This window comes from Miniopterus schreibersii (assembly GCF_964146895.1).
Source record: "Miniopterus schreibersii genome assembly, chromosome: 12".
NCBI lineage: Eukaryota > Metazoa > Chordata > Mammalia > Chiroptera > Miniopteridae > Miniopterus > Miniopterus schreibersii.
Window position 1 is genome coordinate 1,441,174 of NC_138112.1, and position 142,556 is coordinate 1,583,729.

At 50.9% G+C, this 142,556-nt stretch overlaps 2 protein-coding genes across 3 annotated transcripts; both read right to left on the reverse strand.

Moving 5' to 3' along the window:
• Positions 1–2,149: 2,149 nt before the first annotated feature.
• POU2F3 (POU class 2 homeobox 3) lies at positions 2,150–77,225 on the reverse strand (the record flags this gene model as incomplete). The annotated part of the gene is made up of 13 exons (XM_081154453.1): positions 2,150–2,201; positions 3,126–3,261; positions 4,343–4,409; positions 9,697–9,858; positions 11,250–11,386; positions 12,934–13,075; positions 13,490–13,669; positions 15,898–15,980; positions 18,018–18,120; positions 19,327–19,431; positions 44,695–44,729; positions 71,084–71,152; positions 77,198–77,225. 13 exons carry the CDS (start codon positions 77,223–77,225, stop codon positions 2,162–2,164), a joined length of 1,287 nt encoding a protein of 428 aa, XP_081010579.1. The 3' UTR covers positions 2,150–2,161.
• A 9,651-nt stretch (positions 77,226–86,876) lies between these two features.
• OAF (out at first homolog) lies at positions 86,877–109,268 on the reverse strand. 2 transcript variants are annotated; one of them, XM_081155749.1, is made up of 4 exons: positions 108,942–109,268; positions 89,738–89,872; positions 88,844–89,024; positions 86,877–87,673 (listed from the first exon to the last, which is right to left on the reverse strand). In XM_081155749.1, exons 1-4 carry the CDS (start codon positions 109,170–109,172, stop codon positions 87,408–87,410), a joined length of 813 nt encoding a protein of 270 aa, XP_081011875.1. In that variant the 5' UTR covers positions 109,173–109,268; the 3' UTR covers positions 86,877–87,407. The 2 variants fall into 2 exon arrangements, with proteins under 2 accessions (XP_081011875.1, XP_081011874.1); XM_081155748.1 differs by having other exon boundaries at positions 88,844–89,039.
• Positions 109,269–142,556: the final 33,288 nt, after the last annotated feature.

Here is a 142,556-nt window from a genome sequence, read left to right on the forward strand (position 1 = left end):
GTGCGTGCCCGAGTGCACGCATGTGGACCGTGGCTCACGGGCGTCGTCCCTCCACAGACTTAAGTCCCTGCTGAAGGCTCCCTTTGCTGTCTTTTTTTACATACCAAGCCTCTTTCAACTAGCACTTTTCTTGAGAAACTAACTACTAATAGTCCTTGCCCCACTTCATGGCAGGATATATTAATTTTAATATGAGCCCCATTCAAATATCAAGAATAGTTAACTCACCCGGCCAGCCTGGCTCAATGGCTGACCGTCGACCTAGGATCCAGGAGATCGGGGTTCAGTTCCTGGTCAGGGCACATGCCTGGGTTGGGGGCTCAAACCCCCATGGGGGGCATGCAGGAGGCAGCCAATCAGTGACTCTCATCATTGATGTTTCTCTCTCCCTCTCCCTCCCACTCTCTGAAATCAAGAAAGACATATTAAAAAATAAAAAGAACAGTTAACTCTTACTCATTTATGTATAGATTTTCCACTTGGATATTATTATTTGCAATACATGTCTAATCCCAATTTCAGTTTTCCCCCTTCAGCCATTATATTTTTGAAGGGCCCCCCTTTCCCAAAGGTCATAGTTTACCTCAGGAATGGTAACTATTTAAATTTTTATTAACCGAAGAAAAAAACACAAGACAGTTTCCCTGTCCCTTAAGCCCCTCACCAAAGTCACAGCACCTTCCAAAGCCAATATATATGATTAGTAAATTATTATTTGCCTTAAATGTCTGTTGCTTCCCATTGTGAATTATGAATAATTGACCTTCAGGATATCGGAGACATGAGCTGTTAGTCTCAGCTAAGTCTTCAAATGACTTGACCTTAAATATTTACCAATCTCCCACTTACAAAATGAGGAAACCAATCTCTTGCCTTCTCTGCCTTAAGGCAATTCTGCCAAAAAGAGGAAGAACTCTGAACTCTTTAGAGCCCCGCATTAATGTATGTCGTCTTCAGCATTAATTTTGGGAGTAACAGACTTAAGGCATTAACTGGAAATACCTTCCCCATCCCACTTCATCATATGCACTCACATCCCCCAACAACAGAAGACACAGGACAGTCATCTAAACCTCTTTTATCAATAGTGGAACAGTTTATATCTTCACTACACACATTTACTTAGGAACAGGGAGATTCCTTTGAATCCCAACACTTCCTTGGATATGCAGTGTTTCTCTCTAGGTTACTGTTTCTAGAATGGCTTCACGTGACATCTACACACTGGCCCACAAAGGAGCCTGGAAATAATGTTTCATGAAGTCAACAGGAATTCCTAGCATGTGTGGGAACTCTTGTGGGAGCTAGCACAGTATTTCACACTTTGATATTTTTCTTTTTTTTTTGAAGAAGAAGATAACATATTACAGAGACATGTTCAAAATTCACACCTGAGTTAAATATTTTGCTGGAAAGTCCACGTTAAGGAGAGACATGCAGCGCGGGGGAGGCACTGGCAGGTGCTCTGCCAGCACGACCGCCGCGGGTGTGCCCCCTGCTCTCCTCCTGCGGCGGGAGGAGGAGGCCTGCTCCCCAGCCTGCGGCGGGTGCAGCCGACAGAAGAGCGCCCGTGGGCAGAGAAGCGTGCCCAGGGCCAGGGCCTCGGCCTTGGTGAAGAGGGGGGCTTGGAGAACAAAATCATGAATGGACTTGGCTCTAGAAAAGGAGGCAGGGCTAAGGAGGAAGCTGGGTGAGAGGAGATTCAGTCAGAAAACGCTGCACAGAGAAAACGTCAAGGCTTTGGTGGGGACATCAGATTCAAATCTCTTCACAGGTTTCAGAAGTAGCTCAGAGATTGCGGCTAAGTTCAGAGTTAAAACCACCGTCTCCCTCTGCACTTCGGCACCCCAGGCAAACGGCGTCCCCAGAGCGAGTGGCGCTGTCTGAAGCACCTAGCGCTAGAGCGGGCGTGGGCATAGGCGAGGAGGGCCAACTTCTGGGACTGCTCTATATTTCAGGGACACTAGGAGTCAGCACATGGTTCAATCACAGTTTCAATCTCCGGAGGCCCTTGCTCATGAAGAAGGCGACAGCTTAGGTTCAGTGATAGGGGGGATTCTCTTCTGCTCTTCTGAAGGTCGCCCGTCCATACCGAGAAGGATGACTCCCTCCGCCCAGGGGGGAGTAGAGGGCCAGGTGGAACAGGAGAAACTTTTTGGTCTCAGTGGAGGTAGGTGGGATGATTCCATCGGTACCAAGATCTGGAAGGGAGAAAGAAACAAGCAAATTGTAAAGCTGCTAATGGGAAGATGGGAAGGGGCAGCAGCTACGAATAGGCACAGGGTTTCTTTCTGGGGTGATGAAATGTTCTGGAGTTAGGTAATAGTGAGAGTTGCATGGCCTTGTGACTATACTAAAAACCACTGAATTGTACACTTTAAAATTATAAATTTTATGGCGTATGAATTATACCTCAAAATAAAATTTTAAAATGTACATTATATGGTTTTCTTTCCTATTTTTGGTGGGGGTGGTTGAGCAGCTCCAACTTTGGGGCTGTGCAACGATGGGCCAATGAGAGCAGGTGCCCTGCTCAGCTACCTGGGTTTGGACAAGTGGGGTCATCTCTTCAGACAAGCTCAGGTCTTTAACCTGTCACCTTACCTTCAAGTCCCTCTTGTGTTCTGAGTCAAGGAAGAATCTCTCAAGGCATCAGCTATGAAAATACTTTTTAGAGTAGATTCTTTGGCCCAAGAGGCTACTTTCCCCCAAGTGCATCCTAACTTCCCTCTCTGACTGTCAGGCAGGCTCAAAGCTCAGGGTCACACGAGAACACCCCAGAACAGGATTCCTGGCAGGAAGAGGAGAACTCATACGCCAAGTGAAGGGCTTGGCCCTTTCTGACATGAGTGTTTGGAAATTTCCACCTTCCCAGTGAGGACAGAAATGTTGGCTTTGTTGACGTGAGCTCCTTGCCAGGAATGCTCGCTGGCTGAAGCTTTTCTTTTAAATCCCACTCCCTAGGGATAAAGTCCAGTTTGGTTCACTACTCTGTCCCCTCTCTGCCATCCCATTCCCTTTTTCCAACCCCGTGACTGCTTTTTTTCCCCAAGGTTTTGACCCAGCCTCTCACATTGTCCCCTGGCCCTGCTGGAATGTCGCTGGTTTCCCCCCTCCCTTCTTACCCTGAGGAGTTAAAGCCGGAGGAGGAGTTCACGGCTGCTTTGGAGTTATTTTGAGATGCAGTGGGGCTGCTGGCGTGAAGTCCTGAGCTGGGAGAGGAAGGCCTGCTGTTGTTCCCCGGGGAGCAGGATGATGTTACTGAGGATGAGGAGAGGGGAAAACAAGGGGAGGCAATGTGGCCGGGTCCTGCGGGGTCCTGCGGGGACCTGCGAAGCGGCCCTGCGAAGCACCACCCACAAAGGGGCCTGACCCTCTCCCCCCCGTCCCCCGGCTCCTGCCGCATTAGCTTTAGCACCCAGACCCAGAAGGTTCCCATCATGAATGTTCTCAAGCCAGGCCCTGAAGAGTGGCACAGGGGGTTCTGCAAGTCCTAGACTCGCCAGACACACGGAGGACAGGTGCCAGCACCATCCTGTCCTGTCGCAGGTCACACCCTGGGCTGTGCCTCTGCAGCCCCAGCCCCAGACCAAGAGGCGGGAAGGGAAGGGGAACAAGAAGCGTCAGAAAGAGAGAGGAGGGGGAGGAAGGAGGGCCTGCGCCTAGGGACTGCCGGCCCCTGGTGCTCTGCGGAAGGCACGTGGTCTTCCAGACAGAGCAGGAGGAGCGAGGAGACCCAAGCCCGGGCCCCAGGCTAAGCAGCCCTGTGGCCACTGGCTTTGCTCCCTGAAACTCATTTTGTGCTCTGCAAAGTGGTAGATTTGGATTTAACTGAGCTCTGTATTTGCGTTTTCCAAATAGCATTCCATGGACAAGGTGACATATATTTTACCATCCAAACTAAGATATTTTGAGGAGTGGAGAGGAATGCTATTGATAACGTCAGGACGAGGCAGACACCAGGACTGTCCTGGGCGCATCCAGACATAGGTCACCCTATTTAGATTTTTGAAATGCTGTAGGCACTTTTTGAAAAGTAGGGTTCTGTAGGAAACCAGTTGGAAAACCCTGCCTTCCTTTAGCCTCCCACCCAGCTCCCTCAGGCATATATAATGTACTTGAGTGCTGAGAAGTGCTGCAATCAAAATAAAACAAAAATAAACACTTGTTTAAACTTTGCTTCCTCAGCATTTCCCAAACTTACTTGATCATGGAACCCTTTTCCTCCAGCACAGACTTTAATATTATTTGAAATACACGTAGGTAATTCTGACTTAGGTAAGTACCTTTCATTCTTTAAAGGAATTCTGGTGTTATTCAGAAACTTCATTTCAAAGCTCACCTGTTCCAGACATGGTGCTATGGACAGGAGGGATGGAGAGGGGGCCCAGAGACCCAGAGGGAGAGACCTGAAAGGCAACAGAAGGTTGTAAATGTCCATTTCTGCTCCCTTCTCCAACCTTGGCTGGGTCCCAGACTCTGCAGAGACCAGGTCTTTGCTTTCTTGACGATTTCCTAGTTCAAACCTACATCCTGTCCTATTTCATAGGAAGGCTACTGAACCACATACCACAACGAGCTCCAGCTTTACCCTGCCCCCATAGCTCCCTGTGCCAACACCAGGTCCTGCCCACCCTGCTTGTGTCCCCTGGAAGGTTTCTTGGCACTGCCAGGTCAAAGCTGTGCTCTAGTGCTCTGGCAATGAAAGGAACATGCCTCTTAGACCCTGCTGTGGCAAACACTATTTTTCAGTCCCCACTTCTTCCTGGTAAAAGACGCCAGCTTTTGCTCAAAGCACCAGCAAAGCACCAGCCCTGACAACGCTGTCTCGGGCTTCCCAGCCGGATGTACAAGTGGACCATCAACTCTCCAGAGATGACTGGAGGAGTTGAACTTCAGTCTCTGAAGCTTTTAATTTTGCCCTGGAGACCTAACAGCATCATCAACTCTGGGATTTTGGAAGGGACCTAAGATAATTTACTTTACCCTCCGACATAGTTCAGGAATCTCCCCCTCAGTGTTACTATCCTAGAACTTAACAAGATGAAATAGAAAGACTTGGCTCCACCAACTATCTGTGTGACTTTGGGCAAGTTACATAACCCCACTGAGATTTGGTTTTCTCATCTGTAAACTAGCAGCAATACTTCCCTTATAGTTTCTTTTAATTAACAATTAACATGATAATGTTCATTAAGCTTCCAACTCAATAACTGGCAAGGAGTGCCAGGCGAGGTGGGTGCCAGTGCCCTTCCTTCCTGAACTGAAATCTTCATGCTTTCCCTCCCCTGCTCTTCTCGTGCTGACAGGCGAAGCTCTGATGAATGCTTTCCAACGACATCAGAAGGAAGTTCTGCTCAAGGAGCTGGGATCTGATGTTCCTTCCCTCCCCGTTTGTAACATCCATCCCAACAGGAGGAGGCAGGCACTCACTTCCTAATTCATCAGCAATGCCCTGCTGCTTGCATCCGCCTGCCCGTCTACGGTGAGCATCCTCGGGGTCCCGAAGGGCGGGCGCAGGTGTGGGTGGCTTGGTAAGAGGCGTTATCAATGACCTCTCTCCCTCTCTCCTCCCCTCCCTTCTGCCACATCCAGGAAATTCATTGTTTTTAAATAAATAATGTATTTAGTGACTGTGACCAGCTTTTAAGAAGTTTCCTTCTGGAGACAGGTTATGCACAAGCAAGCAGACATATATATGGTTCCCCCCTTTCCAACATTTAAAAAAAATTTTTTTAAATCTTTATTGTTGAGAGTATTACAGATGCCCCCGTTTTCCCCCATTGTCCCCCTCCACCCACTTCCCGCCCCGCCCCAGGCTTTCACTGCACTGTCGTCTGTGTCCATGGGCTATGCATATATGTCCATAAGTTCTCTGGTTAATCTCTGCCCCCCCTTCCCTCTGAGATTCGTCAGCCTGTTCCATGTTTCATGCCTCTGGACCTATTTTGTCCATCAGTTTATTTTGTTCATTAGATTCCACATATAAATGAGATCATTAACACTTGTCTTTCTCTGACTGGCTTGTTTCGCTTAGCACAATACTCTTCAGGTCCCACCATGCCGTCTCAAAGGGTAAGAGATCCTCCCTTTTTACAGCTGCAAATGGTAGCATTCTGCCCGCACTGGTCCACACCATGTTGCTTTTTATTTTTTCCTGAACTGTATACCTTGGAGATCATTTCGTATTAGAAACAGGAGAAACTATGTCCTAATCCCAAAGTGACTGTCCCAGTGAGGCCTGAGAGAGGGTCAGAACATTTTCTCTACCTGCTTTCTTCATAACACTGCAAGTAGAAATGTAATTGTTCATTTAATGTCTCCCCCTCCCCACTGGGCTGTAGACTTCGTGAGGGCAGAATGGTGCCTGTGCGGCTGGCTCACTGTTACATCCTCAGTGTCGACTACAGTGCCTGGAACTTTGCAGGTGCTCAGCAGATACATGTTGAATGAATGATGAGACCAAGTCAGACTCCTATGCAGCTCCCTCGTGTGCCACTGCTCTTCCCCTGCTGGTGTCCTTGGTTGGGACTGAACCAAAGTGAAAACCTATCTCCATTCGCTCTAAACAAAGCACCCTCTTTAAAGATTCCAATGTGCTTATGACCTGGTCCAGTTTCCTTAGCATGACCTACAACACCCTAACAATCCAGCCCGCCAACCTCTCCGCTTCTTCATTCACATTCTCCCTCACTCGCTGGGGTCCAACCCAGTCAAGCCTTCTATGCTCCCTCTCTCCACCACCCCAGCTCCAGGGCCTTTGTGCAGTTTCCTCTGCCTACGAGGTCCTTCCCTGTACTGTCTCCTCCCTGTCCTCCGGACCCACACCTTTTCCCCATTAACATCCACTCATTCTTCTGCTGTCTGTTTGAACTTCACTCCTCAGAGGAGCTCTGACACCTGGACTAGGTTAGGTCCCTCAAACACCCATACATCTCCTCTGAAGGCTTCAGCACAAATAGCATTTGTTTGTCTGTTTTCCCTGCTGGACTGTAAGCAGGGGTCACAGGGTCCTGTACTCCACTGTATCCCAGTGCCAAACATATCACGGGTGCTCAAGAAATATTTAAGAAAGGAATGATGAATGAATATCGCATTGCTTCCAACTTAAAATTTTAACAGACTCTCATAGTTTTTAGGGTATTCTGGTATCAAGGCCCATCATGATCTGGCCGTTATCAATCTCTCTGTCTTAGTCCCAAACCCTTGGCTCCAACCAGACTGAAATGCATGTGAGTCCCCAGACACAGCATGCTGCTTTGGAGCCCCACACCTCATTCCTCATGTGAGCTTCTAACCTGCTCTTCAAGTAAGCGGGTGTCAGCCCTCTCAGACCGACCCCGGTGTTTCTATCAGTGTTCCTGTAGCACTCCCGCAGAGCTCCTCACACCCACATGACCCCTTGCACCTATTTCATTGCAATTTCTTGCCTTTTCTGCTTCTCCTTTTCAGTTTCTTCCCTTGATTCTCTCTTTTGCCAATCCCTCAGGCGCCGGTATTCTGTAGGGCTGAGACCTGGGCTTCCCTCTTTGTTTCCTCTGTACAGACTCTGCAGGTGAGCTCCTTTCCCCCCAGGATTTCAACCACCTTGTGTATGCTTAGGACTCCCTGATCCATATCTCTACCCCAGCCTTCTCTCCTGACCTCCAGACTCATAATTCTAAGTGCCCATGGACATTGCTACTGGGTGTCCCACAGGCCTCACTAAATATCATAATAATGGAAAGAACTGAAATGATCACTTTTTCCAATTCCCGAACTAGCTCCTCCCATGTTTGCTTGTCCCACCTACCCAATCAGCCCAACCTGAATGCTGAGAGTCATCCCAGAGTGTTCTCTTTCCTTCATCACTCTCCGTGTCCCCACCCAACTTTCAGTTTGTTAGCCAACACCTAATAATTTCACCTTCTAATTATCTCCTGAATCTTTCCCAGTCCCCTCATTCTTACCACTTGCTTTTGCTTCAGCCCCCATTTCTCTCCTCCCAGCCTCTCAAGCAACCTCTTATACTGAAGTTAGAATGGTCATTCTAAGCCTTAATCTTTTTAGCATTGCACATAGTCCCTTAAGTCTGGCCTTTGCTGATCTATCCAGTCTCATCTTTCAACATTTCTTCCACATGGAACCACCTTTGGTCCCGTGAAATTACATTATATTCCCTCTGACCTGAACCACTGTCCTCCTACTTTCCCCCTGGGAAAACCCCACCTGCCTGCTTTTTTGCCTCTCCATTCCTTTTTGCATTTTAGACTTAGCCCAAGTATTAATTATCTCCTTGGGGAAGCCTTCCCCAACCACTGCCTCCCAGGCTTTATTAGCTGTGACTACTAAGTTCTCCTAGAGAAATTGTCATGTTGTTTATCATTTGTTTATTTGACTGTTTCCCCTGCTAGGCAATGAGGTCCTCTGAGAGAGGGGACAAATACTATTTACTTGTATACATATTGGTGTTTCTGCACAAACACCAATGTGTAGTAGATAGTCAATAATGTTTGGTGAGAGAATGAATAACAGTGTAGTTTTATGGAACTGCCTAGACCAGGCTGAATTTCATTCATCCTTGAGTGCTAAAGACTCAAGGACATCACCATTATCCCCAACTTTCGTAACCTTCAGTCATCACTATCTCCAAGGACAGAGAAGAACCTCGCATGCCCAGCCTCTAGGCCCCATCTCTTCGCTGGATAGAGATGATGTTTTTACTCTCCAAACTTCCAGGTCTGCCTGAACTCCAAATTATTCCCAGCTCTGACGTCTCCCCTGACTGCCAGAATTATAGATAGAACTGTCTGCTTGACACTTCCTCTTGGACGTCTAGGAGTCACGTCCAACTTATACGACCAACTCTAAATTCTTAGTCTTTCCCCTCAAACCAGTTCCTCCTGAGTCTTCATCATCTCAAAAAAAATGGCAGCATCTTCCAACCAGCTGCTCAGGCTAAAACTCTTGAAGTCATCTTTACCTCATTTGTCACAGTCCACACCGGAGCTATAAGCACGTCTTGCTGGCTCCACAGTTGATGCATATTCAGAATTCAACCGCTTGTCCGCACCACCATGGCTTCCACTCTGGCCCAAGCCTCCCTGCTCTTAGCCTGGTTACTGTAATTCTCCTAGCTGGTCTCCTGCTTCCACACAAATTTTTCTCTACACAGCAGCCCATGTCAACCAGTGCAGGCTTCTCTGCTTAGAGCTCTCCAGCGACTTATTTCATAAACCTAAAAGCCAGGGTCCTTTCAATGGCCTCCGGACCCTGGGTGATCTGCGTCCTCTTACTTCTCTCACATCACCTCCTCCTTCTGGCCTCCTTCCTTGCTCTGCCCCAGTTACACTGGCATTCTCGCTATTCCTCTAACACGCCAGGTAGTCTCATTCACTGGTCCCTCTGCCTGGAACTCTCTTTCCTTGAGATATTTCTCTTTCAACATTTAGATCTCTGCTCAAATGTCACCTTATCAGAGAAGTCCTTTCTGACCTCTCTATTAAAAAGCATCTCACGATCGCTTTCATCTCCCCACCCTTTGTTATTCCTCTGTATATTACATATTTAATATACAGCATCTATTTGCTCATCTATTTACTTAATGCAGCCATTAACCCCCAGACCCCATCTTCCCCAGGATGGAGAAGACTTTTTGGCCCTCCAGCCATCATTTCCCCCAGTGCTTGGCAGGCAGCTTGCTTCCTGGCCACTCACCAGACGGGAAGTATAGATGGGTGATTTGATGGGTGTGGCCACAGGACAGTTGATTCGCTTCTCCTTTTGGCGTCTGTTGCAGAACCAGACCCTTACCACCTCCTTCTCCATGGACAGCTGCTCTGCAATCATGGAGATCTCCTCTGAGCTAGGTTTGGGGTTCTACAGAGACCGAAGGGACAGAGGGTCAGGAGAAGGAATAGGGTCAAGAGCTGGGGGAGGGAGAGATGTTCCAAGGAAGCAGGATAAGACAACCGCTGGATGGAAAGCTTTAGGACAGGCCCAGGATGGGGTACGGGCTCATCACTTACTGCGTGTCCTTAAATTTTCTTAACCTCCCTGAGCCTCAGTCCCATCATCTATGAAATGAGAATAATAATGCCTACCAAAAAGGATTACTGTGAGGATTGAATGAGAAAATGTGTGTAGAATGCCGAACATAGGGCCTGATACAGATTCTCTTCTCTTACTCCTTCCTTCAGGAGGAGTTCTGAAAGGAACAGTCTTGGTGAGTTACGTGGGGACAAGAAGAACCCTCAGACCCTGCTCTCCTCTGTGACGTGTCCTCATAACCTGGTGTGTTTCTCTTGTGGCATTGCTTCCTGTCCTACCTCAAAATAGGAAATGATAAAGCTAAAACACGTGAATCCATCAAGACTGTGGAAATATAGGTCACACTCTGTTCTGACCCCTACTACACTCACCTAGTCTTTGATCTCAGCCCTTTCCTCCCTCCTACACCTTCCCTTACTCTTGCTGCTCTGAGAAACCTAATCGGAAGAAAAAGCCAGCTCCTGTCACCCTGCCATCAGGATGCAGCCATCAAATCCTTGAACCAGATGTACTGCAGAACCTGCTGGAGGCGCCGGAGTCCTGGAGGCCGAGGCCTGCAGCCTGAAGTGGGCCACAGGCACTACCTGTAGGGACTGAGGGGTGGAGATGCAGGCCCTGGAGGTTGGTGCCTGAGGGATCCTGATTGGAAGCTCTTTGGACCACACCTGTTTCTCCTCTCCCTCACCCAGCTCCCAGGGGATGCATAGTTAATATTATCTTCCACACACAGGCTCAAGGCTCTGCTTTTGCTACAAGGTAAAGAATGTCTGGATATAATATGATTACAAGTATTTAAATGTACATGGAAAAGAGAAATGAAAGGAAACACATTCAGAAGCATTTGATGATGACTTTCTTCCTTCTACATCTCTGTCTTTTCCTGATTGTTTACAGTAAGTATTTATTATATTTATAATTTGAAAACTACAAGCAATGCATAGAAAATGAAGAATTTATATGCCACGCCCTGACTGTGCTCCCTTTACTTCAACTGGCCACAGAGCTGCACTCTCTTCCCGGACCCCACATATTCTTCACGTCTCCTGTGAGGGACAGTGGGCGTCAGGGTCAGTGGGGGATGTTCCTGCCCCTGAGATAAAGGGCAGACTTTCACGCAAAGCCCTGGGTGTCTGTAGAGGGGGTGCCAGGTGAAGGTGGTGCAGGGTTGGCGGCATGAGGCCCACATTCACCCGCGTCTGCTCCCACCCAGAGCCACTCACATCTTGAAACCTCTTCTCCAGAGTCAGGCGGATGTTGGTCTCGATGCTGGTGCGCTTCTTCCTCTTCCTGCCGAACACTTCGCCCAGGGCGGGGTAAGAGCTGGGCGCGCTCGCCGAGGGGTCAGAGGGAGAGGATTCTGTGGGAGGCGAGAGGGCGGGGGAGCTCAAAGGGGGCAGGACGGCCAGTCCTGTCCTGATGGGCCTGCGGTGGGCTCTGCAGTGGCGTCCTCAGGACGAGGCACCTCCCCCAGCCAGGGGAACCGGACAGACCAAAAATACTGCTTCTCCTCGCGGTTCTGGGCAAGGTCCTTCTTGACACCCATAGCACCTCCTGTCTGAGCCATGGTTTAGGGACACCCAGACATCACAGGCAGTGGGGGTGAGTGGGGGCAGGCAGAGCTCCTGCAAGGACCGCTCCTGATCTGTCCCGTGAGTGTGCCTGGGTGTGAACACCACGTACCCTGAGGACGGCAGTTGGAGCTAAAAGCAGGGGCCCTTGGTGGTAGAATGTTGTGCTGAAGCTGTTTTCTTTTCAGTTTGAGTGTTGGAGCTAAGGCTGTTTGATTAATAGTCAGGAATATCCCTTAGGAGGGATTCAGGTGTCAGATGGGGATCACACTAGAAACAAACTATAAGGCCCTTTCCCAAAGGTCCTCAGTCCCTTTGACCATGCCTCTTGCCCTGGTGCTCAGGGGCAGCTGTGGAGGGAGCTTCCTTGCCCCTCCCATGTTTCCACGTGGAGGGGCTTCGAAGGGGTAACAGCCCTGGCTGCCCACCCACTGCTCCCACAGTGACCACTACCTGACACCTTGACTGGATAAAGCACAGCCCTGCCACTGCCTCTGCTCCTTTCTTCTTGGCTAAACCACTGGTTCTCAACCAGGGGCAATTCTGTATCACCGCTCCCCCCAGGGGACATCTGGCAATATCTGGAGACATTCTGGGATGGGTGCTACTAGCATCTAGTGGGCAGAGAACAAGGGTGCTGCCAAATAGGACGGCCCCCCACAGCCACGAGCTGTCTGGCCGAGACGTTGACAGTGCCGTAGCCGAGATGCTGTCCCTGACCACAAGGCCTTCCATTCATCATTCCAAACCTTTGTCCCTAGACTTACATCCCTCACCTTCGGGAACGCCTCCCTGGTCACCACATCTGGCTGAATTTTCCTGCAAACTCCACTCCTGCTGTAAGGCATTCTGGACCAGCCTCGCTCACAGCAGCCCCTTCCCTCTGAAAACCTACTCAGGACCAGCCGGGTAAGGACCTTCTGTCACGTCTACTGCCCCCTCCTCCCGGTGAGACTCTGGAGAGCACACTTCCCTCTCCCCCGGGCCTGGACCCAGTCCAGACAGCAATCTGCATGAGTACGTCTGCTCTGCAGACCCACCCTTTGTCTCTGGCCAGCTGTCCTGAGGTCTCGGCTGGGTGGATCTGGGTTCAGGGGGGCAGGCAGTGTGCAAGTCTTCATGGCCACAGAACTAAAGCCATGTCCTCCAAAGGGCTTTATGAGCAACAAAACTGACATTTCCATCTGCACTTGCCAGTGTCTCATTTCAGTCAGTTCCAGAGTCGGGAGAAGAAGAAAGGGAATGATGTACTGACTGACTGCCTCAGGCCCCAACACAGGCAGAGCCGCCCCTGCAGAATTCCTAGGGCATCGCCCACCCTACGCCCGAGGCCTACCTGCATCACTCAGCCACTTCTCCAGCAGTGGTTTGAGCTTGCACATGTTCTTGAAGCTCAGATTGAGTGCCTCGAATCGTGAGATGGTGGTCTGGCTGAAGTCATTGCCATACAGCTTTCCCATTGCCAGCCCCACGTCTCCCTGAGAGTGTGGTTGAAAGGGAGTAACTTGAAAGACAGGCTGCTTTTTTCTTGGTCCAGACCCACCACCACCCTAGCACCAGTCGCGCACCCAGTGAGCCTTTCAGCACTCACCTATCACCCTGGCTCCTTCCTAGGTTTTTTGTCCCTCTAAGATGGAGAATTGTTTTACTTCTCTTCATAGACTCTGAGTGGGCCATACCCATATTCCTGACCCCTTTTCTGGCTCTCATTTCTCTCCCCTCCACCAGCAATGTCCTCTGTTTCCCTACCAACAGCAACTGCGCCCTATTCTCAAGGAGCACAGGAACACGATGGGCTGGTTCCCAGCATGGCTGCTCCTGACCTGTACTGGGGAAGCCCAGTTTCCACTTGCTCAGCCCAGCTTCTTCCATCTCCTCTCATAAAATCAAACCTGTGTGAAGCCCAGCTTAATGCGCCTCTGCTTGAAGGTCTTGGCAAACTTCTCCAGCTCCTCCAGGTCACTGGGCTCATCAGCCCCTCCGGTGCTGGGCATATGCTTAGGCACTGGGACATGCTGGGGCACTTCCAGGTGGGGGTCTAAAGAGCCCGGCAGCCCGGGGCGCCCAACTGCCTAAGAGGGAACACAAGTCAAGCAGATGCACAGATCGTGAACAAATTAGATGGTATTTTCTGATATTCTTACTAATAGGCCACTTGGAAGATGACAGATACCTGGCTACATTGAATTCCTATTTTTCCAATGGCATGGAGGTGGAAATTGAAGTTTATATAAAGTGATAGCAAATACCTAGAATAGCTGGGGTAGAAGCAGTAAGCTTACGGGACAGGAAGGTAGCCTGCTGGGTTTTATCCTAGGACGCACTGACTCTTAGCAGTTACCTTCCTCTTTTCAGTTTTCCACCATAAAAGGAGCCAGCAGCGTTGTTTACAAAGATTCCAAAAAGAAATCCCAGGACACGCGAAAGGTTTTTTGCTTTGTCTGTTTTTTTCCACAAAGCAAAGCCACTGAGGTGTTCAATAGGCATTAACTGAAGATAACAGGACACCTAAGACTAGTCACATTAATGGAATTTCTATAAAATTCCAAACTCTTGTGATGGCCATTTTACTTTCTAAACCATCATGTTGTTTCATGAGAGTGTTTTCTTGTTGTTGTTGTTTTGGTTGGTTTTTAATCAAAGGCATTCCACTGCTCTCTAAATGCACTGTGATCTCATCTGTGGTTCTCGGGAGAAATTGTTTCTTTACTTTATTTTCATAGGAAAATAGACCCTTAAACCTAGACTCCGTGTTTTAGCCACTTGGGGTCAGGAGTGAATTGAACTCATGAAGACATCTGTCATTCCACAGGGAAGGAACGGAACCCAGGCCTCGGGTCCAGGCATTGTGCCCGTGTGGGGCCACTGCCCATGTCGAGAGTGTGGCCTATGCCCATCTCTTCTCTCTCTTTCCCAGTTTACTCTTTTCCTAGGCTGGAGTTAACTTTATTCCTTTTCAAGTCCAAGATATTCAGGTTTACCATTAAGATAGGCACCCTTACGATGAGGAAGGTAAAAGGACCTGAAAGACGTCAAGGACTCTTTTCCCTAATGAAGGGTCTTTTAGAATAGAATGATTTAAGACTATTATGGATTTGACCCTGGGGGCGACATGGACCAGACCCTCAGAACAAAGCCTCAGTCTTCTTTGAGCCTTCCTTTTATTAATCTATTTGTTCTTTGATCTGACAAATACTTAATAAGTTCTTTGCTAGACCTTCGCTCTCCCCGCTTCACATCCAATTAGATGCCAAGTTGCATTGATTCAACTTACCCCAACATCTCCTCATTCATCCCCTCCCTCTATTCTTACTGCCACGACCCCAGGCCAGTCCCTTATCCCACTGTCCAGCTGATCTTAATAACTTTCCCTCCTGGCTCTTGTAAGAAGTAAGAGTTGGTCTCAAGAAGTCCATCCCGAGAGAGTGGAAGAGCTTATGACTCTAATGTCCCCATTTCTATTAGCCACTAGATGGCACTGTCCTTCCAGATGTCTTCCTCGGATGGCACCTTCTAAAGCCCGGGCACTGAGTGGCCCACGGGGAATCTTAGCATAGAGAGGGGCCCTTAAGGTCTCTGCAGTCTTCTGCACATCCATTTCTACAGAACCATCTTCTGAAACTGTGCAGGTTATTAATTATGCAGATAATGTTGGAGAGCCAGCTACAATACAGCTCCTGCTACTCTTGCCAGGCCATACACCCTGACAGGAGGCCACGTCTAGGCAGAGGAAGAGGTGCACTTTTTCTAGTTGGCAGACGGGTGCTATGTACAACTTGGCATGTTTCTAAATGGCCCCTCTTGCAGACCCCAGCCCTCCTGACCCACACACGCCCACTGCAGTAGGCAGTCTAGGATAGGTCTTAAGTGAGGCTCAGAGGTAAGAGCCACTGGCTTTGTGGTCTTGGGACATCAGAGCTATGGGACTCTGGTCTCCCCCTTCGGGCTTGTGAGCACCCAGGCTGGGCTGGCCATCACCTTGGCATCCCTAGGAAGTTAGCTAGCCTTTGGTTTTGAGATCACTGATGGCTTGGTTCTGGCTGGGGATAGAGTAGAGTGCCTGCATTTGGAGCAGGCTAGCCCAGGAGCTGAGATCTCCGACTCCACCAGTGATAGTGGGTCAGTCATTTCCCCTGGCTGTGACTTTCACTTGTCCATGAACCAATAGGACTAATTCCCCATTAGCCCCTCCTTCCAGAGGGGTAAGTGCACCATTAAGGGGTTGAAGGAAAACCAATGAACTCAACTCTGTGGAGAGCCGAGGCATTCCTGGAGGAAAGGGGAAAATGTGGTTGTTTACCTGGGACGCCAGGCCAGGTCCAGTCTGTGGGAGGAGGAGAGAGCCTTGCTGCTGTGGAAAGGGGAGGAGATTTGACTGCAGACCTGGGTGAGAGGGAGGGACAAATGAACAAATAAAATTCACGCATTTGGAAAACATGCTCTATAACTCTGGAAGCAGGATAAGTCTCCTCATCCCTGCTAACTGATCAAGCCTTCAGCCCCCCTCAAGCCCTGTGTAGAGGCCCCCACAGGTACTGCCAGGCCCTGCCACACACAGGTAGAGGCAAATCAGACACAGGGCTAAACAGATGTAAACAGCAGTCCCCAAACCAGACTTTCTGCTCGCCTGCGGCCTGAGTGGTACAAGGCTGAGGAGGGTGAAAACCACCTCCTCTGAGGCCTGGTAACCAGGCTGGAGAAATCCAAGAGGGAAGGAGATGCAGGTGTGACTGTGAAGAAATCACGGTGAGGCTGAGAATTTCCCTTGTGCCTGCAGAAGTAGCTGGGAGAGTGACACAGTCCCAGCCGACCTACAAGGATGTCAGAACAAGTGAACGGGGCCATACAGCTCCAGAGGGCAGTGGGCCATTGGCTGGAAGCTATCTGGTGGCATGGACTGCACCGCTCGTTGCACTCTCCTTCCCTCTCCCGGAAAAGTGTCCATGAAGGAATCTGCCCAGCGGGGCTGTGACAGTGGTCTTTCTCCAGGAGAGATCACAGCCAGGACTTCCACTCTCGCTGTGAGGAGGGGCCATCAAACACACAGCAGACTGTGGGTGGGTCACCCCATCCCTCAGCCCGGGGCAAAGCCTTAGGGTCTCTGCTGTCCCTAAGCTGTTTTAGGTCACTGTTTAGGTCACTGATGTATAGCATCAGCTGATATTGACCTTTATGCTCCTCAGTCTAAAAAAGTCAGGACTTGGACTTTTTATTATTAAAATAAACGGGCAGGAACCCTGGACTAGGAGTCCAGAGGCCTGAATACCAATCGTAACCAAACATTTTGTTGTGTTTTGAAATGTACAAAGTCTTTTCACGTGCGTTATCTCAAGTAGCCTCAGTAACCTCGTGAGGCAGAACTTTACTATTGTTTCATTTTTATGGAGGAAGGAATAAAATCTCAAAGAGGTTAAGGTAAGTTTCCCAAGGACACACAGGTAGTAATTTTTACCAATGAGTTTTTCTGATTCTAGATTTTGAACTGGGCTTTTGTCTGTTTGCTCTGTATTACATGCTGGCCTCATTGGTCATATGCCTGGGCCAACTTCACAACACTGTCTTCCAAAAAGAAACTGAATTGCGTGTTATCTTTCCTTTCCTATTCCAGGAGTATGATATGTATTATTTTGCCAAAACAAATACTTAAAGGCTCAAATGTCCTCGTTCACGGTTACAGTAGTGCTCTAAGGTGCCTGTGCAGCAAGGGTGGGGCTGTGGTTTAGGCAGGTGCTAAGGGCAGAAGGAACAGTTCCATTCTGTTTGCATCCTGGAGCTCACACTTCCTCCGTCACGTTTGGATGTAGCTGGTGTGGCCGGGAGAGGGAGAAGTGGCACAGCAGTAGGCCAAGAGCATGGATCTTAGACAGACAGTTCTGGAACTTTCTAGTAGCTCACCAGAGACATAATATGATTACCTACTGCACAAGGTTATTTTGAAAAATAAATCAGGAAAATCACTCAGCAGAACTCCTGGCACATGATGCTCAAGAAATCGCTGTAGCTACTGTTATAAATACTCTAATCCCTCTGCTCTTGGTCAAGTTACCTGGAAGTTAACTTCCGAGCCAAAGAAAACCTGAAGACCTGTGGGTGGCACTGCTGCTCTACCCAAGGAGAATCACAGTCAAGCTTCCCGAAGGATTTCGGAGGAACTGGGGCTTGTCTGTCCTGCATTCCCAAGGAGCTACTCCTTCCTTGTACTGGCCCAGCTCCGTGCCTCCCTGCACCCCAGTCCCCACTGGCCCTGGAGCTGCGGGAGATGGGAAGCCGAGAAGGAGACTCAGCTTGGAGGGGCAGTGGCAGGGTCCCCTCCTCAGGCCTTGATGTGGAAAAGCTGTGCGCCAGAGCTGGGCTCCTCTTCACCCAGTGGCAGCAGCAGCACTTCACTGTGCTTGTCTCCGTGAAACCCAGGGTTCTTACCTGGCTGCCCAGGCTGCGTCTGAGAGAGCAGGAATTGGGACACAGACTGTAAGTGGCCGGGAACCAGAACAAGCTGCTGGAGGGGGTGGAGGGAAGTCATATCCTGCATGTGGGGAGATACATACATCACAGAATTTACAACCTGGGGGTGCCAGTTCCATCTGCCTGCTGCCCATCTGTTCCAGGAGTCTCCAGACTTGGAGAGTATGTGGGCAGTGACCTTGCCTTATGCCTCTGTGTGTCACCAGGAGCTACGTAATAGCTACTCCATTAATGCTGGTGGCATTACAGCTGCCGGAGCACCTCGCGACCTACCGACCTATTACGCCTTGCCTTGTGATTTAACCTTTGTGTGCGTCAGTCCCGTCTCCCAGCTAGACTCTAAATGCCCCTGGGGCACAGACTCAGGATTGTCCATCTCTCAGACATTTACCCTAAAAGTGACATGCAATCCCAATTGTCCAGTTTTTTAAAATCTCATGGCATTTTATTATGCTAAAAGCCACGTCTTGGCCAGTTTCTAGGCCTGAACCTTTCCCGAAGGAAGGCAGCAAGTTATTAGTTCTTAATAAAACCAATTTGATTTCACAGAAAACCCATTTTCCCTGGGTTCCTCCCATCAGGCCAGAAAATGGAAACACTAATCCTAGTACTTGGGGGGTCTGGGAATCTTCTGTGCTTAGACCTCCAGGGCTCTGTGCCCTTATAGTGCGAAGCTCAGGTCTGTGCTCAAATAAAGGACTTGCTCGGTAAGTTCTTGCTGAATAAAGAAGTGAAGAAATGGGTGTACATCCTAGTTCTAAATGTGATCAGAGAAAGGAGGTCTCTTTCCTCCCCAGGTGATCCAGGCCCAGAAAGGAGCTCACCACATGAACGCCTCTCCGACACTGGCCGCAGTTTCAGGGTGCCTCTCTTCCCTGGGCCAGTGCTCTGTCCTACTTTGCCTTTGCCGTGAAAACGTGCGGGGGGGAGGGAACCAGGGACAGAAACACCTAGAACCTAGGTAGCTGTTGTCACAGGGCTTCCCTGAACAGTCACTGTACGTTTGCTGTTTTGACAAGATTGCCTCCTTTTTCTCCCAGGAGGGTCAAGACCTCACTTTTCCCACAATGAGCTACGTTTCACTTTTAAAGGGACTGTTTTGTAACCTCACCCCCACCCCAGGCGTCCGATCTCTTTCTCACATCCCCGAAGGGGGTTCTTCAGACCAATACAGGTTCACCAGAGTGCCAACTCTAGAGGTCAAGCATACTGCAGAGGTTTGAAATAAACTCACTGGCCACTGAAAATGACACAGGATGGCATTTACCCCAGACATTTGGCTTCCAGGCATCATGGCGGGCCCTTGACTCAGGTGGCATGGCCTGTGCGAGAGGCTCTGCTGCAGGGAGTCACCGAGATCCTCAGTTTTAATCTGTAAGTAGAGGCATGAGAGCATCAGTTCTGGCCTCCCCAGGCCAACAGAAATGGAAGCTCAGAGATCAAGGCAGGAGATGAGGGATAAGCTCAGAGTCAAGAGCTAGCTGAGAGCCTACTGCACCTTGCTTTTCCCGCGGGGGGAGCCGGAGGGCGCGCCCTGCGGAGCACCCGTCGGCACGGTGGGCGCTGCACTGGGCTTCATCCTTGCCAAGCAGCACCCGGGGCTGTGCCGATACATAGCACACGCTCCTTCTTGTTGAGATGAGAAAAAATAAGGTACTGCACGGCTTGAAATTTTTATTTTGAATCTGAGGCGATGTTCTTTTTGAGGGGATATGTGAGAATTTCTTTTTATGAAATGATGGGGATCCGTCCCACATCACAGTACATTAGTAACCTTTCTCAATCTCCCCCATTCTGATTTTAATTTTCCTCATGCACAAAACCCCAAAGTCTAGGAACCACTGACTGAACAACCAATTTCCCCTCCACCTGTTTTCGCATCTCCCTGTCCTCTGGGTGCTAAGCTGCCTCTGCAGCTGGCCCTCTTTGGTGACCATTCTTGCCTGTCTCCCTACAGGCGGGGACATGTCTCCCTTACAGTCACTGCGGCAGTTGCAGCCTAAGGGGCCTGTGGTGGTTTCCAAACTGTCTACAGCCTCTACCGCTCTTCAGTGACGGCACCCACCACCCACTCATGGGTTTCCAGGTGTCCAAGAGCAGGGCAGGACGCACCACTCGTGCCCACTCTCCTCCCACCCTGAGAACAGCTACCCTCTTGCAGCTTCGCAGGAAGTGCATGTGGTGGGGCAGCCAAGTGCCCGTGAGCTCCTGTGACGTGGCAAGAACAGGGTCTGGGTCACACCTTACCGAAGGCGCTGGGGAGACCCTCTGATGGAGACTCCTGGCCACAGAGGTCCTGGCTTCAACTATCTCTTGGTCTACACTGGGAGTCTCACCGACATCCGGGAATCTCTCTGTCTTTACTGCATTAGTTTAACCCAAGTTAAAGGTACAGGCTAACAGCTATACTTGTGCTTAACCCTGTAGAAAAATGGTGCTTTGGATGACCAGGGCAAAACCTCCCTCTGGTTGGAGAGTTAGGGGGATGCTAGGGAAGGACATGAGAGGCTGGGCAGGAGTGTGGACCTGCAGATAATGAGGGTCCAATGCCAGGTGATTAGATAGAAGACATAAGCAGAGCCGTCTCCACAGTCTCCAGGGGACACAGTGAGGGCGGAGCGAGGCCTTCCTAGTCCTAACTCTGACCCTTACCATGTAACCTTGGGCAACCATCCAGCCTCTAAGGAATTCAGTTTCCTCATCTGTTATATGATTCTACATGATTTTTTCCCCTTTGAGTCCTAAAATAGAATTACAAATTCCAGTTCCATAGTGCATTTGGCATCCTGGGCTAGTCCAGGATGCTGCAGTGTCTCAGGTAAAGTAGATCTAAGCAGCAACAAGAAGCCCTGGCTGCCCAGAAATTGGAAAGAGTATGCTTCCTGCAGGGACAGCTTTACAAAGCATTCCCCTCTTCTCCTCTCACCTAAGAGGGACCCTTCTGGAGCCTCCGAAACACAGAGGAGGAGGAAGGGAGATGGAAAGTGGCATGGTGGGCACAGAGAGTGAGGCTTTCTGAAAACTCAGAAAAGCATGGCCACTTGGGAGTGACCCCAGGACAGCCCCATCCCCTGCCCAGCACCCCTCAGCCCTTTCTACCCACACTGGGCACTGCGGTCTAAGGAGCCCTGGTATCCTAAATCTCTCCCCGCACTGGAGCTCTCACAGTCTAAATTCTAGGGAAACGTTTTACAAAGCTAGAAAAAATGATAAACTACTTATTTCAAAACACCACTACAACCACCTCAAGGTTTGCTCTGGAGATTTTACATAAGCAAAGCTTATTTGGCCAGCTGCCCCCCCCCCATCTCCCTCTATCCCTCTATCCCGCATCCAGAGCCACCACGTGGAGGCCAGGGATGGGGAGAGAGCCTGGAAGACGGAGCTGAAACCGTGGTGGGACCCGCAGGCGGTCTGGCCACGCTCCAGCGCCAGGCGAGTGGCAGGGCTCTTACAGGCTCATTCTGCTGCGGAGATAGGGAGGCGCAGCTGTGACAGAGCTTGAAAGCATGTGCTCTGCCTCCAGCCTGAGCGCTATCTGTTAGAACCAGTGCCAGGTCTTCCTACAGCACTTAATTTCAGAAACCAGAGCCACCATAAAAGAGTCCCCCTTTCGTCTGCTTCCTGGATCAACTGTCCTTCACACTGCTTTAGGGGCACTGACCACCTCCCAATCCTGAAAACAAAGTGCCGAAAGCAGAAAGTTTCTTTGGGTGTCAGTCTGTGACGTTCCGACGACCTGTGTGCTATTCTTCTGTTTTTCTTGGCCAACCTTTCACCTTTTCATTTTTCATAATTCATTACCCCGTTGGGTGTGAGGCGCTGATAGTAACCCCCAGAGAAGGCGATCTTAAACAAACCAAAGTGAAAGGCAATAAAAGAGCCTCTTTTTCTACACCAAGGTCTAGACTCCCTGCTTTGCTTGTGGGTCTCAGGGAGCAGAGCTGGAGTCAAAGGCAGGCAGGCGCCTCGGCTCCGGCCACCTCGGCATACTCTGCCGAGGCGTCGGGGGCTCAGAAACTAAGGAATTCACAAGTAAAGCCCCTCCCATCAAAAACCCCTTTCACAGCCATCGAATGGAAAAGACTGGAGTCTCTCCAGGCAACTGGGCGTTGGCTGTGGATCTGGAAGATGAGATCGAGACTTCGCTGGATCCCACTGGCTTCTAATGTGAGAACCGGAGGCAAGTTGGATGAAAACCCAGCCTCCCCCGTACTTGTGAAAACCCAACCAAACCCACAGCCCTCCTAGAACCGCGAAGATCATCTCCAGGGTCCCTTTGGCAGTTCTCACGCAAGTGGAATATTTCTGCAGACTATGCTTGGGCTGAACTGATCCCTGGGGACACGGCCCCACGGTGGGCTCTGCCCGGTGGCAGCCCCTGCCCTTCCTGCTCATACAGACACGGTCCGTCGGCTTAGCCTCTTCCCCACCCACCACACTGTGTGAAAGTGTTACACAGAGTTTGGGCAGTGACCAGGGAGGTAAAAAGGTATCCTGGGTGATTATCTTTCTTAATCCGAGTGAACTCCCTGACATCACCTGCTCGAGGAAGCAGCAGCCTCGTTCTGGAAGGAGAGAGCCCCTTCTGAGGAGCTGGGAGCCCTTCACACTTTCCCTACTTGGCTTCGTCTCCCAGACAGGAGATGTGAGGACAAGTGTTTACCCTCCCAGCCCAGGAAGGCCCAGAGAGCTTCACAGATGGGTCTAAAGTTACCTCACAAATCACTGGCATAACTCTGACAAGGGTATGGTCCTCTGACCCTCCCCTGGTGCCCTTTCTGCGAAACAATACTACCAATGTCCCAGGGGTAGAGGAGAGAGTAGACCACAGGTGATGGAGAAGATTGTGTTCTGGCTCAGACACACACTCCGAATCCGTACTAACCATCTGTTTGGGGTCATGCAACAGGGTACAGGGGAACTGGGGTGCTCTTCTTACCCCCCATGACATTTTCACACGGCCCTCTCCAGGGGAAACACAGACCAGCACTAACGAATGTATCACTGGTGATGAAAACCATCAAAGCTACTGTCCCGGTTGCATAACTCATTTGTGGAAAATGTTTCATAAACATTTCACAAGAAGGAGAATTTCAAAGCATGAACATCTCTCAACCTGCCTTCAATTACAGGCAAGACTTTTTGCCCTCCCCTTCTACATTTCTGCCTCGCAGTGAGGAAGAGTTTCTGTTCTGTAACTGATTTATAAAGGGGTGGCAAATGTGTCGCTCATGAAAATATCCTAAAAAATATATTCCAAGTGGTGGAGCAGGGAGGCAGGTAATTCATCTCAGTTGGGTAAGGCTGAAAGTCTCCCAAGAGATGTTAACTGTATTTCCATTTGGGGGACTCTCCTCTCTCCGTGGCTCTTGGCTGTCCCCGTGACAAGGTTCTGCCTCGCTAGATACTTCTAGAAGTGCCTGGGGAGACGGCCTCCCTCAGTCCCTGACCTCTGGTCAGACCGGCGACAGACCAGCCTAGACACACCTTTGCTCAGGCACACCGGGATCTCCTCCCTGACAGCACAAACTTCTAGACAAAGGAGTGATGCAAGACAGGAGAATGGGCCCTTTAATAAACTAATGGCTCCTTGGGAGGCTGGGGCAACTTACAGTTGCTACCTCCAGAAAGGAAACTTTCCAAAAAAGTCATCCTTGTTTTTCCTGCTTGCATCTGCTCTGGAAATGCAGCAGCTGATCAGTCATGCTACTTAATGCTTTGGCTTTGGTTCTTAGGACATAGCATTGGTATGCTAACGCATGTGTGAAAATACCCATCATTTTAAGCCCATAAGGGTTTTCTTCTCCCTCTGGCATATAAGTCCATGAGTTCAAGTTTAAAGACTCTGGGAAAGGGGTTGCGCTCTCGCTGAGAACACATCCTCACAAGTGCCATGGTTAAGGCTTGAACAACCTTAACCGCTGCGTGGCCTCACAGCACTCCTGAGATGCCCGTAGCGTTTCCCTGCGGCTGGGAGCTGGAATGATGGGAGTTCCCTTTGTTGGTCCTGACACCCTTCTGAGTCTCCTGGTGATCTACCTGGCACACAAGAGCACAGAGCTACTGCTGTCTGGGGAGGAGAACTGCATAGAGCTGTCGATTTGCCCACACACAGGGCTGTTCTAAGTGAAATGGCAGGAAGCAGGGGATACAGTGGGGGAAAGAAATGCTGAGCATGGTCTTTGAATGAAACTCTGGAAACTATTTCTGAGCCAGAGGCTATTCTTGGGAAGTGTCTGGTGTGTAAATGCACTTTGTCCTCTCACTGGGCTCTTCTGCATGCACCTGGCTGCCTACCATGGAAGGGCTTTGATGCCCTTTTCAGAGCGGGGGTAATTTAAAAAGACACCCAACAATCAAGCACAAAGCTCAAAATCAGCCAGGGGACCTGATTTTGGAGTCCATTCCTGCTTCTAACTACTTAAATGCTCTAATATTAAATTTCTTTACTCATTTCTGCAGGCCTAGGCTATTCCTCCACAATAGAAAGGAAACAGACTAGACAGAATCTACTTGACTAATTTATAATGTATTAAAGAGAGAGTGGGAGCAGCCTTGTAAGCATATGAGTATTTTTGTTATATTACTAGACCCATTTTACAGATGAAAAGACTGAGGCTTAGACATGTTAGGAAAGTTGCTTAAAGTCACACTGCTGATAAATAATAAAACTGAGATTTCAACCCAAGTCTATCTGTACATAGTTCTACATAAATCCAACTCTCACTCACTATGTGTGACGGAATCATAGCATCATAGAGACTCTTCAAGGTGCCTTAGTGTAGATAGTGCCAGGTGCCTTAGTATAGATAGTGCCTTCCCCATTAGAAATGGAAGGAAATGCAGATATCACCTGGTCCAAAAGGTTAACTTTACAGCTCTGACTCCTAAAGACCAGGGAGGGGAAACAAGTTGCTCAGGACAACACAGCTATTGTAGCAGCCAAGTCAGGCCTGGGGGCCAAGCCAGGGACGGTTGGGATGGGTCTCCTTGCTCCCCACCCAGTGTGCAGCCCATTCCCTTGGGCTCTCGCCTTCTATTTCTATCACTCTGAAATTGTTGCCTACTTGGGCTCCTGTAGTAACTCAGCAGTCACCCTAATCCCATTGCTCTAATGAGATTTAATCTCAGTTAAAAGAAAAATCCCCATTTGGGGTTCTCAATTACTATACTGGGTAAGGTTTAGATACAGACAAAATATGCACCTAGTTGATAGGATAACATAATGTCCTTGGCCTGGGAGCCAGCACTGTGTATTTCCTTGACTTTCACCTGTACCCATTAACTCCAGGGCTTTGATATTTGCTCTTTCCCTCCCTCACTATGAGGAAGGCAGGTGAGGAGGGAAGAGAAGGCACAGTCATGCCATGAAGTCCCTGTCTCAGTGTATATTTTATTAATGAGAATTTCCAAAGGAAACTAATGAAAGGAAGGGCAGATACCCTGTTCATCACACACATACTACACATACACGACACCCGCTTGTGGTTGTGAAGCATTACACAGATTGTTCCATGAGCATCAGCTCAAGAGAGAAAGTAATATATTTTTAGCATGTTAGAGATTTAAAAGCACTTTCAAATGTATTGTTATTTATTCTTCATGATAATTCAATGAGAGAAATAATCTTATCAAACTGTTTTTACAGATGTGGCAACCAAGACAAAGAGACCTTAACTAGCACGCCCACTGTCACATAGCCAGGGAGCAGGGCCTGGCTTCGTGCATGGGCCTTTGGCCTCCAGACCCTCCCCTCCTCTACCTGTATTGCTCTGTGAGGCAGTCACACTGAGCCCCCCCCAGTTTCCCACCAGAAATGTGCTTATTGACACGTTTCTCCTCTGTGCCCCATGTTTTCACATGTAGTGCACACTTGGTGACAAGTGTAGCCTGGGACTTACACACGTATGTGGGACCTACGTTGTTATTGAAAGTCAAGTTTGCAACAAGTCTGAGTGGGATTCTCCTTGGTATTTCCTGGGCGGTGGCTTGTGACCTGGAAGTCTGTCCCTGAAAGTCTCAGCATTGGCTATAAATAAAAGTAAATGGTTTTCTCTGTAATTTCATCTTTAAGAATAGTGTTCTAGTAAGACTGAGGTCCTTGACTCTTGTATTCTTGTGGTGTCCCAAAGTGAGGCCCCTCTCGTGGCCCTCTGCCCCCAGGGGTCTCTGACAGCTGTGGGGTGCCTGTCTCCCACATGGCATGATTGAAACACAGAGTTCCTCCCCCAGAGAGGTCTCATTCACAGTTCAGTTTAGTTCAACAAACATTAGTATAAACCTGTTGTATACCCAGGGAAACTAGAAGCACAAAGATAAATAAGAACCTCCCAGATTAATTAGAGGAGGGCAAGTAAAAAGTAATCGCCTACAGTGCAACACTTATGACAATCAGAAGTGTGTCCAGCAGTGGCATAGAAATGCTGTGATTCACCTGGTCAGGGGTGAGGACACCTAGAGAAGGGAGACGGGATGAGCAAGGCTCCGAGAGGCCCGGGAGAAGGCAGAAAGGGGCACGCCAGGAAGCGGGGCCGCTTGTTCGAGTCGCAGGGGGTAAGAAAGTGGCTTCATGCTCCGGGGACAAGCGGCTGAGCGCTGCTGCCTGGGGGGTGCCTGGGCCGCAGCCCGGCGGCCACAGGCCAGCGCCGTGCAGGGGAGGTTCCGCCAGACCCTGGGCGCAGCGCGGAACTGGCGTAAAGGGGAGCAACGCGGTGAGGTTTTTTGTTTAGTTCAATTATGCTAACGGCTGTGTGCAATATGGATTTGAAGACAGTACAACTGTAAACAGGGCAACTAGTTAAAAAGTTGTTGATTTTAATAGTCTAGATAAGAACCGATGAGAATGTGCCTAAGGCCCAAATAACAGGAATGGAGCTGAGGAGACAGATGAAGAGTTTTTAGGATAGAAAATGTATTTCCTCCCCTAAAGGTGTACCCTTTATAACAAAGGACTGCTCATTTCAGGAATCCTCTGTTGAATGCCTGCAAGACTAAAAGAACACAGGAAAAAATCTGAAAGACCACAGCCAACTGAACTGCTAATAAGAGATGGAGTGGGTGGCATTTAGGGTTCTAAATCACCTTCTAAATCACATATTTCTGCAATGTTCAATTGTAAGAAGCTAATTATTAAATTTAAAATGAGAAAAATTAAGATTAAAATTAGTAAGCACTGAACATTTTATTTATACATATAGAACTTTTTAGTGTCCAAAGTGGTGGTTTTTTTCTTTCGCCTGGTGAAAGGGAAGCCTGGAGATATTTGGGAAAACAGTATCTAAGTAAACAAACACAGTTATATGCAGAGATGCACAGATGCGTATGTATGCATGTGTATTTTTAAAGCAGTAACTGGGAACCCAGCTCATTCTCTCACTGCACCTGAGTTACTGTCTCTCAGCGGCTAACATCTGGGAGGTGGCCTGTAGACCTCACTTATATATTTTCATGATGTTCTACACTTTACTGAACACTTTCAAACACATCATTTTGGTTCATTTTCAGAATATTCCCATGAGATTGACAAGGCAGACAATGTTATTACTGTTTTAACAAGACTCACAAAAGGTGGGAGACTGGTCTGAGCACATGGCTGGCCAGCAGGGGAGCTCTGATTTGAACCCAAGTCACCTTATTTAAAATTCAACTCGCCTCTCAAATTCCTAGGATTTTCTGAGGAAGCCTTCCCAAATAAGTGGATTTTCACTCACTAAAATCTCTCCCTGACAGCTCCAAACCCTTTGTTTTAGTTTTGGATATATATTTATTGGCTTCATTTTGAATAGAGGTCTTGCTAAGAGGTATTATATATAGCTCTACTTTCCCTTAAAGAGTACCTGAAAGATAATTTAGTCAATGACTCAAGTCGTAACTGTGAACTCCTTTTAAAAGCACTCATGCTGCGGGGATACTGCAGGGTTGGCCTCTGCTGGTTGTGGCCCTAAATTGCTTTTTTTGCAGCTCTTTTTCTTCCAGGTTTTTTTACTTCTTTCTGACAACCAGGTTTTTTATCTGCTACTGCTGGTATGTTTGCTTCTAGCAGCCCCCTACTCCACCTCAAATTTGCAGCTTTTATTTAGCAAGTAGGCTGGAAAAATCAGATGTCAGTTTGTTACAATAGTTTCTAAAATAAAAATTTAAGGCTCTGAGAAGGGCTTGGCTTGAGGTCTCATTTTGGTTCCTCCTGATCCTCAGCTGGGTTCAGGATAAGTGAGGCGTGGAAGCGGCCCTGTGTCTCTGGTCTAATTTCTGAGCGCATATCTATCCTGTTGCCCCGGTTAGCCTGGGACAGGGCTCCAGGCACAATGGTTGGTTACACAATGGACAGTGTAAGCTAAATTCTCTATGGCTGGGGAGCAGTTAACAAATTTTTTACCAAAAGCCTTGAGCCAAGGGATTCTCTAAAAGTATATGTTTCCTTATGTAGAAAAGTGAACCAACTTCTGATTCTTATCCAGATCTCAGCGGTTAGGGCTGAATGTCTATGAAACCTACTCCTTGGAGGGCTTTCCTTTTTTTTTTTTTGTCAAGGAAACAATATGAAGATACTGATTCTGCACATTTGTTACCTGGAAGACCTATTTGCTTATTACGTTTGCCCAGCACAGCATTAACACCTGTCATTTAAAAGGTGACGCTAACTGTACAGAAAGTAATGCATAAGTACTTTCAACAATCCCAGGACACAGGGCATTGGGCCTCAGAGCAGTCCAGGGATTTTCCAAGGCCATACAGCTAGGAAGTTGCAGAGCTTGAGTTTAAACCCATTGGATCCAGAATTAACTCTCTTTTCATCATATCACACTGATTTAACAAGTCATGAGAAACTAGAGTCATTTCCTTTTATACAGAGTTCCTAGAAATGAAGATTGGGTGATGCTGTAATTATTGGGTCATGTACGTATGTATTGTCCCTGGAGGTGAGGATGGGGCCATGTAAGCTGAGACGTGTTGATTGGCAGTGGGTCCCTGTCACCCAGGAAAGGCATAGCCAGTGGCTGGGTGAAGCTGTAGCACGCCCACCTACAAAATCTCTCTCTGAGGAGCAGAGCTAGCGAACACCTCGCACAAAGACATCAGGATTTTTTAAGCTTCAAAATATAAAAGGAATGGAAGAAAGTAATAAGATAGGACATAAGAGCAAATGTAAAACTCCTCTACTTAGAATGTGAAAATTAACTGTTCAAGTGAAGTTTATATTTAATTTAAAAGACTTAAGAGGTGTTAACTGACTCTAAGACGTGTAAGTTGACAGTGTGATATAATTATCACTAAAAACATCTGTAGCTGGACTGTTCTAACAGAAGTGGAATAAGAAGGGGTTGCATGTAGGCAGGCCTCCATTCTCCCGCCTGTTCCTGGCAGGACTGGAACCCGGGCACAGTGAAGACACAGTGCCTGCTTGATGAAAACCCAGCGGACATGTAAGCGAGTGAGTGAACAAATGGTCCCCTGTGCTCTGCCTGGCTAGATGTCATCTGAATATTGAATGCTGTACACTTGCAGATACTAAAGAGGGGACTGGCAGACTGAAACATATACATATAAAAAGACATTAAGATACAAACAAGTTTAAGGAGTTCATCATGGTATTGTTAAAAAAATAGTTGAGGCAACCTAATGTCCATTGATAGGGCAATGGAAAAGTAAAATTACATTAAAACAGTAGAATATTATGTGGTCATTAACAAAAATAATGTAACTCTATATGTACTGCATGAAACAATCTATACATTTTATTTGTAAATTTAAAAAGAAAGTTGCACATAGTGCAATTTATACATATATGTACATATATGCATTTTTAAAACTTCACAAACATTTATACATTTTCATTTGTACCCATATTCATGTAAGTGCAGCGAGGTCTTCACACACACACACACGCACGCACACACGCGCACGCACACACATGCACACACACACATGCGCACACACACTGGTAACAGAAGTTACCTCTGGGGACAGGGTTGAGACGCAATAGGGATCAAATGCATCCTTTTTTATCTGTATTATTTTTTCTTACAAGAAGAAGATATTCATGTGTGATGTGCATACTTGCTTTAAGTAAGGCCATCAGAAACTGGCACGTGGAGTCCTTTAGGGAAGTTTGGATATTTATATAGAAAGGGGAAGGTTTGGGTGACAGCTCTTCTCAAATACTGACGGGCTGTCAAGCGCAGGGGATGGACTTAGCACCTGCAGCTGCCACAGGCAGTGACCACCACAGGGAGGTCAGTCAGGGGTCTGCTGGGACAAAGAATGGCCTAATATTGCAACCCACGCAGCCCTGGAATAGGCTGCATTCTGCGCAGGGAGCCTGACCTTCCGGGGGAGCTTTGGCAGAGACTGGGACAGGGGCCACCGACAGAGGTGTCAGCGGAAGAACACGTGCAGCGGGAGATAGGTGAGGCCAGAATCACTGGTTCCTAGGTTTTTGAGGTTCCTGACAAGTAAATCTTTTTTTTTTTTTTTTTGAAAGTTCAGATAGGGTTGTTTTATTTTGCCAAATAAGAATATTAAAGTAACTAATATCGCCCGGCGGGGCGTGGCTCAGCGGTTGAGTGTCGACCTAGGATCCAGGCGATCGGGGTTCGATTCCTGGTAGGGGCACATGCCTGGGTTGCGGGCTCGATCCCCAGATCAATAACTCTCTCATCGTTGATGTTTCTGTCTCTCTCTCCCTCTCCTTTCCTTTCTCTGAAATCAATAAAGATACATTTAAAAAATAAAATAAAATAAAGTAACTAATATCTACTCAGATTATCATTTACTTTTAACACCAAAAATTGCAAAATCTCAGATTGTAAAGACTGAACATAAAAATTTGCTACATTTTCTTTTATTTATTTTTTAATATGTTTTTATCAATGTTTTTAGAGAGAGAGGAAGGGAGGAGAGAAAGAGGGAAACGTTGATCAGCTGCCTCCTGACCGCCCCTGCTGGAGGTCAAGCCTGCAACCGGCATGTGCCCTGACCGGCAACCGAGCTGGTGGCCTCTGGGTGCATGGGATTGACGCCCAGCCACTGAGCAACACTGGCCAGGGCAGTACAGTTTCTTTTAAAATGTCACTGCAGTCAGTGAAAACTCAGTCATAAGACATATTTTGAAGAGCTAAGTGTATTAACACACAGGAGAGAAGGGAGAAAGAAGGGAGCCTTGTGTCAGACATTAAGGGTCTGTGGAGCTCTTCTGGGTACAGAGGACAGATCGTCTGAAAGACCTGTTAGCCCTACGAGTCTGTGTGTCTCTGACTCACCCCAGGGTTAGAGGCTCAACCCAAATTTGTCTCCATAGTTTATGAAAAACAAAGTCACAGTGATAATCAGGTGTTATTGGATACCCTGAACCTCATTGTTTCCATTTAAATGGCCAAATGTGGCAGCCCCAGGAATGCCACATTTCTCCCTAAGGGGTCTGTTCCTGGCTTTAATGAGTAGCTTGCTGCTGAACTCCAAACTCAAAGAGTTTAGAAAACTGGGTTGGTCATGGCACTATCTGAGACCCTGGATCCACAGAGAGTCGGCCTAGCACCTAGCAACCGCCGAGCACACAGCTGAGATGCCCCCGTCAACAGCTCTCACGTCCCAGCCAGAAGTGGCGGGGTTGGGAAGTATTTACCTGAGCCCACTGCACACTCTAGTTGCATAAACCCAACAAGCTCACCGTCTTGGGAAAAGGGGGTGAGCGTGGATCGCTGGCGGGAGAGATCAGCAGGGAGCAGAGCGTCATGAAGAGCAGAGACGGGCACCCAGCATGGGGGCAGGTGAGCAGGAGCGCAGGCTCATTCCCGCCGCCCATCAATCGTTTGTTTAGGAAACACTAACTGAATGTCTACTCTGTGCCAGGCACTGCTGCGCTATAATAATAAAGTATAGATTCTTTCCTCAAATATTTCACAGTCTGGTGGGGAAGGTGGACACACACAGCGGAAGCCTGTCAAGGTGAAGATGGAGCGGATGGTCCCAGAGGACTATCTGGAGAACAAGGCATCGGAGCTTCACGGGAAAGATGGGGAGTAAGGTGGGGTGGAGGCTGCTGCCAGGGCTCATTGAAAACAGAATCAAGATGCCTGTCCCTGCCTCTGCTCCTCCTGCCTTCAGACACTTCCCTCATCTCAGAGAGGATTCTTACTGCTTCTTACAAGCACCCAGGTGGCACTTGGAAGTCCTTAGGACACAGGACAGAGGGCAACTAGAGTGGAGGCCTTTTGTGAAGTTGGACTCCCCAGATCCTGTTCCCTGCAGGGCCTCCCTGAGCAGCGTGGGGCAGCCCACCGGAAGGGTGCTAGGCCCTTGCCAAGTTCCCAGGTCCTGCCACCTTGCTTTACGCCAGAGAAGCGTCCGCCTCTCCCAGGCCCCCGGGGCGGCCAGGCTCTGGCGGGTGCCCCCTCGCCAGGAAGCTGCCCTCTGTGCTGCGGGCTGACTGTGAGGGGAAGCGCCATGTCCTCAGAAGGGAAGCTGGTTCCGGCTCACGGGCGAGGAAGAGAACTGACCCCTTGCCTCTGGGCACTGCACTGCTTCCCCGCCAGGCAGAGGCGTTACCCGATCTGGCCTGGTGGCTCGACTGTCCCTTTCATCTCACCCAGAGCAAGGGGCCCAAAAGTACCCCACCGCAGGCCCTGCAGGAATCAACGCCTGCCTACCCCTAGTGACTGGATGTTGCAATCTTCCCAGGCTCCAGTTTACCAGTTACACAAGTGGCTATAAAACCCACTTCCAAGCCCCCAGATGAGCCCATCCAGAGTGATGGGGCATAATTTTAAAATGTCCTTGCTAGGATCACACACTTTCTTTGAGAAGATGTCATAGGGGTAAAAGCAGATTAATATATAACTCACTGTAAGCAAACCCTACAGATGATGTTTGGCTCTAACTGATCATAAAAGGGCATTCTTTGTCCTCTGAAAAGATTCCTTTAAAGAGCAGGCTCTTGTGGTAAAGAAAAATAAAACTTAGCTTACAAAACTTTCACTTATGTGCAGTATTTCAAAAACCACTGTTTTACGTAAAGTGAGCCATGCCTGTGTGTACCCAGCACAGACCAGGCTGGCCTATTTTCTAGTCATTGCTTTAGCACTGGGCTGAGGCAGGTGAGAGGGCAGATAAGAAAGGAAGCGGAGCAGGTGGGATAGCCTGAGCAGAACGCTACCTGGAAAAGGCCCCCAGACCTCTCAGGGCAGGGCTGAGGGGAAACGGCCAGCGGGAGCCCCGTGGACGTGACATGGGGCAGCTGAGCCCCTCTTGTTGCACCAGTAACAACAACTCGTGTTGACTGAGCATCTACTGGGTCCCAAGTACTTTACATTCAAGATTTCGCTAATTCCCTTCCTAAGAACACGGTGAGGCTGATGCCATTCTCTTCCTCACGTCAGAGGCAGAAACAGGCCCACAGAGGGTGAGTGACAAGGTGACACAGCTTCTGCTAGTGGAGCCAGATTCAAGTCCAGACCCATGTGACGCCAGAGCTGGACTTCCGACCACTAACTGTCCTCTGCAACCCTAAAACCAGGGACACCCTCAGCAGTCATACCAAGGACGTTTGTGGAGGAAACAGAAGATGCCAGCCCAGAGGAGGGGCTGCCGCCAAAGAAAAGCAAAACAGGATGTGAACCAAGGATCCTTGAGGTTTGGGAGCCAAGGGGATTTTAGTGGCCACACAGGGGAGAGAGGGGCATCTTGATAGTTGATCAGAACACAAGCAGCAGAGGCCCAGGGGGCCAGGGGGCCCTGAGGGCAGCTGCGATTAGTAGGATACACTGGATTTGGAGACGACAGACCAGCACTGAGCACAGCACCTACTACCAGGTAGGCACTGAATAAAGATGACGGGGTAAGTCCCACCTCTGACACTTCACCATTTGGAGCCTCTGTCCCTTTCTTTGTCAAAGGAGAATAGTAACACCTTCTTCACACAGTTACTGTGAGAGGAAAACCCACTGGCTTGACGAAGCCCTTTGTAAGTTGTCAAGCAGAGAGGGAACAGAACGGGTACATAGAAACAGCTCCTGAGCCCTAAGCGTGGCCTCCAAAGCCACCCTTGGGCTTGACTTTTTTGAGGTGGAAAAGATTTTCAGCAGCAGCTGTGATTCTGGGAAAAGAATCTCCTGGTTCCTAGAGCTGCCCTGACAGCCCTGATGGGGGGGGGGGGGTGGCAAAGAGAAAGCCAGGTCCCACCCCCTGCCCTGCAGGCGTACACACAGGAAAACACTCCTCTTCTCTTTGCACCTTCTCACGCACAGGCCCGGGGAGGCGCTTCTCACGGGGCCAGGGGAACCCTCTGGGTGGGAACCCTCCTCCGCCCCACCCTTTGCCTGGCTACCTTCCCCGAGTCTGCAGATACTATCTCTGCCATCCCAGCTGGCAAGTCCCAGCCTTGAAAGGTCTGCAGGAGCCAGTATGGGTGAGAGGGCTCTGAAAGTGTGGAAAAGTACTGTGCAAATGTCAAGTGTGGCCCTCGGAATAACTCCAGGGCACGTCTCATGTGCAGGAGCGAGCGCTCCCTCTAAAGCAGCTCAGTACAGTGCAGTCAGACAGGCCTGTTGCATATCTGGGCCCCACCTTGGGTAAGTTACTTAACCTCTTAACTATAGAGCTATAGTTTCCCCAGCTCTATAATGGGAATAAGTAATGCTTACCTCGCCAGGCTGGCATAGGATTAATGTCAAATAAGACATAACTATGTAAAGTGTCTGGCACATCCTATCACCTTTGGTTTGAATCCTGGCTCTAAGCAAGTCCCTTGACCTTTCCCAGACTCAGTCTTCTCTTCTGTAAAATGGGGACTATGGAAACTCCTGCTTGAATAATGGCCCCAAAGACGTCCATTCTGCACTCCCTTGCACCTGTGAGTATGTTCCCTTAGTTGGCAAAAGAGACTTCGCAGATGTGGTTAAGGTTCAGAACACTGAGCTGGGAGATGACCCTGCCTTACCCAGGTCGGCCTGGCCTAACCGATCACATGAGTCATTAGAAGTGGAGTTTCTTCCCTGGCTGTAGGCAGAAAGAGGTGACAACGGAAGGGTCCCAGAGCCCTTCGGCAGGAGATGGAGCTCTCCAGCAGTGCCTCCAGGAAGAATGCTGCCCAGCTAACACGAATTTTACCCCATTGAGACCACAGTCCAGAACTATAAGATAATAAATCTATATTTGTTAAACCACCAAAAATATAAACAAAAAGCAAAACAAACTACTGCTCTGGGTTATTGCGAAGTTTAAATGATATACAGCTTGTGGAGGACTCAGCTCACCCAGCGCCTGTTAAACTAAGGGTATTAACTGTTCTGTGATTGTCTGGAGCCAATTACAGATTCCCTTTCGAGACCCCTGCTCCAGACTCCTGCGTGGAGGGGAAGGGCCGGTTCTGCTTTTAGTCTCACTGGAGTCTGCATCCACCGAAAGCAACTTCTGAAACTTCCAAAGAAAATCTGCTTTTGGATTTCTGCAGAATCAGGGGGAGGATTCAGACACTTTCCTCTCCTGCTGGTTTCCTCCCTGCTCTCGCCCCACACCTGAGCACAGAGAAACATTCCATCTCCACTCTGTCTCGCACTCTCAGGCTTGTGCAGACCCTGGAGCCTGAATGAACTGACTCTCAGGCCCAGGGGGGCTTTGTGCTGCTGTTTGGGAGTGTCTGCTAGACCAGGGTTTACGAGAGACAGGTCTCTGGAGAGTACACGGCTGTTCCTATTCCTATTTCCTCCTCACTGTCCTGTTCTCAACAAGGCTCAGTCCATCCAGTACTGGGACTGCTGCCCGGGCCACAAACACGAAACAGTTGGCATCTGAGCTTCAGGCCAAACTGCCAAGAGTGGCTGGCAAGGAAGGAGACATTCCCACCTCTCCAAAAGCAAAGATACTCATCAACTGCTTCCCACCCAAGGCTGTGGGGGTGGGAGGGGGCTTTGAATTGACAGATCATGGATCTCAGAAAAATTACCTTTCTAGTAGCATTGGCAGCCGTCTAAACTGGTGCCAGCCCAGCTCAGCAGCCACCTGGGAGAGAAGAGGAAGAAAACTGACGGGTTCTCGTTCACCAGGACGCAGTGGAGCTGATGCTTCCTGGGCGATTGCAGTCTACCAGAGACTACGCTAAATTATGTATCTCAACTATAATTAATCCTTACCACATGCCTAGGAAGCAGACACAGGCAGAATCTAATAAGTACAATTATTGTTATAGCATCTAACTGCGGTGGGGAAGTCACTTCTGAGCAGGGGCGTTGAACCTCACCGAGTCTCCTGCCGGGACTCTGCTGGGCACCTGCCTCCTGGCCGCTGCTTCCTCCCCCCGAGGCCACGCTGGTCCGCACCCCCATGCTCGGCCCTTAGGAACTCTTCAGACCTACATCCCTCTTTGCATAGTAATTAAGTTCTCTGAGGGCAGAGGCTATGTATGTTATTCCTGGGGCGCTCCTTCCCACTGCTGGGGGGCCTCCATTTCCCACTGCCTTGCATTTCTTTTCTTTTGAAGAGGGAGGAAGAGGGAGGGAGAGACAGAAACATCGATGAGAGAGAGGCACTGTTTGGCTGCCTCCTGCATGCCCCCCACTAAGAATTGAGCCCGTAACCAGCAATCAAACTAGGGATCTCTTGGTTCACGGGTTGACACTCAAACACTGAGCTGCACGGGCTGGGCTTTATTTTTTTTAAATCCTCAACCATGGATATTTTTTCCATTGCTTTTTCAGAGAGTGGGAGGGAGAAAGGGGGAGGGGGAGAGAGGGAGAGAGAGAGAGAGAGAAACATTGATGTGAGAGGAACACATCCATAGGTGCCTCTGTGCGAGCCCCGACCAGGGCCGGGGACCCAGCCTGCAACCAAGGCAGGTGTCCCTGGCCAGAATCGAACCCAAGACCCTTCAGTCCAAAAGCCAACACTCTAACTACTGAGCCAAACTGACTAGGGCTGAGTTGAATTTCCGTGTGGAGCATCTAGCTCCCTGCCTCCTGGTAGAGTGACCTGTCTCCCTTGAGGTCTAAGCCAGCTGTCCTTCCTAGGGGTGACAGCAAGCCAGGGTGGCAATTCTGAAACCTGGGGGGCAGTTTTTCTAACTGTCTTAATAACTTGTGCTTACTGGGCAGAGGGCAGGCATTGTGGTCACCCTGCAATGCAGCAGGCACCACACACACGAAACATTGGCTCACATCCCACGCACCTTCCGTAGGGCTTCTGAGTGTGTCGCTAGACATCTGTGCCAGTAAACAGCCTGCCTACAGTCATGGGAGCCTAGAGCCCAGTGTCATTTTTCATGCGAGCACAAAGTATCTTTTGTACACTTTTAACATGCACTGACTTTTCCAGGAATGCCATTTTCTGTGTAAATTGAGGAAATATTACATTTTATTTTGTTGGAAGTATAGCAAAAGTAGTTTAATGCTCTGGAAAATTATGGCTTTTGAATTGCCAATACAGCATCCCAATCAGCCTGTGTCAGCATCTGTCTCATTGCTACAGGCGTGAGCATCCTGCCACCCCTTGTTAACCCTTTGAGGGAAGTGTGTCTAAGGAGTTACTTGCTGAAATACATGTTATTTTATTTTAAATTACTTTCCCTTCTCTTTTTTGCAAATTAAAGTATCTCACTGATTTTTATTTGTTTTCTCTAAATTTCATTCTAGGATATTAAAGAGGCTTTACAAAATCCTTGTTACAAGGAACACTGGGTCTGATAAGGCTGAGAGCCACAGGTTTAGAAGGAACTGGGTGTGTGGCTTGGCCCTTCTGGGACCTGCCTGTTGGCTAGAAGGGTGCTATAAGGTCTGCTCTCCACCAGCTCCTTCTGTGCCTGGTGGGTGCATTTAATTCTGGAGTGAGGTCTTGGGAAGCCCATTATGGACTTACATCAAAGCCATGTCCCCACTGCAGCTCTGTCAGGCTCCTGTATCTACTTTTCAGCACTGTATGGTACCTTGGAGGGAAAAAAGGAGGGATAGTGCGCGTCCACACTCTGAAACCCACCCTACTGCTTAGGGTTGAGCGAAATGGGGTTTGCCAGCTCCTCACCCTCTTCTCTCTCAGCCTGCCTGTCCCGCCAGTCATCCTGCCTCCACCTGGAAGTATGGGCCGGGAGCTGGGTCCCGCAGCAAAGGGAAACAAGCCTCAGAGGCCCCAAAGTCTCACATCCCTAATTCTTACCCTTCAAGATCCTTCACAGGGATGTCTCAGAGCCTCCTTCGGGCTTATTAAGCCACTATCCCTGCTCTATTCGCCTGCTCGGCTTTCTTTGCCTCACTGAACGAGCCCCGTGGGCGTTGTCGTAGTACAGGGGCCCTTCCTGTCCTCCACAGCCAGGGACGTGCTTGACTCCCCTGTGACTCTGCACTAACCAGCTAACTACAGATTTGTGGAATGTGGAACTAAAGGCAAATGCAATTAGTTAATTTCTTCCCTTGCCCTCTCCCACTCTGCTGCTCTGGCTGGCTCTGAGGCCTCTGGCGAGAGGAGCAGGAGGAGGGAGCTGACTCTGCCAACACTGCAGACCCTCATTTGCAGCTTGAGAGTCTGACCAGCTTCCCTGTGTCTCCATGGAGAAGGCTCTTCATTATTTTGAATTCTCAGACACCTTTCCTTAGGCTGAATTTTGTTGATTTTAGAGGTGTACCCCATTGAGCTGATTAAACACTTCAAATCAACACATACCAGGAGCAGCCAGAGAACCACAATAGTTCACATTTTTTTAAAAAAATGAAAGAAAAATCCAATCTTATTTACAGCTAAATGCTATATGGGACACACTGGGGCAACTGCACTGGACTAGCCAGCATGGGGCCCAGAGAGAGGCACAGGAGGTGAGAGATGGGTATAGGGGTGCAGGTGGGCTGAGAATGCCGCCAAGCCTGGGACTAAGAGAAAGCCACAGGGCACCCATTCTCCACCTTGAGGCAGGAAGCTTGGGAATAAGGCCACCTGACAACTTGCTTCAGACCCTCCTCTGGCCTCAGAGAGCTTTGGGGCAGTCTCCTAGCAGATGGCACTGGACAGCATCGATGGAAGCATTGCTTCGGTCATGACCCTGGATGACAAGGGGTTCAGAAGTCACCAGGACAGAGCAGCGTGAGGCTTCTCAGGTGTGCACCTGTCATTGCGGACTCTCCATGCCCCTTTAAGCCAATTCCACCTCCCAATGGCCTTCTGAAGTTAGCAGTTAGCCCAAAAAACAGGAAATGAAAGTGGAGAAATTTTGTGACTAGGAGAGCTTCCCTTGGGCTCCTGAACTCACCGACAGGCACTCAGCTCTGCCTGCCCTTCGAAGGAGCCCTTCTCTCCTTCTAAGCTCAACCCTCCACCCTCCATTCATTTCTCTCTTCTCTGCACCTCCTCTCTCTCTTCCCAGACCCACACCACTGAAGTCTCCCTTATCTCCAAAAGGCTTCTCTTCACACTCTGTCCATTTCAGGCCAACACCTCCATCCCATTGTCACCCACTCCTTGGAGGGAAATTCCAGTTCTTGTTCCCCATCACTTCCTTAACCCCTATTTACCCTCAACTGCAGCAATCTCGCACCTGCTCTCAGCACAGACACTACCAGCGCCCTGATAAGGTGATCACTGTTCCCTTCGGTGCCGAACCATAGCCCATTTTCAGGCTCCAGGCCCTGCAGTATCACTGTGGTTGGCTACCCCCACCTCATGAAAGTCTGCTTTGTGAGTGTGGTTCTACTCCCATCCCTCTGACAGTTCCATGAGCCTCCTCTGCAGGCACCCACTCGCAGCCTGTTCCTCATGTGTCCCTTCTCCCCAGGTCTTCCCTGGCCCTCCCATTCTGCACACCTTCCTAGGGGACCTCGCTTCCTCCCATCTTTCAGTTAACACGGTTCAACGGTGACTCCCAGCCCTGCATCCTGACCTATCTCCAGGCTCAAGCTCTTAATTTCTCACCAGGTATTAGGCACCTACAGCCCATTACCTGCCCTTCTTACACCTTCAGTCATCTGGACAACTTGGCTCCACCTCTTGATCTCTGGATGCAGCACCACTAAAGCTCAGCAGCTCAGCTAGGAATTTAAGAATCCTGCTGGACCTTTCTTTCCTTTGCTGACCCTGTCCAACCAAAATCCTACTGATCTTATACCAGAAATAGCTCTCAAATCCGAGTCCCTCCATGCCTACTGGCAAAGCAGAAATAACAGCAAGTGCCTACACAGTACACAGGGTGGGAAAAATAGGTTCACAGTTGTTCATATGGAAAAGAATACATTAATAAGTAATAATAGAATAAGCTGTTTCGTGTACTCACGACTGTAAACCTACTTTTGTCTCTCCCTGTACAAGTTCTAGACACCTGTCTGAGAGGTACACACACACTCACACTCGCTCACTCACTTGGCCCTCACAAAGTCCTGTGAGAGAGACATCATCACGCTCCCATTTTACAGATGAGGAGAACAGGGCACAGAAGTTGAAGGGCTTGCCCAAGGTCACACAGGCAGGTATGGCAAACACAGAATTCAAACCCGGGCAGCCTGGCCCTATGCTCACGTGCTTAACCTCTTTGCTATGACCTCTCTCCTCAGCACGGCCTGCTTGCTGCAGCGGCGCTCTATCAGGCCTCTCTTGCATCCGTCTCTCATTCACCCTTCCCTCCTTCCTCACTCACACCCCCTTCTAAGGCGCTTCCACTGAATGAAACCAGCCATGCTTGAAAATGCTCCCTCCTGATCACAAGATAAAATTCTTTGCTGGTTCTTCATAATCTGGTCCGACCCGCAGCTCCAGCCTCATCTTCCCCATGCAGATCTTCTCACGGTTCCCTGAAGCCAAGCCCTTTGCAACAGTGAGCCTCCTGTGCCAGAAACATTCTCGCTGTCCCTCTCTACCAGTCACCCCCTACTTCCCTGTTGTCACCCACTTCAGATGCCATCTCTTCAGTGATATCCTCAGGCAGCATCGCAGAGCTCAGCACTCTTACGTCTCCCACAGAATTCACTGCCTCCTGCTGCAGTGCATCTTCTTACAAATGGCTCCCTCGACCTAGAGCTTGGGAGAAACTTGACATTCGAAGAATGAGTGGTTGGCCCCAGATCCAGCCTGCTAGGTCCTCCTGTCTTTGTCCCTAACTTTCAAATGTTTCTTTTCACTAGATCACACAAGAGCGTAAGTGCTGAAAAGATTCCATATTACATACTTCCCTTCACCCTCCATCTTGGGGTAAAGAAGCAGACACTCTCTTCCTCATTTCTCTTAAAAAAAGAAAAGAAAGGAGAGTGGGAGTCAAACTAACCAGTGGAATGTAGCACAAGAAAAATGATGGGACCGTAACACACAGACTGCTGGGGCCTAGAGGTCATTGCACACAAACTTCTTCATTTTATTCTTGAGGAAACTGAGGCACAGAAAGACAAAGGCAGCAACTAGCAAGGGGCAGAAAGAGCACTGGCACCCAGGACTCCTGACTTCCATCCGGGATCTGGTCGTACTCTGCTGCATCTCAGCTTTGCTTATCCCTCCTGCAGACGGAAGGGTAGCCCTGCCTGTGGATGCCCCCCTCATCCCCACGCGGGCTCGGGGAGTTAGCAGCCTCGGCACAGAGCGGCCTGACGCGCCAGCCTCCCCTGCTCACACAGCGTCCGCACTGCGGTCTGCCCAGCACCGGGCTCAGCTCCGTGCACCAGGCAGCTTGGGGCCCTCCAGCCGGAGCTTCACCAAGGCAGTGGCTCATCCTTTGCTTCCAGTGTCTGTGTTACACACACAGGCTGCTCCTACACAACCTCTCTTTCTTCTTCTCCCCACTCCCTCCACCTCCCATTTCCTCCCAGTTAGTCACTGTGAGGTCATGCTCAGCCTCTGGCTCCCAGGCCTCTCCCTAAAGACAGAGCGAATGTACAGGGAGAGGAGAGCTCAGAGGCTGCAGAGGAAGGTCGAGCAAGGCATCGTGGGGAAACGGGCTCTAGAGTCAAAGAGATGTGGGTCTATCTCTGACTCTGCCAACTGGCCAATTCTGACTTTCAGCAAATTACTTACCTCTCAAATTTTTCACCAAAAAAGGTGGCTACCTGGGAAGAAGTTTCCTTTCATGTATAATGGGGGTAGTAACACTTGGTTTATAGTGAGAATTAATGAGATAAAGTACCCAAAGCACCCTGCACAGAGCCTGGTACTCAGCAAAATGTTGGTTTTGTCAGTGCAGTGGCCTGAGAAATCCTGGGCGCCTGCCTGTAGGCCCACAGGTGAGCTGGTACGAATATGAGCGTGTGGGTGTCAGTGTCTGATGGCATTTGAGGGATGAGGTGAGAGGGAGCCAGGAGGAACCTCAGGGAGGGCGTGGATGTGTGTGGTTATGAACAGAGAAGAGCTCCATTCTAAGTGTATGAATATGTGCGGCTCGGCTAAGCCTCTGTTCCTCCAAAATTCCCCTCTCTTTAAAGAAAGTCTGTCGTGTCTGTTCTTGTTGGTAACAAGAAATCCAAAAACCCTTCCCAGGAGAGGGAGGGAAGTAAACTCAAGGGAGGCCCAATCCTGGCAGAAGCCAGGAAACTTTCTCCCAACTGGTGGAGAAACCACACCCCAAAAGACATTCAAAGGGTCAGGGACCTCTCTGTTGGCCACCCCAGGCCATAGGGGCTGCCTCCAGCCCTGTCTTAAGCACGGAGGTTTCTCAAGATTTAGAGAGACTGCACTGGCAGCCAGACCCACTGGGCCTGTGAAGTGAACCACCTCTGGGCTGGGTTGGTGGAGCCATATCTTGGTGTGGGATGAGCTCCGCCCTGTGCATCTCATCCAAGGGCCTGGGGCTGGGATCCTTTGTCCTCAGGAGAGAAAGCACAGGGTATAGGCCACAACCCAACCTGCTTAGGACTCTCATCCAGGATCCCAGAATCCTTGGGAATCGCCTCCAACTTCCTGCCCATGAAGCAAACCCGGCCCAAACTACCCCTTAGATAAGAATCTGTCTTGTATTTTAAGACCATGAGTGAGAAGCTGGCTCTATGGCCTCCCTCGCTGATAGCTGTTCCAATGCTTAATAAATCACATTCTCTGCAAGCGCTTCCTCACAGCCCACCTTGGTGACTCCTGCACGGCAGCCTATCTCTGGGCTAGGTCTCCAGGGAGGAGGGAGAGCCCTTGGCTTCCACTTGTTAGCGAACTTCCCCAAGGAACAAAATTGCAGAAGTTGCCTGCATGAGAGGTTTTGGCTCAGGACTCGTTTATTCCTTTCTCTGACTGTGAAAGATGTACCCAGAATTAAAAGTCTTTTAAAAAATGTTAGTAATGACATCAAATCACTCTGCAGATAAAGGGGAAAACATAGGTCTGAGTTTCACCTCCAGCCCCACCCCAGACTTCTGTCTAAACCTGAACTCAGATGGTCAGAGTGGCAAGAAACTAGTGGTTATCCAATCAGCACCCCACTGGGATCATCTCCCTCTCCAGTCTACTTTTCTCTACCTAACGAACTCCTACTCACCCTTTAGAGCTAGATACAAATATTAGCTTCTCCATGAAGCCTGCCCTGAGGCCCCAGGAAAATTAACTATTCCCATTTCTGTTGACACCATGCTCTCATATACCTGCAGTAAGCATGACTGAGACTACACCGTGAGAGCCTCTCTCTCCCCCCCCTTCCCCTTTCCCTCTCTCTCCTCCCCATACTTTATGATAGACTATGAACTCCTCCAGGGCAGAGAACACTCTTAGTTTTCTTTGTATTCCCACACCTGACATAGCACGTTTCCCCCACCCCCACCCCAAATTTATGAAATAAATTAATTCTTCAGCTGAGAAAATTCAGACCAATAATGTTAAGTGACTTGACCAAGGTTATACAGCTGACTAGTAGCACAAACAGAACCAAAATCCAGGCTCCTGATTCTGTACCTAAGTCTCGCCTCTCCAACTCTGTAGGACCCTCCATTACTGGTCCCTGCTTGTGTCCAGCATAGACTTCCTCCTCTCAGCAAACTCTCATACCTCCTGCTTCTGACGTCACACCCTGTCTCCGCCCTGCCCCATGCTTCCCATCTGCCTCGAAGCCTAAGAGGAAAATCTTGTTTCTGCTTCACCCTCTTTTCACACACCCACATCCAACCATCCTGCGGCCCATCCAGCACCACCTTACCCGGCCCGAAGCCCTCCCTGATCAACTCCCACTCCCAACTTGATTTCCTTCAAGGCACCAAGCCTGTGCCCACGTTGTCCCACTGGGCTTGGTCACTCACCCCTTTCTGAGCTCTTTCTGTTCTTTGTTTCCCCTTTTTTGTCTGCTGTCTACTTCCTGTGAATCAGGAGTTCCATGAGAAATGCAGGTACTCCATACTTTGTACCTCCATAAATTCCTCCACACACAGGCGGACCATGTGAACAGACTCATCCAAGAGGCAACTCGGGTCCAGCCTTGACAGGAAAAGAGCTGCTGTCTTAGATTCTGGGCCTCACCTGGCATGCAGCCCATGCTAAACAGGTGCTACGTTAGTCAGTATTCTTTGGGGTGGGGGGAAGAGATCCAGACATTGGTTGTGGGTTGGAAAGGAGTTGGAGGCAAAAGCCCTTTAGAGATCCGTTCTAATCCTCAAGTGTAGGGTTCTGAACAAGCATCTCAAACTTTACTTAATTTTTTTTGTTTCTCCCACATCTGACATAGTACAAGTGACCCCCAAAATTTATTGAATAAAGGTTTTGTTCTGAAAGTCCTTACCTGCCTGTTGAAATCTAGGCTGTTTCGATCATTTCCTGGAAGAGATAAAACAAATATTAGTTGCTAGCAGGATTGGAAGAGAATGAAGGTTAGAGGAAAAGTAGGGTGTTGAGATAAGCTTGTCTTTATGTTGAAAAAGACCATCCATTTTCCCTATGACTAGAATCCTCCTGCTTATCATGTTTCCTAGAAAGGTCTTTGGAAAATTTCTTTCAGAAAGGTGGGTAACCAGGGAAAAAGTAGACTGGCCTGTCCAAGGTCACAGAGTCAGCTAGGATTAGAAATTGCCATACCAGAGTGTGGGTTCTTTGTCACTCCCTTAGGCAGAAGCTATTACAGGTGCTTTCATGGGTAAGCAAAGAATGACCAGCCATGCATCTTAAAGGAATTGCCATAGGCAAGAAGTCCTCCCACATCTTAGCCCTTCAGGGGTAATGATATCTAAGTCATGTCAGGTAGGCAGGTGGCAGTTCTATTTCTCCCTACCTTCCAATTTCCATTTCTTGTCTTGTTCAACTTTTTCCTTTTGCATAAAAGTTTAGTTGAAACATTAAATATGTGCTTAATAAAGAAAACTTTTGGTACAGGCAAAGTATAAAGTAGCAGGAAAATCACTCTGCTGAGAAGCAACTATAATTAATATTTTGGTATATTTTATGGTTGTTTTTATGTTTATTTTTCTCATTGATAACTAGTCTGTACAGATTATTACCATGATTTTTCTAGTGAGCATCACACATATTTTTCTTTTACTATTAAGGAGCATTAAAACTATTTCCCTATGCTTGCAAACATCATTTTAATGGCTACCTAATATTCCATTCTGTGGACATACCATAATTTGCTTAAACATATAATTACATAAAGAGAGAGATCCACAGTAATACAGTAATGGCAGGGGACTTTAACACCCCATTGATGTCTATGGATAGGCTGTCCATTCAGAAAATCAACAAGGAAAGAGCGGCCTTAAATAACACATTAAACCAGGTGGATTTAATTGATATTATTGGAACATTCCATACCAAAGCAGCAGAATATACATTCTTTTTCAAGTGCAAGTAGAACATTTTCTAGACTAGACCACACATTAGGTCACAAAACATGTCTCAACAAATTTGGGAAGACTGAAATCAGATCAAGCGTTTTCTCCATTCACAAGGATATGAAACTAGAAATCAATAACAAAAGAAAACTGAAAAACACACAATATTGAGGCCAAATAGCATACTACTAAACAATGAATGTGTTAACAATGAGATCACGGAAGAAACCAAAAAATACATTGAAACAAATGAAAATGAAAACAAAATAACCCAAAATTTATGGGACACAGCCAAAACAGTTCTAAGAGGGAAATTCATAGCAACACAGGTCTACCTCTAGAAACAAGAAACATCTCAAAAAAACAATCTAACCTTAAACCTAAAAAAACTAGAAAAATAACAACAAACAAAGCCAAAGTGAGTAGATGAAAAGAACGAATAAAGATCAGATTAGAAATAAAGAAAACAGAGTCTAAAGAACAATACAAAAGATCAATGAAACCAAGAGCTGACTTTTTAAAAAGATAAACAAGACTGATAATTATTTAACCAGACTCATCAAGAAAAACAGAAAAAACCCAAATAAACAAAATCAGAAATGAAAGAGGAGTAGTGACAACTGACACCACAGTAATACAAAAAATTATAGAAAAATTCTACAAACAATTATATGCCAACAAATTGTACAATCAAGAAGAAATAGATGAATTCCTAAAAACATGCAATCTGCCAAGACTGAATAAAGAAGTAACAGAAAATCTGAACAGAACAATAACAAGAATATAACTAGAATACTCAAGAACATATGAAATTGAATCAGTAATAATAAAAACAACAACCTCCCGACAAATAAAAGTCCTGGACCAGATGGCTTCACAGGGGAATTTTACCAAATAATTCCAAGAAGAACTGACACCTATCTTTATCAAACTATTCCAAAAAATTGAAGAGGAAGGAAGGCTCCCAAGATCATTTTACCCTAATTCTAAAGCCAGACAAAGGCACTTCAAAATATATATATATAGGCCAATATCCCTGATGAACAGAGATGCAAAACTCCTAAAAATAAAAAAATTAGCAAACTGAATTCAGAAGTACATTAAAAAGATTATATATTATGATCAATTTGGATCTATTCCTGGGAGGCAAGGTTGGTTTAATATCTGCAAATCAGTTAGCATAATACACACATACATAAAATGAAGGATAATAACCATACAATCACACCAATAGGTGCAGAAAAAGCACTTGACAAAATCTAGCACCATTTATGACAAAAACTCTTAGCAAAGTAGGAATAGAGGGAACATACCTCAACATAATAAAGGCCATATGTGACAAACCCACAGCCAGCATCATACTCAATGATGAAAAGCTAAAAGGATTTTCCTTAAGATAGGGAAAAAGAAGATTGTTCACTTTTACCAGTTGTTTTTTTTTAATCCTCACCTGAGGATATTTTTTCCATTCCCTTTTCAGAGAGAGTAGAAGGGGAAGGGAGAAAGAGAGAAACAACAATGTGAGAGACACATATCAATTGGTTGTCTCCCACATGTGCCCCGACTGGGGTCGGGGATCGAGCCTGCAACTGAGGTACGGCCATGCCCTTGACTGGAATCGAACCCAGGACCCTTCAGTCCATGGGCCAATGCCCTCTCACCACTGAGCAAAACCAGCTAGGGCCACTTTCACCACTTTTACTCAACATAGTAGAAAAAGTCCTAGACACATCAATCAGACAAGAAGAATAAATAAAAGGCATTCAAATTGGAAAGGAAAAAGTAAAACTCATCATTTGCAGATGACATGATTATGTACATAGAGAACACTAAAGATTCCACCAAAAAACTACAAGAACTGATCGATGAACTCAGTCAAGCAGCAGGATAAGAAATTAATATCCAGATATCAGTTGTATTTTTATTCACCAATAATGAACTATAGAAAGAGAAATTAAGAGAACAATCCCTCTCTTTTTCTCCTTGACTGCTTAAAGATAGGCCACTATCATAAACAACACACTAACTATCCTGACAGAAAGTTCATGACCAACAGACTATTGCAGCAGAAACAAATGGTCATCCACATCCTGCACCCTAGGGACACAACAGTACATAAGACAGAAATATGGGGAAAACTGGCCAAAATGTACAAGACCACACCAGGTGCCATCTTTGTGTCTGGATTCAGAAACCACTTTGGTGGTGGTAGGACAACGTGCTTTGTCATGATTTATGATTCCTTAGATTGTGCAAAGAAAAATGAACCCAAGCATAGATGTGTAAGTCATGGCCTGTATGAAACGAAGACTTTAAGTAAACAGTGAGAGGAACCCAAGAACAGAATGAAGAAAGCCAGAGGACTGCAAAGTCTGGTGCTGGTGCTGCAAAATGTGAGCTGGAGATTGGACGACAGGAGTAAAGGTTCTTCAGGGACTTCATCTGTGGCGATTACAGATTTTCATGAGAAGATTAATAAACTAAAAACTTTTAAGTAAAAAAAAGAAAACAACCCCATTTACAATTGCATCAAAAGAACTGTACACAGAAAACTATAAGACATGGAAGAAAGCAACTGAAGACAATACAAGTAAGTGGAAGCACATACCATGATTACGGACAGGAAGAATCAACACTGTTAAAATGTTCACACTGCTCAAAGCAATCGACGGGTCACTGTAATCCCTATCAAAATACCAATGGTGTATTTCACAGAACTAGAACTAATAATCCCAATATTTACATGGAACCAAAAAAGACCCTGAATAGCCACAGCAATCTTGACGGGGGGAAAAGAACAAAGCTGGACGTCTCACACTACGTGCTATCAAACTATACTACAAGGATACAGTAGTCACAATACTGGCATAAGAACAGACACATAGATCAGTGGAACAGAACAAAGACCCCAGAAATAAACCCACAGCAATACGGTCAGTTAACCTATGATAAAGGAGGCAGGAGCATACGATGGGGTAAAGGCAGTCTCATCAATAAATGGTGTTTGGAAAACTGGACAGACACATGCAAAAGAATAAAACTGGATCATTTTCTTACACCACACACAAGAATGCACTCAAAATGGATTACAGACTTAAAGGTAAGACCCCAAACCATAAAACTCCTAGAAAGAAGCACAGGCAGTAAACCCTCTGCCATTGCTCTCAGTAATGTTTTTTGTATGTATCCTTGGGCAAGGGAAAGAAAAGAAAAACTAAACAAATGAAGCCAAACATACTTTAAACAGCAAAGGAAACCATCAGCAAAACAAAAAGACAACCTACTGAATAGGAGAAGGTATTTGCCAACGACAAATAAGGAGTTCATATCCAAAATACGTAAGAAACTCATACAACTTAACACCAAAAGTACAAACAATCCAATTAAAAAATGGGCAGAGGACCTGAACAGACACTTCTCCAAAGAGGACACACAGATGGACAAGAGACACATGAAAAGATGCTCAACATCATTAAGCTCCAGAGAGACGCAAGTTAAAACCCCAGTGAGATATCACCTCACACCGGCCGGAATGGCTGTCATCTATAAACAGCAAACAAGTGCTGGCGAGGGCGTGGAGAAAAGGGAAGTGGGACTGCCAATTAGTGTGGCCACTGTTAAAAAAACAACAGTATGGAGATTCCTCAAAAAATTAAAAGTTGAGCCATTGTATGACCCACAAATTCCAATTCTGGGTATTTATCTGAAGAAATCCAAAACACTAACTCGGAAAAACATATGCACCCCTATGTTCATTGCAGCGTTATTTACAATAGCCAAGATGTGGAAGCAGCCCAAGCGTCCGTCCATAGATGAGTGGGTAAGGAAGTTGTGGTACATTTATGCAATGTAATAGTAAAATCTTCCATTTGTGTCAACATGGATGGACCTAGAGGGTATCATGCTGAGTGAAATAAGTCAGACAAAGAAACACAAATACCATATGATTTCACTTATATGTGGAATCTAAAAAACAAAATTAACAAACAAAACAGAAATAAACATAGATACAGAGACTAAATTGATGGTTGACAGAGGGAAGGGGGGTGGGGGCATGGGTGAAAGGATTAAGAATACAAAGTGGAAGTTATAGAAGAGTCAGCCAGGGAACGTGGTAAATAATACTGTGATAATTAGGCATGGTGTCAGATGAATGTTAGATCTATCGAGGTGGTCGTCTCGTAAGTTATATAAACATCTAATCCCTATGCTGTACACCTGAACCTAATATAATATTGTACATCAACTGTAATTGAAAATTTTAAAAAAGAGAAACAAAAGAAAACAACAATTATATACCATCCACCCAGAGCCCAGTACTGCTTAGCACCTAACAGGTGCTCAAAATATATTGATTTAATGAATGAATAAATGAACGAGTGAATAAATTCAGAACTTGCAATCAGAAACTTCTTCTGCTTTTCACTGGATCTTCAATAGCTTTGGGATAAAGTCCAAGTTTCTTAGCATAAGATATAATTAATTTGCCGGGTGACCTGGTTTCTGCCTACCCTCTCTGCTTTGTCTTCTGCCACTCGCTGTCCCTCTCCCTTCCTCCCGGCACCTTTCGCTGCAGCCACTAGAACGCTCACTCACGTCCAAACACCCCACAGCTTCGTTTCCATGTCCTCAGACTCTGTCCATGTTCACAGAGTGAGTCCCTGCCCTTCTGGAATCAGTGACCCTCTCTACCAGCCACGTGGTGCTTATCTGGCAACTCCTTATTTGTCTGTGTGCTTTTTTATCTCAGTATTTATGAGTTCCTTGAAAACTGGGACAATGACACTCATTTTTATATCCCCAATGGCCACCATAGTTTCTAACACAGGTCAGAGTTTCAAGAAATGCCTACAGATGAAACATCCCACCTATGTTATATCATGTTTTCTCCTACTATAGGTCCAATTATCATTACTTAAAGATTGTCTTGTGCCTGGCCGGGCGTGGCTCAGCGGTTGAGCGTCGACCCAGGATCCAGGCGATCAGGGTTCGATTCCCGATCAGGGCACATGCCCGGGTTGTGGGCTTGATCCCCAGTCGGGGTCGTGCAGGAGGCAGCTGATCAATGACTCTCTCATCATTGATGTTTCTATCTCTCTCTCTCCCTCTCCTTTCCTCTCTTTCAAATCAATAAAGATATATTAAAAAAAAAAAGAAAAAAATTGTCTTGTGCCACACACACACACACACACACACACACACACACGAAATGCCTGTTGATGAATGAATGGTGTCTAAGAGAATCCTCTGGAGTTTTAACTTAAGCCCCTTTCCCTCTTCTCTGTTCTAAACAACGGCAGGGAGGCCTTTGCTGCATGGCCGTGAGACGTCTCCAAGAGCGACTGGGCCGGCAAGATGAGCACAGAGGGGGCGGCTGAGGAATCCCAGGGAAGAGGGAGGTGGGGGGACATCAGGTGATCTCTGAATAGCAGCCTGATTTTGAGACCAACGAAGATGGCAAATAAAGCCTGCGGGGGAGCTGGACATGGAAGGGCCCACAGACTAAGAATGGTTGCCTTGGAAGGGTAGACTTAAAGGTAAAATTGCTTTTACATTAAAAAAAATCTTTTCATGACATTTTAAAGGTGGCCTAATAAGGAGTAATTTTTAAATTTTACATTCATTCTGCAAGTATATATTAAGCATACTCTATAGGCCAGGCACTGTTCTTTTCACTGGGAATATAATACTGAACAAGACAGATGGACATTTCTGACCTCATTTCTAGTTGGGGAGACATAAAAGGAATAAAAAATATATATACACACATAATTTCATTTAGAGATAATTAGTGAGGGAACAGTAACACATGGTCAGGGAAAGAGTGTGTCAGAGATTGTTTGTGAGCAGGGTGGTCTGGGAAGGCCTCTCAGGGGAGGTGACATTTTCATTGAATGAAGTGAGGACCCAACCTTTTGAAGGTCTGGGGAAGATCATTCCAGAAGACGGATTGGGACCTGAGGCAAGAACAGGCTTGTATTCTGAGGAACAGTAAGGAAACCAGTATGGCCAGAGAGAAGTAGATAGGGGTAACCAGGGACAAGATGACTTGCTTGGGCCTGACAGGCGGGTCACGTAGATTTCAGGTTTCCTGCCAAGGGTGATGGAAAGTGATGGAGGGTTTTCGGCACAGGAGTAACATGACCCGACTTAAGTGTTTAAACCTGCACTGATTCAGTGTTGGGGTAAGAGTAGTAAGGAGACCAGCTGGGAGGCTGGTGCAGTGGCTCAGGTGAGAGGGGGCAGTGGGCTGGATGGGAGGGTAGCAGAGAAGATAGTGAGAAGGGCCTAGATTCAGAATATGTTTTGAATTGGTAGCTGACAGGACCAGCTGATGGATGGGAAGTGGGTGCTAGGGAAGGAGAGGAATCAAGAATGGTTCCCAGCCCGGCCGGGCGTGGCTCAGCAGTTGAGCGTCGACCTGGGATCCAAGCGATTGGGGTTCGATTCCCGGTCAGGGCACATGCCCGGGTTGCAGGCTCGATCAATGACTCTCTCATCATTGATGTTTCTCTCTCTCTCTCCCTCTCCTTTCCTCTCTCTGAAATCAATAAAGATATACTTTAAAAAAAAAAAAAAAAAAAAGAATGATTCCTAGAGGTTGGACTTTCTCGATGGAGTGAGAGATGTGCCATTCCCTGAAATGGGGGTGACTCAAGGAGGAGTAGGCTGGTAGTAGAAAATCAAAAGCCACATTTTTGAACGAGTTAAGCTTGAGATGCCAATTAGATATCCCAGGGGAGGCGGGGAAATGAGTTTGGGCTCAGAAGTGTGCAGTCAGAAATATAAATTGGGTATTCACCAGCTTACAGGTGGTACATATACAGCGATATCAGCTTCCACAAGGCCACAGGGCTCAGCGAGTTACAAAGAAACGAGTCCAAAGGAAGAAGGAAGAAGGTTGGGGTTGGGATGGTGATGAGGAGCCAGCACAGGAGGCTGGAGAACGCTGGACATCAAGCAGGAGGACCAGGCGAGCGGCGTCTGGGCGGCCAGAGGGGAAGGTGCTTCCAGGGGGAGGTGACACAGATGTGTGAGCACAGCCGAGAGAGCGGGAACGGCTACAGGGCCAAAGCAGCTTGACTTGGAGGGGTCACCATATTTGTGGGCAATTAAAGAAGCCTTTGGTTTTGATTTCTGTGAAAGCCATTACCATGTCATTTGTGAGATCCACAAAATGAAAAAAAAAATGAGCGAGCAGAATTCAAAGATTAATCTGAAAACTCACCAGCCAACAATCAGCAATTCTCTTGTCTGGAAGTTTTTCTTGGCCTTTGTCAAGAGGCCTCTCATCATGAGGAGGCACTTGCTGCACTTGGAGCCCGGTGATGAGGTTTCCCTTTCTCATAAAATTCATTCTTACTTGCACTGGTATCTCTGCCTAATTTTTCTTGAATCCTGAGCTAACTAAATGGGTGGATTGGAGGTGCCTGGGCCAGCCAGGACCTCCCAGGGACTGACCCCAGGACATCCCAGGAAAATGGACAGTGGCACCGAGCTCAGTGTGGGGCGCTTAAAAGGGGCTCAGTGCCACCGGGCGATTCCCATTCTGATTCTGATTCCACTGCTAAACAGGTAAGATTGTTCTCAGGAGACATGGCTTTTCTCATGGCCCGCAGCCGGTGAGAAGGAGCTCAAAGCGCTTGGGGTCTAGGCCAGACTGGGTGATGTGGTCCAATAGAGGCATTAGTTAACGCATGAGGACACTGCCGATTCTCCCTCCAGACCTGGCTGACAGGGCACCACCTCAGCTCTCATTTTACTGTGGAGCTTGTTCCTGCTTTTCTCCCATGGTCACTGGACTTGTTCCACCTGGCATCTCTCCCCACCCAGTCTACAGGAAAGGCCTGGGAGGTGGTGCCTGGAAACTCTGTGCCAAGATCTAGCTCACTGGGTTTCTGCTGCTCCCCTAATGCTTTAGATCAGAGAGGTGACTGCGAGTCATTCCCAGACTCAGTTTATTCTTCTTTGAGAGAGTGAGGAAGGTGTTCCTCTTTCCCAGAGAAAGGAAGAGATGCAATTATTATATTGTGTGAAATACTGGTCCACAATTGCCAGAAATTTCTTTTTTGCCCCTTTAAGATGCTACATGTAGGAGCAGTGCGATATACTTGGAAAGAATTCTGGACTTGGAGTCAAAGGACTGGGGTTCAAGCCTTGGCTCCACCACTCCCAAGCTGTGTGGTCAAGGCAGGAAGTTCTGGAGCCTCAGGTTTCTCAATGGCAAAATAAGGTCATAATTACCAACCAAGCCACCTCCCAGGACTATGGTAAAGTGAGATAAAGCTGGTGACCATGATCTCTAAGCTGGGAAGACTATCCAATTGTGGAGCTGAACTCCACACATTCTGGGCTATTTCTCAAACAGGTTGAGCCTGGTCCTATGGTAGGGACTTTCTATATTCTGTTCCCTTGGACTGGAATGCCCTTCTCCCTAGAAAAAACACAATCATCCTCCAAAACCCAACATGAATGTCACGTCCTCCGTGAAACTTATCCAAAGCAAAACAAAGGGTTTCCTCCTCTGTGTTCCCATGTCCCTTACAGCAGGTGTCCCATTTCTTAGGTGTATCTGTTTCCCTCATGAAAGTCTGAGCTCCTAGAGGCCTTATTACATCTTATTATATATGGGTTATTACCTCTTATTTATCTTTGTACCTCGAGTGCCTAAAAGTGTCTAACACATAATAGGTGCTGAATGACTATGTATTTGATCCAAATTACTAAGAAAGTCCTACAAAAACAACTGAGAACTAAGAAATTGCAGGTGCTCACAGGTGCCATCTGCAGAAACCTGCACACATTCTATTTCCAAGCCCTAGCTCCCTCTTGGGAAGGCAGTGATCACTTGCAGAAAAAACAAAGCAGGACACACACATACGGGCAGGAACATGATTTTTAGAGTCGGAAGAACACTGAAGTCCAACCTCAGAGGGAAAGCACCTTGCCAAGGCCACACAGCTTCAGAGACCCTGAATCAGGACCAAAACTTGGATTTCTCAAGTCTTCAACTAACACAATTTTCCCAATCAATGCACTGCAGCCAGTGTCCAACACAGAGAAACAGAGTATTAAACTTTAATTAGCAGCTTAGGCAGATAAACAGTATAGATGATGGTTGTTTTGGGGAGTGATTCAAAGCACATAGTAAGATTATCCAGAAAACTGGATAATGGAAATCAGGATTAGAAAATATTTCAGTAGATTCAAATCAGGGGCCAAAACCAACAAAATACAATGTAATGAGAATTAGTGCATTTAGGTTTAAAAATCACCTGTATAAATAAAAGACAGGGAAGGGTGAACTATACATTTAGAAATTGTTAAGATGGCAAATCTTATGTTTAAATTTTATATTGTGTTTAAATTTTATGTTTTACCCCCAATAAAAATTAAAAAGGAAAAAAGTAAACTGAAGATTTTTCTTTTAATTAGAGAATTCTGTTTTGACAAATACTCTAACCCAGAAATCTACTTTTCTAATCTATGTCATGTAGTAAACTAAAGTAGTGAAATTACAATCTGCGGAATAGGACCCAGCCGTCCAACTTCTGGGCAAATATCCAAAGAAAGTGAAAACAGGGTATTGAAGAGGTGTCTGCACTTCCTGTCCATAGCAGATTATTCACGATAGCCAAACTACGGACAGGACTGAAGTGCCCATTGCCAGATGAATGGATAAAAAAGAGGTGGTGTAGTATAGACACAATAAAGTATTATTCAGCCACGAAAAGGAAGGAAGTCCTTCTGTGCGCAACAACACGGATGAGCCGCGAGGGCATCGTGCTAAGTGAAATAAGCCACACAGAAAAAGGCAATACACAGTATCACTTCCATGTGGAATCTAAAAAAAAAAGCCATAGGAGCAGCGAGTAGAAACGATAGCCAGGGGCTGGGGCTGGGAGAGGCGCAGGAGCCCCGGGGGCAGGTGGACAGGGCCCGAGGGCAGTGTCAGCACAGGGCTGCAGCTGCGGGGCCGCCTCCAGCTGAGTCTGCTGAGGCCAGAGCGCCGCTGTTCTCACTCCCACAGGGCAAGTTCGCAGGCCACGGACGGGCCAGGAGCTGGACGGCAGGCATCCTTCCACCGTGAGTGCCTGTCTCGTCACCATGAGGCTCACGCCTGACGGTTTCCTGTCAACCACACCTCTATAAAGCCGGGGAAACACTAACCGCTACAATGTGCAGCCGAATAAAGAGTTTCTTCTCCAATACCAATGACCAACCTCAAACTGGAACTAACAATAGGAATAATCATAGCTGATGCATATGGTGATTAAAAATTCAAATGTGCATAGTTTAAGATACTTGACCATTAGAACATCTATATGCTGTATTTTACATTTTTAAAGAGATTAAATTTCCAAAAGAATCTAATATACCTACCACCCCCAAAGAAGAAAACAAAAAAAATGATTCTCATTTCTGTTTATTGACAGACATTATTTGGAAATAAACATGCTGAAGTTCCTTGAGGGCAAGGGAAATAGGGGAGTTGGTGTTAAAGTATCTCACAGAAAAAACACACAAACAAACAAACAAAGAGTTTTTATTGACTGAAGCTCCATATTGACCCCAAAGGTGCTGCAGATGGGTGCTTAGGAAGCTAATACTGTCCTGTGCATTTGCAGACATGCAGACCATTCAAGATCTCCTGCTGTGAGCATCATGCCCAGTTCAGGGCACCATTTTTTAAAAGGGACTCCAATGAACCGAACAAAGAGCGTGAAGACCAAGATGGTAAAAAGTCCAGATATCACACAACAGACGAGAGAGACTATTTAGCGTAGGGAAGAGAACACTCGCTGTCAGGTGAAACCGTCTTCCTAGCAGTGCCATGAGAATTAAATGAGATCATTTTTTAAGTGAGAATGAAAATGTCCTTATGTTTTAGAGATGCATACTGACATATCTAGGATTGAAATGTTATAATGTCCATAATTTATAAGAAAATATTCCAGCAACAAGAATGGCAGGAATCTGATGGTTATCAAAAGCAGGCAATGAGTATTGGAGGGCTCACTGTGTTTGTCTCTACTTTTGCATGTGTTTGAAAATGTCTACAATAAAAAGTTAAAAATATATTATTCTTTTAAAAAGTAGATGCAGCAAATATGGAAAAATGTTAAGAACTACGTAATTATTAATTATTTATTAAACTGTTTTTTCTCTTCGGTATGCTTGAAGGTTTTAAAAATAAAAGTTTTAAAAAATAATTCAATGAGGAAACATTTGAAATCACTTGGCACAGTGCCTAGTACATAGTAAATGCTTAAATAAATGTCAGTGGACTTTCCTTCCTCCCCAAATATTGGCATGGAAGCAACATAGGCTTAGCCTGCAGCTCTGAAGAGAGAACAGAGCAGCGGTAGGCGCTGCTGGGAAGTAGGGTTCATCTCATTATAAGGAAGGATTTTTAACGAGTTGTCCAGCAGTGAAACCTGCAGTTTCACCTCGACAGGGCTTCCATTGCTGGGAGTATTTGAGCAAAGAATGCTTATTTCGGGGAGTTACAGAAGTGCTTTTTAATTAGAAGGGGCAATTTGATAACATCAAGAGGGGGTTCTCAGCTGACCTCTGAAATTCCTTCCATCTCTGAAGGAAGTCTTAGGGTTCGATGCAAATGACTGAAATGTACTTGGGCTTCTTCTTCCCTCCTGGAAGCTGTTACTGTCTGTGCCTAGAGGGCCACGGGAATGACCAGAGAATGCTCTGTACCACTGTCCTCTGTTCTGTTTGTTCTGCACACACATAAGACACAGACACAGAGGGGAGAGGCAGAGGAGAAAGGGCTCAGGAAGGGAGCTTCAGAACCCCAAGTTTGGAGGTCTTGGTGGGGCGAATGGGTGAGATCTGTGCTAAGTTGAAAGGGCCCCTAGCTGGGGTCTTCCAAAGCCTCTTTGAATCTCATGGTCTCCCGGGAATCTCTGGGCCATGAGATCCCAGCGAGAAAGCAGGAGGAGAGCCCATGCATTGAAACCCTGGCTCACGGGGCTAGGAGGACCTCCGGAGAGCATCAGGGTAAGTTCCCTGCCTTTGAGAAGATGAGACATTATTATTCATTCCATTTTATAGATGAAGAAACTGAGTCTCAACAAGGTTAAGTGATATGTACAAAGTGACAGAGCTTTTAAAGTATGGGCGTGTTTTGGGAATGATCATCAGGGGGAGAAAAACCCACATCTCCAAGCCCAATGTGCCCCCTTCTTCCCACTCTAGCATAAATCAATTGTTAGCATCTGAGGACTCCACCAAAGCCCCGACTTAGCTATCCCAACTCCAGCATCTCCCTGGTCCCACACTCTTCCTAGACTGTCCATCTATACTAAAGAGCTTCCCACAAAGTAAGAGGCTAGAACTATACATAGGTAGAAGGAGTTGGGTTAAATATGGAGACCACATCCCTAGTCATAGAAAATGATATTAAGTGATCAAGAGAGCAAAAGGCACGCACATTAGTGGGGAGCCCCAGGATTCTAGGTAGAGTCTCCTTAGGGCAGGATGGCCACTCTGCTCAGCAGAGTCCTGACAGAAACGGCAAGGTTAGTCCTGTGGGAGGTCCTGGGAGTCCAGAGCAACTTCCACCTCTGCCCCTCCTCGCATGACATCCGGCAGGCAGTGCTGAGGGGCCTGGCCAGGACCCCGTCCCAAGTGGACGGTCGGAGTCTTCCTGGCGCCAGCCTGCTTCTCCACGCTGCGCCCGGAGCCTTGGGCCCGCTGATTTGCATAGCCTTGGCAGCACTGGGGTGTGAGTTTGCCCGGGGAGTAATTCTCTGGGTGAGGGAGGTGGAAGCACAGGAATGAAGAACTGTTCGAGCAGGATTTTTCACTTCTGCCTGGTAAACAATGCAGAGAGCACTGGGCAAGGAGACTGAACCTCTCCCATGGATGGACTGCTTCTCTCTCGCCAGCTCCGCTACCAACACAGCCCAGCAAGACCTCCAGTGACACTCTGTGACCACTTGGCAACTTCTGGTACTTCCTTGGACAGCGATTTTAGTCACCAGGACCATGGAAACACCACCAGAGCAAACCAGAGGCTTCCTGCATCGTCATTTAAACCAGTCAAACAGTTTCCCAGGACCCCACGAACACACTAGCTTTTCTGTTACTTGAGATTCCACCCAGGAACTGAGAGTACTGCCTAAGGGTCAGAGTCCTGTGCAGACAACACAGGGCATGCCAGTCTCGAAGGCTCCTTTGGGCAAGTGGCTTAATCTCGGTAGCTTTCCATTTCCCTTAAATATTACAACAAAAATGTCTCTGTCTGCACAGAATGAGGGACCCAGGAGGAACCTGAGGACAACTCTAAAGCCACCTGAAGAGCAGGACCCAGGAGGACCTGGAACAGGCTGTGAGAGGACAGTGTCTTAAATGATGGGAGGCCTGAGGTCAGTTCTCTACCAGCTGAGTGTCCTTGGTAAGTCACTTCACCTCTAAGGCACAGACAGTAATAGCAAAATCGCAGTCTGCCTGCAAGCCAAGCCCTGATGACATCCCTCATGGACCACCCCCCGCCCTGTTCCTTTTCCTAAACTCAGTGCTCAGTGGGCCGCTGATGACCATGCTTAGCTCTCCTAAAGAAACCCATTTACTGTCCCAGGGCAAGATGGTCTCTCAGGTTCACTCTACCTTGAGAGTCAGTGGATCTGGGGATTTTCATGATTTAAAGCAGAGTAAACATGACTGACCTCAGGGCTTCCTTGAGACAGGGCCTCTGTGAGCGTCTGGTCCTGATGACTTTTCCACATGTTTGGTCATGAGATGGGACCCCCCATCCTTGCTCTTCAGTACCTTCCACAGAATTTGGGAGCCAGGGCCAGGCCGTGGAGGACAGAAGCCTCCTGACGCCCTTCTGCTAAGAGAAGCCCCACACCCTCCCAGCTCCCCTCTGCAATCGGTCATGCCAGTCTTTGATAAATGAAAGGCTCCTCATCAAGGACTTCTAATTTTTTAAGGAAATATAACCCTCACTATTCTCCATCTGAGCTACAGATGGACTCTTGGTGCTTCCCTGCACTGCCCCCTTATCTCTGCTGGACACACACTGATGGGCAGTTGTCACCGTGACTCCCCAGGATGCTTCACTGGGGTCAGGGGTGAAGTTGAAGAAGCATCCTGGGGAGTCATGCCAGGTTCCAGCCAGTGAGGTCAGTGAGTCAGGCCACTGCAGCAACTTATGGGGCCAGGGGAGCCAGGTTCTGCACCAAGGTGTGAACTCATAACACTCTGACCCAGGACAAATAACAAAAATCCACCTTCAAAGGAAGCGGTCTGCTAAATAAACCCAGGGTTGTGGCTGCACCTGATACGCACATGTCAGAGCAGCACTCGGCTGCTATTTTTCTGTCAGAGCCTTTCCTGCTTGAGGGGACCACGGAGACTCCTGGCGGCGTGCATGCCATTTATAGGTAAGGAAACTGAGTTCCCCAGAGAAGTGAGGAGCTAAAGGTCACGCAGGCAACAAATAGCAAAGCAGGAACCAATCCCCGAGCTCCATGTCTAGACTCGACTCTCCCCCCGCAGCCACGGGGCCCTTTAACGGTCAGTTTCCGACTGGCACCCTCCCTAACCCTCACCCAGCCTCAGGAGGGGAAGAGTTCAAGGGGGCTCAAGGTCAGTAGGAGACCAGGCGCCCGGATCCTCACCCTCTCCCCGGGGCGGCGTGAAGCAAGGTTGAGAAGCGGGAGAAGAGATGGGGAGCCCCGACTCTGGTTCTCACGCAGGACGTCACACAGGCGTCCTCCCTGCCTCTCAGAGGGGCACGTGTGTAGTAAGAAAGCTTAGATGGGAGATATTCTAATATCTCACACTTCTGAAAGCTGCCAAGATACATTCTTCCTTTCATTTGTGCCTCACAACTTGTTTATGGACAAGGAAACTGAGGCTGGGTCACGGCACCGGAGCTGGAAGGAAGGACTCAGCCTTCACGCCCGGCTCCCAGGACAGGGTGCTGCTGGCCTGCAGGACCACGGCGACACGCACCTCAGCCCCCCGTGAGCTCTGCAGGCTGCAGCCACAGAGCTCCTGCTGCCAGAGATGGCATCAGCCGTCTTCTGAGTCCAGACACCAGTTCTTTCCCTCAAGTGGTATAATGCTGCCAGGGTCCCATCTTCCTCCTCACTGGGGCCCTGGGGCCGGAGGAGCCACTTCTAAGGGACTAATGGTGGGAAAGGGGGAAGGTTTGTCCAACAGAACAAAACAAAACAAAAAACAGAGGGTGGAGGACTTGCCTCTGGAGGGGGAAAGGGCTTCTAAAGAAACATTGATTTCAAACCCCCACTGTGACCTTGAGAAAGTCATTCCCCTTTTCTGACCCCAATCTCTTCCCCCATAAAATAGGAACTAGGACTAGATCAGAGAATTTTAAAACATTTTGGCAGCAAAACTCTGTTTTCTAATAATAAGAACTAATTAATAGCTGACATTTATTGAGCATTTACTATGCACCAAGCTCTGTAGTAAACATTTTATATACATGACAGCATTTAATCCTCACAACCACCCTGTGAGTAGGTGCTCTTATTAACCCATTATACAGATGAGGAAACTTGAGCCTCAAAGGGGTTAATCAACTTGCCTGAGGCTACCGATTAGTAAATCACTGAGTAGAAACTGAAACCCATGTCCACCACGCTATCTCCAAATAAACCTCATATGGAGTTGCTACAGAAACTCAAGGGGAAAAAGGAACCTTAAGATTTTCCAGCACTACAAATATCCTCTAGTCTCACTGAATCTGTCCCATCTCAGCACTGGCTCCTGGGAGGAGGGGCTCATTTCATCAACTCTCTCTCCTTCTTCCTGCCATTTCCCTACTTCCTGAGAAGTGAAGACAAACTTGACTCAGGATGGACAGCAGAAGCCCACACTGGGTGAGGTGACAGACACCTCTACCTGGGTGGGCTCTTGGAGTGACCACTAAGCACTGGTAGCTCTCCCAGAGCCTTTAGCTGAAGCATGCTCCCAAATACGCGTGAGTAGGACAATGTGTTGCCACAAACGAATTCACAGGCAGGTCTACTCAGGGACAGTCCATATTCCTAATTGAGTTTCCCGGGATTAGCTGTTGGGTCGTGGCCCATCAATCATGTGGACACTGTCCTTTGGATACTAGTGCTAGCAAACAGAATTACTCTGTGGCAGGCCCTGTTCTACATGCTTCACAAATGTCGGCTCCTTTAACCTTCACTGCAGCCCTAGGACATGGGCCCTATGACCACCCATTTACAGCCAGGAAACTGAGCAGCCAGGCGGTAAGCCGTCCATGATCATGTAACCACTAAATGAGAAGCTGGGATCCAAATGCAGACTCCAGTTCTGAAGTCTATGGCCTTAATGATGCACCTGGGTAAGCTGAGAAGCAGGGGTGCCCTTCCCAACACAGTAGAGGAACTGAGGAGTGAAGCTTCACATCACTCAGCGTCTGAGAAATAACAAGTGGTGCACATAGAACCCAAGTGTGCTCAGATCCCAGAATCTAAGAGCTAGAAATGATCTTAGAGACCCTCAAGTCCAGACCCTTCGTCCAATACACAACCTCAGGCCCAAAGATGGGAAGTTGACTTGTCCAAGGCGCTGATTAGTGGTAGAGATGAATTCAGAATCCACCTGTCCTCACACTTCCTTAGCCAAAAAAGAAAGTACTAATCTCACAGTCACTAGAAGGAGGTAGGCCTGAGCTCAGAACTAGAGCTGGCACAATGGTCCTCATGGACTCATGCATCCTCAGGACACTGGGGGTAAACTGAGTCCAGGGGCTGGCAGGGATAGAGACTCAGCTGGCTGCTCCTAATACCCAGCCTGGCCTGGCCTGGCCATCAGCAGATCTCCAGGGCCTTTAGAGATGGGTGTGAAGGAGCCCAGTGCAGCTTCCCTTTAATAACTGAGCCAGAGCAGACATTTGCCAGCCAGCTTAACCCCTTTTGTCCAGGCTTCCCTCCAAAAGAAAACCTTAATCATCCTCATTTGAATTTCAAAAGACCTCTCCCCTCCCCCACTCTGTACCCCAAAAGGCTTTGAGGCAGGAATATGGAAATTCACCCTGAAGTATGGAAATCATCTCCCTATGCAAATCAGCCCCCCAGACCCCTTCAACAGCAACCACTGAGTTTCCTCTCTTTTTGGCAACTCTCTGGGCTCTCTGGCTTCCAGGCCGAGCAGGCACACAGAGGGCAGGGTGGGAAGGGGGAATGCCCCTGCTGGGGAGGCCTCCCTGTAGCCCACAGAAGGCAAGTGGGGTGCCCCTCACCGAGGTGCCCAGCAGTGGCCATATCTGCCAGGCTCCCTTCCTGCACCTCTCTGACAAACCTAGAGCAGGCACACCCAGGAAGGCCCACTGCTGTCCCTCATCCCCCAGCGGTAATCCAGTGGCTAACCCTGGGGGGTGGTAGAGAAGCCCTGGAGTCTGGAGGACATATGCCCTTACTCTGGGGGCCGGAGACCTAGGGGTCTTCTGTGGTGCCCGTGGCAGGAGGTGAAAAACAGCATGAAACCTGTATGTAAACGTTATGCAAATTGACACCTATTATTTTTTGAGTCAGTAGCACTGGTGCTTATTGGGAGACGCCTGCAGCTCAGTTTCCCATGCTCCTGGCTTGGTACAGAGGCCGGCCCTCCCTCCCCGTGTCTCCCAGGGCCCTGCTGTTACCCTGGGAGCCTCTTTCCCCCAGCATTAGTCCAGGGAGGTGGGGGGGACCTTTGACATGTCAGTGGTTGAAGTCCCTAGAAATGAAATTCAGGCCTGCCCCCCAGACCCTCAGGCTCCAGTGGGGGGAGCAGCCTCGGCTGGGATGACCTGATACAGCTTCCCTTTGGAGGATACTAAGCTGCTTCTTTCCCTCCTCCCAAACCAAAGGCTGTAGGGAGCATGGACGAGAGGGAAGCTGAGCCTGCTTCTCCCCTCAGCAACTCTTCCTAATGGTGGGTCATCTAGGGAAAGTCCTTGCCTGGAGGAGGGATTTAAACTCAAGAGACCCACCATCAAATGCTGGCCAAGTCTCCGACTTCCACTTCCCTGCCCCTCCTTTATTTCCCAAACCCCCTCCAGGACCCGAGCCTGCCTTTGAAAGAGCAGCCTGGACAGGAAAGAAAGGCTGCTCGTGGGTAAACCAAGCTTTTCCCGAGGGTTTTGATGGGGGGTTATGTGAGTGTGAGTCTGTATGTATGTCTGCCTGTCTGTCTGTGTACTTGTAGGATGGGGCAGAACAAAATGTAACTGCATTTCATTGCCTGCATTTGGGCTGTTCCTCAAGACCCGAAGACTTACCTGATTTGGTTGCTCATTTCACTTTAAACTCTTTTTCCACTTACTAGCCCTTTTCCACACCAGGTGTTCATCGCCCTAACTGTTCCTTGAGGAGGGTGGACCCAAGAGACCAAAAGCATTTCCTCGAGGCTGGGGAGGGGGTGCTGCAATCGTGGTGCCTCGGTGAAGGGGTAAGGCCCAGGAAGCTGTGATGGCCCAAGTCTCTGGATGCTGCTGAACACCTAGTCTCAGCCTGCCAGTGGAGGCTGTCGCTCCATCCCTGCCAGCAAAGGGACCTACCAGCCAGCCTGGGACCTACCTCTCCTGCTGGATCTCCCCTCAGCACCCCCACATGCCCACAGTGGGAGGAAGGGGAATGTTAAGAAGGCCATAATATGTGCCCAGGGTCTGAATGCCAAAGGAAAGGGCTATTCTTTTTTATCTTTTAAATGTTATTTTATTTCATTTTTTCCATCACCGTTTATCCCTCTATACCTCTTGCACCTCCCGCCCCCGCCATCACCACACTGCTGTGGAAAGGGCTATTCTTATCCACACTGCAAACCCCTCAAGGCGAGTCCCGAAGCTGCTCCCCTTCCCACATCCGGGGCTGGTCTGTGAACTGTGCCCTAAGGCCCGAGACTAGGTGCGGACAGACGCGGAGAGTAAGATTGAGAAATGTTAAGAGCACCCCAAGCACTGATTAGTGGGCTCTCCCTGTTGACGCAGGTGCAGACCAGTTTGGGTCCTACTGAACGCAGATGATGGGTGCAAGCCGTGTTCCAGTCCCACGCAGTCGGACCAAGCATGATCTATGACAGGCTGGGAGTAAAAGAACTGGCCCTGCACCCCAGATGGTTGGAGGAGTGGTTCTCTGAGGAATGACCACGGATGAAATGAAGTGGAGCTCAGGTTGGCAGAAGACAGCACATGGATGCCCCCGCCAGGTTCTCTCAGTTTGTTCCTTCTTAGGCTGAAGAGAAAGGAGGTCCACGTGCTTCTGGGGCCAAGAGAGATGGCAGCCGGGGGTGGCAGGAGGGGCGCTTCCTTCAAGAGACCTCCAAAGGAAGAGGAACTGGTTCCAGGGAGGACTGGCCAGCCATCCCCAGCTCATCTGAACAGCATGAACCTGCTTTGTCTACCTGTGCACTTGGGTTTGGGGATCTATGACTTGAGAGGTGTGGGACAGGCGTGAGTGGTTGTTGTAGCTGTTTTATTTGTTGAGGTTCTCTGAGTGCCAGAGGCAGGTAGGAGATGCCGGAGACCACAGACTGCTCTCCTGAGATCTCAAGCACACAGCCACAGCATGAAGCCTGGGTGAGCAACAAGACCTTCTAGTCTCTGCCACAGAAACTGGTTTGAGAAGGCGAGGCCAGAGGCAAGGGTCTTCAGTAAGAGACAAGAAAGGACTTCCAAGCACTGCGGATTATACTGTACAAGAATAGAGGGGATAAATGGTGATGGGAAAAATAAAATTTAAAAAAACCAAAACAATAGGTGGCCAAGAGAAACTGGTTTTAGCGTTTCTTAAGAATGGAGGATCGATGGGACACAATCTCTAAGAACACTACGTTTTTTCACTTTCCAGGGATGGTTTTGAAATGTTTCCAGAGGAAGAGGGAGGTGTGGACAAGATGTCCTCTCAGAATCCTTACACCTCAGGAATTCATATCAGAGCCCCCGGAGGTCGGGGGCTGTGGCTTCTGTTTTCTCTCCCGGAGAGGGGAGCGATGAGGCAGGTGCAGGCGGAGCTGCGGCCCAGTCCCAGCGCCTGCACCCCTTCCGTCCACTCCTGCGTGGTCTTCCGCCACCTCCGCAGGGGAAACCCCAGGCCCGGCACTCGCAGGTCTGTCTCACATCGTTCAGGGACAGAACTTTGTCTTGTCCCCCGAATGTTTCCAGTAATTATCAGTCTAAGGATAGATTGCACGTGTAATGTGGTGTACGCTTTACAGAGCGCTTTCATGCCACTCTGTCATTTAATCATGAAGCTGAGTGTGTGTGTGTGCGTGTGAATGTGAGTACGTGGGCGTGTCTGTGAGTGCGAGTGTGTGGGGGAGTCTGTGAGTGTCGGTGTGTCAGTGTCAGCGTGTGAGGGTGTGTGTCTGTGTGCATGTGGCCGATAGGGCTGCCCTTCCCTCCAGCTCTCCCCTCCCCTCGAGTACTTCCTAGATTTCTCCTGTCTTCTCTGTCCTTGAGGGAATAGTGCTATTTAATAAGTACGTGGACTGAAGCCCAACTCCTTTCTGAAGTCTTTGCCCGCCTCCGCCCGGGCCCTCGCCTCTGGGTTGTGGTGAGACACGCTCTTCACCCTCGGCGTGCTTTCTTGGGGACCCAGTACAGGCGGAGGCAGGGAGGCCCTGGGAATGCACTGGCTGAAAGGACTTTCTAGTCTTGTGTCAGAGCATCATCCTTCCTCTGGGACCTTATGAGAATCACTGACTTTCTGGGCTCCCCTATAGAATCAAGCCCATTTCTTCTTTAAACCACATTGAAAGCTCCCAGGGTTAAGTGAGGAGACTTTCTGCAAAGGTTCCCCAAGCAGCTACTTGCCTTGGTGGCCCTTCAGGAGGGTGGGGCAGATGTCAGCCACTCTGCCTCGCAGAGAGGACGGCAGAAGGGCCGCAGGAAGGGCCCCCGGCAGCCCGCCCCTGGCCCCCGCCCTCCTTCCCTCCTCGGGGTCCCCCCCAGGGCCTCCTCCGGGGCCTCTGAGGAGGACACGGTGCCGAGGCGCTGGCTGCTCTGCCGTCCCGTGCGGTGGGGGGCGGGGGGGCCGGGCCACTGCTGAGGCCGGTTCAGGATGAGAAAGGGGAGAAAGTCTCCCAGAGGCTGGATTCTCACCCCCACAGGAAGGGAGTGGGGTGGCCCCGGCCGTTCCCTCTCTTCCCGAACAAGCATGCTTTGGCCCCAGGCGGCTGCGCCCCTGGACCAGGCCAGCGCACCTTCCAGGGCCGCGGCTCCCCCAGCCCCTTCTGCTGGTGCCACTGCCCACAGTCCTGCCACCTCCCGGCTGCTGCCGCTCCCTGTATCCCCTGTCCGGTGCCCCGCTGGTCCCAGTCTTCCCACCACAACCTTTGGATGGAAAGTCACTAGAAAGGCCTGGGTTTCGTTCCGTCGTTTGCTAGGTCCGGGCTCTTGGGGAAACCAGCTAGCATTCCTTCTCAGCACCACCCTCAGCCCCTCGTCGGCTCTCACGGAGCCGGGGCAGGCCGAGCGCCGCCCTGGGGTGCTCTTCCAGACGCAGCGGCACTGGCAGGGCTCGCCATGGAACCCCTGCCCTGGGGGAAAGGCCCTGAGGGCAGGACTGTTTCTTCCTCTTTCCGAGCCCAAGGCCTGACCCAAGTGTGCGCTGAGATGTTGATCAGGTCAGAGAAGAGGCTCGGGCAGAGCAGCGCCCGGGCCGGGGGTCTCGGAGCTGAGCAGGCGGAGAGGAAGCTGGGAGGGCACGCGAGGGCTGAGGGAGGCGGGCGGAGGGGGCATCGGGACTCTGGGAGCCCACACTCAAGTGCAGTCTCGAAACTGATGGGAGAGAATCTGGAAGAGTGAAACCGTGGACACATCTATTAAAATTCAGCCCTTAGGGGTTATCCGTCCCAAACCCTCGCTGATGAGGAGGGAAATAAAGGGCCCAGTGGGGAGACACCTGCCCACAGCGAGCAGGGAGTTCACGGCTGAGCCTGGGTTACACAGGCCTGAGGTGGGTTCCTGGGTAGAAGCTGTGTGGCCCCGGGCAAGTGAGCTTCTCATTCTTAGCCACAATCTCCTCACTGGTAAAAATGGGAATTATAAGAATAAAAAGTGAGATGATGTATGTAAAGTTCTGGGTACGCACACCTGTGCCTGGGCATGGGGCCGAGGCCTCACGAATGTGACTGCCCTTCCCCTCCCCTTGAGCCTACCAGACTCATCCTCCCCTGAGTCTGAGGCTGCACTGGGACCGGTGTCGTCAAAAGTCACAGGGTCAGCTGCGTGGGTGCCAGTTCATGCCCAGGGGCTTCTGGAATGTGTTGAATATCCTTACAAACTACTCAAATGAGAACAACAACAAATGCTGTCAGCATCCAAAATGAAGGCAAAGCAACAGGTGGGGGTGTAAAAGAAACGACAAAAGGGGGGGTAGTACAGAAATCTAGAAACAGCTGGGCTCCAGGCCTCTGAAGGGTGGAAAGAGCACTGGGCAGGGGAACAGGAGCCTCCGCTGGGTCCAAGTGCTGTCCTTCTCTGTCCTGCTCTGAGACCTTGGGCAGTTCACCCTCCATCCACACCTCAACTTCCAGACAGGCACAAAGAAAGGGAAAGAGACCTGCCCTGCTAGCTCTCTACCAACCAGGAGGTCTATGTCCAGGCCTGAGAATGCTCTTGTTTGCAAACTGGGTGAGTGTGGATGGAAAATCCAGTTCCTTTTCCCAGCTACCCCACCAGACTTGTGCCTCTTGGAGATTTCACACAATACAGATGGTGCTCTCGGGGAGCTGGGGCTTTCTAGGTCACCTTTGTTTATAGTTCCTTTAAACCCAGACACAAACCACCTCTTAATTCATGCACTGCTGGGAAGGGGAATCTGTCTTTTAAATATCCAAAGAAAGCCATTAAACCAAGTTGGTAACCATGGTGACTCATAATAAGATCTCCTCTGTAAAAAATGAGTCAGAATGACTTTCCAGGAAGTTTGGTTACTTTAATTAGCTACCTCTTTTTTCTTGCCTTTAAAAACATGCAGTAATTTGATGATCACCTAAGTTCGGATGCTACCAGCCACTGAGCTAAGCCCGTACCAGTGAAAGACTAGGGTGGGGAAGTTCCAGACAGCATGGACTTCAGGGTCTCCTTGGAGCCAAGGAGCCACACAGAATCTTTTACTGAGTGGTGGAAGGAGAAAAGTCAATCTCTGGGGCTGACCCGTTTGGCCTGAATGAAGGGAAGAAGGGCACCCCAGCTAGCTGCAGCCCAGAGCACTAAGCAGCAATGCTCGTTCTGAATATTAGAGAATCACAGAGTCCTAAGGATGCCATTAGAAGTCCCAATGGTCACAGCTGCCCTGTGCCAAGCACTGTGCAAAGGCCTTTAGACAGAACCTCGCTAACTCTCAACCCATTCTCAAAGAGGTACATTAATCGTCCCCATCTATAGAAGGGACGAGGCTACATCCGCTTATCAGATCATACAACCAGTAAGCAGCAGAGCTGTGATATTTATCCCAGGTCTGTCTGATTCTAAATCCACTCTTCAAAGGCCATCTGTTCCTGCCTCCTAAGGAGGCAAGGTGGCTGGTCGCAGGCCACCTGTTGAATTGGCAGTAACCCTGGGATTACAGTCGGGTTCCAAGAGTCCCAACTTATGTCTGGATTCTTTCTCCTATGTGGCCTAGTTGGTACATAGCTCCCACAGTCCCAGATATGAAACCAGAACTTGCTCAGGTTGTCAACAACACCTTAACCTTCTTAATCCCACCCCGGGATCTGAACTCCCTCCCTCTCCTGGTACACCTTTCTGGGCTCTGTGTGGCTCCTTCTCTTCCTTACATGGTCACCCTGACTTGGCCATGTAACTAATAGCAGCACATGTGCCTGCTAAGTGTGGCTCCTTCCCACATGAACACTCTTAGCTGGGTCCCATGGACATGGGGCCATACACATGGCCCAGGTGAACAGAGTTGGCTCCAGCCAGCCAGGAAAGGTGACCCAACTTCTTCTGAATCCTGGCTTCTGGACTCTGATTTTTCCCTAGGACAGAGTGTCAGAGCCAAGACTATGCCTATCAGCTCCAGCTGGACTGACTTTAGAGCCTTGTTGGAGTTCCTGAGGTTGGAGAGAATTTTCTCCTTGACTGGGAAGAACAGGTGTCCACTGCATGGAGCCTCAGCTGAGAAATCAACCTCAAAATGGATGCACCTGGCCCACACTCTCCTAGTTCAGCAGTCCCTATACATAAAGCAAAATATGCAGCCCTGGCTGGTGTGCTCAGTGGTTAGAGCATCGCCTGCAACCGAAGGGTTTGATTCCCAGTCAAGGGCATGTACCTAGGTTGCAAGTTTGAGGCAGCCAGTTGATGTATCTCTCTCACGTTGATGTTTCTCCCCCCTCTTCTAAAAATCAATGGAAAAAATATCCTCCAGTGAGGATTAACACCAAATATAATACACACACACACACACACACATATATACATATATATGAAGCCTGTAGCTCTCTCTATGCAAACAGACACTGTTTCAATATTAAACTGGTTCAGGAGCGTTCACAGCAAATGCATCCTGCATGTGCTTCCCCCTCCAAGAACCCAATTATTTTGTCCCTTATCCCAAGTCTTTAGCTTCAACAATGGAACTGAAGACCTGGAAAAAGATTTTAGCTCTGGGGTCATCGATTCTCTTCCCTTCTCATTTCTAAGTCTCCAGTGATCCAGATGAAAGACTAATTGAGGTCTTGTTTGGATGCTATTAAAGTTAGTTGCTGGTGTTACAATTTATACTCATCTTTCTTTAAGTTATTTTTAATTATATGGAGCTTTCAAAGCAAGGCTTGAACTATCGAGTTAAAAGCAGGCAGGCGTGAAACTTTCTTCTCAGCTGTCCCCTCTCCTCTTTTTCTCCACACAGCGAAGTCATCTCTAGGGACCAACCCTTCCTCTCTGGGTCTGTCTACAGCCCCCCTGCACAGAAGAGGAACACTGCACATGGCGCCTTGGGTTAGCTCCCTGATAGGGCTACTGAGAAACCTGGGGTACAAGGCTCCGGTCCCTGTCCACTGAAGACAGGCTCTGCCTCCCGTCAGTCAGCAGCAGCTGGGAACACAACCCACTGCTTTTAGGGGTGCTGGGATGGCACATCAAGAAGTGACTTTCCTCTCTAACATTTTTGTTTTGTTTTCTAGCTGAGTTCCAGAGGTTTAGTTCCACCGTAGGTCAGTATGTTCTGTTCAAAGACCCGGGGGGTGTCATACCCGTCTCTAGGGAATTACTTCATTCCCTAGGGCCCAACTTTTGGGTCTGCTTGGCTAAAAGACCAAATGAGAACAGACCCCACATCGTTTGAAGATTCCCAGCAACTCTCTCCCACCAGCTGTTTTCCTGTTCCATTCCCCAGAAGAGAAGACCCTTACCTGTCTCCACCTGGCTGAGAGCACTGCGACCGTCCGTGGAATCTGCTACATCCCCACTCATCTTGATATCTGCAGGGAAAACACAACTGATTTTAACAACAGGTCACAATTTTCTTGCTATGACATTATGTGGCTTTAACTAAACAGCAAAAATGAATGTGTAATTACAATAACCATCAGACTTTCAAATTCCTGGTTCCTGGACACTGCCATTAGAATATTCATAAGCTCCTGGTACATATCTCCCCAGTCAGGCTTGCCTCCTTTCCCTTCCTTTCTTTCCCCCTCCTCCCATGCTACTGCAGGGTCTCTCACCTTCTGTATTATTCATGGCCATTTCCTTCTATCCCAAGCCCGTTTTCGTAAAAATTTAACAAGGGGAGGAGTATAGCTGGGGGGGGGGGGGGATTAGGAGAGAATGCTTCCCATTCTTAATCCTTGCTTCCTTTTGTATTTGGGGAATTTATTTTACTTTTTAAAGTAGCATAAGAAATACCCATGTTTCCTCTCCCCACTCCCCCCTATAATGCCCTGCCCTGGAAGGTAAGCGTACCCTTGAACCAAGCTTCACCTCACACTAAGTCCTGCCTCCGCTCTCAGGCTCTCAGAGGTCAGCAGCCCACTCTCTAGGAACAAAACCCTCACTCCTCTGTGGTCCTCCTTGGAGATCCTGTCCTCGGGATCCTTACCTTCTCTCCTCCACTTCCCGAGTGCTGTGAAAAAGGGACGTCAGTGGGTGTGTGCCCCACAGAGAGAGAAGACCTCGGCAAGGCCCATCTCAGCCCCCAAGTGCTGTGGGTTTGGCCTCTCTGTCCTGCTCCATTTCAATAAACTAAACATTTACCCAACAGACAGCTGCCATCACCTAAAAGGCCCTGAGTCTCCTCTAGAGTCAGGAGAGAAGGAAAGAGGAAACTTTGAACCAGCTCCTCAGTCACTGTTCTTATTGAACCATCCAAATGCTGAAGCCTCAGAGACAGAAAGAATATTTATACAAAGCGCGTTGACCCTCACCCCCACCCTCTTTTCTGGGGCAGCACTTGAACTCTTGCAAACCAGATAAAGGCTCGGTGAGCCAGTTTGCATACCGGGCTCACCAGCCAGTCCCAGTTAAAGCAGGCAGCGGCAATTTGCATGAGGTAATCAGGCAGCTGGCCGTCTGGCCACCCGGAGGTGTGGAGATAATCAGGATGAAGGGAAGGGTGGACCTCTGCTCCAGGGAAAGCGGGGAGAAAACTTATTATTTTTAGGGCAATAATGTATGTGGCTCTGGCAGAGATTTAAACTGTGGCCCCTGGGGGTATAGTGACTACACGGTAGGAGGGATGACTTCCTGGCCAAGCAAAGCAGAGATGGGGAGTCCAGATGCTCTCCAATCCTTGGAACAGCCCAGAAGCAGAGGAAGAGTGAGCAACCTCGGGAGCTACTGTGGCTCAAGCACTGTTTTGGAGACCTGCCAAAGTGACGACCCCCAGGTGAACACTCGGAGCTCCGTACAGCCCTCCCCAGGCCTCCGCACTGTCCTGCATGGTCACAGACCCCCAGGGGAGATCCTGCAACTGAACCTGGCCTCCTCCTCTCAGTGCTCTACATCTAGGAGGGCATTTCCAGAGCCCAAGCCCTTTCTGCTGCAGTTTGGAAGTCTCTGTGTCGCCTGCCATGCATGAATATGCAGACTAACTAGTGTAGGCCCCTTGGACACATCCGCGAAGGGCTCTGCTGCTGCTCCCCGCATGCCCATGGGAACCGGCTTTGCTCATCCCACCCCCAGCACGGCCCCTGGAGCAGGGCATGGCCCTATACAGGTGCGCTCGCTTTCACTCCCCACAGGGATTCTTCGGCAGTGCTGAGAAAGTCAGAGGCTGCGGGGGAAATGTGGGAAGAGGAGAGTCCTCTCCGTGGTGATTTTTAAATCTGCTTCAGCAGTGCCTTCAATTCACAGACCTGGGTCTAATTCCAGGGCCAATCGCAACTAGCTGCGGGGCCCTGGCCACATATCTGAGCCTCAGTTTTCTCAACTAAAAAATGGGAATTAAGATATTTCCCAGAGTTACTGTGAGGAGCAAATAAAATAGTGAAAGAAAACTGCCCTGGCATAAAGCAAGCATGTAATAATTGATTAGCTAAACAGATACTTCTCCTAGTACCTCAAACAGCTCTACAGCTCTGCCTAAGCACCATTATGTGTCCTCTGCCTGGGGAACCACTGGCATTCTCCAAATTCCGACTTCATAGAAAAAATGCTCACGTGGACAGGAAGAGGTCAAGATTCAGTAAGGCTGGGATGATGCTCAGAGTCTCTGAATCAGCTGATTTCAAACTCCTGACATTTAGGAAGGGTACTTTTTTAGCTAAATCATAATTTCATGCCTGTAACCCAAACTCTCTCTCAATACCCATCCCTCGAATTGCCTTTAAATATACCCCAAAGGCATGTCACTCATCCTTTCAATGAGCTTAAAAGGTAGTCCTGATCATGTGTAAAAATAACTTTTGAAGGAGTCACAGGCCCCACACTCTGCCAGGACATCTACTCACTTGATGTGCTCACTGTGGAAGCCACACTGACACTTCTGGGTTGGACAAGGTGTTGAGCCCGAGTGGAGGGGCAAGCTGAGATGACCTGAAAAAGCTCTTCTAAGTCCTATAGGATACTACGATACTGAGAACCTGTTTCTGTTGGGTAGGAGACTGAGGCTAATGGGTGGGACGAACTCTTGGGTCTCAGCCTAAAAATGGGCCAACACCGAAACTCCCCAAGACGCCATAACCCTTCTCCTGTCAGACAGCACTTGCAGGGGTGAGTGCGAGAGGTGTAGGGTGCGGCCAGGCTTCTCGGCTCTTATCTCAGTCACAACTGAGTAGGCTCTTTGCCATCACTCCCTTCCCTGGGGAGGCTCAGCTGCTCTATGTAAGAGCCCAGATACCAGATGCAGACTTTCATCCACCTCCCTGGCACCCCCACAATCTAAAGCTGGGGCAATATGTTGGCAGCTGGCCTTGCCCCTCCCTGTGCCTTGGCATGACCCAGGAGTAGCCCCTCCTTACACATCTGTGAACCAGGATGTGAGTGTGAACTTGCAGGAACCAAGTCCAGGGGCAGTGTTTCCCCCAGGCCGCAGGCTGAGTGTCCACACAGTCTTGGACCTCCCGAGTCCAGCTCCCTCCTGACTCCTCCCTCACACACCTACTGATGAGGCACTTCCACTAGAGGGAATTCAAAGGACCCAGCAGTTCTACTTCTGAGCCAGCCATGGCTCCCACTCTCCCCTACAGGAGACTTCTCTTCAAGAGAGAGACCCACTTCCTCTCACAATAGGCCTTCCAACCCAGACGGCATTTCTGGGCTGTACCTGGGATAAGTCTGTGAGACCTGATCCACTTTCTGAGGGGACAGCTCACAATTTGCGGGGCAGAAAAAGAGATGCCTGTGGCCAGCCAGGTGCCCCCCTCTGGCTGGCTATTCAATGTTTTCCTCTCCTTTCCCTCCTCCCCCATCTGCCTGCCTGTCTGACTCTTATTTGCCTCTCTGACTGCTTTTAGCCTGGGAGCAAGGAGCCCCTCTTTAGCTAGGGTGCCCACATGCCTGGTGACCTCATGCCTGCTCAGGTTTTCCTGCTCCCATGTGAGAGATGCTTTATGAAGTACAAACTGCCAAGGCCCCAGGCAGACCTGATCATGGCTTACACCCAGGTTATCAGAGCAAAAAGCTGGGCTGATTCAGGGGCCACAGTACCTGTGGAGCGGTCTGAGGAGGTACACCTGCTCTGCGATCCTGCTCCCTGTCCTTCCACCTCTCAGCCTGTTCCAGTCAATCAACTGAGGAGTCCCCAAGGGCCTACGACTTGGAATTCACAGGAGAAGTGCTGTTTATAAAGAATCAGCAGGATATAGGATTACTGTGAGGGGTAAAATAGGACCCAAAAGACCAAACTTCCACCAAGAGGATCCTGGACTGAGAGACCCTAGAGAGGGACCCATAATGAGGCACTCCATAGAGGGGCACCCCTCACAGACCCCACAGCAGAGCCTTCACTGAGAGATGCTACAGACAACCTGGACTGCAAGGCCCACTGAGGAGGCCCAGCAGAGCGAAGCTTCAGGCGCAGGCCCATTCAGAGAGACTCCACAGAAAGTCTCAAATGGAGAGCGCCCTCTGAGATGTCACTGGAGGGAGCCAAACACACAGAGGGGCCCAGACAGCCCTGAGGGCAGACAGTCTAAAGCAGTGGGCTGGGGAGGGGCAGCCAGTAAATGTAGAGAAATGAGTCTGTCAACCCATTCAAAGTGGATGGAGACCCTGCCCTGAGGAGTCACCCCTACCTTAGGTTTATTTCAGTCTCCCCTTTTGTGCCTGGAACCCACCGGGGTGAGAGAGATGTCTGGGCTTCTGAGAGGCATCAGTGCGGAGCTTCCTCCAAGGCCAAGGCATGGGGGGCTAGGCCCTCTCACCTCAACTTCACTCTCTTTCCTGTTTTCTGCTAGATCCTCTTAGCCTGTAGACTGCTTTCCTTCTGGGCACCAGCTGTCCCACTTGCTCCCACTTCCCTGAGCTGGAGCCTCCATACACAATGAGATGAAAAGCCCCCAGGAAGTCTCTGATCTTGGCCCTGAAGAACTTGCCGCTGGGGCCCATGTTGACATGAAGAAGAGGGGATCTGCTCCCAGGTGTGCCCAAACCCATGCTGGTGCCACAGGGACTGGAAACAGATTTCCCCCACACATCTGATACCAGTTGGGTGGTTCTCTGGGCCTCACCTAACCCTTCCTGCCAGTCCTGGCACCTGCGGACCTGCTCAGTGTCAGCACCTCTCTGTCAGCCTGCCATTCACGTAGTCCTGCAGGACTGTGTCTGGAGAACTGTGGGTCCCAGGGCTCCGTGAACACCGACTGCTGCTTCTTTTCAGGATTGGGGGACCCCAGGAAGGGCTAGAGCCTCCAGCCTGCTCTACTCCTTGGAGTGGGTCAGAAAAATTGCCTCCCCCACTTTTCCTCCCTCCTCCTTCAGAAAGGAGAGCAGGTGACAAATTCCTGTCCACAGTGCCGAAATCCCAAATGAAGGTCGCTGGGAGGCGAGCAGCGGGTGTGCAATGGCCGGGTTGGGGCGAGCTTGCTTTATCTTGAGGCTGTTCTCTGCTCAGACCCCGAGGCCGGCCCAGCGCGGCCCTTCAGGAACCGAGACCCCGCCCGACCGGCCGCGGCGAGGGGCCCGCGGGCGGAGGGCCGCCTGGCTCACTCCACGCCCGCACGCCGTCCCGCGGGGAAAGGGATTCCCGCAAGGCTCTGTCCGCTAGGTCCGCACCGGGGACAGGAGGCCTCGGCATCGGAATTCGTGGGACGCGGAGCGGGACGTGCCTCTCCCAGAGAGGGAAGCGCCTCCTGCAGCCCCTGCGGCCCACGGAGCCCCCGCGAGCACGCGCGCACCGCCCCTGCCCCGCGGAGCCCACGGCCCGCCAAGGCCCACGGCCCACGGCGGGCACAGCGGCACACGGCGGGCACCGCGGCACAGGGCGGGCACAGGGCGGGCACCGCGGCACACGGCGGGCACACGGCGGGCACAGCGGCCCACGGCGGGCACACGGCGGGCACAGCGGCACACGGCGGGCACAGCGGCACACGGCGGGCACACGGCGGGCACCGCGGCACACGGCGGGCACCGCGGCACCGCCTCCCGCGGCTCGGTGGCAGGCGGGCTCACTGCCATGCGCAAGCCCCGGTCCGTGCCCGGCGGCGTGGCCCCTGCCCGGGTGCGCTGCTCTGCCCGGCCCGCCAGCGCCCGGCCCATCCGATGCCCGCCGAGTCCCCACTCCACAGAAGCGCGCCCTCCCTCGCGCTCGGCCCGCACCCGGGGCCCCGCTTCTGCGCCGGCGGACGCGCGCTTGGGGAGGCGCCGTCAGCGCACCGCAGCCCCGGCCACCCGCCACTCTCCAGAGGCCCCGAAGGCCCCCCCCGCAGCCCCGCCTTCACGCTCCCCCGGGGTCCCCAACACCCCCCCCCCCCCCCCCCCCGGGACCAGCTGCCCGCGCGGCCCCCGGCCGCCGGGACTAAGACCCCAGAGGGGAGCGCGGCGCGGACCCTGGGGCGCGGGCGACCCGGCCAGGGCCCCTCCCTCACCTGCGGGCACGAGCTCCAGGTTGACCATCCTGCCCCAGGCGGGGCCGGCGGCAGCGCCCCCCCAGGCCCCCGGAGCGGGCCCCAGCCGGGCCCCCTGCGAAGCCAGGTCGCCGCCGCCCGGGCCCTGCCGTCCCGCCGCCGGCTCCGGGACGCGCGGCAGGTGAGCGCGGCCGGCCCCGCCCCGCCCCGGCTCGGCCCCCTGGCCCCCGGCCCAGGCAAAGCAGCGATTTGCATGCGCCCAGCCCGGAGCCAGGGGCCTGGGGAGGGGCCGGGTGCTGCCGGGGCGGGTCCTGACCCTGCGGGGCACCTGGGGCCGGGCCTGTCCCCCGCCCGGCCCGCTCGCCCCTTCCAGGGGCCCTGCAGGTTACCCGCCTCTGCACGGATCCGAAGTGCAAGCGCCGCAAGGAGCCTGGAGTGTGTGGAGAAGCCATGGGCGCACCGAGGAACCCGGGCTGGGACCCCTCTCTCAACACTTCACCGGCCGTGCGACAGGGAACAGGGCTTCCACCCCCCTGGACTCGGCTTCCTCATCTGTAAAATGGGGCAGGTGCAAATCCTAAGTAGCATCTCTATATGGACTTAGCAGGTGGCCAAGTTCACCAGCCCTGTGCACCCTTGAAACATCCTGGGACCTGGATGGGACCCACGTCATTATCACACTTTCCAGGCGAAGACACTGCCCTTTGCCTGCCCCCCCCAGGTTCCAGGTGGCTCTGAGGCTCTATGACAGGGCGATGTGGAAGTTACTTACCAACGTGGGGTTGTGGGGACAGCTGGCTCCCTCATCAACAGAGCTGGGAGGTGGCAAAGCCACACAATTCCCTAGCGACACACTGAGCCTGGCTGGAATCAGGCCTCTGGACTCCCACTCCAGTGCTTTTTGCAGCACCCATCATAGATCTGAGCTCCCCCCTGCTCCCCCATGCTTTAGGTTTCAGGAAGTGGTGCCAAGGGCAAGGGGTCACCTGCCTTGTAAGCACAGAAAGCCACGTGCCAACAAGAGGGCAAGTCCTTTCTTTCCAGACAGGCCTCCTGATTAGCCTACCTTAGTATCAAGGACTCTTTCCTGCTCACAAAACAGATTCTGGGCTTTTTTTGCCTCTATGCCTTATTTTCAGTGTTTTTCTCCACCTGGCGTGTCTGTCCACCCACCATCCACCCCAATAATCCCTATTTTAATATCCAGCATTTATTGAACTTTCACTATGTGCCAGGCACTGTGCTAACATTTTAAAAGCATCCCTCTTGCACTGTCCTCACAATAACTCATGAACTGGACTGTTGTTATTTCCATTTTACAGATGGGACAAATGAGGCCTGCCCAGTGTTACACAGCCGGTAAGGTACTGGGCTCCTGTTTGGAAGCACCGTGCTCTGTTTCCTCTACACACAAATCGAACACCACCTCTTTCCTGAACTTGCAGTGGCCTGATCTTCTACTAAGTCACCCTGGCGCTTCAGTGTTCTCAGCAGCTGCTGTGGTGGGTTCCATGAGACTCTCCTTATCCTGTCTCCTGGTTGTTAACTGCTTGGTGCCCCACAGCCTTGAGCACAGTGCCGGGCACACAACAGCTATCGGAAAGGGCTCGACTCGGTGGGCGCCACGTGGGCTGGGGAACAGGAAGTGCTTAACAGGTGCATCCTTAGATACATACAAACCGGCCTCCCCCAATCACAGGGTCTTCTCTTCCTCCACTCTGGGGAAAAAGAGAGGGGACCACTTTTCCTGTTTCTTCTGGCCAGGAAAGAGATCAATTGAGACTTCTTGGAGGCCTAGTGAACCCAGGGAACCCCACTCAGACACTTCCAGCCTGCCTCCCCTCCCTTCCTCTTCTCTCTCCTCTCCCCTTCACTTCAGGGGTGGCCCCTCCCCTGAGGTTCATTTCTGCTCTACACTTGAACTTCACCTGCCGCCATCCTAAAGAAATGCCTGCAGGTGACATCCACTCTCTATTTGCATATTATTTGCATGGCTGTGTGCGTGGAAGGTCTGATTCTCTGAATCCTATCTGGGACCTGTTTCTCTTTTCCAAGAGCAAAGTTACATGGTCTGTGCAGGCTTTAGTTTTCCAGAGGACAGAGGAGCATGTACTTGATGTTTCTAAGGACTTTCCAGCTGGACTTTCCAGCTGCAGAGGCCTAGGATTCTGGGGTCCTGGGGATGGGGGTGGAGCTCTTGGGGATGGTGCCCTTTGGGAAAGAGAGGGGACCTTGGAGGTTCACAGCTGGAGACATAGCTCTGTGTTTCAGACATGGTGTGGGAGGAGGGGAGAGTGGCTGACACCGTCTCACTTATTCATCCTCCCTTCGTTCCTTCAATGAATATTGCTGTGTACTTCCGTTTGTGCCAGGAAAGGGCATCTTATGTAGTCAGCACTGCTTTAGAAGGAAGGTATAATTTTTAGGCTTCTTTTATAGAGGACACTAAGGTTCAGGGAGATTAATTCAGCCAGTTGATGGCAGAGGTGGGATTTCGACCAGGTCTGCCTGACTCTAAAGCTGGTGCTGGAGCCTGAGTTTCCCCTTCTCTCCACCCCCCATCCCACGATCTTATAACTTGAGGTGGAAGGAGCTTAGATATCATCCATACGGAGTCACATGGCGAGCAACACAGAGCAGAGACCCTTCCACTCCTTGTGCTCCCCCTTCACGTGCTCTTCCTGGCTCTTAGAAAGTTGGGTGGGTTTGCGGCACCTGTGTATGGGCCAAGGGGCAGCATTGGAAAATTTCTAGTCTTCCGTCTCTGACTTCCTTGATCATAATTTCAACTAGACGAACTGGAACAGGCCCTCACAAGACCCCTTTTCCCTCCCTCCTTCCCAGTATTCAGTCTCCATGAAATCAGCTTTTTGAGTTCTGGGCAGATGAGAGGTGGTGAGGAAGATGCCAGACCCCTAAGCCTAATATTCCATGCCTGTGTTTAGCTTGGGAGAGGAAACACTGTGGGGAAAAAGGGGGGGAGGGGGCGGGGTTGCCTGGAGGTTAGAAAGGAGCATTAGAAAGAAAGTTTGAAAGAAGCAAGGACAGGGAATTTCAGTGCCTTTGGACATCCAGAGAACTCTATGCAAATAAAATGCAAATTACCTCTCCCCATGTCCATTACCCCCTCTCTCAATAGCTGGAGGACTTTTTCAGGGAGTAACCAGTCTTACTCCAGGATGCTGTGGCCCCTAAACTATGATGAACTTGGACCCTTCCCCAGGTCCTCCTGGTTCTTCTTGGCTGTACCTCTAGGAATTCACTAGCTCCCCAGGCCCTATTTCGAGAAATCTCTGGGAATCAAGCTTTCCCTTCCAGACACATTGCTGAAAATGATCTGTAGTCCTGGAAAAGGGACTCAGGGGAAGGAGGGGTGCCCCAGCCCTGATTCCCACTGAAGCAACGAAAAGTGGCCTTCTTGGCTACAGGCCCTGCTGCTCACGCTCATTTCCTGTAATGTCAGCTGGATTGAGTTGTCAGAGCTGGGAAAAGGGTGGAGAGCAAGGCGTCCTGGAAGGCCACCAAGCAACAAGTCCCTTCTAGCTTCTTCTGCCTGCCAGATGGACTGTAGGGCCTAGAGCGTGGGGTTGTGTGGTGGGGGTCAGCTCTATGCCTTGGGGCAACCACAGGGAATAAGTCCAAGCTCAGGCTTCTCAAAGGGCTGATGGAAAAAAGGTGGAGGCCAGGAAGAACTCCTGGTCCTCTTTAAAAATCACATCTCAGAGGCAATCGTGTGGCACTGTTGCCAGGGGAGTATTGCAGAATAGGGGTAGAGGCGGTGGTGTCAGGGTGACAAAGTGAGAGGTGCTCTGGGAACCGTGAGAAAGCAGCTGTTTCTGGGGATCAGACTGGAGAGGACATGGGTGTCAGGACACAAAGCCATTTACTCCCTGCCTTTGATCCCCTAATGCTGAGCCCCAACTCAGACGTTCCACTCCACTCAGGACCCAGCTTCGCTCACAGCTAGGGAGAACCACACAAACGCATTGCCCATTTTTCACCTGAAGTTTCCAAATACTAGATAATTGTTAAAAATATTTAATGTTAAAACAGCATAACAACTCTGTTTTCAAATGAACATTTTTGACCTTGGGGCCAGCACTGGGCCTGGGTCTGACCACTCTAACTGCGCCTTCAGCAGAGCTGTCTCAGCGGTCCCTTTCCTGGCTCCCCAGGTGTAGTCGGGCCAGGAAGGCCTTCTGGTTCCCTGTGCTCAGGGGGGGTCTAAGCCCAAGGCGCCCTCTCGTGGTGATAGGGGTGTGGCCCTGACTTGAGCATCCCTGCCTACAGGTGTCTGGAGAGGTCTCCAACCGCCCAGCGGCCAGAGCCTACCCATGGCTGGGGGAATCGCAGGCGAGGGCCCCAGTGCCAGGCAAGATGGAGATATTGAACGTTAGCTTCAGAATGCAGTTGGGTCTTCTAGTCCATGCTCCCCAGTAAAAGCCAGGCTACCCTGGAGCCCCAGTTGGAGTCAGCCAGCCTCAGTGACAGGAGACCCGGCCTTGTTGGGGTGTCTGTCCTATTGCTGGACATCTCTGTGGATAAAATGTCCTCTGGAGCTTCTGAGCTACACACCCACACGTAGGAGGTCAGTGGCATTTGTCCATTCATCCGTTCAGAGCATGTTTTGAGTACCCACTAGAGCTACCCATTGGGTTAGGAGTGGGAATGGAATGGAAACCAGACAGTGTCCTACCCCCAGGGGCCTCACAGTGGGCAATGCTTGTGGACCAGTGAAAAGGCAAGTCCCTCGTGTGTGGTGTGCGCTCTAACAGGCAGACCGAGGGTCTCTGGGGCCTGCTGTGGGGCACGCCTTCCTTGAATCTGGCCATGGACTTCGGGAAAGGCTCCTTAGAGGAAAGGCCATCTAAGCAGAGGTCCCCCGAGGGAGGAGTTGGGAGTGAGCGTAGGCAGTGCCGGCAAGAACGGCATCTGCCAGGAGGGCGTGTGAACATGCGGCTCCCGGCAGGACCGTGGCAGGTCTCAGAGCTCAGGAGGCAGAAGACGTGAGTGAGTGAGGACCATGCTCTTTGTTCAGGGAGGACGTTGAATCTGCCCTAACTTAGGTGGAAATAGTTGGCCAGTTTCAGTAGCGGATGACTTGTTACTGATCGCAGGGTTGGGTTGCTGGGGGGTGGAGGACTCCAGCAAGAAGCTTCCCTGTGAAGGAACAGGGACAAATAGGAAAATGAGAGAGGTGCTTGAGCTCCTTTTTACTCATGTTTTTAGATGGGAAAGATTTAAATACTTTCAGGACTGATGGGAAGAAGGCAGGAAAGAGAGAAGAGGAAGAGAGGAAGGGAGAGGGGCCAGGCAGGGTTCAGAGCCGGGGTCAGGGTTGGGAGGAAGGGACAGCACCCCCACCATTATGACAGGAGGGAATTCTAAAAGACAGATGGGCCTGGCTGGGGTGGCTCAGCGGTTGAGCGTCGACCTAGGATCCAGGAGATGGCTGTTTGATTCCCCGTCGGGGCACATGCCGGATTGTGGGCTCCATCCCCAGTCGGGGGCGTGCAGGAGGCAGCTGATCAATGACTCTCTCATCATTGGTGTTTCTATCTCTCTCTTTCCCTCTCCCTTTCTGTCTCTGAAATCAATAAAGATGTATTTTTTAAAAATAAAAATAAATAAAAGACAGCCGTGGATGGAGGTTGGATAGAGATGTTTCTGCTTCCTGTGATGTAGGAGGGGAGGAGGCGTGAATACATTGTCACTTCATCAGGCCCCTCCCATTATGACAGTGGAGCGGCCAAGGCAGGGAGCCTGTCACCTCAGGGGATGTGGGCACCACCCTCCTCAAGACCCCACAGGCGGGGCCCTGAGGGAGCTTATGATTTGCCTTCTTTCCCTTGCTGACTGGAAGCCCCCTAAGGTGGGGGCCTTCTCCCCGGGAGGTGTGCACTGAGTCCCTGCCAAGGGAGACAGCTTTCCACCCCACTTTGGCCCTCTTCTTTCCCATTGCTCATGCTTCTGGGTCCCCAACTGGGACTACTGCTGTCATCAACCAGGGTCTCTGGCAGAAAAAACAGTCACTCAAGTGCCTTTAATGAAGGCAGCCTTATTTACAGAGGGGCCAGCAGGGCCAAGGGGACCAAGAGCAGTGGCACTGAGGAGCCAAGGTGAAGAGGTGAGGGGAGGAACGGTGGTCCAGGCCCGAAAGGAGGTCTGGAGCATGGGGGAAGGGAGCTAGTGCCAGGGGTACAGCGCTGAAGAAACAAGGAGCAGGGCACATGCCCCGAAGTCCCTCTCATCCCACCCTCGGGTGTCTGATGCTTTGCACTGGCCGAGCCAGAGGTGAGGGAGCCCAGGTGGGGCCCATCAGAGGCTGGTGTCGACAGGCACAGGCAGAGGAGGGTGACCTGGGGCAGGGGCGGGGTCAAGCAGGGAACAAGCAGCACGGCTGTTATGGGGCTATAGTCCATGGTTGATATCTGAGCCCGGCTGGCACGACTCAGTGGTTGAGCATCGACCTAGGATCCAGCAGATTGTGGTTTGATTCCAGGTCAAGGCACGTTCCCAGGTTTTGGGCTTGATCCCCAGCGAGGGGTGTGCGGGAGGCAGCCGATCAATGACTCTCATCACTGACATTTCTATCTCTCCTTCTCCCTACCTCTGAAATCAATAAAGATACATTTTTTTAAAAAGTTGATATCTGAGAATAAACCCTATAATACTTTATTACTTCTCACGGTCAAATGGCACTTCATGATAACATCAAGTGATGGCAGGTGGTGGTCAATTTTGTGTGTCGGCTTGGCTAGTCTGTGGCGCCCAGTTGTTTGGTGGCCCAGCACCAGTCTAGATGTGTCTATGAAGGCTTTTTAAAATCTTCACCAGAGAATGTTTATTGATTTGGGGGAGGGGGGAACACATCGATTGGCTGCCTTCTGTATGCACTGATTGGGGATCCAACCTGCAACCTAGGTCTGTGCCCTGACTGGAAACTGAGTCCACAACCTTTTGATGTGTGGGACGGCGCTCCAGCTAGCTGAGCCACCCGGCCAGGGCAACACTGAGGTTTTGAAAAGGAAGGAATTCTGCCTGAAGACTGTAACAGAGATCCTAGGTGAATTTACAGCTGCTTGCCTGCCTGTTCTACAGCTTTCAGACTCAAGACTGTAATATCAACTTTTGCCTAAGCTGCCAGCCTGCCAGGATTTTGGACTTGCCAGACTCCACAAATGCATGAACTAATTCCTTAAAAATCTCTCTTTCTTCCTCTGAAGAACCCCTACTGATGCAGCAGGAATGTGGGGAAACAGGGCCTTCCCTACACTGCTGGTGAGTATAAATTGGGACGGCCCACTTGGAGGGCGATTTGATGGTATTTACAAAATACTGACCATTTCAGATTTCCATTTTCACCATTTATCTATAGCAGGGGTGGGGAACCTTTTTTCTGCCAAGGGCCATTTGGATATTTATAACATCATTTGCGGGCCCTACAGAATTCTCAACTTAAAAATTAGCCTGCTATATTTGGTCAAACATTTCATTGAATTTATTGAATTTTGAGTCCCACCTGCAGTTGCCTTGGCAGGGCCAGACCAAATGATTAGCTGGGCCATGGATGTTCCCCACCCCTGCTCTACAGCATGGCTTGTAAGAGCAAATCACAATAAACAATTCAATTGTCTCTCAGTAGCCAAATGGCAATCTGAGGCGAATGCCAGGCAACAATCCCACATTGATTGCCAGTGCCAGGGAAGACATTAGAGGTGATCTAGTGAGGCCCTCTCTCTTAGCAGATTAGGCAACTGGGGTCTTGTATCAGGGGTGGTCCACTCGGGGAACATAGAGCTGGGACTATGTTGGCACCCACACTCCTCACAGGCATCACATGCATTGCTAGTGTCAAGCTTTGCTTCTTGAGAGTAGTCCTTGCCCTACTTTTGCCAGAATCCTCGGCACTCTACCCAGCACGCACAGGTCTGGTGAAGGCCCGGGGCAGAGGTGCCCCACTGTGGGGCCCAATGGTTCTCCCACCTAAGACTTCCCTTGGCTGACAGAACTGCAGGGAGAGGAGCCTGCAGAAAACCCACAGGAAGGACAGGAAGGCCCAATCCAAGCTGGGGCAATCCCGCTGGGGTAGGTCACCCTTGAATGTTTGCGCAGCCCAGAGGCCCTGGAGGACAGGAGCGCCTTACCTTGTTTCTCAAATACCTGACAACCTACATGTACTCAACAAGCTCCTGAGGATTCTGATGCCCTGAAACCTGTGGGCAGGGACTGGACTGCGATGGTGGGGCTGGGGCACTGTGACGCCCAGGGCTGGGTCAGGAGGGTGGTCTAGGGTGATGGCGCATATAGATATTGTCTGTGTGCAGGATCCCAAGTCTCAGGGGATCTTAACTCTCATCCCCATGACCTGACCTGAGACCAAGAAGGGGGTGTCCGAAGGCCCCCTTACTGCAGGGGGCAGGCAGGCTTGGAGGTGTTAGTCACTCCAAAGAAAGATAGGAAAAACACTCTAAGTCTTGAAAATATTACTATTTACAAAAGCAATACTTTAGTCTCAGATTTACAGATGTGACTTCAGCTATCTGAAAGCAACCAGGGAAGGTGTATGCCTTGGGGACTCTACCCCCAGCATTAAAAGCAGACACGGAGTAGGCAGTGCCTTCGGCCAAGCAACTGCCTCTCTCACCCGGAGGAGGGTTAGGGTTAGGACTGGGGCCCTGCATTGTGCAGGAGGGGAGGAGGAAAAGGCCTGGGGAGGAACGCCTCCCTCCCCTGCACCCCAGCATCGCTGGAGTTGGCCTTTGCAAACAGGTTCAGAAAGAGGAATGCCCACCCGAAAATGTCTCCCACTGACCCCTAACTTTGACCACGGCCAAGGGAGCCTGGCTCCTACCACAACCCTCCAGCCTGCACAGGCTCAAGGGGCAGCAGGAGCCTGTCCTGGGGGTGCTTGGAAGGAGAGTAAGGGGGGCTGCCCTGTAAGCCTCTTTTCCCCTGGTCCCCCCTTTCCTGAGGACCTGGGTGCTCTGTGAGACCCCTGGGACTTTTGCAGCCCCCGAGACCCAGTCTCCTCCACCTTGCCAAATTCTTACCGTCCTCTAGCCTCAACCCACGTCCCGGAGACTCATCCAGGAAACTCCAGTAAATGCAGCTTGTAGGTCCCTCCTCCTTGGAAGTCCTCCAGCTTCCGGCCCAGATGTCATGCTACATCCCTTATACTGGAAGATACTTTCGAAGGGAGGAGGCCTTCGAAAGGTCTGGACTAGCTGTCTCAGGGTTACAGATGGAGATGCCGCCCTCGGCAGGGGCTAATATGACAGCCGCTGACACGGTGACCGCTGTGCAGGGCGCCTGACATGATGCACTCCCTGTACAGCTGAGGGACCTGAGGCAGAGAGGTAAGTAACCTGACCCAAGACTGCACAGCAAATGAGAAGCAAGACCAGGATCTGAACCCTGGACATCTGGTTCTGGAGTTTCATCCTGTCTCGTGACTTAATATATCTCATGCCCTCTCCTCCTGCCTGGCCTGCGGGCCATGTGCGTCTCCTCTTCCCAAGTGCAGGTCCGTCTACCTTCCCCAAGCACCCCCACCCCCTCGCCCCACCAGGTGCGGCTACCTTCCCGGAGCACCCCCACCCCCTCGCCCCACCAGGTGGCGGCCGAGCTTAGTGCTGGTCCCCGAGGACATGCAGGACACTTCTTTTGACACCAGGTGGCAGCATTGCCCAAAAGTCAGTCAAGTAAAAATTGAAACTTTAATTTCTGGTAGAAATGATAAATACTTTGCATTAAAAATCTGGAATTCAAGTTTTCCTCATACTTCATGCTCCTGCCCTGTCCCAGACCCTACAAACACATTTCTGTTTAGAGGGGAAAGGGGGTGCCTGGTCTTGCGGCCAGGTCTGGGTCTGGGGGAAGGCACAGGTGGTCTGCTTGGGGAGGTGGGTACAACAGGCAGACACCATTCAGGTCCAAGCCTTCCGAGTTAAATGGGAGAATCACAGGCCAGGACATCTTGGTTGAGTGAAATAGGGGGATTAGGGAGGGGAGGGGGTGCAGTGTGGAGAAGCCCCTTCTCCTCTGTCCTCAAGGAAGGCACGGTGGGGGTGGAAGCCCCTTCGTGAGTTGACCCCTGCAATGCCACATCCCTCTTCACAGTCAGGAGTGATGGGGCCAGAGGCTCCAAGATTAGGGGAGCGGAGCGGGGCAGGGAGCGAAGCAAGGACTCGAGCTGGGGAAGGAGTGGTGAGCCCTCACCCCAGCCTCGCTAGGGGCCCTCATCCCAGAGACACAGCTGCTTCTGCGGCATGTGGAAGGTGAAGCTGTAGCTCTTCTGGCAGCTGCGAATGCCGCACTTGTAGGGCGCTGGCCGGTCCCGGCTGTGGCAGTACTTGAGCATGCAGGGGTACCAGGCCAGGCTCAGGCCGTAGTGGCAGACACAGGGCCTCCCTCGGTCCCCCACATGCCTGCAGCGAGGTAGCAAAGCCTGTTCTGTGTCCTCAGGCAGAGTCTTGAATATGGAGCCATCCACACCTGGGGGAAGAAACAAAAGGTCAAGGGGAGGGAGGGGGGCCCCTAGCAAGGGGCCAGGGCCATTCAGCGCATGGCCTCTTTAGGTATCCTGTCACCTGTATGAGCTAAGTACTCTCATCCCTGCCTCACAGATGAGAAAACCAGCCTGGGAGGTTTAATAACCTGCCACACAGTGAGAAGTAGAGTCAGGACTGGAACACAGGTGGGCTGACTGTGAGCAAGGCCTCACCTTCGCCATGGGGCCACCCCGCGCATAACAGCTTCGCCACACTGGCCTGTGGCGGAATGGAGGCGGGTTGGTGGCGGGGCGGGGGCGGGGATGGGAAGGGGATCATACAAAGCTTCCTACAGGGAACGCTATCTAAGTAGGACCAGGCCGGGCAGGGCCAGCACAGACGGGGGACCCAGGATGGCCAGGGCACAGGGGACATAGGAGTGTGTACATAAGCGGTTTTGGGGAAGATGGCAGGCCCTGGGCCCTGGCTCAGCTCAGTGGCCACAGGACCAGCCTCTGGGGGACAGTGTTGGGCTTATGCCTCAGTTAGGGGTGCAGCCCACTGGGGAGGGGTGTGGTAGGTGTGACAGCTCTCTGGGCATTTCTAAACCTAGGCTGCTATGCAGCCAGCTGAGCAGAGGTCCCAGGGCCCAGGGCCCTGGGATTGGAATGGTGACGCTTCTCTGTCCCTCTATACAGAGGACCTGAGAGCAACCCTAAGAGAAGGACCAGGAGATGGCCCAGGAGTGAGGCCACACAGGCCAGAAAGGCAAAGATCCTTGGGGATCCTGGGGGACAGATGGGGCACCAGGGAAGGTGTGGAAGGAAGGGGAGAAGTGGATTTCTAAGAGGTGGCGGCAGAGATGAGCGTGTGGGCATGGGTGTCTTTGGGGCCCCCCCAACCCTGGTGCCGTGCCCCTCACATGACAGAAGGACCCATTTATGTTCTCATAAAGGTCAGGGATGGAATGGGATGTGCCTGGGACTCTCCCTCCACAAGGCCCAGCAGAGTCATAGTTGTGTGTGTCCCTACCTGGAATGGGTCCCTTCCACTTGGCTGTCGTCACCACCTTGACCAATCCCAGCCTGGTTTAGAGGCCCCTTCCCGACCGCCCCCATCTCCTCACTGGCTCTATCAGATTGGACCCTACAGCAGAGGGCAGCACCCAGCTCACCTTGCTCCAGCCAGAACTTGACATCCTCCTGGCGGGTGTAGATGGCGTCTGCAGCCTCTGCACACACGTTGCGGAGGTGGGGACTCAGTAGGCCGCCCTGGCTGAAGTTCACGATGGCGTCCATGCGCAGGTGCTCGAGGCCCCGCGTCTCCTCGGCCTGACGCACTGCCCGCGGGTTTTTCTGTGGGGAGAAGAGCTGCTCCCACCGGGTCTCAGAATGCTCCCTGCCCATTTCTACCTGATCACAATCAGACAAGCCCAGGCTGGTTGTCTGTAGAACCCTGGGGCCATCTACAGGGTGGCAGTCAAAGGGCACCCACCCCTACTCCAACTGGCAGAGACACTGGTACCCAGAGTGCAGTCCAGCCTTTCCAGTGGGCCCCTGGGCCGTCCTCTGCAGCCTGAAGAATTCAGTCATGCTGCTGGGGGGGGGAGGGCAGGCAAGCTGTCCCACATAAATGACCTCTGGGGCTCCATACTTTCCAACATTTAGGAAACTGAGTCTCTCTGGGAAGGGCCTAGGGCAGGTAGAGGCTTTGAAGGTGCGGTAACTTGTCCAATGGTACCCAGATAACGAAGGTGTACTGGGTCAGAAGGCAGATCCGACTTCCGAGGCCAAGCCCCTAGCCTCCATCATGAATGGGGAGGAGCTGACATTAGGGGCTGGAGTGGGGGTTCAGTGCACATTAGAGATCTGGGGTACGCGGTCAGGTTTGGTTGGGGCAAAGTCAGGGGGTTCGGGGCTACAGGGTGAGAGTGGGGTACCAGGTATGAGGGTGAGGTCAGGTGCTGGGTGGGAGACTGAGGGGCAGTGTGCAGGCTGGGGGCCATGCGGGCTGCGGGTGAGAGCTCTGGGACCGAAGGTGGCCGGGCAGGCCCCGAGCAGGCACTCACCTGCCTCAGCTTGGCCATGGCCTCACTGGGGATGATCTCATTGCGCTGCAGCCGGGTGACAAAGCAGAGCGCCTGGAACTGACTCTGACCCTTCTCCAGCTCCCCCAGGATCAGAGCCCGGAAGATCTTCACATACTGAGGGAAAAGGGCAGAAGGATGGGGACCAGTTGGAGGAGGCAGGCCTCCCCCAGCCCCCCGTGCTCAGCTCAGGCCCTGGAAAGGACCTGTGTTTGGACACGGCCCTGCAAAAGACACCTCCCTCATGTGGGTCTGGGATTTTTACCTTTCCCCTTTAACCCAGTGACTTAAGAAAAAGAATAGCCCGGCTGGTGTGGCTCAGCGGTTGAACATAGACCTAGGATCCAGAAGATCGTGGTTTGCTTCCTGGTCAGGGCATGTGCCCGGGTTGCGGGCTCGATCCCCGGTAGAGGGCGTGCAGGAGGCAGCCGATCAATGATTCTCATCATCTCTCTCTCTCTCTCTCTCCCTTCCTCTCTCTGAAATCAATAAAAATATATTTAAAAAAAAAAGAAAAAGCACCCCCCCCAGGTGTTCCAAAGCCTCCTGGGAAGTTCATACAGGGCACTGCCAGGAAGATCTTCAGAACAGAACTGCTGAAAAGCACAGACTTCACCGTGAAGGCACCGGGCTCATTCGTAGCCGATGCTTTCCCTGTGTGGCACTCACGGGCCACCCTCATCAGGGTGGGTCAGGGTCCTACAGCCCCATGGCCAGGGCCTCATGGGGGAGGGGTTGTACTTTTTACAAGTACAGATTCTAGAGTTGTCTTGCTGACATTCGTTTTTTTAAATGTGTTTTTATTGATTTTTAAAGAGAGGAAGGGTGAGGGAAAGAGAGAGAAACATCAAGAGAGAATCGTCAACATTGACCGGCTGCCCCCTGCACGCACCCTGCTGGGGATCTAGCAAGGCAGTGCGGGCATGTGCCCTGAGCGGGACTCGAACCAGTGACCTCTTGGTGCATGGGATGGCGCTCAACCACTGGGCCACACCGGCCAGGCTCTGGCTGACATTCTTACTCAGGTTTGGAGAAGTGCCTAGATATTAGTGCTCATCAAAATCCCCCCGTGCTTCTGACAAGCCAGGCTCCTGGCCACCCCATTTTAGATGGAGGTAGTGAGGGCAAGAGAGGGTTAAGGGCAGACACCCGCACCAGCTGCCTGCAGCTGTGGCTGCCTTTGGCCGAGGGAGGTGGGCTGGCTCACCTTTCCCTTCCCTCTCCACTTCCGCTTTCCCCTCGGGGTTACTAATGGCATTACCAGCAGGCCAAGGGCTCCTTGCTGTTACTGACTCACTGCATGAATGGGGGAGGCTGGACTGGGGCCACGGATGGGGGCCCCTCCCAACTGACTGCTGGCACCCTGGGCTCCAGCCCACCTGCACCAGAGGTGGCCCCGGCTCTCACCCCTCTCCATGCCTTGCCTAACTGCTCCGTGAGAAGTTACCAGGTCCTGGTTAGAAGTGGTCTAAATCTGTCAAGGCCCCACCTGGCCAGTGTGGCTCAGTTGGCTGAGCATCATCCTGTGCACTGAAGGGTTGTGGGTTCAATTCCCGGTCAGGGCACATACCAAGATTGCGGGTTTGATCCCCAGTTGAGGCACATGTGGAAAGCAGCCAATTGATGTTTCTCTCTCACATTGATGTTTCTCTCCCTCTCCTTCCTCTATCTCTTAAGTCAATTTTTAAAAAATCTGTCAAGGCCCCCTGCTTAGGAAATACTTGGTGACAATGACATTTCTCTTGTAGGACCCCAATGGCCCTGCACTGGCACTGAGAGTACAAAGCCCTGTGTAGCTGTCTCAGTGTGGCCCTGGCCTCGCTCACTGAAAGCCCCGCTCAGTGAGTGCTCCCTGTGCACCTGCTGGAGTGTAAGTGCTCCAAGAACAGGAAACAGGGGCCCCCTTGGGTTCCTGGACCTGCAGCGAGGGGCCCATGGTTCCACCCCAATGCTGCAATGTATTAGCTGGCACCCCACAATCTCCTATCTTCTGTAAGCCTCGTGTGTAAATGATGACGAGAGCATTTACCTGGCAGGGTTGCGGTGAGGACTCCCGAGTCCGTGTGGAGGGCACAAAAGAAGGCCCTCCCAGAGACGGTGCTCAGAAAGTACTCGTGTGGCAACTGCCGTCATTGCAGGAGACCAGCGAGTGTCACAGGGGATCTGAACAGATGACTGCTGTCACCCCACAAACCCTCCTGCCCTCTTGAAGTCCTCTGACTTTATAAGGACATTTCTCTAACTTCCTTTTACTGTAAATGATCTCTGGAAGTGAGATGTGGGAATGTACAGGGAGATTTTCCACCAATATTGCAGGAAGGGAAACTGAGGCTCAGCTGGTGAGAAAGGTCCCATTAGGTTCCTTATGACCCTAGGCATGTGAGGAGGGTGAATCAGAGCTTGGGTTCACCCCAACTTCTGCTCAACAGGAAATGTTCTTGGGCCACATGTCTGGAATCGCCGTGCCCCACCAGGCTGGCCTCTGATCTTCCATTCCCTCGGGTCAGTGGAGGGGAGGCAGGGGGCTGGTGTACTATGTACTTTCCACTCCAGGCTCACTTCCTGCCAGGTGAGACTTGATACCAGACTTCCACTCCTGGGGTATTTTCAGCAATGACCTACTCACAGATGCTCACAGCATCTTCTCCAATACCACATCTCCTGCCAATACCCTGCAGTCCAAGGGCTGCTGGATGGTCCCACTGCTTGGGGGCATCAGCTGCCCACCATTAACAGAAAGCATTTATTTGAATTCTTAGAGTAGATGTGGAGGAAAGGAATCTGAGTTTTCCCCGGTATCTATATTAAATAGCACTGTCAATAACAACAAAATGCTACCAAAACGGGGCCGTAACGGGTGAAGGAGGGAGTACGGATTCCTCGGTCTCCCGTTTATTTGTGTTGGACAAAGATTTATTGAGGCTTATAACTGGAAGCGACAGGTCATTGTTACTATGAGTCAAAAAGGACATGTTGTCCTGTTTAAAATCTTTACAACAGGCAGTGGAAACTATGATTTTACCGAGTCTGAGTGCTCAAGGTCATGGGACTGAGAGGAAGTGTAGCTGGAATCTTATCCAGGCAGTCTGACTCCAGAGTCTGAGTTTTCCTAACCACTGTGCACAACTGCCTCCTAGATCAATGCGTCTGATTTCCTTGATGCCCAGCTACACAAACCGATGCTCAGGCCCAGAGAGGGAGTGCTGCCTGCCTTTGGCCACACAGCTGGCGAGTAGCAGAACTGGATGAGATCCTTCTTCCAGCTGTGCCTGTCCCTTCGGTGCTGGTCTGGGTGCTTGGTGCACCTGCCTGGAGAGTGCAGCAGCTCCCACTTGCGGATCTGCATGACTAATGAACAGGCATCTGACACAAATATCGGAGTGAGAGGAGCTGTCTGCTTGTCTTCTGGCCTCTTTAAACCCCGAATTCTCCAGTCTTCTTAGTCCTGTTTCTCCAGAAAACCATATTCCACTTGCTGCCCCTGGGAGGGACTGGGCAGCCTTAGTTTCTGAATCTCTTTAGCTCTACCAATCTGACTAGTGCCCCTCCTACCTTCTACTCCTTACACCTCAGTCACTACTAGGGTTCCAGAGGCCCCTTTCCCTCCAGCACAAGGAAAGGCGAGGGGGAGGCCACCCTGCTTCAGAGAACATATGGCCCGATTCTAAGCCCAGGCCAGATGGGGCTTCCAGGCTTCCCCCTCACTGGAGAATGCCCTGGGATGATTCACCTGGGTGTGGCCTAGCACCCAAGACAGATGGCATAGCTGGGGAAGAGCCCACAGCATGGGGCTGCTAAAGGCAGGGTCTTCAGACCAGGGCTAAGCCTGCAGCTTCCAAGACGGGAGGTTTCTTGAAGGCTCCTTGTCTGATCAGCTCCTAGACCTGCAGGCGCAGGCAGTGGGAGGAAAGGACGCTGCAGGGACAGGGACAGGACCGGGTCATGCAGAGGGTGGCCAGTGCGCGAGGACAGAGCATCCGCTAGTCTTCAGTGGCTTTAGTGAGGAGCAGAGCAGGTTTGTTCTAGGAGAACAGAGCTAAGAGCAAAAGCTCCGGAGCCGGGGCTCACTGTACACAGACCCTGGTTTTGTGACCACCAGCCATGTAACTTGGGGATTGACTCAATCTCCCTGCACCTTAGTTTCCACACCTGTGAAGTGACTAAAACCAACAGTACCCTCCGCCAGGGACTGTTAAGAGGAAGAATGGCATGAAAGGCTTCAGAACAGAGTGGGCTGAGCTCTTTAGGTTCCTATATTGTGGCAGCCCCTGGCCTGGTTCCACCTGGGATCCATCCCAGATCTGCAGAGGCAGGAGTGAGGTTTTCTCTCAGATGCACCTGAGACCAGGGAGGTCAGGTGCTGCTCCCGGGCTTCAGCCTAATCAGCAAATCAGTGGGAGAGCAATGGTTAGCGCAACCTGGGAGGGCCTGCACAGCCACCAGGTGGGGCAGGGTGGGTAAGACTGAGGCAGAGTGCCCTGTCCTTAAGAGGCTCAGGGGGCCGGCCTCCCGGCCAGTGGTGCATTATAAGGCCGAGGGGAGGTTTATGCTAAGAGCTAGGTGGCAAGGGATGGGTGAGGGGATGCTTGTCGTCTGTCCCCTTAATGAAAAGGCTTGCACGTGGGGGAGGAAAGGGACTTCCCAGAGGGAAGGGCAATGAGAGGAGGAGAGGCTTTCTAGCAGAGAGGCATTTACAGGAGACAGGAAAGTGTGAGGGTCTCAATGCCCCAACCCAGCCCATCCTCCACTCTACTGTCCTAGGTCTGCCTGGTGCCTTCAAAGGCTGCCTTCTCCTCTCCATAAAGTGTGCCCCGGAGGCTGGCCTCTGGGTCTCTGCAGACAGCACCTCTCACACTCCCTAACCAGGATGCTGGCCCTCTCCTGAATGAGCCCCCCCAGGACCTTGCCTGAGCTGCTTTTTCTGCCAGGGACGGCGTGGCCCCACCTGCTTCCCTCATCCATAGGCCGCATATCCAGTCTTTCACACGCAGGTGCCCCCAATATCTTGCCAGTGGCACACAGGCCCCCAGCGCCCTTTCCTGCCCCACTGTGGCTCAGGTGCACGGTCAGTTCCCCTGCACACACAGCTACTCCTGCGACCACATTCTCTCCCTCAGTCCCTCCCGTGGAGCCTCCGCCTCGCCCCTTTCTGAGTCACAGGCAACACCTCTCAGAGATGCGTCTTCTCCGTCTCCCTCGCAGCCTCATGCACAGCCTCGCATTCCCCACCTCACACACACCTCCCCGTCTAACAGCCTCCTCCCGACACCGCGCGCCCAGCCAGTCACTCACCTGGCCTGGGCACCTTCCCGGCACCGGCACGGAGACCTGGGCTCTGATGCCCTCATTACCCCAGCTCCAGCCAGGGCACCTCCGCTCCTCCTCTCCCCCTTTGTCCCTCCCACTCCCTGCTGCCTCCACCGCCAGCTCCTAGCTTCCTCCAAGTGCCCTTCCCCAGAAAGCCCATTCTGGGTGGGGGAGGCAAGGCTCTCCGGTCTCAGACCTTGCTGCCCACCCAGCCTTCCACCCCCAGGGAACAGTGAACGGAAGGGCCAGAGGAGGTGGCACTGCCCTTCCCTTCACCAGCCCACTCCCAGCTCCCCGCTGTGCCACAGCGGCTGCAGCCCAGGCTGGAAACCACCTCTCCAGGGTTCTCATGGAGCAGCTTGTCCCCCTCATCCCCAAATTCCTCCTTGCTCTTGGACAGCTGGCACTGTCCCCTGGGAGTTTCCTCTGCCATCTGGGTCTCCTTTCCACACACCACCAGAGTGGGTGACTCTGAGGCCAGGGCTAAGCCAACCTAAATATTTACTCCTCTGCTCCTGGCTGGGCTGCTCCAGGACTGGTGAAGAGGCCAGGAGCGAGTGACCGCCTAGCCCCACACTGCCACCCGTGGGAGACAGGAGACTCTCGGCTGCCCTGCCCAGTACCCTTAAACATGGGCGAATGGAGTCAACCCAAAGTTGGCCAAGTACATCCTCTGGCTGGTGCCCAGGGACTTAGGCCACCCCCATTATGAGATGTGTGTACACGCTCAGGGCTAGGCTGGGGACAGAGGCTCTTGTTACAGGCCAGTGCCCCCTGCCCCTTCCACCACCACCCCCGGCCCCCACCCCTGGTGCTCTGTCAGCCAAATCCCAAAGGTCACCACTGTCCAGACTGCCATGAGGACAATGTGAGCTGCTCTGTGGATCATCTGTGCCCCAATGTCCTGCTGACTCGGCTCCTAAGATGGGGCTCATGGCTGCCTCTCGCCCGGATTCCCAGCCCCAACACCTCCCATGCCCCCTCTTTTCTGGAATCTCTGGTAGGGCAGCAACTTAAATACTTGTCAACTTATAGGACAGAGGCTCCTAACAGTGTGCTGGTCCCTAGAGCAGAAAAAAGGAGCTGGAACCAACCAGGTGACAAGCAAGGGAAGAGCGGGAGGCGGCCCCGGGACTGGCTGCCCTGCTGTCCCTGTTCACCTGTCAACACCACGTCTGCATCCAAAGGCCTCTTCCTCACTTTTCACAATAAATCTGCAACCCCCGCACTATTGGCCCATTGTGCTCCTGTCATGTCTGAGCCTGTGGCTTGTCAAGTCACACAGCTAGTAAAGGGCAAAAAACTGTGCAGAGTGAGTGTCTGTGAGATCTTGTAAAAATGGTCCCCACAGCCCTGCTCCCATCTCTCTAGAGGCTGGAAGGACGAAGGAAGGGAAGAGTCTCTGGTACAAAGACGCTAAGGGGTGGATGCTCCACATTCACCTGGGTGACAAGCATGGACGAAGGGACCAGCCCCTGGTGCAGAGGGTTTCTCTGGATTTGCTCCCCTTCACTCGGCTCTCTCAGCCACGTGTCCCTTTCCTGTTTCCCTACTTAGGCTTCTTCAGCCTCTGGAAGGAGCCTACTTAAATTCTCCCACACACACAGCCCATCAAGGTATAGTGGAAGGGTCCCTGGGCCCTAATCCTGGATCGTCTCAAAGTCACTTCACAGCTCTGAGCCTCAGCTTGTGTATCTGCAAAATGGAGGCAATATCCACCTCGTGATGCAGGGCGCGGTCAAATGAGGCCGGCCGTGCGACACACTAACAGAGTGTGATGAGAGTGACTCCGCAGCGCGAGGGACCCAGACACACACAGTTCTCGTCTCAAGGCTGGGCCCTCTGTCCTCCAGTGGAACAGGAGTCCTTCCCGAGATTCCTCCCCTTCCTCTCCTCCACTCCCTCTCCGTAGCTTGGGAAACCTCACAGGGAAGAACCCCACTTCGTCTCCCTACCTTCTTTCCAGCAGGCCACTCACTTGGTCCCAAGGGGCAGTTTTCACTGGCTCATCTGGATCTTTTGCTAGGACTCCACCTGGACCTAGGCATTCAGGAGGGGGGAGGTGCTTGCCAAGCTCTGGGGAGCACATCTGACCCTTTGGGCAGGGCTACTGATCCCTGGTTGTGGAGGAATTCCTCAGACATGGCACAGGGATTGCTCTCAGACCCAAGGGCCCCATGGGCATGAGCCGGGCCATTCCTCCAGTGACTTCTCATAAACGCCTGTAAGGAAATGCTCCGGACTCTAAAAAGGTTAGGCCTTTCTTGAAAGTACCTCTACTGTCCTCTGATCCCTGAGAAGCATCCTATCCACCACATTGCATCCTATGCCAAATTGCAGGGAGCTCATGTAGACAGGGTAGGGAAGACAAGCTCCTCTTGTCTGATGCCCATGTGATGTGATGTCCATTAGAGTGAACCTCAGGCAGCAGCATGACTGACTGCCTGCACCGTCCATATCGTCACTGACTGTACCTCAGTTTCCTATGCTGCTCTCAGACCAGGAGCCCCCAGGCAGGCACTCTGGTGCTTTCTGTACTATTCCTTTCTCTGGCTCCCATCACCCATCAGTGCCCAGGGCAGGCTCAAGTTCCAGTCTCCTTGGGTCCTTCAGAGTGGCCCTGAACTGACATACTGCTATAGGCTCCCCTTATCTTGGCTCCAGCTCATAGTCCTTACCGTTCCCTCCCTCCACACTGGAATTCTGTGGCTCCTTCCTCCCTACTCCCCTTGCCTCTCTCCCCCTGAAGCAGCTGCACATGACTTTCTCATATCTTTTAGCCCCACCCTCCCCATCTGGTCAGCACCAAACCATGCCTGGAACATGACTCATCCCCTCCCCCAGCTTTTGAACACTCATACTGAGGGACAAAGGGGTAAGAGAGCTTGGACAGGGACAGCAAGCAGTCTGGGGAAGGGGGACCAAGGCTGCCATACAAAAACCAGGTTAGAGACTCGGGGTGGTGGCACGCATGCTATTAGACACACCGGTAAGTATGTACATGTGGGCACAATTACACATGCAGGATTTGGATTAGAAAGAAGAGTGCTGCCGTTGAGCGTGTGCTATGAATTAGAGCTCTGTGTGAGGGCATGTGGAATTAGGCCCACAGTCCACATGCTGCTAAACACATTAGGGCTATTGTTGGTAGAATGACAGGTTTTAAATAGGTGACTGAGTTTGGCTCTACCTTCATTTGACAGTTGAACCGGGTTGCTCTTCCAAGTCCCCTCCCCTTTCCTGGAGCAACTATATGAGTGGTTCTCAAACTTCACTGCCCATGGGAATCACCAGGGCCTCTTTAAAAAACACTGCTGCCTGGCTCCCGCCCTCAGACATTCCGACTTAATTGGTATGGACAGCAGCTTGGGCATCAGGAGTTTCCAAAGTTCCCCAGGGGGTTCTAGTGTGCAGCAGTCTGGGAGCCACTGAGCTAAAGCATGTCTTTTAAAGCAGTAGCTCAATCTACCTGGTGGTCAGCAGCCTCTGGGAAGATTTGCAGGAATGCACAGTGGCCATTTGCTAGCTCCATGCCACCGTGGAGTCTGTAATTCTCGCCTGGTTCCTGGCTATGTGCCCACGGCAGGCTGATTACTGTGACTGCTTCACCAACTCAGAGCTAGGGTGGCAGTTGGGGGAAAGCCAGGCCCTGGTGGAACCTTGCTCTCAGCAGAGGCAAAGAGAGGGGGCTAGAAAGAGGGGTGAGATCAGCCAGATGGAAGGCTACAATGCACCCAGTACAAGGGGCTCCATGCTGCCTGGTAAACTGGCAAGACAAAGATGACTGCTGCATGCTCTGAGGGGTTGGCTAGAAATCTTGGAGTGTGATGATTAATTTTATGTGTCAACTTGACTGGGTTAAGGGATGCCTAGGAGAGCTGGTAAAATATTATTTCTGGTTGAATCTGTGAGACTGTTTCCAGAAGAGATGAGCATTTGAATTAGCAGAAAAGTAAAGACAGCCCTCACCAATGTAAGTGGGCACCATCCAAACCATGAAGGGTGTAAATAGAAGAGAACGGCAGAGGAAGGGCGAATTTGCTCTCTCTGATTGAGCTAGGACACTCCTCTCCTGCCCACAGACACTGGCGCACCTGGATCTCAGGCCTTCCAAATCAGACTAGAATTACACCAGTGGCTTTTCCGGGTCTCCAGCTCGTAGATGGCAGATAGTGGGACTTAGCCTCCATAATTGTGGGAGTCAATCCCTTATAATAAATCTCTTTCTACTTTCCTATGAATCTTACTGACACCATCCCCTAGTGAGGGATTCACTAGCCCCTCCCTCTAGGCTCCTGGTGGTCCGGCCTGCCGAGGTCTGGGAAGACTCCTGGATAGACAGAGTTGTGTGGCTCTAGGGTGGGGGCCAGTTTCCCCTTGCATGCTCAACTGATGCAGAGCCCTCCCTTCACATGGCAAAATCTTGGTCAGTTTGGACCTGATAAACTCTTCTGGCCTCACCTTGATGATTCCCTAAGACCCCACACTACTGCAAAGGTCTGTGGGCACCTGGTGGGTGGCAGCTGGCCTTGGTGTGCCCTGGGAGTTTTGTTGAGTGGCCTCAGAACCAGCACTGGCACTGAGTCTGAAAGTGTTTCAATCTGGTGAACACCACATGCCCCTACCTGGTGACGCACTAAGAACCTACCTCATGCAACTCAAGTACCACTAGAGGCTCTTCCAGTGACTGAGCGTAACAGGCAGTAGGCAGGAAGATGCAGATGCGGGTGGATCTTGGGCTACCTTGGGAATTTTGGTGATCTGCCCTTGGTCTCGGTGCTGGAAAAAGCCAGCTTGGTGTGCAGCTTGGTCCTTTCTATGCACACCCAATCCCAGGACAAGCAGCCACAAACTGTGGATCACTTTGTAGCTCCAAACAGGTTGCTCAGGGCCAGTCACAGTGTCTGACATTGACCTGCACCAGAGTCCCTCCCAAGAGGCCCCAGAACCAACGCACCCAGTGGCCAGCTTCACACAACATCAGAGCAGGATTGAATTATCATCACAAGCAGCAAATCCAAAAGGAGATCTCAGCAGGCACCAGGCCCTACTGAGATGAATCCTGCTTTGTGTGGTCAGCACCTATATAGTAGCTCATACACTGTGGTCAGAGTCAGTTCTCATAGTTAGCCACCGTGAGGGTTGATCACACACATGGAAAGGCCAATAGCAATCAAGACTCAATTAGAATAGGAGGGCCCACATAATCCACATTAGGGACATTCATGGACCATCCAGCTCGGGTGATCAAGGAGACTGTGCCACTGGGTCCCAGAGGAAACCTACTACATAAGGCCACCCTACCAAGACTGGGAGTCATAGTAGAAGTACTTAATACATAGAAACAAACACAAAGAGGCAGCCAAAATGGGGGGACAAAGAAACATGCCCAAAGTGAAAGAACAGGAGAAATCTCCAGAAAAAGAGCTAAATGAAATGGAGGCAATTTACTAGATATCGAATTCAAAGTAATGGTTATAAGGATGCTCAATGAACTTAGTGAAAACTTCAACAAAGAGATAGCAAGCATAGAAAATGACATATAAAACAAAAAGAACCAGTGAGAAACGAATACAATATCTAAAATGAAGAATACACAAAAAAGAATAATCAGTACGATAGAAGAAGCACAGGATCGAATCAGCAATTTGGAGGACAAGGTAGCAGAAAACACCCAATCAGAGCAGCAAAGAGAAAAAAGAATTTAAAAAATGAAGCTAGTTTAAGGAACCTTTGGGAAAACACGAAGCATAACAACATCCACATTATGGGGTACCAGAAGGAGAAGAGAGAAAGAAAGGGATTGAGAACCTATTTGAAGAAATAATGACTGAAAAAACTTCCTAACCTGGTGAAAGAAAAAGACATACAATTCCAGGAAGTGCAGAGAGTCCCAAACAAGATGAGCCCAAAAAGGCCTTCACCAAGACACATCATAATTAAAGTGGCAAAGGTTAAAGACAAAGAGAAAATCTTAAAAGCAGCAAGAGAAAAATAGTTACCTACAAGGGAGCGCCCATAAGACTGTCAGCTGATTTCTCAACAGAAACGTTTCAGGCCAGAAGGGAGTGGCATTAAATAGTCAAAGTGATGAAAACCAAGGACCTACAATCAAGACTACTTTACCTAGCAAAGCTATTATTTTAAATTGAAGGGGAAGTAAAGAGCTTCCAAGACAAAAAAAAAAAAAAAAGCTAAAGGAGTTTGATAACACAAAACCAGCATTACAAGAAATGTTAAAGGGCCAAGGAGAGGGGAAGGGGGAGGGGGAGGGGGAGGGGGAGAGGAGAAGGAGGAGGTATAACATAGTTATAAAGAATTAAAATGGTGCCCGGCCGGGCGTGGCTCAGCGGTTGAGCATCGACCTAGGATCCAGGCGATCGGGGTTCGATTCCCGGTCAGGGCACATACCCGGGTTGCGGGCTCGATCAATGACTCTCTCATCATTGATGTTTCTATCTCTCTCTCTCCCTCTCCTTTCCTCTCTCTGAAATCAATAAAGATATATTTAAAAGAAAGAAAAATAAAGTGATTATTGATAGGTATGTATCTATTGCCATTTTAATTCTTTTTTTTTTTTAATATTTAAAAGAAAGAAAAATAAAGTGATTATTGATAGGTATGTATCTATTGCCATTTTAATTCTTTTTTTTTTTTTTTAATATATCTTTATTGATTTCAGAGAGAGGAAAGGAGAGGGAGAGAGAGAGATAGAAACATCAATGATGAGAGAGTCATTGATCGAGCCCGCAACCCGGGTATGTGCCCTGACCGGGAATCGAACCCCGATCGCCTGGATCCTAGGTCGATGCTCAACCGCTGAGCCACGCCCGGCCGGGCAATAATCACTTCAAATGTAAATGGCTTAAATGCTGCAATCAAAAGACATAGGGTAGCTGAATGGATAAGAATAGAAGACCCAAATATCTGCTATCTACCAGAGGCCCACCTCAGAGCAAAAGATAAACACAGACTGAAAATAAAGGGCTGGAAAAAGATACTTCATGCAAATGACAATGAAAAGAAAAAAAAAAAGCTGGAGTAGCAGTACTTACATAAGACAAAATGCACTGCACAACAAAGGCCATAAAAGAGACACAGAAGGACACTACATAGTACTAAATGAATAAATTCAACAAGAGGATATAACCCTTGTAAATATTTATGCACCCAACATAGGAGCTCCTAAATTTATCAAGCAAATCTTAACGGACAAGAAGGGTGAGATCTACAGTAATACAGTCATAGTAGGGAATTTTAATGTCCCATTTACATTAATGGGTAGATCTTCCAGACAGAAAATCAACAGGGAAACAGCATGGTTAAATGACACACTAGATCAGATGGATTTAATTGATATCTTCAGAACATTTTACCCCAAAGCAGCAGAATATACATTCTTTTCAAGTACACATGAAACATTTTCTATATGACCACACATTAGGACACGAAATAAGTCTTAATACATTTAAGAAGAACCATATCACACATCTTCTCTGACCAAAATGGTACAAAACTAGAAATCAATCACAGGAAAGACACTGAAAAACACATCATGGAGGCTAAATAACACGTTACTAAACAATGAATGGGTTAACAATGAGATCAAGGAAGAAATAAAAAGATACCCTTTAACAAATGAAAATGAGAACACAACAACCCCAAATCTGTGGGACACAGGGAAAGCAATTCTAAGAGGGAAATTCACAGCATTGCAGGACTACCTCAGGAAACAAGAAAAAGCTCAAATAAAAATCTAACTTGACACTTACAGTAATTGAAAAAGAACAACAAACAGTTCCGAAAGTGAGAAGGAAGGAAATAATAAAGATCAGAGCAGAAATAAACAAAATAGAGTCTAAAAAACAATACAAAAGCTCAATGAAACCAAGAGCTGATTCTTTGAAAGGATAAACAAGATTGAAAACCTTTAACCAGACTCATCAAGAAACAAAGAGAGAGAATCAGAAATGAGAGAAGTAACAGCTGATTCCACAGAAATACAAAAGATTGTAAGAAAATATTATGAACAACTATATGCCAACAAATTGGACAATCTGGGAGAAATGGACAAATTCCTAGAAACATATAGTCTTCCACAACTGAATAAGGAAGATTTAGAAAATCTGAATAGATTACAACTAATTAAATTGAAGTAGTAATCCAAAAACTCCCAATAAGCAAGCAAAAGTCCTGAACCAGACGGCTTTACAGGTGAATTTTACCAAGCATCAAAGAAGAACACACACCTATCCTCCTTGAACTATTCCAAAATATCCAAGAGGAGGGAAGACTCCCAAGCTTTTTTTCTGAGACCAGGATTACCCTAATTCCAAAACCAGATAAAGATACTACAGAGAAAGGAATTATAGGCCAATATCCCTGATGAACATAGATGCTAAAATCCTCAAAAAAAATTAGCAAATGAGATTCAGCAATACATTAAAAAGATCATACACCACAACCAAGTGCGATTTATTCCGGGGATGCAAGGCTGGTACAATATTTGCAAATCAATAAATGTGATACATCACATAAACAAAATGAAGGACAAAAATCGTATGATCATATCAATAGATGCAGAAAAAGCATTCGACAAAATCCAGCACCCATTTAAGATAAAAACTCAGCAAAGTGGGAATAGAGGGATCATACCTCAACACAACAAAGGCCACATATGGCAGACCCACAGCCAACATCATACTCAATGGGCAAAAACTAGAAGTGTTTCTCTTAAGACCAGGAACAGGCCAGGAATGCCCCCTTTCACCCTCTTATTCAACATAGTACTGGGAGTCCTGGCCACAGCCATCAGACAAGAAGAAAACATAAGAGGCATCCAAATTGGAAAGGGAAAAGTAAAACAGTCATTATATGCAGATGACATGAGAACAATAAAGATTCCACCAAAAAACTACCAGAACTGATGAATGAATTCAGCAAAATTGCAGGATACAAAATAAATATCCAGAAATCAGTTGCATTTTTATACACCAATAATGAACTATCAGAAAGGGAAACTAAAAAAAAACAATCCCATTTTCAATTGCATCAGAAAAATAAAATACCTAGGTACATGGAGGTAAAAGACCTGTACTTGGAAAATTATAAGACACTGAAAAAAGAAACTGAAGATACAAATAAGTGGAGGCGTATACCATGTTTATGGACAGGAAAAATTAACATCATTAAAATGTCCACACGAGCCAAAGCAATCTACAAATTCGACACAATTCCTGTGAAGATACCAATGGTGTATTTCACAGAACTAGAACAAATATTCCAAAAAGTTTATATGGAGCAGCAATCTTGAGAAAGAAGAACAAAGTTGAAGGTGTCATGCTACCTGATATAAAACTACACTACAAGGCCAAAGTAATTAAAACAGCCTGGTATTGGCATTAAAACAGACATATAGATAAATGAAATAGAATGGAGAGCCCACAAATAAACCCACACCTTTACAGTCAATTAATATTTGACAAAGGACACGAGAGAAACGGGATCAAGACAGTCTATTCTATAAATGCTGCTGGGAAAACTGGATATGTGCAAAAAAATGAAACTAGACCACTTTCTTACAACATACACAAGAATAAACTCAAAATGGATTAAAGACTTAAATGTAAGACTGGAAACCATAAAAATCCTAGAAGAAAACACAGGTAGTAAAATCTCAGACATCTCTTGCAGCAATATTTTTGTTGATATATCTCCTGGGGCAAGGGAAACAAAAGAAAAAATAACAATGGGACATCAAACTAAAAAAGTTTTTGCACAGCAAAGGAAACCATTAACAAAATGAAAAGGCAACGCACTGAATGGGAGAACATATTTGCCAATGATACATCTGATAAGGAGTTAATATGCAAAATTTATAAAGAACTTATAAAACTCAACAGTGAAATGACAAACAATCCAATTTAAAAATGGGCAGAGGACCTGAACAGACACTTCTCCAAAGAGGACATAAAGATACCAATAGACATATGAAAAGATGCTCAATGTCACTAATCACCAGAAAGACGCAAATTAAACCACAATGAGGTGTCACATCACACCTGTCAGAATGGCTCCATCAACAAGTCAACAAACAACAAATGTTGGTTAGGATGTGGGGAAAGGGGACCTAGTACACTATAGACTTGTGCAGTCAGTGTGGAAAACAGTGGAATTTCCTCAAAAAATTAAAAAGGGAACTTCTTGAATACCCAGGGATTCTACTTCTGGGAATATACCCAAAGAAGCCCCAATTTAAAAGAATATATGCACCCCTGTGTTAACTGCAGCACTATTTATAGTAGCCAAAATTTGGAAGCAGCCTAAGTGTCCAGCAGGAGATGAGTGGGTAAAAAAGCTGTGGTACATTTACAGAGTGGATTACTACTCAGCCATGAAAAAGAAAATTTTGCTTGTTGCAACAGCACAGATGGACCTGGAGGGCATTATGCTAAGTAAAATAAGCCAGTCAGAGAAAGACAAGTACCATATGATTTCACTCATATGTGGAATCTAATGAACAAAATAAAGTAACACACAAAATAGAAACAGACACATAGCTCTGGCCAGGTGGCTCAGTTGTTTCCTGCATTGTCCCGTACACCTAAAGGTTTGGGGTTTGACCCCTGGTCAGGGTGCATAAGAGAGGCAACCATGGATGTTTCTCTCTTTCTCTCTTTCTTTCTCTCTCCCTCCCTCCCTTCCTCTCTCTAAACATATCCTCTGGTGAGGATTAAGGGGGGAAAAACAAACAGTCTCATAGATACAGTGAATAAACTGGCAGCTGTTAGAGGGAAGAGGGGTGGGAGGGCCAGGTGAAAAAGGTGGAAGGATTAAGCAAACGAACAAACAAACTCACAGACACAGACGACAGCATGGTGGCTGCAGTGGGAGGGGGTGGGGAGGTAGAAGAGGGTATGGGGGCTAAACGGGACTGAAGGAGACTTGACTTGGAGGGCTGAGCACACAATACAACATAAAGACGATTGTACAGCTGAAACCTATATAATTTTATTAACCAATGTCACCCCAATAAATTCAATGAAAAAAGAAATAGCTTGTGATATTGCTAAAAAAAAACAAACCCTCTTTCTATACAGCTATACATGTGCGTGTGCGTCTGTGTTTGTTTCTGTTTCTCCGGAGAACTCTAATACATGGTGCTTTAAAAAAGGTTACTGTGAGCGACTCCAGGCTCCTCCAGGCTCAGTGCTGACTCGCTATATGACTTTGGATCCAGCATTCAAACTCTTTGAGCCCAAGCTTAGCAGGGAGAGTCCATGCTGAGATGCTATGTGGGCCACAATTATGAAAGTTAATAGCTTCTATTTCTTGAGCACTTGGCACAACAGCCAACACATAGTAAATACTTTGCACGCATTCCTACTTAGTTCTCACAATAACCGTTTTTATCCCCATTTTGGAGATGAACAAATGAAGGCTTGCAGAGATCAAACAGTGTGCCCAGCATTCAGTCTGTCTCATCTCTGTCTGGGACTATTTCCTAAGGGTGATAAAATGGCAAACATTACTATCTCCAGGCAGACTAGGGGCTTTTCCCAAACCACCCCAAATGGATTTGGTACATGAAACAAAAGAAACACTATTTCCAGGCCTTTTTTCCTACAAGAAAAATCATTACTTCTAGACAGGACTTCTTGTGGGAATCTAGCAAAGGTTATGAGGCCTGAGGCCTGAGAAATGAGCAGGCAACAAGATTTGAACTGGGGTGGGAGTGAAGGCTGTTCCACAGGACACCCACCTCGACACCTGGGATTCCCCAGCTCTACCCTGCCCCAGGCTGAGAACCCAGCACTGGAGGGGCCTTGGAGAGCTGGTTCCCTTTCTGAGATCTACCACTCCTGATTTCTGCCCTTGCTGATGAAACTGGAGATGCCAGGGGCGGGTGTGAAACACCAGCTTGTGGGTCAGAGGCTAACCTGAAAAGGACTTCAGAAATCTGGGTGGAGGTTTGAACCACTGTGGGAATTTAAATGGCAACAAATGAGCCTCTAATTGGGTAGTCAGCGCCCCCAGGACACCCTCAGCCCCACTCCTCAGTCCCCACGGCACTGCCACCTGAGCTCTCCCCTCGTGCCTCCAGGGTAGAGCAATAGCGTATTTCGTGCGGCAGCTGGAGGCTATAAAAGCTTAGCCCTGCCTGCTGCCTCTTCTCACCGATCCCTAGCCGCAGCCTTGGCCGCTGGAGAAGTCCCAGAGATGAGGGAGGCTCTCTCCAGGGCTCCACTCCTACAACGCGGGGCAGTGGGCAGGAAGGTGGAAGACTCAGCTTGGCCCGAGGCTCACTCTTAGGGGCAAAGGGCTTCAGTGGGAGGCAGGAGGGAAGACTGGGTCTCTGCTTCCTGAGGGGGTCCAGCCACTATTTGGATTTTCTAGAAAAGAACACACTTGATAATACTGCCCTGGAGTTCAGGTGGGAAAGCAGGAGTTCCGGCCACATCGGCGTCCCTCTGGCCACACAAACTCACCTGGCCCTGCCTGAATCGGAGAGTGTATCCGGGGCCTGCTGAGTCAGAAAGGGCCACAAAGCCTTCCCTATTGTGACACCGCCCCAAGGTCCACCTATGTCACTTGTCAAGCCTGCCTCCACTGTCCACTGGCTCGGCCCCATGCTATCTGTGTCCGCTCTGCCGGGTCCCCAGCTGCCTCCCAAACTCTGCCCCTTCTCCTCTCAAGCTCCCAGGCTCCAGAGGAAGGCGAGGTGCTCAGTGGGGGTCCTACAGCCCTGTCCCTCCCCAGCTGCCCGGCGCGGGGGGCACAACAGGGCCTCCTTCTGTCAGGAGAGGGGGTGGGTGGGTGTAGGGGACCCGGAGACCCCTTCTAGTGCCTGGCCTCAGCCCTCTCCCCTCAGGGCTCCAGCTGCTGGGTCAGTCCGTCACTCAGCACCCTTCCGGGCCCCCAGCACCTCCACTCTCCGCGCCCCCGACCTGGGGACAGGTCCGCCTTCTGGTTCCCTCCGCCCCGGGCGCGCACACCCAGGGGAGGCTGGTCTCGCCCCACAGTCAGCCAAGCTCAGGGCGGCCGCCTCCTTCCAGGCCCCAGGAGCGCATCTCTCGGGGCGCGGACCGCAGCCGGGCTCCCCAGGTCGGGGCTCCCCCGGTCAGGGCTCCCCAGGTCGGGGCTCCCCAGGTCGGGGCTCCGCCAGGTCGGGGCTCCCCCGGTCAGGGCTCCCCAGGTCGGGGCTCCGCCAGGTCAGGGCTCCCCAGGTCAGGGCTCCCCCGGTCAGGGCTCCCCAGGTCGGGGCTCCCCAGGTCGGGGCTCCGCCAGGTCGGGGCTCCCCCGGTCAGGGCTCCCCAGGTCGGGGCTCCGCCAGGTCAGGGCTCCCCAGGTCGGGGCTCCCCCGGTCAGGGCTCCCCAGGTCGGGGCTCCGCCAGGTCAGGGCTCCCCAGGTCAGGGCTCCCCAGGTCGGGGCTCCGCCAGGTCGGGGCTCCCCCAGGTCGGGGCTCCCCAGGTCGGGGCTCCCCCAGGTCGGGGCTCCCCAGGTCGGGGCTCCCCCAGGTCGGGGCTCCCCAGGTCGGGGCTCCCCAGGTCGCCCGCCGCAGGCTTCCCGGGCGTCCAGACCCAGGAGGGTGGTCGCTCCCCTGGCTCGGGAGAGGCCCGGACGGTGCGCTCGGCCCGGAGAGTGAAACGGGGGGAGGGTGGTCGGGAGTCTAAGGCGCGGGGCTGCAGGCCCGGCCCCGCCGCCCTGCACGGGGAGGAGGGGCCCGGGAGGGGCAGGGGCCCGCCGGCGCCGCCCGGGTTTCCGCAGGCGCCCGGGGAGCCGCTCCAGGCCCGGGCAGGGCCGGGGCGCTGCTGCAACGGGGTCCGCGCGGGCCTCGGGGAGAGCGGGTCGGGCAGCGAGGGCCCCGCGGCGCCTCACCTTCCTGAAGTCGGCGGTGAGCGAGACGAGGGCGCCGTCGGGCTCGCGCAGCTCCAGGCTGACGCTGTCGCCGTCGCCGTCCGCCTGCAGGCTCTCCTCCGCCACCCGGCCGTCGGGCAGCCGCACGCGGACCCGCAGCTCGGCCGGCGCGCCCAGCAGCGCCCCCAGCAGCGGCAGCAGCGCCAGCAGCGCGCGGGGCGCCCCGGGGACCCCGCGGCCCGGCGGGCGCATCCCCGGCCCGGCTCGCGGCGGGCGGGGCGCTGCCCAACTTCGCGCGAAGTTGCAGGAGAGTCCGGGGCGCGCGCTGCGCTCCGTCCCGCGCCGACCCCAGGCCCGCCCGGCTCGCGTTTCACCCGCCCCGCCCCCGCCGCTTCCTCCAGCACCGCGCCGCCCGCGGGCCCGCCCTCCCCCGCCCCCGGCCCCCGGCCCCCGGCCCCCGGCCCCCGGCCCCCGTTCCCCGGCCCCGCCCCCCGGCCCCCGTTCCCCGGCCCCGCCCCCCGGCCCCCGTCCGCGGCGCCCTCCTCCCCCCGCCGCCCGGGCCCTTCCTCCGCGGGGCGGGGCCGCCCGCCGGTTCTACGCCACGTGGACGAGCCCTGGGGCGCGCTGTTCCGGGGGTGGTTTGTTCTTTCGGTTCCTCTGAGAAAGCGGGTTTCCAAAAGGCTTCAGCGGCGCCAGGCCCCCGCAGCCCGCCTCCCCACGACCCTCGGCACGCGGTCCGCGGCGCCCGCACCGCCCTGGACGCTCCCGAGCGCGCCCCGCGGACCCCCGGCCCCTGCGGCCCCCTGCGCCCCCCAGGCCTCGCCTCGTCCTGCCCGCCCCTCCTGACCCCCACGCTCTCCCCCCGTCTCCCCAATGGCCCGAGCGAACCCCGGGAAATGCTCGACGCCAGGCCATTCCGGAGAATGCCCGGGGACTGAGGACACTGGCGCTTGACCACCAGGGGCTACCCGCAAATCCCGATAAACGGGGACTGCCCTGCGTGCACCCAACGAGGAGCTTGGAGAGGCAGAGGGGTCTGGATTCCTGCTGCCTGAGTCTGCGGGCACGTTGCGCACTTTCTTGGGGCCTGAGCGCCCCCTGTGTGCAGCGGGAGTTGCTGGGGTCCGCGCGTCTCGGCCCGTGCGCGCGAAGCCCCGGGTGCGGGAGCCTCGTGTTCCCGGGGGCGCACCCGTCATCTCTTTACTCTGTGCCCCGTCTCAGTGGGACCGTGGCCGCAGGTGAGGGGGTGCTCGCCGCCGCTCTGCACCCCGTTCCCTTCCAGGTCTCCCCACGCAACGGCTCTCAGCACCCAGGGGACCGGGACCCAGGCTGCGGGCGCCCTGAGGGCACCACCAGCAGGGCCGCGCTTCCTCCGCTGCAGGGTCGGCGCCAGGCCCAAACCCACCGCTAGCTGCCGGCTCAGCGCCCTTCCAGTCCCCTGTGCCCCTGAGTTTAGAACTGAAAGGGGTCCGGCGTTACCTTAACTCGCGTTTCCTGAGCTTGGCTGACCGAGAGAAGCCGCTGGATGCTGGTTAGAAACCTGGTCTCGCTGGGCCGGCGGGGCTCTGCGGCTGAGCATCGACCTAGGACCCAGGAGATCGCGGTTCAATTCCCGTCAGGGCACATGCCCGGGTTGTGGGCTCGATCCCCAGTCGGGGGCGTGCAGGAGGCAGCCCATCAATGTTCCTATCGCTCTCTTTTCCTCTCTCTGAAATCGATAAAGATATATCTAAAAAACAAACAAACAAAAAAGCCATCTGATTTCTAAATCTAGCCAATTAGACTCCCTGGGGGGGGGGGAAAAATACCTGAAAATTTGTGTTTCTTAACAAAGGCCTAGGTGATGCTTGATGTGCAGGTAGAATAGGGCTAAGGATAGAGAATATAAAGGAAACAGCACCTTTCGTGGCAGCCATCCTGGACCCCACGGAGTTACCTTCACATCAGGGAGGTAAAGCAGCCGGTCAGAGAGTAATGGGTTAGCAAAGCAGTCTTTTCTCTCCGAGGCCTCCCACCCCGAGCCAGCGAGACTGAAGAGGAGGGATGCCCGGGTCTCAAAGCTAGCCTTCTGCCTCACAGGAGCCCGTGTCAATCCAACCTTCGTGCTGAGTTTTCCCGTGGGAGTCCTCCCACAGGGTCATTTGGGCCTCGCCTAACAGGGACGTTCTGAAACTTCCCTATTTCAGGCTCTGTCTCCCATCCTTCGTCAGCTCTGCCTCAGCCGTATTCCTGGGGCCCTACCTTCCACCCCACTGGGATCCCAGAAGAAGGAAGCAAAGAACCTTGTGTGTCTTGTTTCTTTTTTAGGTCTCTGAGGCTATCTCTGTCTGTAAATTCTGGGTTTGGAAATAATGAAGGAAGAGCTCCCTCCACCAGCTCTTCCCCTCCAATCAACTTTCTCGTCAGTTAAACCCCAGATAGAAAACGTGGAGTCTCACTTCACTGTGAGAACCTACTCCGGCCCTGTTCCTCCTTTCGGTGGCACCTGACCAGCTCTTCGAGATGCAGAGCAGAGCTCGAGATCCCCGGGAAGGTTTCTTAGCTCCTGACTAGTGCCCAGCTGTGCCCCGTACCACACTCTCCTGCCTCTGGCCTCCACAGTAACAATCATTATAGCAACTACCATTCATTGTATCATTACGTTCGACTTCTGTGCCAAGCACTTTACATGTATCATCTTTTTAAAAATTTTCATGGCAACCCTCCAAAGTAGGTTCTATTCTTAGCCTCTCTTTACTGACTAGGAAACGAGGTTTAAGGAGGTTAAGTAACGTACCCAAGGTCAGGCCACCAGAAGAGCAAGCGGGGCCTGGAAACACAAGTCCACCTGACCACAGCTCTCCTGCTCTTAGCCACAGGAGCATCTGCCTGCCTATCGCCCTTGCAGTCTTCCAGCCCCGTTTGGGCACACATCCTGTGCTATCTTCTGTGATCTAACGGTCTCGTGTGGCAATCTTGTACCCCAGCGAGGCTGCCAGTCAGTCCCAACAGCCAGCCCCGTGCTGGGAGCACAGAGCTTCCTTCCCTGCTAGGCGTGGAAGCAGCCACCCTCTTAAATGAAAGCCCTCAGAGGAAGAGCCCTAACCAGCCTAATTACCCTGAGGACAATCAAATGGCCCTCATGGTCAGAACGTTTTTTATGCCTAATCTCAAGCCCTCTTCCCCACCATAAACCAATTTCCTGTCCTTCCTGATCTCTACTCCTAGGAAAGCAGCTGCAAGTAGGGTTCAAAGCAAGGGCCTCCGGATCTCAATCCTGGAGCTTGACCACTCATGAGCTGTGTGATCAAGCAAGCCTGTTTCTCCATCTGTGAAACGGGAGCATAAATGCTTACCTCACTGAGTTGTTTGGAACATTAAATGAAATACTGAGTACAAAACACTTCACAGCATATAGTAAAGACCCAATAAATGGGGGCTATCATTACTTAATATAGTTTATTCTTTCCCATTGTATCAAATTAAATCCTTGTGTGATCTACACACACCCGTCCTCCACACACACATATACACATACTCATTCAGGGACACTTTTTCTCTTTAGTCTCTTGGTCTTCCAGTTTCATGCTGCTTGAAACCTCCAAACCTTGGGAGGCACCGCCCCTTGGCTTTTTAGTCTTAGTGTGTCTCCAGTTGTCAGGGAGAAAAATGACACCATCCCCCAATCTGTGGCCAAGAAAATAGATGTTGATGGAATCCTATGGAAGGTGGAAAGGGAAATGAACCCGTGAACTCTGCTAGGAGATGGGCAGAATGCAATAGGAACCTCATCTTTCCACAGGTGAAAGACCTTTTTCAGTTTCTTTTTGTGGCTGGCATTTGGCTTGGGCTCTGCTGTAGTCCTGTTACTGAGCCCTTGTGGATAGGGCTGGCTACGTGCGCTTGGTGTCTGAGAAGGTGCTGGGAATGGGTGGGGTGCTCTCTTTGGCCTCTCGAGGCCAACTACAGAGCTCCAGCCACTTCGCTGCCCAAGCAGAAGTACAGATTAGTTTTATAGCATCACACAATTGTTCAGTTACATAAGCCCGAAGCTGTGGTGGAAAAGTGGACAGGAGGGACAGTGGGCCTGCACAGAACGTGGAACAGAAATAGAGCCTGGGATACCTGGGTGAAAGCCATTCTCCCCAGTCATAAAACCAGGCCGAGGGGAAGTTTAGATGGAGTTGGGCTGAATCAATGACTTTCAGAAAGGAAAAGAAAGCCTGGGCCATCAAGCAGCAAGGGAAGGCACATCCCACTAATTTATTCCAGGCCAAGGACTCTTGGAGCTTTTCAACTTAATTATCTCCTTCTCTGTGCTAGTTCTTCCAGGAGGCTTTCCTACTCCCCTATTGAGACACTTCATTCATTCATTTTCCTTCCATCCATCCGTCCGTCCGTCCGTCCGCCCAGTCATCCAGTCAGTCAGTGAAACAAGGCAGATGTAACAATTCCTTACCCTGAGATGAAACCTACAGCTGCAAAAGGAGTAAGCATTAAAAAATGAGTGCAAAAACAAATGTTTAAATTACAATTGTTGTGACTGGTACCTCATAAAGTTAGAGGAGACTCTCTCCTGGTCCAGGAAGCCTGGGAAGGCAGCAATGTTGAGGCTGACTTAAAAGATGAATCAGGATTGACCAGCAAAGGGGATGCTTGTGTGCAGGCTTGCGTCTGGTCACTAACTACCTGAGGCCTGGTATAGGTGAGCTGCTTGAAGTAATGCAGGGGAGTTGGGCAGGGGCCACGCAACGCAGGGCTATGAGATGCAGGCCTCGCAGGAAATGCTAGGGTGTGGGTTTCATTCTGTTTTGTTACCCTAAGAGCAAAGGACAGTCACTGAAAGGTGTTACGTAAGGGAGTGACGTGCTCAGACTTATACTTCAGAAAGACCACTCTGGAGGTGGACTGCAGTCCAGACGAGAAGTATTGGTGGCCTGGGCCACAGTGGTAGCAGTGGGAATATAAAGAGGGGCTGGACTTCAGCTGCATTTTGGAAGTAGGATTTGATATTTCTTTGGACTAGGGGATGAATGAAAGTGAGGGTCAAGGACAATGCCATGGTTTTGACTTGGGCAACTGGGTGGCACCATGAATGGAGATTGGAAAGCCTGGGATAGAAGCCCTTACACTTTTGGTGGCTCTTCAGGTACTTTTTACCCTCTGCCTTTTGTTACGGGTGCATAGCATTTGTGTTTGAACCAGAGGTACAAAAGAACTGAGGCCAGCTGTGAGTGGCACCACTCAACAGAACTTCAGGGTTCGCAAGCCAGGCTAGCCTCCTCCTCAGACACCACACAGGGCTTCCATTTTATCACTGTGGGTGGGGTGTACTGGGTCCGGCTCGTCTTTGTATCCACCTCGAGCCCAGCATAGCGCCTTGTACACAGTGTGCTCAGTAATAAGGTTTTCCATACCCCTGTGTACCTGACACTGTGTGGTAGGTGAGAGAATTTAAGGCACAGTCCCTGCTCTCAAGAATCTTATTGGTTGTATGGTCCATGGAGAACAGAGACCTCCAGGTAGCTGGGTGGCCACTGTACCAGCAGACAACCTCAGGCCATTTGCCAGTGGTCCTGCCCATCCCTGGAAAAGCACAAAAGTTTTGCATATACTACAGACCATGGGAGACAGACGTCTGTCCCTGAGAGCATCCTGTCTCCATCCCGCCCAGCAATTTCATCACCAAGGTGCACACTCAGAGGCAGGCTCTCGCCCCTGCTCTGTGCAGCTGCACCCTCAGCTCCAGCGGAGACCTTGGTGCAGGGGAGGAGGGGGCTGGCAGGCCTGGGCGCCTTGTGTTCCTTACCTTTGCACGGGTAAATATCCTTTCCTTTATGTAACCCCAAGGGAACTTATTACTTAAAAAAATCAGTTGGATTTTTAGCCCAGCTTTTTACTGCTCTTACAAAGGGAAGTGCGTGTTGTGGCAGGAGAAGTCCTGCCTTCTCACCAGAAGCCCAGGATGAGCCAGTAGCATCTGGACAGGAGCCATTTCTAACCAGGGCCGGCAGCCTTTCCTGTTGCTGCTGGTCCTTTAGCATCTCCATTTTCTGGCTTCTGTCTGGCAGATGGTAGCACAGGAACTTAGACAGGAGTCTCTAAGAAGGGCCTGGAGTCGCCCAGAGAGGGAGGGTTCAGGCCCCAGTTGGGACAGGGAACGCCCCTCTCCTGAACTGGCCTTGACCACCATCACTGGCACACAGCCTTTTGTTTTTTTAGATTTTATTTTTCTGAATAAATGGAAAGATATCCCATGTTTATTGATGGTAAACAATATGATAATATATTTATTTAATATGTTTTCTATTATAATTCCAACAGAGCTTAAACATTTTTTAAAATAGATTTTATTTTATAGAACAATTTTAGGTTCAAATTTAGCAAAATTGAATACAAGGTATAGTGTTTACATATACCCCTGCTCCCGCACACACCCTGCCTCCTCCACCACCAGCAGCCCCCAGAGCGGGGGGAGGTAACATGTACACTTGTTACAGCCAGGAACCTACTGACCCGTCACTATCACCCAGAGGCCATAGTTTTCATTAGGCTCACTCTTGGTGTTGCACATTCTGTGGGCTCTGGCAAAGGTATCATGCAGAGTAGTTTGGTACACACCCTGGCTGGGGATCAAACCTGCAGCCTGGGTGTGTTTCCTGACCGAGAATTGAACCTGTGACCTTTTGGTGGACAGGATGACGCTCCACCCACTGGGCCACACTGGCCGGGGCAAGCCACGTCTTTCTTAATGGTTGTAGACGTGCCATGGTATAAACAGCTGAGAGCTCACGCTAATATTCTGTTACTATTTCTCCCCTGTAGTGTCTTGTAGAAAACATATAAAAGGATATATAAATATGATTCTAATATGAATCAATATAATATGAATAGCAATGCTTTTTGCAAAGATGGATGTCTCTCTCCACACCCCCACACCCCCACACATAAACTTTAATTTATGCCTCCAGCCAGGGCCACATCTCCAGCCAGAGACAGAGTGCTTCATCTCTCTAAATGTCTGTGAGGGGAAAGGTCCCTGTCGTGCCCTGAGGGGAGTTGATTACTGCTGTTCAAGGGCAGGATCTTGGCAGCTTTCACCTATAAAGTTCTTTCTCATGCCCAGCACAAATCTCCTTGACCTGACCTTAAGCTTTCCACCTTTTCCTGAGTCTGGACAGTTTCTCAGACCTGCCTATAATATCCCTGTGCAAATCAGCAGAGTGAGATTAATAACAGGATCATTTAATGAGTTCATGTTCTTCTGGAGAAGGTCAGAGTCTTTTCATGAGTTCTCATCAAATACTGAACAACACTTTGAGGTGGGTACTACTATGATTCCTATTTTACAGATGAGAAGACAAGAGCATTCAGTTAATGCCCGGCTTTAAAAAATTATTTCTCATGGTGTATGTTTCCTCTTTGGAATTTCAAAGTACTTCTCTCAAATACCTCCCTTATTAAACAGGAAGTGGTGAGAAGCTGGGCGAGTCTTTATCAATTGTTTACTGGGAGCCTCAGAGCTTTAGATCCATTCTCTTAACTTCTTTTTTTGTGACCATATGGATGCTTATTATATTAACTCTATATTTTCAATTAAAAAAATGTTTTTCCCTGGCCAGTGTGGCTTAGTTGGTTAGAGTATCGTCCCATGTACTGAAGGGCTGCGGGTTCGATTCCTGGTCAGGGCACATACCCAGGTTGTGGGTTTGATCCCCAGTTGAGGCTCATGCTGGGGGCAACTGAATTATGTTCTCTCTCACGTGGACATTTCACTCTCTCTCCAGAATCAGTGAAAAACATGTCCTCAGGTGAGGATTAGAAAACAATTTTTCCCCAAAAAGTGAAGCAATAAAGTACTGAATTATCTTGTTAGAGCAAGAACAAAGATCTGTGTACTCATTAACCCCGGCTGATTGACCAGACACCATTTAAGAGAATGCAGGCATTGTGTAAAGGTTCAGAGACTGGGGCCCAGCAGACATGGATTAAAATTTTGAGTCTAGAACTAAATAGCTGCCTGACCCTGGGAAAGCAGTCCTCCCCCTTTTAAAAATGTATAATTGACATTTTCTTACTTCTTATAATATCTTTTGTAATAAATACCGGAGGTGGGTATTATTATTTAGTAAGTGAGAAAATTGGAACTCAGAGAAGTGAATGGATTTGCCCAAGGTCAAACCAGAGAGTGGTGGGGCTAGGCCTGACCCCAAGGTTTGGGGCTTCTAGCTCTGCCTACTAGCCCTTCCAAATATCCTAGTATCTGTGTCATCCATGCAGAGTCTAGCTCTTAATTTTTTAAAAAACTTTTGCTTCCTCCTGGAAGTTGGGAGCCTGAAAGTCCTTCTCTGTGCTGTAATTGTCAAAGACCAAAGCAGCTTTCAAATCCAAGACCTTGGGTGGGGTGTGGGTGGAGGGGTGGGCCCAGGCTACCGGTGAGAGCAGAGGGGAAGGGATCTGGTCCTCACAGCCCACTCAGAAACTCTTATTTCCTGCAAATAACAGAAGAGCAACAGAGGGCAGAGAGCAGGAGCTGCCCCTTGGGGGCAGGGGAAGTAGGTTTGCAGGCACTGAGTCCATCCCGTCCCATAGATAGGAGGGCATCCTGGCTGTGGTTTTGAAATTTTGGCTCTGCCCTTCACTGGCTGTGAAATTGGGCCTGTGACATTCCTTCTCTCAGCCAATGAGTCTCTGCTCCCTCACATGTAAAAAGGGGATATTAGTTCCTGCTGCACTGGGTTATAATGAGGACTATTGTGACATGATACACAAGTAGCAAGGTGCCTGCACCAAATGGAGTTTATTAAGGTTTCTTTTCCTTCCCTTCCTTTGCTACCTTTCCTGTCCTCTGGGCCTTGGAGTGAGTGTGCCGTCTCATGGCTCATGGGTGACACCCGGGCACCTCAGCGGCCTCCTGCCCCGTGTCCCTCAAGCCCCCAGCTCTGACTCTGCCCAGCTGCCCCAGAGGACAGGGAAGGGAGCAAAGAAACCAACTCCCCAAACCTGAACTTTTTGCCCCAGGGGGCAGAGCATGGCAGCCCCCATGCCCAGACCCTCCCCCTGGCCCTCCTCTCCCCTTTGTCCAGTCTCCTGCTGTGAACCCGGGCTCACAGAGAAAGGGCAGTCCAGCAAGGATCCTGAACAACAGGTAGCTTCAGGTCCAGAGCTCTAAAGTTATAGGCAAACCTTTGTGTGATTGCATTTTCTGGAAACAGAATCCCCAGGGATCACTGACCTCTCTGGACAGATCTGGCAGATAGATGTGAGGTGGGAGAGGGACTCTGGGGCTTTCCCTTGTGTGGACTAGGCCTTCCCTGAGAACTTCAGCACCAGCTTGCAGCTTCAGTGGGTAAGTCTGGTCCCAGCTGAGCAAGGGAGTTTCCGGGAGGTGAAGACCTACCTGTTCCTTAAAGGAGGGAGTTCCTAGAGGAAGGGAATCTTTTGCTCTATGGAACTGTTCATCATCTTTCTGTTAGACTCACTTGCTCATTTATTTATTTATTCCATCAATCAGCACTTATTATATACCCATGGCGTGCCTGGCTCTGCACTAAGCACATAATATTGGACACGCAAACATGAGACCAGTGTTCTTTAAAATGTGGTCCTGCAGAGCAGCCTCACCAATCCTCTGGGTGCTTGTTAAAAATATAGGTCCTTGGACCTCAGTCACTGAAAGCATTGCCTGGGACTATGCTTTTCAAACAGGCTCTCTGGATACGTTAAACTATTTGAGAGCCATTGCTAGAGAGTTGCATCTCTCACAGCTCTGGGCATTGGTCGCACTCCCCTTTGTAGGAGATTGTCCTGCTTCCCCCCTTCCCTGCCTCGCCCCTGCCCTTCTCCTGTGCTAAGCCCCGTGAGGGTGAGGGAGGGCAGGGGCTGCACAGCTGCTCTGGGGCGCAGTCTCAGGCAAGTTGTAAACCCCAAGGTCAGAGGCACCATTGCAGCCTGCATTGCTCTGTCCTGACTGGGCAAAGATCTGATAGTACCAATCAGTGATCAGTGCCACCTAGGCTCCCTTACTGCCTGGGCCTGCCCTAAGGCTTTGCTAATTAATACCTGTGTGGTCCCTTGGGTCTCTGGAATGACAGGTTTGGTGAAACCTGGGGGAAATGAGTGGTGTCATCCAAAAGGATCTTTCTACACATAATGAACTCAAGGAGACTGAGGCCAGAACAGGCAGTGACATAGGAAGTGGAATCTAAAACAATGATAGCTGACGTTTCTTGAGCACTCACCACATACTGAGCACTGGCCCAGATGCTTTAAGTCCAGCATCCCACTGAATGCCCACCTGCACTCCAGGAGATAGGAACCTGACTTCCTCCTTGACAGAAGGCACAGCGAAGCAGGCGCTCTGTCCAAGGTCACACAGCCAGTGCGGCAGAACTTGGGCCACACCCAGACCACCTGACTCCAGTGTGAGCTCTTTCCCTGCTCTGCAGGGCCCTCTGCACTCACTCAACCGAGGGTTTCCACCCCAGCCGTGCCTCTCACCCCTGACAGGTATTCATTCCACACTGGTTCCTACAGAGGGGCTGGTCCATGTGGCTGCAGCCCTTGGCCCCTCTCCCAGCTGTGCCTTTGGACCTGACTGTGTACTTGTTGTTCTTGGCAGGGATGAGGCTACAAGGAGGTGGAGTAGGGTAGGGACAGGTCACTGCCTTCTCCAGGGTCAACAGCCTCTAGGATAATTTACACTTTGTGCCCTCCTGGACAGTGCTGGCCTCTCTCTCTACAGCTACTGGGGAGATGACTTCCATCTCCCAGGAGGGCAGGGGGAAGGGGAAGTTGGCTGGGGCATCCTACATGCATGGCCAAGGTCTTGTCCCCAGAAGTCTTTCTCCAGTATGACTGTGGGGCATCTTTGAGCCTATTTCAGATTTCTAGGAACTGATGGGTCTTTGGCTATTTGATGGTATCCGTCAGCCTCCCCCAAACTCCTGTCTTGCTCAAAGACGAGTAAATGTCAGCTCCAAAATGGGTAGCAAAGCAGGGGCAGGAGCCTCAGACAGCCCAAGGGGTTGTGGCCTTGCACAGGTGGCTATGCCTTTAAGAATCAGAGCCTCAGTTCTTTGTCTGTACAATGGGTATAATGATTCCTCTCATTGAGCTGATGTGATAATTAAATGAAGTGCTGTGTTCAGTGCCTGGGGCCCTGTGCTGCAGCCCTGCCTCTGGTCAGGACCAGGTATTAGCCTCCATGGTTGGGCCTGTCCCAGAAATGCTGGGCAGAGGGAAATGCTCACATGACTGGAAGCTCCACCCGATACAAATGCAGCAGTTTCTCCACAGGGGCTGGAGTCATATTGGCAACATCCCCTCTATTTATTAGAGATGATGGTCTCTATTAACTAGAAACTATGGAGGCCAACTTGAAATAACAATTTTATAGCATAACCAGAGGGCACCAAACTCCGGAAGTGACTTCAGAGCACCTCTGGCATTCCTGCTGGGAGCCTGCTTTCCTATGCCCCATCCCCCACAGGCCTGGCTCCAGCGCCTGCTCCCCTCCCTCCCTCCCTCCCTCCCTCCCTCCCTCCCTCCCTCCCTCCCTCCCCCTTCTGCTGACATCTGGATTAAACTAGGGCACCACAGGCTTTCTGTGCCTGCCTCCGCCTTCCTCTGCCCTAGGCCCTCCAGTTCAGAACTTCGGTTCTCACAGGGCTGGCTGGAGGAGAAGGAGCTGGGAAAGCTGGCACATATCTGCACACACGTACACCCTCACCCAGCTTCCCTCTGTGCCAGTTCTTAACATTCCCTGTTGTCTCCTTCTTACCATTCTCAGGATCCACCGAGGAGTCTGAAGCCCTAGCTCATAGCTGGGCCAGCTGTCTCCAGGCACTAGGAGGAGACAGCAGTTTTCCACCCTCTACCCCAATCCCAGGCCAGGGAGCAAAGCCACCCCGCCCTGCAGAGAAAAGTCCTGCTGGGCCCTGGAGGCCAGGCCTCCGTTGGAATGCAGCAGCCAGGGTGAAGGCCGCACTGGCTCTCGTTGCAGTGACATCAACCCCGCTGCAGCAGGATGCTGTAAATCCAGGGAGAGGAGGCACTCATCAGGGAGAAACACTGAAGCAAAGGAAAAAGCCATAAATAGAGGAGACGTGGTGTCTGGAACCAATGGGGCCCTGCTGAACTGGAAGCGGGAGGGGCTGCAGGCCAAGGAGGGAGCGGGGCTCCTGAGCAGGCCCTCGGCCCAGTGGAGTTAAGGGCACAGCCAAAGCCCCCTCCAGCTGATTCTCCTCTGCCTTTTCCACACGTTGTTGGGCTGGGGTGTATCCCTGGGGACACTGTTGGGGACATATCTCTGTTCATGGGCTTTCCCAGGGACTCGGGGAGCTGCTGGCATGGGCCATTAGGATATTTTTCATGGGAGAAAGCAACTGTGGGTCACACTCTGATCAAACTCTCACTCTGCTACTTGCTTCCACGCTGTGGACCTTGAGAGAGAGACCTTACCTTTGGGAGCCCCCACCAGAAAAATGGAAACGCTCACCCTACACACCTGCTGGTTCCTTAGACATGGGTGAGTGTCTGGCAGTCTGTAGGTGCTGCTTGTCAAATGACTAAGTGACTTAACAAATCCTTGTACCCCAGAAGCTCAGACTTTTTTTTCAGATCAGTTCCCTCCTTCCTGAGTCTGGGTTCAGCTACTAGTTTTCTGAGAGACTTTAGGCAGTGACTTGACTTTCCAAAGGCTTGGGTTTCTTTTCTGGGAAATGAAGCATTTGTAGGAGGTCGATGGGTAGGTGGTACTTGGTACAGTAGAAGCACCACCTGTTTGCCTTGGGTTTGTGGAGCAGCAGGGCCTCTAGTCCCTATAATCAATGAACTACATTACAACACCTTTTCCTGGGGTTTTTTTCAACTTTCTCCTCACTGCTTACTCAGGTATCTTGGATACTCTGCCCAGAGGCAACACCTATCTTTGCTCTCTAGACCAGGTGGCAGTGGCACTGGCGGCCTGTTCTGAGGGAGGTCAAGGCCAGACAGGCTCTCCTGAAGGCTGAATGAAGGATCCCTGCGCTCTCTCCTCTAGTGTGAGTCTCATCACCTGGCAGCTACATGCTCTCCTCTATCACCTGGAAGGCCCATGAAATTGCAGATGAGGGGGTCCCCATCACCAGAGTTCTGTTTCAGCCGGCCTGAGGTAGGGCCTGAGAATTTGCATTTTAACAAATTCTCAGGTGCTGCTGCTGCTGGCTAGAGTGGCCCTGCAGAATTCAGGCTTCCTTCCTCTATTATCACAGACCTGCAGTGAAAGTAAACGGGCGGTTTAGGCAAACTCTAAGATGCTGGTGTGCAGACTTCCAAGTCACCTGGGACTCTCAGAGGCTAACATTTACAGTTGTGCCAATAACTGGTATAGGGGCTTTAGGAGAAGCCAGTTCTGTACTTTTGGCAAGCCCCTCAGCCATAGAGGGCACTGGTACTGGAAGTTCAATTTCCTTTGAGCCCCCCCCCCCCCGTTCTCCCCACCAAAAAGATTTAGAGAAAAATAGCACAAGAAGAGAACAAAGTAATGAAGCCGGGTGAAAGGACTTGGTAAGGAATCCAGCACAGCACTTTGAAAGGAAAAGCAACATGACTCGGCTTCTGAAACACTCAGACATCCTGCCCAGAGCTGGGCTGGGGAGAAATGTGATTGCTTTTGTGGATGGCCAGATAGACCGTGTGTGTGAGGCAGCCTTGCTGGCTGAAAGAATGCTTCTGGGCCTACAAGCGTGGCTCAGTGGCTGAGTGTCCACCTAGGATCCAGGAGATCGCGGTTCGGTTCCTGGTCAGGGCACATGCCCGGGTTGCGGGCTCCATCCCCAGGCAGGGGGCGTGCAGGAGGCAGCCGATCAATGACTCTTATCATTGATGTTTCTTCTCTCTCTCTCTCTCTCTCTCTTTCTCCCTTCCTCTCTCTGAAATCAATAAAATACATATTTTAAAAAAGTTAAAAAAAAAAAAAGAATGCTTCTGGGGCACAGCTCACTCCCCTGAAGGAGGCTGATAATGGGTGAATGTGGCAGCTCAGACCTCCTAAGGTCAGGAGCAGGGGTGGAGTGGGGAGGGCCACTTTGAGTGCTTTCTTTGTTAGGAAACTGAGTTCCGGTGCTGAAGCAGGTGGCCCTAGTCTAGGTCCACACTGACCCTGAGAGCACCACCCACTGTGCAGACTATGGAGGAGCCACTGGGGTCTGTCGGCTGGGAAAAGAGCTGGCTGGCCAGAGACCAGCCTATTGTGCTCAAGCAGAGATGCAAACACCCAGGAGAAGGGTGTTCACACCTTGGGTGCAAATGCAGGGGAGCAGGAAGGGGAACAGCAGCAGCATACGGCCAACGCGGATGGCCAGAGGGGCAGCGGCAGCTCCAGTGGAGGAAGACCTCGGGCTGACCGCAGGATCCAGAGCTGGAGCTGCAAACCCTGCCAGCCACTGCCACAGGCAGCCACAGGGGCAGGCCCTGTACCCACTCCTGGCCTGTGTGATGGGAACTGCTAGCCTTGCATCTTCCCTGGGCACGGAGTCCCATCACCCTCGCTTACGCTGGTTGGCAAGGCCCAGGCCCAATCCTTTCCTTGGACTTCTCTGGCTGGATAATTCTCCAGCTGGTCCCACACCACTAGAGACTGGCCCCTGCCTGGACGCTGGGGCTGATCCGGTTGTTGTCGAGGAGGACGAGGGCATTTGAGATCAGCAGCTCAGTGCTGCAGCAACAAGCCTGTCTTACACGTTTCCCATCAGGCCCCAGCTCTTCAGCATTCTGGAGATGGCAATGGAAAAAGGATCCTTCCTGAATTTTTGTCTCTTGGGGCCCAGACCTGCCCTGGAGGGAAGCCCCACGCTGCAGCAGTCCTCCAAAGGGAAGTGCTCCTGGCTTTGCACCCGGGCAGGCAGCCCCTTGGCTCTGGAGTTTTCTTAGCACTAACTGACAGGTGCTGCCAGGCTTTGGCATCAGTTTGGAAAGTGCTGACTTGGGCCTATCCTGTCACTTGGAGATTCTGAACATATATTTACAGTTCGCATAAGTAGAAACAAAAATAACTCTTCTGTCTTCTCCTGTCAGCCAGCTCCTTACACGTGGACATGAGCTGTGGACAGCACAGCCTGTCTGGAGGAGGCGGGCCTCTCAGGGTTAGGCGGCAGGTGTCTGGAAGTAACACCTGCTGGACACACCCTAAGGAATTAGGAATCTCTTGTTCCTTAAAATACCTGACCTGTGTGGGCAGATCTCCCCTTACCTGGATGAGTGCCTTGAAATGAAACAGCAAGCTGGGTCAGGGGCTGGGTCAGGGGCTGGGTTAGGGGCTGGGTCAGGGGCTGGGTCAGGAGCTGGGTCAGGGGCTGGGTCAGGGGCTGGGTCAGGGGCTGGGTCAGGGGCTGGGTCAGGAGCTGGGTCAGGGGCTGGGTCAGGGGCTGGGTCAGGGGCTGGGTCAGGGGCTGGGTCAGGAGCTGGGTCAGGGGCTGGGTCAGGGGCTGGGTCAGGGGCTGGGTCAGGAGCTGGGTCAGGGGCTGGGTCAGGGGCTGGGTCAGGAGCTGGGTCAGGGGCTGGGTCAGGGGCTGGGTCAGGGGCTGGGTCAGGGGCTGGGTCAGGGGCTGGGTCAGGAGCTGGGTCAGGGGCTGGGTCAGGAGCTGGGTCAGGGCTGGGTCAGGAGCTGGGTCAGGGGCTGGGTCAGGGGCTGGGTCAGGGGCTGGGTCAGGGGCTGGGTCAGGAGCTGGGTCAGGGGCTGGGTCAGGGGCTGGGTCAGGAGCTGGGTCAGGGGCTGGGTCAGGGGCTGGGTCAGGGGCTGGGTCAGGGGCTGGGTCAGGAGCTGGGTCAGGGCTGGGTCAGGGGCTGGGTCAGGAGCTGGGTCAGGGGCTGGGTCAGGGGCTGGGTCAGGGGCTGGGTCAGGGGCTGGGTGTGGCATGCTGCCTGCTGGGCCTTCACTCCTAGAGGAGCTCCGGCAGCCTGTCCTGCTCTGGCCCCTGTTCCTCATCTGGCAGGAACGTGCTCTCAGCTGCCTGAGGAGGCATCTGTGACCGCTGTCTTGTCCTTTCTTTCCTTTCTTTTCTTTTCTACATCTTTGTGAGGAAAATCGTGTGGTTCCATTTGTTTTCTCTGAGTTGTTAGTTGAGGTATTTGCATGCTGAGCAACACATGCACATATATTTTCCTCCTCAGCAAAACATTAATTATCATACCCAGTAACTTTCTCTTGGGCACTCTTTGCTCTACCACCCCCTAAACTGTTGGGCACCAAGCAACTCCTTTATTTCCCATCATCTCGGCAATCTGACGGCAGCGTCGGAGAGCCAGCTTTCCCACTTGGCTGGGTGCAGCCCCCCTGCGCCCCAGCACCCAGGGTGGGCCTCGCCCAGCCCTCCTAACACTGGTGGGAGCCGCCTGTGTACATATCTTGCTGTCTCCCAGGAGGTTGTGAATGTACTCACTTCTTTGTTTCCAATACTCAGATTAATGCCTGCGTATAGTGGTGGCTCTATAAATATTTGTTGCAGAAGCAGGTAAATGAATGAAAATATACTTCCCCTAACCTCCAGACTTGGGAGCTTGATCAGTGCTGAAGAGTAATTTTCATGATAGTGAAAATATTGGTTCAAATAAATTACACTTGCCAAAAAACAAAGACAAAAAACAGACTAAGGAAAAGAAATAAGTGCAGTAGAAAAAGTCAGGACTGCAATGCACCTTCACTTTGGTTTCCCCAAACCTCAATGTCTTGCCCATCTGTATAAGGAGCACTTGGGGACTCAATTTGGGTCCTTTGCTGTCCCTCCCATTCTCTGTCCCATCTGCAGCCACTCTCAGCTGCCAGCCAGTGGACACACTCACTGGCAGCCAGTTTCCTCTTCTCCAGGATCCTCTTGGCTGAGAATGAGACAGCAGGGGGGAGAATTCTGGAATCTGGGGATGGAGGGACCAGGGAACAAACGCAGAGCTTCACAATCATTTAGCACCAACTTTTCCCCTCCCACTTTATTTTTTAATTTTTTTAAAACATTTTTATTGATTTCAGAGAGAGAAAAGGAGAGGGAGAGAGAGAGATAGAAACATCAATGATGAGAGTCATTGATCGGCTGCAGCCCGCAACCCAGCCATGTGCCCTGACCGGGAATTGAACCCCAATTGCCTGGATTCTAGGCCGACGCTCAACCACTGAGCCACGCCCGGCCAGGCTCCACTTTCACTTTAAAGACAAGGCAATTCAGGTCCAGAGAGCTGCGCTGTCAAGGTCAAGGTGGCTTCAGGTGCGTGGTGGAGCTAGGCTTAGACTCAGGGCAGCTGCTGAGAAATGTGAGCCTCTGACCAATTCTGGAAGCAGGGCCTTTCTAGTCCCCCTGCTGTCACATCCTGTGCCCTAGGGAAGAGGAAGAGCCTCATCTCCTGGCCTATGCAGCACAAATTCCTTCCTTCCCCCATCACATTTGCTCTCCAGGGCATCCCTCTGTAGCAGGCTGAGTAGTGACAATTGTCTCCATTTTATAGATGAGGAAGTTATGGTGCAGAAAACAGACCTGGTCTGTCCAAGAGAGCCGAGCTAACCAGTTCAGAGTTGGGGCTGAGTCTGAGGTTGTGCCCCACCCACCACACTGAGTCTGGCCCCTTCTGTAGCTCTGTCCATTCCCTCCAGGGGCCTGAGGCATCTGACTTGACCTGACTCCAACAGAGATTCAAGGTGCTGTGCTCCAGAGGGGGTCCCTGGGAGTCAAGACCATAATGCAGGTTCCCTCTTTCCTGCTCACAGCTGGTGCTCTGCACCTCCATGCAACCCTGGAGCTTTCAACTCTAGGACTGGCAGCTGCAGGGCTGATCAGTCTTTGATGGCTCCAGCTGGGGTGGCCGGGTCTTAGGGAGCTCAGCACACAGTATGCCAGGCTAACAAAGTAAAGATGCCATGGAGAGCCCACCTGCACCTCCAGGACTGTCTGAGTGCTGTTGCTGAGATAAAACCTACCTCCAGTGGATGAAAGTTTAAAGTGAAACCTCTCCAGAGCATTCATCCTACCCAGTTTGGGGAGGAAGGGTAGCTCACAAAATAATTCCCTTTCAATGCCCCCTACCTCTTTTGTCCTAAAATTGAGTGAGCTGCTTGGTAGCAGGAGTGAGACTCTGGGCACTGGCTGGTTCCACACTCCAAAGGGGAAGGGCTCCTAGGACAGGACAAGTGTGCCAGCCACTTCACGCTCATGCACAGTCTACCGGCCTCCTCGTGTTCTCCAGAGAAAGGCACCGACGGGCCATTCCACATAAACGTGTTCTCACGAAGACAAGGCTTTGGCATCATAACTTCTCTCTATCTAGGATCGATTCCTGTTGGCTGAGCTGAGGATGAAGCTAAGAGAGAAGACTTAGCTCAGCCTCTCTTGCTTCCTTGATGATCTGTTTTTGCTCGCCCCACCCCTATAAGGTAAGCTGTAATGCTTACATTAGGTTTACATATAAATCTATAATGCTAAAGGTTCAATCCTGTTACTGTTCAGAGTTTCCTATCAGTGGGCTCCATCTTAGACCCAGACACCCCACATTCTGAAGCATTTTGCACTTTCCACAGCTGGCCCAGGGGCTCAGTGCTCTGTTCACATCCTTGCCTTCTCCCAGACCTAATGACTCCCCATTGGAAGATGTCTACAATCCATCTGGCCCTCAAGGCACATGGCCGTCCATCTTCCTCTTGAGAGACCGACCTCCACGACCTCCACTCCACAGCCCATGCCCTGGCATTTGAGGCTCCCTGCCTTCCTTCTGCTCTTTCCCCCACCACTTAAAGAGCACCAGACCCTATTGCAGGTGCAGCAGACTTGCTTTCACTTAGCTTACATCACAGGGCTAGAGATAGATAAGAATAGATGCTCAATAAGCAAGGTAATTTCAGATAAGTGCTGTGGACACAATAAAGCCGGGCAATGTGCTCGAGAATTCTGTGGCGTGGGAGTGCAGCCAAATTCTTTTCCCTGCCCCAATGACCTGCACAGGTAAATGCTGCCCGTCAGTCAAGGCCCATGTGCCACTCCTCCAGAAAGCCCCTCTCACACCTCTGGACTTCATCTCCCTACCTGGCAAGGTGTCTAGTGGCTATAGTACATCCCACTGCTGAGCTGTAAGCTCCCTCAGGCTGGAAAAAGCCTCTCGTTCAGCTCTGTGCCTCACACTTGCCCAGCATGTGACAGGCACAGAGTAGCTGCTCCGTACGAGTTTGCTGGGTGGATGTGTATGATCTCTCCTACCTAAGAAAGCAAAGAGCAAATGGGGAGAGGAGAGCTACTTCTATCCTGCTGGAGAGGGACAAGAAAGGGGCATAGTTGAATGGGAGATTTCATCCCGGGAGAGGGTCATTTAAATCAACTCAGGCCAACTTCTCTTAAACCTTTAAATAGTTTGCTTAGACAAGAAGCCTAAGATCATGCCTATTCCTTGTCTTGGGAAGGTCTGGGACTATATGGGGGTGGGGAGCACTTTTCCAGGTGAGGAACTTCGATGAAGAGTTGGGGATGGGCATGTGGGATCGTTGTTTGTGGGGTGGGCATGCACTGTGTGGTGGGCTGTTTGTGTGGTACCTGGGATTGTGGTTTTAAAATGTTGGCATACGGGCATGTGTATGTGTGCCTGTGGTGGGGATGTGCGTGTGATCGGATGTGTGAGTGACACGCAGTGGTGGCTGGATGGTGTGTCTATGCATGTGCATCCCTTGGCATGCAGCTGCCCCGGGTGCAGGGTAGGCAGGTGTGCTGGTGTGTTCTCCCAGAAGGCAGTGGACACTTTCCTAGGGACCCCTGAGGGACCCTACACCATCAGGGAGAGGGAGCCAGGGAGCAGGAGTGGCCTGAGCGGAGGGGCCAGCATCCCTGGCAACTGGGATCTTACCCTCCCAGCTGGTAGCTGGGGCCTGTTGAGGGCCTCACAACCGGAAGCCACCAGAACATCCCCCCACCCTGGCCTTTGAGAAGCGGTCTTGCCTCTCCAGCTCCTCTTTGACTTGAGGTCCCTCTCTTTTGAAGGCTTGTCCTCAAGCCCCATCCCACTCTCTTTCCTGATGCCCAGAGCAGACACCAAAATGTTCCTAAGTTTCCTCTGGAAAAATCCTGGGAGGTCTGTTTATAGCTGCAGCAAAGCAGCTACATCTGTGCTCAGTTTAGCTGGGAGAGCTGGAAACTCTGGAACTGGAGTTTCTGAGGCTTAAAGCACATTAACGCTTCCCCATCTCTGCACAATTGCTACCAGAAAGTGAGCCTGTGTTCCTGTGGACCGTGCACTGCTGACCCTGTGCACGCAGTGTGCCAGCACATCCTGAGAGCAGCCTCGAGATGCTTCCTCAAGACACAGGGAGCCCACTCACACAGCGGGCTGGCACCCTGCGGCCTGTCACACAGGGGACACCTACACCCCCGACAGGCAGGAGAACACGCGGAGGCAGCACACCACACACATGCGACTCGCTCAGGGTGACTCACTTCCAGCCACCCACAGAAGCCCACCCATACCCAGCCTCAGGCAACATCTGCACCTCCAGGCAACAGGACAGGCCCACCCTCCGCTGGGAGAGCCCGGGAATGCCCTGTTCTTCCCCTACCTTTCCCTGACAGAGGCTGCCACACCTCCTACTTGGCACTGAGCGCTCTGCATTCTGGACCTTCTGTTCATCAGTGACCCTGAGCTGTCCTCAGATGTCTCCTTGTAAATGTGGTGCTGGGCTGGAGGTCTGCGAGGCCTGCCCGCTCTAACGTTCTAGACTCTCTATGCCTGTTTCTTTAGAGCTGACTGGATTGGGGACAGCTACCCTCACAGGCCTGAGGGCTCAGGCCCGCTGGGGAAACAGGAATGCCAGGCTGTCTGTGGGGACTGGAGGCAGGGGCCTGCCTGTGTGAGGGGACAGGGCGGGCAGGCATAGGCAGGACACTGTGCCGAGATACTGGGAATTGTGCCTGGATGTGCAAGGCAGGCGGCTGAAACAGGAGGAAGCTGCCAGCTGTGCAAGGGTTAACTGGGGCTGGTGGTGGAGGTGGCCCTCTGGCCTGCTGCGGGGGCTCCCAGCGTGCTCAGAGAAGGCAGGACCAGAGAGGGTGGGCCCTGAGCAGCACCCGATGGGCCTGGTGAGGCCCAGGGCTGCCTGTCTTGCTGACTTCATCCGCCCCCTGGCTCAGCCCCTCCTCCCTGCATCTGCTTTCCATTCAGCTGAAACCAGGCATCTGGTGGGCAGAACTGGGACTTGGCTGGTGTGGGTGGAAGTGCCCCAGCTGCCCCCACTGCCACGTGCTCCCTCTGTAGGGCAGGGCTGGGTATTGAGTATCCCCTGTTCTGACCACCTCTTGCATTCTTGCACCTCACTTCTCATGGGTTCTGGAGCCCCTCCCCCTGCCAGAAATGCATCTGTCCCCACCGCTGACTCCTCCTTTATTCCCTGAGGCCTGCTCTTGGATCTGCAGTTACTGGCTCTTCTGTTTTTGCTAAACCAGGCCTCCCAGATTCCAACAAAGCTTCCGGTCAGGATAGGAATTTGCTCTTTAGGCCAGATGGTGGCAGGGAAGGGGGAGAGGGCAAATGGGAAATAGAACAGGGAAGGAAGCAATGCGAACTGGCAGCACATGGCCCGACGGGGGCGGGGCCAGCTTTAGTGTGCCGCAGGCTTGGAGAGTGGGGAGTGGGTGGCCAGGGAAGCCCGTGGAGGAGCAGGGCCCGAGCTGTGCTCCCCAAGCCCTGCTGCTTTGCTGCCTCCCCAAATAGGGATGAGACCTATGCCCTTGGCCTCTCTGGCAATGTATTCCAAAGTTCTGATCTTCTCAGGGCCAGACCAGGGTTCTCCAGGGTTCTTGGAAGAGTGTCCTGGGCTCAGGGTGCCCTTTAACCCCCTCTATCCATATACAGGCCTGTCTTGGTGGCTTCTGAGTCCAAAGGAATGTCCAACCTCAGGGGCCTGAGAGTTCCCCTTGGGGCCCTCCCTCTGCATACGAGCCCAGGCGTACATACACCCTCTCTCTCTTTCCACGCTGGAACATCACAGCTATCCTCAGTTTTCTGTCCACACTCTACAGACAATCATGGGATTTTCTAACCCAACTATGGGTTAGAAACCCCCTCAAAATTCCAGTGAGAGCCTTCAGGCGTTTTCCATCCTTCGTTTCATATTTGTGGTATCTGGGGCAAGTTTCTTTAAGACTTGGCACCTCAGTTTCTTAAATGCAAAATGGACACCCCTGCCCCCCAATAGGACAGTTGTGAGGTCCGTGCCTGCTAAGTGCCCAGCCCAGTGCCTGATAATAGCAGGAGGCCCCTGGTAAACTTCAACTTCCTTCTCCTTCCCTCACCTGGCCCTTTATTCTCCTAACATTACATAAGCTAGAGAAGAGCCAGCTGGCCCCACTGCCCTGGGACAAAGGAATGGAGGCCTTGATTCAAGGGCAAAGTCCAGGAGTTTCTGATTAACTCAGGAACACAGCTACTTCCAGCAGCCTAGTTACTGTGGGGTGGGGTGGGGTGGGGGAGGGAGGGGAGGCAGCTGAAGGAAAGTTCAGAAATCCAGGCAGGACGTGAGTACAGGGAATGCTGAGGCCAAGGCTTCCCCCACTGCTTCTCCCCAACCTGGGCAATGCCACAGCCGGGAGCAGAGCCAGCTGAGGCTGCACTGACTCTGCTGGTAGTGCAGTCGCTGTGCCTCCACGGGAGGCTGGATTCCTGTGGGATGGAGAGGCCTTGGATGTCCCCTCCTCAGCCCTAGGCTCCCTTCCCCCAGCCCTGAATCATCACATCTGTTTTTCCTGCAGGAGCAAGGTCATCCTGGCGTTGGAGGGGAGAAGCTGCTCACCCTCTAGGTCAGTGGCCCTGTGGCCCAGGACTTTGACAGGCAGCACTGGGTGGGGTGTTGTGGAGAGGAGTGTGTTGTTCCCTGAGGAGTCCCAGAGCGCTCACATCCGAGGGTCTCCTCAGGGCCACAGAGCCCCTCCTCAGCCCCAGCAACGCACACAAAGCCGGGAAGAGGGCAGCTTCCCATGTCCTCCAGACCCACGCTCCTCATGGGCGCCGGCCTGCTCTGCAGTCTTCCCAGTTTCTAACCCGAATCTTTCTCGCAACGTGATAGAATTCTTCAGGTTTCAAGGAGTTACTCATGATGTCAAGTAGACAGTTTGCTTTTCCCCTCAGAGGATAAACCGAACCTTGGGAAGATTCTAAGCTGCTTGTCTCCACCCTCCATCCAACTCACGGTCCTTTCAGCCTCCCCCGCCACAGCCACATGGACAAATCCCCAGTTAGCACTTCCAGTCGGGTGCACGAGGCCACGCTCAGAGGCGGTGGGCAAGGAGGCCACGCGGAGCAGCCAGAAGAACCAGCCCTTTGTGCTGAACTGGAGTCCTTGGGGGACGAGTACATTTTTGGCATATTTAGAAAGATTTCTTTTTTATAATGAGCAGCAGAGGAGGAGAGCAGAGGGGAGGGAGGGAGAGAGAGAGGCCAAAGCAGGGCTTGGGAAAAAGAAGGGAGGAGTGGTGAGGGCTGGAGAGAAAGGTTCTAACAGCAAATGGAGAAATGTGAAAGGAGCCAAAGGTGAGAAATAAGGAGAGAAAGGATGGGATTCTTAGGACAGATGGAAATACAGTTAACTCTTGAATGACATGGGGATTAGGGGGGTTGACTCCCACATAGTCGAAAATCCACATTTAACTTTTGACTTCCTAATTAACACACATTTTGTATGTTATGTATTATATACTATATTCTGACAAAGTAAGCTAGAGAGAGTAAACTGTTTTTAAGAAAATCATAAGGAACAGAAAATACACTCACAGTATGAATCGGACCTGCAGAGTCCAAGGGTCAATGTAGTAATGTCCCCTGGATAGGTCTTCTGAAGAGAGAGTACCTGCTTTGTTGGAGGCAGGGGTGGAAGAAACGAAGATGCTGAGACAGATTAGACTTCCATTTTCATGTGGGGAAAACAAGACTCAAAGGGATGCCAGGTGATACCGGTCAGTGCGGAATGAGCTCTCACAGGCCACACTGGGCACACAGGGCACATTGGGCACATGGCACACAGAGATCTGGAGAAGTTAGGTACCTTGCTAATACCTAACGTCACTCAGCTGGCTAAGTGGTGAGCTGGCGCTGGACAGAGGCCTCCTGATGCTCATCACCCAGTGTGCTGCTTGCTGCTTGCTCGCAGGGCCCGGTGCAGCCCAGCGCTCAGAAAGAAACCACAAAAGCCTGAACAGGTGAGCACGCCTAGAGGCTGTTCTTGGTCCTGAAACGATTGATAGCCTCTAGCCTCGGTCTTTCCTTCAAGGTCATTCAGGAAGTCCCACATGGCCTTTGATAGAACACACCACCTCCCTCCTGCCCGGGAGCCTTCCTCCCACCATCTGACTCCCTTGAGAACAAAGAGAGGCTAATCTTCTCTCTCTTCAGAAGCTCTGTGCTCTCCAGGGCCTAGGAAACACCTCTCTCCTCAGCTCTTCATGGAGCAGCCCTGAAAGAGAGTCCTGGGAGCCCACCTGTTCTGCCGTGACCGTTCTCTCACGGCCTGTTCTTCAGTCGGCATGCTGTGTCACCTGTCTCTTGTTTCCCACGGGGACTGCCAGTCGCTGGCCTCCGAGAGCCTCACACTTGCCCCGAGATGGGCACAGCTGAACGATGGCCCAGGCCTTCCCCAAATACTCAGGTTCACACGTTCACTCGGTGCTCGGAGCGTACACGGTGCTGTGGGACAAGACATAGTCCCGCTTCTGTGGAGCCTGACCTAGGAAACTGACGAACAGTGATTGCACTGCCTGGTGATGGAGGTGATGGCAGGGGTCCCAGGGGTAAGGAGTCTGAGCAGGTGGTGGATGGAGGGACAAGTAGTCCCTGAGGGCTTTCTGGAGGTGGTGGGGACCGAGTCTTGAGGAAAGAGAGACCCTTAACTCCAAATTCTTGAGGGTTCTGGTTTGCTATTCCCCTTTCCCGCTCTTACCACCCATTAAAAACAACAACAATAGTTCATTCATTTGTTAATTTATTTGAAAAATATTTGTTGCCTGCCTATTGTGTGCCAGGCCCTGTGCTAGGCTACCATCTGGGAACTCAGTGATGACTACCTAGTCACTGCCATGTTGTGAAGCTTCCAGACAGGCGAGACGCCCAGCACCCAGGGAGCAGTGACCCCATAGGGCTGTGGGCAGACAATGCCAAGGCCGCCCGTTCCTGACCTTCCTTCCCACTGCTATTTTGCAGAGGTCAGTGGCTTGCCCAAGGTCACAGGGCAGGGTAGCAGGGGATCCTTGACCCCTCTGCAGTTCTCAGGTTCCAAGCCCTGCTTTTTGTCTCTTATCAGCCTGGCCCCCACAGGAGGAAGGGGCTGAGGTGGACTTGGTGCCTGTGGCTGGGCTCAGGGGTCTCCCCTGGGAAAGTGCTAACTGCATGTTTCTCCCAGAAAGTCTGGTGCTTAGTTCCCTCACTTCTCTTGCTTCCCTCGCCGGTGGGGCCTCGGGAAGGGCTGGGAAGGTAAAGAAAGGCGAGGGGGTGCTCTGCCTCCCATGGGCCAGGTGCCCGGCCGAGCTGGTGGGTCAGAATCCCTCCTTCGTTTCCTGCCCCATTCCCCTGCCCCTCTCGGCCTCTGCACCTCCTTCCCGGTGCCCCTGCCCCCCTTCCGCAGCCCCCAGCTTCCCTCCCCTCCTCCCCTCCCTTTCTCCTCTGTCCCACTGCCCCCCTTGCCCTCCTTCCTCCTTCTTCAGCTTCTTCTCCCCAGAACGAATTGCTTAAGGGGTGAGGACCAGGTTGACTTGTGAGACTCCAGTCCATCGCCATGGTGATGCTAATTCAAGCTGAGTTCAAAGGAATTGTTCCAGTGAAAACTAACACACGGAGCTGCCAGGAAGGCCCAGTGCCAGGGGCAGGGAGCCCAGCCCAGAAAAAGGAACAAACCCACCCTCACGCTTCCCCACTCCTGCTCAGCCCTGTGCCAGGCCTTCAGATCTGCCAGCTGGAGGCACCTCAGGGGCCACTGCAAGACCCCGCTCAGGCCAGATTCCACCCCAGCCCCTCAGAGCCGTGAGCGGCGCTAAGCTCTCCCACACACCGCAGCAGTCCGGCCTGCGCCTGGGGAGTTCCCCCAGTTCACCCGCTTCTTCCTCCCTCCCTTCCTTTCTCTCTCTCTCTCTTTCTCTCTTTCTCTCTTTCTTTTCTTTCTTCCCTCCCTCCCTCCCTCCCTCCCTCCCTCCCTCCCTCCCTCCCTCCCTCCCTCCCTTTCTTCTCTCTCTCTCTCTCTCTCTCTCTTTCTTTCTTCTTTCTTCTTTCTTAAAATGTATTTTATCTTTATTGATTTCAGAGATGGGAAGGGAGAGGGAGAGAGACTTGAAACGTCAGTGATGAGTCATTGATCGGCTGCCTCCTGCAGGCCCCCCACTGGGAATCGAGCGGGGCATGTGCCCTGACTGGGAATCAAACCACAATCTCCTGACTCATAGGTCGATGCTCAACCTCAACCGCTGAGCCACACCGGCCGGGCTCTTGCTACTTTCTGATCAGCTGGATTTGAAAGCACAGGATGAGGTGACCGGGACTCTTGGAGTGCTGGCTCTGGCAGGGCTGCCCGGAGACCTCGTGTTTATGAGCTGTTCTCACCGCTGCTTCTCAGGTTTCCAGCATGAGAAAGGTTCCAGGGCAGGAACCTCTTCAGAGGTGGACTTGAGCTCAGCCAGGAATGGCTAGTTTAAGGACTAGCACGGCAAGCCTTGAAGTAGGAGAGATGCCTAGACAATGGAAAGGGGAAAGCCTTGGATCCAAAGTACAAGCAAGCCAGCCAGCCACCTGGGCCTCCTCCTGTGTCAGCTCGTTACCCTCTCAGGGTGGGCAGCTGTTCACCTTTCTTCTTTACTCTGAAGCAGGGTCCACAGCCCATGACTGGCCCAGAGTGGGCCTAACTCTTATCTAGTGTTAGATGCTATATCAGGATGCCAAGGGGAAGTTTTGAGGTCCACCCAGGGAAGGGAGCCCTAGCCCCCTAGTGTGGGGGACCAGCAGGAGGAGACTTCTCTGGAGGAGTCTGGGGGCTAACCCATTGGCAGAAGCTGGCATGGGGCCCCTTTGACATCTCTCCCTCTCCCTCTCCCTCTGACCTTCCCAAATGCCTCATTCCCTTGTTCAACACCCACCTTTCCCCCTTCACCAGAAATACCTAGTGATCCTTCCAGGGGCCAAGAGGTACTAGTTGAGCAGGAAAAGAAATTCCTTGAAGATGAAGCCCAAGCTGGTGCTTTTGTCTTACCCCTGGTGAAGGAAAGCAGGTGCTTCGGAGGTGGGGGCAGCCTCTGTGGAGGGCCAGCCCACTGGGAAGCCAGGGTCTTCAGAGCTGCTTCCTCCTCCTATGTGATCTGGAACCTTGGGGAACATCTGCAGGTTTGCTCCTCAGTTTCTTCAAGTGTAGCCAGAGGATGCTCATCCTGAGCTGTCTGCTCTCCCAGCCATGCGAAGAGAAGAGTCAGAAAGTGACACACGTGCATCAGCAACACCAGGGCCTGAGCACCCTGCCCTCCTGGGTTGGGGCACTTTGGTGGTGAACTGAGGTTCATGCCTGGACTGTGTCCTGCACACATCACCCCCCTCCAGCCAAGAGCTCCGTGTCTCTGGAATGTAGATGGGCAATTTGGCTGGGAGAGAGGCAGTGACTCAGCACCAGGCTGGAGGAAGACCCGGGGCCAGGCCTCCCACTCCCGGCAGCACACTGCGCTTTGTACTCAGCCCAGGGCCTTTCATCCCAGCATCTCAAAGCCCCTGTCAGCCCTGGGAGTTGGGTCATCATCTCAATTATAGGAGAAAGCAGGAGCCCAAACCTGGGGGAGGCCACGTTCCCCTGACTGTGGCGCCCAGGGAACCCGGGGTCTCTCAGACCTGGGCTCTTCCCCAAGCTGTGGACTGTGGGGTCTGTGGCTGAGGGAGGAAGAGCAATGCTGGTTTGCCCTTTCCTGTCCCTCCCAAGGGCTTGGAGGCTGTTTGCAGAGCTACAATCTCCCAGAGGGCAGTGAGCAGGTGCCCTTCCTATCATTGCTGCTAGTGGGGAACCTGCACAGCTTGTGCTTTTCCAGGTGGGAGAGAGGGAAACAGGGCAGGTGCACGGCAGTCATCAGAGACTCTAGGAATAGGCTCAGCAGGCTCTGGGGAGATTCTCCATCCTGGAGGAAACATTACTAAGACCCCAGGCCTTAGGGATCCTGAGCTGTTTCACCCAGCTGACCCCACTGAGTTTCTCCAGCCCCTCACTGTTACAATATACATCTGTAGCAAGTCAACCAATGATTGTTGAGGCCCTATATAGCCAGCTAAATCCAGCAGTGCAATCTTGGGTAATCAATTTAACCTCTCTGAACTTCAGTTGTCTCAGAGGCTCCTTGGCTCAATGTTTAGAATGCAAGAGACTCCAGTCCTACTAATATTGCAAGGGAGAGAACCACAGAGCATAGAGGCTTGGGGAAACCCTCTTCACTTCCCTCCAGGAATGAAGCACAGAGAGGTGATGTGAATGTTCCAGGTCACACAGCCAGGAACAGAAACCAGTCTGTCAAGGAGAAGCCTTCGAAGGGTGTCCATTGCTGCCTTCTGGCCTTGGATGAGGTAGCTTTCCTGCCTTCTCAGGGTAGAGGAAGGGTGAGCTTTGATCTCAGGAAGCTGGAGTAAAGAGGGACTGTAAGGATGGGCTGTCCTGGGGAAGTTGGGAGCAGAGGAAAATCCAGTATGTTGCACAAGGAAGAGTGAAGGGAAGGATGGGTCCATTTTCATGAAGCCCCAAAGGAGGTGAGGGCCTTGCTCTTTGGACAGAAGGCTGCCCCCCACCCCCTGATGATGATGCTCCCCACTGCAGTGATCAAGGCTGCCCTGGGCGCCACTCCCTGGGAACTGTGTGACTGCGCTGGGTCCACCAACACCTGAGCTTCTCACAGGCCTGAGTGATGTAGCTGCCTTGGTTTCCCTTATACCCAGCCCACTGTTCCCACTTTTTTCTGAAGAGGCCTGTTTCAGCCCAATTGTTCTATCTATGCCTCCAGCTTGGGTTGCTGACCCTCAGTCCACTGGGTTGCTATCCAGGAACATCTGTGGTTGGAGACTGACTATCCATCTATCTCACTGATGCCAGATTTCCTCTCTGGCCCTGGGTGCCTTCCTGCCTCGGCTGCCACCTCCCCCTTCATCTTGAGCATGGCTCTGGACTCAGCTAAGCTTATTTGCTCAATAGCCTCATATCTCACAGTTTTGCCCTTGGCTTTGCTTAGGCAGCAGAGTGAATGCAGTGGGCTTCACCCTTTCTCCGTCTTTAAAAATCTTTGTTCCAGGTTGAGTCCTTCAAGTTTGCCATTAGCCTCTGTACCCATGAGCCTTCTTTCTCCAGGCTTCCGTGTCTGTCCTGTGCCACAAAGAGGCCCAGCTAGGGCTAAGGGCCAAGGGCCAAGGGCCAAGGTCTGTCTCAAGTTTGCCCATCTGTGCTGAGCACAGGAATTGTGGTGAGGTGAAGGGAAAGCCTGGATGAGAGAGGCAGCTGGGAGAGTCCTCTTGCCAAGTCTGGAAGATACATTAGGGCTGGAATAGGATTCTCAAGAGGGAGAGGACCTGGGCTGTATATCAAAATTATAAGGAGAAAATAATTTGATTTTTTTCTGGTTTTGTGAAGTCTAGAGAATGGTTTCTTCAGTATGACTTCTTAGTTCCTTACCTGAGGCTCTCAAACCATCTCCCAGTAGGGCTCCTTGCCTCCCTCTGCTCACATTTTCCTGTTCCCTTCTATTCTCACCTCGGCCTCAACGTTTAAAAAAAAAAAAAAAAGTTTTTATTGATCTGAAAGGAGAGGGAGAAAGAGATAGAAACATCAATGATGAGAGAGAGTCATCCATCCACTGCCTCCTGCACGCCCCCTAATGGGGATCCAGCCTGCAACCTGGGCACATGCCCTGGCCCGGAATCGAACAGGCAACCTTTTGGTTCAAAGGATGACACTCAAACAGCTGAGCCACTCCAGCCAGGCTCAACATTATTATTTTTTTTAGCTTTAGGTAGTCTTTGGGTGGGCATAAATCCCCACATTTTGCTGATGAAAAATAGAAAGTTAGAAAGATATGGTGATTTACCTACAGATTCACAGCAAGCAATGTTAGAGCTGGGAAAATGGCCAGGCCATCCCACTCCACCCTCACACAGATGTGCGCGGCCTGTGTGCTCACCCGTGTCATCTCCCAGGGGTCCTCAGAGGATTGTTCACTGGCCTCTCTTCCCCCCTCTCATTTTTGTTCCTCCCTTCCTGCCCTCTTTCCATCTCTCCTTCTCTCCCCTTTAGATGATGTAACAGTCTGTCTTTGTTCATGGCATGTTTTCTTCTGAGGCCTTACAGGGGAACCTTCTTCCTGCCAAAGGCCATTTGGAAATTTATAACATCATTCTTGGGCCATACCAAAATATCAACTTGAAAATTAGCCTGCTGTATTTGGTCAAATATTTAATTAACTCACCCCTAATGTGATGGCTGGAACTGCTTCTCTTTCTGGTGAGGCCTTGGCAGGGCCAGACCACATGATTTTGTGGGCAGCACACAGCCCACAGGGACGCCCCCCCCCCCGCCCCCCGCTAGAGGATCAGAAATGCTGGCATGTGTCTCCCTGCAGCTTCAGAACACTCAGCCTTTGACTCGCCCCAGGAAGGGGGTCGTGTATTTGTAACTCTTCCTTGGCAGAGGAGCTGTCTTGGCAACAATGGTGACTTCTAGGTGGAAATACAAAACTTTTGAAAAGGTAAAGTGTAGAAAGCAGGAGGGTCAGGGGGCCTGTGTCGTAGGCTTTACTCAGCCTTTTACCAATTTTACCGTGGGGATAACAGTGCTGTCAACCTCCCTTGAGTCTGATTGGAAGACACAATGTGTATTGACATGCTTGGTGAGCTGTAGAGGGCCATGCCATTCATAAATACCAACTGGGTTATAAGGAATGTTACATGTAGCCCCTCGCATTCCAACAGTGACACCGGGGGAAGAGCAAACCCTCCATGCCCCTCGGAGATGAGATCTACTGGACAGACCATTCTCTGTCACTCTTACTGTGAACTGCCTGGTGGCCTTTCCACCTCCCACCAAGGGGATGTTGGGAATTAGAAGGAGTCTGATTAGAGTCATTTCAGATGCTGAGAGTAGTTGCCAGCTGCTGGGCTGCCGCTGCCCACCAAGCTCAGGAATGGACGGTGCTTTCTCAGATGGCAGTGCAGCAGTTACTGTCTCATAAGGGGTAGGGTCAAAGACAAGCTGAGAGGAGAAATAGACCTTTTTCCTGTGAGACCAGACTATGTGGGCTCTGGGAAAACAAAACAAAACAAAACAAAACAAAACAAAACAAAACAAAACAAAACAATGAGTGCTCACCATGAGCGGAAATATGCTTATTTCTTGGTTAATGAGGCTTCAGCCTGAGCTGTCCAGAGCGAGCCTGAGTAGAGTCAGGGGGCCACTCCTGCCCTCCTGAGCTAGTGAGTGCTGTCAAGAGGGACTCTCCGTGGCCAAGTCCAGGGCATGAATAAGAGGGCTTTTCTGTGGGAAAGGGAGGAATAGGGACATTGGTCCAAGGAGCTTGAAAGAAGGGACTTTAGGGGAAGGGTGGAAACTGAAGAGAGAGACAAGGGGAGGAAGGGGAGGGGACAGAACTCTGTCTCGGGGCAGCGTCTGTTGGGCCTCTTTTCTCTGTTGGTACTTAGAAGTGAATAAGTTACCTTTCCTCCAATGTTTTATTGCTGCCAAGACCTACCTGACCCTTAAGAGAGATGAAAATGTCCACATGGCATGCCTCCATTTCCGGCCTCTGTCTGACCTGGGACGCTCTGGGAGTCTGGTATTCAGAGGACAGAACTCCCCCGTGTTTTCCTTCAGGGGATTTTGCTGAGAGGGCCTGGAGGAGCACTGGCTCTTGACAGGTCACCCAGTGGCAGCAGCAGAAGGGCCCAGGGGCCAGCAGTGGTGATCACCATCCCACCACACTCATTCAGGGAAGAGACTGAATCCTTGATAGCCATTCACAGGTTAGCAAGGAATAACTTTTGAGAAACCTTACTAGCATTATACTCTCAGGGCCTAGATACACTCACTCTAACTGTAGATTCTTGGGTTGGAAACAAACCCAATAGGTCATTTTGTCCCTCCTCCAGCCTCAGGCAGAACTGACTAGCTTTTGATAGATGGTTGTCTTACTCTTCCCCTCTATCTCCAGGGATCTTGATACTACACATTCCTCCATTCATTTTCTCACCTATCCATCCACCCGCCCACCCAACCATCCATCATTTAGGGAAAGATGGGTAATACAGGGATTCTTTCCTTTGAGAACTCATGGTATAGCCTTTTCAAGGGTTCCGATGCCTTACCACCAGGAGTATTTTCTCATGTCTGATTTAAATGTCTAATGTCTAATGTCTATGTCTAATTTCTAAAGTTAAATCTAATATCTTCAGGTTGTAGATAAAGGTAACACAGGTCATTCACTTACTCATGCATATATGAATACAGACGTTCCTTCCACAGATAGTACTGAAAGATGCCCCTTTCAAGCTCATCAGGTGCAATTCCAAAGCTGGGAAATGAAACAGCTTTTAAAATGTGGTCAAGTAAGGCTCATTTGTAGCTATATATTAGGAAAAAATGAAGCTCCCACAACTCTTCTGTTTAAGGATCTCAAAGTATCTAAGAGTGCGATCATTTCCCAGAGGAAACAATTGTGTATGAAGGTTTTTTCCCAGCTGGCATGGAGCAGGCCCCAGAATTCTCATCATTTGCCATGAAACCTTTCTCAAGGGAGCAGGTAAGCAAGGCTGGCCTTTTTGGCCTCTGTCTGAAACTGCTCCCCAGCCCCTCCCTTGGGTTTCCACTCTCCTTCCCTCAGATCCTTTCAGCTTCAACACCTTCTAGAAGCGAAGGTGGGAGGAGTGTGGGCTGAGGAGGGGGACAGAAGGCCCCTTGAACTCAACCCTCTTTACTCTTCAAAGGGGGCCTAGCCAGCTGCTGGGAGCAGGGGGAGCAGAGCAGAGAGGGAGAGAGTGCTCTTCTTGCTGAGAAGACCCAGATCTCTCATTAATGTCTGACACCTCCAATAAAAACTGCATATTCCCCCAAAGCAAGTTTTGAAAATCCTAGGCTCTTTGAAGTTTCGTGTTTAACTGCCACTCCTTCCAGGCACTTCATAGGAAACCAAGGCCCTTGGCTTGCTCACAGGGCTTTCACCTGGGGCAATTTCCCATCTCTAAGCATTTGAGGTCCTTGTAAGCTTCTTGCAGCTGGGCATGAAAGGGAGGCCTTGGTCCTCATAGACGAAGAGGAGCTGCCCCCAGAGGCAGTGGTTGTGGTGAAACAGGCCTATAGGCCGGAATGGGTCAGAGCCAGGTGGGAAGGAAGCAGAGGCAAGACTTTGGAAATTGGAAGGTGGGTGGTGTTGAGAAGTGTGGCTGAGCCCAAGTAGTTATTTTTCTAGGCTGTTCTTTCTTTTTTCATTTAATTGGAAAAAGTAGCACATATACAAATGCTAAAATAGGAATGTACTGAAACACAAGCTCCCTGTGTTACAGACCATCAGTCTCCCAACCCAGAAGCAACTACTAGTAATAGTTCTTCGTGTGTCATTAAAATTTTCTGTGCTTTATATACATTCCTTTTCACCATCAACAAAAACATATACACTCTTCCATATATGACTT

Excerpts from the sequence above, each read along its gene's own strand:
- OAF (XM_081155748.1), bottom strand. The coding sequence starts at position 109,172 with ATGCGCCCGCCGGGCCGCGGGGTCCCCGGGGCGCCCCGCGCGCTGCTG. Across the intron at positions 89,873-108,941 it reads TCACCGCCGACTTCAGGAAG|TATGTGAAGATCTTCCGGGC; the intron begins GTGAGGCGCCGC and ends CTTTTCCCTCAG. Across the intron at positions 87,674-88,843 it reads CAAGTTCTGGCTGGAGCAAG|GTGTGGATGGCTCCATATTC; the intron begins GTGAGCTGGGTG and ends TTCTTCCCCCAG.